A 121,896-nucleotide genomic window follows, 5' to 3' on the forward strand; every position below is an offset into this window, starting at 1 on the left:
AAAGGTCACATTTTAACACATTTTGCAGACTTTTTGCATTTCCAAGATATATGAAAGTCTACATAAAGTGTTATATTTTGGCCTGAAGTAGTTACTCTTAAAAGTCTCATAAACCACAAGCCTGACTAATCTCATAATAAACTGGCATGAAACCCACAACTTTGAGTATTTTCCATTTTAAAGTATCAGAAGCTCCTCAATATCCAATATCAGTGTGACAACATTTAAATACCCATCTATTAAAACTGTGCTACATGTTGCATAGGCAGCACGAATTATTTGGATATTCATTTCCCTCCTTGCCCTCATGAAGTCATTACAAAACACTTCACCCTGTTATAGAGTGCAATATCTTTTACCAATATACTCTTTTGCCATTATGAGTTCAGGATGGTGCAGTACACTGTAATAGGACACTAACGTGCAACTTAAAAACACAGCAACATAGTTTGTATCTCCATAACTGCTACACGGCTGCATTAGTCCTGACAGTTTAATATTTACAGACTAGTTCAAATTCTGTGAGCTTTTTTTACTTTTTATTTGCTTGTTTTCTTGAACTTTGAATTTCATTTTTACTCTTTTATAACTGTGGTAAATCTTTTTCTCTAAAGCACAGTATGTAACATGTGTGGAGACTATAACTGCATTTTTCTGCTCTTTTTGCGCTCTTTACATGATAACAAAGCTGCCCCCAACCTTGATGTTGAATAAAAAAGTGGAAATACTGAAGTGATTTACACTCTGCACTCATAAAGTGTGTCTGTGTGTGTGTTGAGAGAGAGCGAGGACAGGGATCTGTAAGCACATTTCAATAACATCCATGCATTGGAATAAAACCTGTACTGTTGTGATAACAGGTCATTTCTTGTGTGTTTTTTTGACTTAGATTGGACATAAAATTCAATTATGATGATTCAAACGTTACCTGTTACTGATGCTCATCTATTTTAAAACACTTGACATTAAATATGGTGGTGACTTTGAATTATTCCAGCATTTATGCAAATTTGTAACTGTACCATGTGGGCATATAGGAGAGTTTCATTTTTCAGCATGATAAGAGAATGGCTTGTTGCTCTCTCTTTCAGCCTGTCAGGTGCCAGGTTTACGTAGCCTGTTGCCCAGCAACCTCTGCCAAACAGACATGTGGCTAAGAGAAGCTGCAAAGCAGCAGAACTAGATGGTGTCATGGGCTTGTTTGTACAAGTGTGTGTCTGCGTGTGTGCAAGTATGAATAGGTACTACTGCTGCCCTCCATGGGGCTTAACAAGCTGCTGCACCTTTTGAATTTTTAACCTCGCATTATCTAATAAGGCATTGAACATCATAGCCTCTTGTTAGGCAAAGTTTAATTAAACTATTTTTGGAATAAATTGAATCAGGGTTACTCATACCAACATAAGGTCAGATTCTTGGCATTTTTTGTCTTGGGGATTTCTCTATGAGACAGTGGACTAATCAAAGTACATTTAAGTGTACTTGATGTGATTTAGAATTGCCCTGCCTTTAATCAGGAAGAAACAAACAGAATGTATACTTATGTTGCATGACATTTCAAGTGCACTGTCAAAGAAAGTACACGCCAAAGCCTGTAAAGGACTAACACTCTCTATTCTTTATTAATGGCAGAATTACATAACAGACAGTGCTGTGCAAGTTACTTAAAATACTCTTTACGTGTTGCTAAATGAAGTAGTTTTCATAGACAATAACTGCTATTTATTTTCAGGCTGGCTCAGGGGGAAAAAAGCCTTTAAACAGCCCTAAAGTTTCCATACCTATCCATTACATCTTCTCTTGTTAGGGCTTGTGAAAATGAGACAAGTCTGTGGTTTAAAAGTTCTTTACTAATTTACTGTCTGACTGAGATTTGGCAGATTTTAAAAATGATAATGCACTGCAACAGTTGTCTTTTTTGTTACACACCAAAACCTGTTGGTCATTACCCATGATGCAAGGTGGCGTGCAACAGTCAGCAGAGACTCTGACGTTTTATGATAGTAGCAGCACATGAAGCATTCTGTTTTCTGTTTTTTGTCGTTTTGTTTTTTCAATCAGATAATACAGTTATCAGATTTCACAAACCTGCATTTAGAAATAGAAGAGGTCCTCCACAATGTCTGTAAAATTTCCCATCATCAGCCACAATTATGAACCAGTCTTATCCCAAAGGAGGCGCGTAATGACGTAACCACCTCTATTGTTTACAAAAAACACGGTGATGCAATATATAGCCAGGGTTTTTCCAGCATATAAGAGATGCCGGGAAAATCACTAAGACTATGATAGAAACATTTTTTATCTAATGTACAAAAAGTAACTGGAAAAAGTGTACAGAAAAAAGTGTTTGTAAGGTAAAGTAATACACACACTATGCTTATGGGAATAGTCACTCCAAAAAGGTTCATTTTGAACCAGGATTAACTGTGCCTGGTTACAAGTTTACTGCAAAATTAATTGATGATAACTGTACAAATCATGATATATAGTTCCTGAGGCTACTGACAATGACTATTCCAAACACATACATTCACTTAAGAGACATTAGCACTGATGAATGAATGAATCCCTCAAATGTTTTCATGAAAGCACGCAAGAAGCTTTGGCGCTAAATTTAACTTCAACTTAGGAAGTGTGAAGATCCCATAAAACACAGAGTTGCCATTCTGCTGCTGTGTCCACAAGTACATAAAAGGAAAGAGGTGCTGCCCTCTCCAAGAGCAGATGGATGCTCTGAATGTTTGCTGAGAAACAAAAATGCTAAAAAACAGAAAATGGGACTTATTTGGTAAGATGTGCCAGTCCTACTGTTTATAGGTGTTTCTGGTTTATCCTGCTTATATGTTGCACCAGCACCTAATTACCAATCACCTCTGTGTATGTGTGTGTGTGACCACTTCCTTCTCTTGTGTTCCTTAGCTTCACATGTTTTCTATTTTGGATTCATGTTTTGTTAGACTTTATAGAGTAGCTTGGAAAAAAAGAAGAAGAAGCTGTGTTTTGTGTCCTCTCTCAGCTACTCCACACGTTTTGGTGATACATCACCATTAGCACATCCCCTTTATTTAACACACAACTGTTATATTTTCCATTTCAAATCTTCTCTTGCGGTTTCCTTGTGCATTTTTCTTGTTCTGGTAATTAACTGGCCAAACATTTATGCAAATACCCAGCAGCGGACGTTTGTAGAAAAGGTCTGAAACATCAGAGGAAAAAGGAAGCTGTTAGTGTCAGTTCCCTGAAAAACAACAACAGCTTCTTTGTGCACTCAATAACACTGGGGGGAGATCTCCATTATAGAAGAAGCAGAACCATAGCTTCTCGGGACACTGTGATGCAATAAAGCAGCACAATATGTTGAATTTCCCATGCTTTTGCTTTAATGGAAAAGCTCTGCTACATATATTGCTTTGTCACCTACAAGCAAGACCTATTGCAAGTTCACAAGTTCACAAATGGCGTTCTGGTGCGACACTATGAAAAATGAAAAATCACTAACTGACAATGGATGCAAGCAGGTTGAGAATAAGGTAGGCATTCTGAGAAACACTTAATCCGTCACATCTTGGCAAATCTATATCAGTGTAAGCATATCCAGGGTTGTATTTTACCTTTTGAATCATGCTGTAGATCGGCACCATCTCAGTACAGGTATGTCGATAATGTAGACGCACATTATCATAAGAGAGAATCACTAAGCTCTTTTGATGAAAAATAACTGGAGAGATTCAACCTGACCTTAAAAAACATGTGACATTTCCCAGTCGAGGAGCTGAAACCCATCCGCTATGATAAGGAGAGCATCTTACTTAAATGTCACAGGGCTGGACAGACTGGCTCTGATATTGTCGAGAAACTGCCATCATGGTGAGATACTGGTGTGTATGAAACTACAGTGCAATTTGCTCTAGTATCTCATTAAACCTTGTAATGTCTTGCTAATAATTAAACGCCTGCACTTAGCAGAAAATGATTCAGCAGGGTATATCACAAGCATGGGATTCCAACAAACACAGTATGCTTAGACTATAATTGACTTTTCACTCTGCCCTGGAGTTATAGAAGAATAATGGGGCTGGAAATAGCTAGTTAACCTCCTGTCAGGTAATACATAAAAGGAAAACAAAAAAGTCTCCATAGCACTGAAATACACCTAAACTGTCTCCTCTGAGAGAAACAGAGAGATGTCAAGGTGGGAGTTGTTATACTAAGTGATTTTATTAAGTGGAACACCCGCTGTGAGCTCAGTCAGCCACGCAGGGATTGTTTGACACAAATTATACATAATTCCTACTGCATGACAAAACATCTATATCCCACACATATAGTAGGGATCAATTGCATAGCACCGTGGCATTAAAGAACATAAAACACATAAATTGAACTAAATCCATAGTCAGGTATTAGTTTTAGTTTATTAGGGTTTTGGTGTATGTTTATTTTTCAATACTTTGAAAAAGTATCTTACTTACTTTGCTAAGAGGAGTATGCAGTGTAGTAATATTACTCCTCACTGGTTATTCTCACGCTGTGGTGACTCAAGATTTAGAGCAGCTGAACCCCAAGTACGAACATCAAAAATGTGTCTATGGATGCCACTTGTAGATTTAAAAGTGCGCGGAGTGCTAGGTGAGAGCAAAAGAAGCACTATATGAAGTGAAGTCCATTTACCGTGGACAAAACTAGGAGAGGGTAGAACACAGAGAACACAAAAATCACAAATTTCATTGTGTTCTTTGATTAGTTAAATGAGTTAGCCAATATAACAATAGCTGGGCAGCACAGTGGTGCATCGGTCACCTTGCAGCAAGAAGGTTCTAGAGTTCAACTCGTCCAAAGACATGCTTGTCAGGTTAACTGGTATAAAGTGGCTGTTGGAATGATAGTAAATGGTTATCTGTCTTCCTGTGTTACCCTGTTAAAAATGGCAGGGTCTGCCAGCATGAGAGAGTCGAGCCAAGGATAAACAGTGAAATTATAAAATTATTGAATCAAACAGTCATAAAGTGTTGTTAAATGACGATTTTTAAATGTTTACCTAAGTGTATGCGTCAAAAGGTTAAAGGGTAATCCCTTGAACTGCTCAATGGTGTGAGGCAACAACTGCCATTGGACCACCGGAACAACATGTTATACATTTAGTTAAACCATATAATTGAAGATTAACACCCCTGAAATGTATACAGTGGTTGTAATTATCTGTTAAATAGCATTTTTCTAAATTATTGTGAAGTTAGAAAGTTTTTAAATTTTTGAAAATTCCAGAAATTACATTTTCCTCTTGCCTCCACCAGCAGGGGGCCTACAAGAGCACTTGAAATGTAACCTAAGACTGGTAGATAAAAATATATATATTTGTACATATGATATATGAATCATACAAGCGATGATGAAATATTTTCTAGAAACCTAACTTGTTACTTGTTTAATCTTTTTCACTATCATAGATGGAGTAACGTGCACACTGTAAGTGATGATTGCAACAAGTATGTCTCAAAGAAGCATTTATCCCTCTGCGGATGAAAAGAAAAAAACACAAAGGAAGTAAAAAACTGCAAAATAAAGGTATGTGTCCATGAATAATCATTTATCAGTTATTTATCATTAGGATTCACTAATCATGACATTAGTTAAACAGAAGCATCAGACAAGCCTTCAGTTTCGCGAGATTAAATGATGTGTGGAAACAGGGGGGGGAAAGTGGATGGTAACCTACTAGTAGCTGTTACTATTAGTTTTCATTTTTTAATACTGTCTGCTTTTACATTTACATCATTTTGTTAAAAGGTCATATTTAGGCCTAACTTGATTTTAAAATGCATTGGCTGCTGATTTATTTCTTTCCAGCACACTAATAAGCCATGATATTGGTTGTGTTAGATGTGAAATGCACAAATGTTTAAGTAAAAGTAAAGTTATTACTAGCAATGTAAAGGAGGGTGGTTAGCGGGTCCCCAAATCAAATTCTGTTTAAGACCCTGTAAACCCTCGGGCCGTCTCTGTCTACTGTTCTAGTTACAAGTTGCCCAGATGATGAGAGATTTCACAATCCAAATCTGTTTTATTTGATAATGTTAAAGGACAAAAAGGAAAAAACTACAGTCCTTATTAATCGAACCATTAATAGCTTCTCATTCTTATTATTATGATTTTCAAATATCATTTGAAGGATTAGTTAAGTCAGACGACACAAGTTTGAAAACATTTATTTAAACAGCGGTAGCAAGCTTCTGAGTTAATCACTCCCAATGACTCTACAGAAACTGAGGAGTAATGAGTAAATATCCCCCCAACCTACAGGTGGATGCCGGGTGGTGGAGGGGTCGGAACAGCAGGCAGTAAAGCAAGGCAGCACGAGCAGCTGCGCTGGAATGTCAGATAGAGTGGTGGGAAATGGTTTAAATAGGCTGCCAGAGCGTTTGGTATATATGAGGAGAGCGAGTTTGTCAATTGGCAGGAAAATCTTTGGACTAAACAGGGACCCTTCTGGCACTTTTCTCTGTTAAATATCATTGTAAACTGAATATATGTAGGTTTATATATTTTGTGCAGCTAAACAAATCCTACAAACCGAATAAATAACTTTTCTTTATGCATCTGGTTATCAAAATTGTTTATTTAATATAGGTGAATTTCTTTATTTTTGCTATTTTATGAACTAAAACATCCATAAAATGACAAACTATAGAATTATTTATTGGTACTGTCTTATTGTAATGCTTTTAATAACCCCTATGTAGGTGCAATGAACAGTTGTCTGTCTCACAGTGTTATATTTGCTGCACATCACTGGTGCAGTGATCATGTTATTCCTCTCAGTATAGTAGCAAAGGAAACATGTTGTCAACCCCCTTGCTTGCACTGTCTGCCTCTGTCTATCCCACTTCTTCATTGCCCATGGCCTGGGGGAACAGTTGGCTTTCTGAATACTCTTCCCCCTTTGTGAGCACACATTGATTGGCCCTCTGCTCCCCCAAAGCAGAGCAGCATGGGGTGCCAGCAGCCAGCTTTCTGCTGGTGCTGCTCAAAAAAAGTCTAAGGGAAAAAATGAGGGGAGGAAATTGTCAGGAGGCTTCACCACAACCTGTCTAGGTATGTCTCTTCTCTTCCTGTCTACCTCTCCTGTTGTAATGAGAATCAATGGGGTTTAACACATTTCCCTCATGCCTTTTTGTCAAATCGAGTGCAATTGTCTCCTCTGTTTGCAGAGCCATGTCCTCTCGCTCCTAATTGCCCTGCTGTTTCCTTCCATCCTTTGCATTCCTATTTGTTGAGCAGATTCTACAGTTTAACAGTCTGCAGTGCTGTCATCAGGTCACACAGAGCCCCAAAGAACCCCAGTAACACACACGAGGATGCCTATGATAAGGGCTCAGAAATATCAAAGTAGCGAATCTGTCATCCACAGCAGTCATTTTTAAGATGATCTAAAGGAAGCGACATGAAATATGCAGGAACAGTTGTCGAACACTAGCGTTTGTATGATTCCAAGGCTATCCTTTCTCTCCATATTTTCGGACATACCGCTGAGCAGCACAAGCTCATGGTCCACAGTGGAGTAAAGTGTGCACTGAGAGCACATTTTGACTGGAAGACAGCCAGTGGTTGGTCTGTTGCGGAGGATGTGGGCTGGTCTCTGGAGCCCGGTGGTTGTTCATTCATAAACCAGGTGGGAACTGTAAATGAGAACACAGACATCTCCCTGCCCACGCTTTCAAAGATCATATTGTACTGTTTTTATGTAAGAAGCAGCAGGACGTGCAGGAGTCCAACATCAGCAACATGTTTTGTACTTTATTTGAAAGGTTCAGCAGCATATATGTCTTACCTAGAAGGTTCATAAAAGAAGATGTCAGTGGGGAAATTAAAAAATATTTAAGCCATTTAAATCGGGTCTTTAAAATTTATCTAGCTTTTCAAAGTTAAATTAAAATATGGCAGGATTTTCCTCCACCTATCAGTCATTTAGCTATCTTTATGGCAGCCATATGACAGAAGACCTCGAGTCTTTCTCTGACAAATAATGGCTCAAATAAAATTTTACATGGAAAAAAAAGAAAAGAAATTCAAACAAACAAAATCTAATTTCTCTTGCCTCCAAAACTATTTGTTTGTATGCAAAACCCTGTGTGTGATCGGCGCTCGACTGCGGTGACAACACTGGAAAAAAACACAGTGTGTTCATATTACAAATGTGAGACAAGACCGTCTGTTGTCACCACTGTTGACATTATTTACCAAGGCGACAATATTTCCCCCAATATTAACAAGTTATTTCACTACAATTGTGACAGTTTGCAGACAGGTTCAGCATGAACATTATGCAGCTCTATGAATTCATGCATTTGAAATATTTTGAATATTTTTTATATATTTCATTGACAACAACTCATTTATTTAAAAACCTGTTGAAAATTCATCATGTGAGAATATGATTTGCATGAGACATTTCCTTACACAGTCTGACCAACAGAAATGTACAGATATATGTAATTAAGCTAAGATATGTTTAGTATTTAGTATTAGATGAAGAATCAGTAGATAGATAGATAGATAGATAGATAGATAGATAGATAGATAGATAGATAGATAGATAGATAGATAGATAGATAGATAGATAGATAGATAGATAGATAGATAGATAGATAGATAGAACTGATGTATTTTTATGGTTGGTATAAAAATGTTGATTCACGTATATTTAACTCAGCAGAATTTTACATGATCTCCACTTCTGCTGTCCTTAGTGCCTCCTTGCGAGTTCAAGCTTTATACACCGCTGACAAGAGAATGAAACCAGAGTCAACACAATGGGATACAGAAGCTTCATTCAGAAAAATCCAGCAATCAAACCTGTGTGTGTCTCGCTGTGGTGTGACACTGTTAACTGCTGGACCAGCACGCCCCTGCCAGTAAAGCATATCGAGTAAATCTGATGTCACACAGAGTCTGCACTCAAGCCAGATGATGCTGCACCACTGAGCATCACTTTGCATATGATTTTATAAGCATTCGCAGACAGACTGTGCTTGACTAGGTCTCCTTGAACCAGTTGTGATGAGGAAAATTCCCCTCTAATTGGATCAATGCTTCTGTCTTGCACTGGCGTTCATCGGAACATCTCTCGGGAGGTGTTACAACATTGAGATCACAGGTCTGTGTGGTCGATTCCTTTTAAAAAATCCCAATCATTTACCAGAGTAAAGATTTAATATCATGATAGCCAAATATTAATCTACAAAACTACTGAGAATTATAAATAATGAAGTCAGAAATTCAGGGTGAAATGTGAATCACGCTCCACATTCTGATGGAGCATGAATCTGCTGAATTTGGTAGCTCACGTGCGTGAAAAAAAGGTAATCACTGCATACTTGTAGTTCTTTCAGCTGGGTGTGACTCACTTAACAGAATTAGCCTCATTAAAAAGTAGCAATTTAAGAATTTAAGAAGCAGGGAGGCTCCAAAATGCACTGAATATTATCTGAAAATAATGATCTAAAGTATTAGAACATTTTCAAATGACATTTTAGATTTTCAAAAAGTAGCATTTTGATGATTAGAAGTCAACAAGTATAAAAGAATATAACAGCTGAGCACTAAAGTAGCTTAAAAACTATTATCTGGCTGGGCTGGCTTTAATCAAACCAAACTGCTAGTGATTTGCTTTGCTTTTTGTCTGCTTGCCAAACAGTTGTTTGTTACACACAATCATTTAATAAAGTGGTTTCTTGCATACTAAAGATTTTTGCTGTTTATTGTGCACCTTGCAACAATCACGCATTGAACACTAGAGGGCTTTATTGCAATTAACATCTCAGTAAAATTGATGGAGCTTTGGTATCCTGCAATCAAAACTTTGATCCTGTTTCCTGAAGTAACTGCTGCTAATCAGCTGTCTACGATCTCCCTTAAAGGGATGTATTCATCCCTGGCTAATTCACAGTTGGCTTACAAGCTTGGGACAGACTGAAATCAATGCTTCCTGTCACCTTTTAGCAGGACACATGGCGCCTATTGTTACGCCCATCCCTCCCTCTAACTTAGACAGCTGGGGTAGACAGACTGTCCAGATAGATGAAATGTTGCCTTTCTGTTGTGTGATGACTTGTAATTATAATACAAGTGCGATCTTAAGAAAACTCGTGTCTGACCATGATCGCAGGTGAAGAGTCACTCACAGCAAGCAGGGCGCTGTATTTCTAACTTTTGACATGGCTGCTTCCAAACAGGCCACAGTGAGGAGCAGCAGGTCAATGTGTGTTTGTTTGCGTGTGTGGTGGCCGGGAGTCTGGATGCTGCTTGGCACAGTCATGGCTCCTTGACGTCAGCTCTCAGCCCAGCCTGCTGCTGCTGCTGCTGCTGATGCCGCTGCTGCTCTCAAACATGTCTTTGTTATTCAGAGCTTTCCATCAGAGAGCGGCGACCTGCAAAACATGGAGGGTGGCGTCAGCGCCGGAAAGGATCGCTGCGTGACAGCGCGCGTGTGCGCTAATGCGCTCGTCGTAGACCGTGCACGTTCTTACTGCTATTTATTAGATCATTAAATAGGCACTAAACCCATTATTAATTATGTTTAGATGTTTAGCTTATAATAATGCAGCTGATAAACTGACAGATTATGCTACAGAGGGAAATATTATTGTCCTTGCATGGTTATTTTATTTATTTCACTGCCACTGTTATTATTATTATTATTATTATTATTATTATTATTATTATTATTATTATTAGCATCAGTGGCCAAGTACTTGCGGAAGTAGTTGCTGTCATGTTTAAAAACATATATTTTCGTCTATTCTGATCAGTCTAAACCTAATTTATTAGAGGCCATTAGAGTTAATACTTCCTTAGAAACTGTCATAAATAGCATTTATTAAATCAGTATCGAAATGCAAACTAAAATACCCAGCAATGACGCTTTAACAGCCTCATTAGTGAATCTAAATGTACCTTCCTGTTTAAACATCCCCAAATCATAACTACACAATGCGGTAGACCCGGTCAGAGCCACAATCAGAGCGGGTCGCTCCAGCACATCCAGATACCATATGGCCGCTGTGCTGAGCGACAGTCCGACTCCGCTCCCGGCTCTCTCCTGATGGCTTCTCCGCGTGTATACTCCGCGACACATTTTGTCAGCAGCCACCGAGCATGGGTCCCTTTGGTAATAGAATAGCCAATGTAATTTGACACTTCAACTTACTGTGCTCTCTCCGAGTCTATTCAGTTACTCACCCACTGACGCCGAGCCCATTCTCAGTGGCCGCGAGGGGGGAAGATATTTAAAAAAAGCAAGAGTCGAAAATTACCGAGGACTTTCTGCGCTTAATAACCCGGTGAGTAGCTGCAAACTTAACGTTGCTTGTTCCCGGTGTCGCGCTGCGAGGCTCTTGTCTCGGAAAAGGTTTTGTTTCCACTTTAGCTCAGATTGTTTCTCAACAATAGAGTGACCACTTGAACTGGCACCGAGCGGCACGTCGGAGCCTGTAATAATAAACCGCAGCTTTTTATTTACTATCACGCCGCTTCGTGGCGTCGGGACTGAACCGGCGGGCTGTTAATAAGCAGGTTGTGCATTTCGTTAGTAACAGATGCCGCGTTGATCTCCAACGCGCTGGGGCTTGGAGGCTACACTGTAGCAGGCTGTATGGCTCTCGCTCGCAGAATGAACCGTGTCTGGGTGCGCGTGTGTGCGTCATTTCATGATGTGGGGTTTGCTTTACCTTCAGCTTCTTGATGCGCACAAAGCACATGGTCTGTCTAAAATGGGTTTTTGGGTGATACGTGCAAGCTGTAGAATAACTGGACGTGGTAATAACGGTCACAGCACTGTTCGGGATTTTTCAATGAATGTCACATAAAATCATAATTTCCGAACTTTGATATCAACAGCACATGTATACTATTAAATGATAATGGGAAAAAAGCAAGCATGTCTGTGACAGCCTGCAGTTATCTTGTTGCTGTAGGTCATTAGCGCTTCATAGAGGTTTAACAAGTTGACTCCCAAAATTCCAGCTGTCTGAATATATGGAACCGGTTGGGGTTTGGGGGGGGGCTCTCTCATTTAGAACTAGGTTGCCTTTCACTTGCAGTACATCTGTCCAGGAAGCAAAAAAGCATGGCCAAGTGGAAAAAAAGTAAGCTTGACTCTGCTCCTGTTCTACTTCCTAACCATTGTGACTGAGAGAGAGAGAGGAGAGCGAGTGAGAGTTTCTGTCATCTGTAATTTTCTTTTCTGTTACAAAATGCAAGTTTTGGAGCATCAAGCAAGCAAACATATCTGTGCAGATGTTTCTCGTCCCCCTATTAAGATGCACAGGAGAGCTCTTCCTGCTTTTGTGTTATGCTGTTGAAAAGTTCATTCGGCTCATATCTACTTTTAGCTGCTGCAGCATCCAAGTTTGTCCTGCGAGCAGAGTGTTTTGCACCGAGCCACATATGGGGGTCATAAAAAACCTCCGTGGGGACTGCAGTTATTAAGCACCCTCGCTTGCTTATTTACATGTTTGCCATGTAATTTCAAGGGTCTTGTTGAGTTTCTTCACTTTGCTGTTTTCGGAATTTGAGATAACAGCTGAATGAAAGATTTGAGTTGATGTCAAAGAAGGAGGCTATCATTGGCTGATTCACAAGCACTTGATGGCACATAAACGCTGAATGAGTGCCTGTATTTGGGAAAATTAAAACTTTCAATTATTGGAACAATTTTGGTCAGACAGAGGAGGTCCTGTCCCCTCCTTCCCCATCACCCCACCTCTGTGGGGCCCCAGGTTGGGCTCCTGAATAACCACAGACCCCACCAGGCTGACCTTCTTCTATTCAAGTTGAGGATGTTGAAACACCAGCCGTCAAACAAAAGACACATTGAAACAGAGATCTGCAACCCAGCACGTGTGTCTGAGTGCTGAAGTAGACCATTTATTAACTCTCAGTTTCTTGCTGACCAATGGAAACTGTCGACACAACAAACTAAAGTCGTGAAAAGGACAAGTTTCTGCAGATACACGTATTAGTGAACAAAATCTAAAAATAAAGAGAAGCTAAATATATATATTTTTAAATTAAATCATACATAAAGCATCTTCTACACACTTGAGCAAATCTTTTCTTTTTGTCCAGACTCCAGGCTGGCTTAGGTTTGCATGTGGCACCGTAAGGCTGACAATGGCAACACGTTGTCAGCGCAGGGTGGAGGGTTCTGCTCTTGCTGTCCCACCCGCCCGACGGGCTGAGAGTAAAGGCGGAAGCTGGAAATGACTGTGCCACATGGGAAATTATTCAACTCTCAGATCAGAGAGGACACACAAGAGGCCTCATTACCTCCAGCAGCACTGCTGGTCAGCCTGTGAGAAGACCGAGAGCTGGTGTGTCTTAACTAGCTGATCTCACTTACTACAATCCTGTGTATCATATGCTTCTTTCATCTGAAAGAAATCCAATGCATGACACATGACGCGTGACACAGAAATACACCCAAAAACTTTAGGAATAAATGCTGTTTTCAGAAAGGAAATATGACCACTTTGATCTGTAATACAACAGTAAAAGAAAACCAGTCCCAAAGGTTTGCAGTCTAAGCCTCTTTTTACCAACAGTATGTACTTAAATAGCTGGTAAATAGGCCTGTTAGCTTGTGTATAATATCATAATGTTATTGATTCAGCTTGGGAATTCCACTTGCAGTGAGCGGCTCCTGTGTATGGCGAGCTCTCTGAAGCAGTCTAACAGAAAAAAGGTGAACGAGTAAGCAACCGAAAGCTCTTCCTCCGCGGTCAGAGCCTGTGGGAGGTTTGTGTAGGTTTCGCTCAAGGTCCTTTTTGTGTTGTCTTTACTCAAGAGAATAAACTCTTGGGATGAATCACCCTGCTGGTATGGCTATTTTCAAATGGTAAGGAGAGTCGAGGGGTAGAAAGTATGTCACTTGGTAGATATAGCAGTTTAATCATGAGGTTTACCTTTGTGTCAAACAGCACTTAATAGTCCTGTTATGTTAGTTGTGAGTAATTACAACTTTGTGCAGTGTTGCTGTGACTTTGAGATTGTAACTTGTGCTGGAAAGTAACTAAATGCATTACTCAAGCTACTTCGAATCCTCTGCAGATATAAATTTTACATACAAAACTGATGAAAAGCAACACATTGTTACAAATGAAGCCCTTATTGGTCCTCGTGGCTTATTGTGACTAAGTGGAAGCGCCAAAAATGCAACAGGTAACATTTCACACATGGTGACCTCTAACATTTAAATTCATTTTACGATTACTTAGTATGATCAGCGAATGTGGTGAGGAAGAAATCCATTTTCTCACTTAAAATAAACAGAATTAACTGTATGGGAAGTTGTTAAGAACTTCAGGGATCTGCTGTAGCAATCACATGGTGAGAGTGGGGAAAAAGAATGTCCTTTTCAACAAGACTATACACACAGCAAAAACAGACTTGGGGGAGGGAGCAACAGGTTGGTTGTTGATAAATAATCAATCAAAATAAACAAAATAGTCTATGTAAGACATGTTGCTTCAGATTGGAGTCACATTAAAGGATCTTGACCCTCAGGTTGAGACACGTTAATCACAGGGCAGCATAAAGGCTTGAAACTGACTTCCACCGTAGCCAGCTACAACACAGAAAACATATTTTACCTATAGTATCTTTTTTACACATCTTGTACTGTTTCGGTAAAGGGAACTGAATGCAGCTGATCTGAATAACAAAATAACCATTTGCGCTACATCATACCAGCGTATTCTTCTTCCATATGTTATTCTGCATTCCTCGTGTGTGTGTGATGATTCGCGACGCTCCACCTCTGTGACACGGAGCTGCAGTAACATGTGTACCGCGCAGATATTCACTGAGGGGTTTTATGGTGGATAGAATGCTCTGACTGTACCTGTCAGCTTGACTGTTGACTGTTAATATGAAGCTTCTATTTTCAAAACACAGCTCAGGGAAAGGGAATCTGTATGTGTGTGTGTGTGTGTGTGTGTGTGTGCGTACTTGCTTTGTGCAGGAGGGAGATACAGAGCATAGCGAGGGATGGGAGAGGTGCTGGGAGTGACGCCAGACCGCACATCATTTAATCATGTTAGCGTGTGCAACCACTTTGTGCATATTTTCGGTTGCATTGGTGATAGGAGTTGTTATTGTACAAACTGTACTCACACCGAGAGAGAGCGAGAGATGGCTTGACAGGAGGGAAGACAGAGATGACAGTTTGATGCAGGAGAGGCAAAATAAATAGCTCTTTGGATTTTTTAGATTTGTGAAATTTCAGTTTTATGGCAGAAAGCGATAACACAGCCCGAGTCTGATTTTCAGTTGCTGCTGTAACTATTAACATCGCTTGAGAAATCCAAAGTCACCACGTTTGAGAGCATTTAAATGTGAGCCGGTGAAAGGATGACCATTGTGCATATTAGCATTGGATTTCAGCATGCTCTTTGGGCTTAATCCCACTGTTGACTTGCCTGCTAAGTACTGAGTGTGTTATTTTTGCTCTTTTTAAAGAGCCCCTCTACATAATCTCACCTAATCTAATCTATCCCCTTTTATAATAGACTCGGAACGATGTGACTTTATAGAAAAAGCTTTAGTGTAGATCCATACCAAACAGACCAGTGTGCTGCTTGCTTCCCCAACCCCTCTGGCAAAGCTCTTGTGAAAATGCATGTGACCTCTGTGCCCCTTGTTAGTCTGAACAATAGGCTTGCCTCCTCTTACAGCTGCAGCCATGCTGGAGGGGAAGTTTGCCAGAACAGAAGACACACACCGTCTGATTAATAGGTTTAAAGACAGCAGGGTTAGCTTCATAGAAGGCACAACATCATTAAAAATATAGATTACATTCAAGTTTTGTTTAGTTGTTTGTGCTCGTTGGTAGGCATGGGAAGCAAATGTGAAATTAAAATACATTTTTTAAATCTAAAACAGATGAAAGGGTTAATCGATTAACTGATTTTCTACTTATTTATTTTTGTTAAAAGTTATACAAATACTTTCTGCAGAGTAAGTTAAATATTCAGACAACCAAATGGACAAAACAATCTCCTTAAAGATGTCAGTCAAATCTTTTTCTAAGAATTCCCAGCATTATAACTGTTAATTGATTATGAAAACAATTCCTTCCTTTATTGCTCATAATTAAAGTGCAATTAAAATCTACTAATTCTTTGTTTGCATGTTTGTTGTTGTCAGCAGGGTTTTAGAATTTCAGTGGACAAATTAGAGCGCAAACTGAAAAATAGCTGTGCAAAAAGCAAAAGAAAAAAAAAGAATACAATCTGTGAGTCTTAACCCACACTGGATGTAATTGGAGCTTTGTGGGGTCCCCACCAGTCGCAGGCTCATGCATGTTAAATGTGACATGCTGTGAAAAACAGACGCGGATGATGACAGTGCATTGTCGCAGTGTTAAGTGTAAATGAAAGGCTCTGGATCTTGGAAAACATCCGGTTCTATAAAGTCTCAGCCTTTATAAATTTAAACAAGGTCCAACCGAGGATCCCGTCAAATCTTCCAAGTGTTGCATAGCAGGCATATTCCCCTCTTAAATGTGAGCAAAGACCGAGAAACTAGCTCTCAAAATTTGAAAATGTCTCAAGAGGTGTAATCTCACTATCAAGAAATGGGCACCGGGAAGGCTCCCGAGAGGGCTCTGCTGAAGCATCAGTGTCTAGTGTGCGCTCCAGAGGATTTTTTTTTCTTTTTTCGGGGAGACAGAGAGATCTACATCTCTGATGAGTAATGAAGGTGATTCTGAGCAAGTGGTGGAATTACATTCAACAGAGCCCACGGGGGTCCATATCTTATTGTTCTGTGACAGGGAAAATTAACTGGGATTTACTAATACACAGGGAATGTCCTTCCCCCATTCTCTCCTGCGCTCAAAGAAAAGGTCTGAGGGTAATCTCTTTCCCAAGCACCACCACGCCCCCTCCCTTCCCAAACACAAATGTCAGATCTTTTCAAGTTTGCTATCGAGATGTAAAACATAAGTAGATAAAATCCCTGACATGTTGCCCCATCTCTCATTCATCTGTTGCCGTATGTTGACACAAAAGACGCGTTCTGCTTAAGTGTTGTTTTGCATTTCACCTGTTCTCCTTTGCATAGTCACTGCGGCAAAGCGTGCAGGTGACCCAAAGTAGATAGGGCTCCATGGCTTTTATTCTCATGGGATCTTTGAGTATTTGTGAGTTTCACGCTTATAAATTGTCATCGTCGGTACTGCTTGTGTGCAGTTTGATTAAATCTGATTGATGCTGGCATAAGACAACAACCCAACAACAGACTAAATATAAAATTTGCATTAATATATTTTGATTGGTGGGTTATAATGCATGCTTTTCCACTTCATTTAAAGCACCCAGACAAGAATAGACACATAAATCTTTGCAAGCCTTTTGCCTGCTGTGCATGTTAAGAGCACTTGTGTACTCACTGTGAGGTTACCTTTGTAAAATTAGCATGTATGAAAATCCTGCCCTTGCTTCAAAATATACAAGATACTGGATATATTATTACAGATGAACAGGTAGAACTTGACTTCCATAGTATTATCACAAATCAGCCAGACAAGACCCTAAATTTATAAGCATGACAAGGTAACAAAAATACATGTACACACACAGAGAAGCAGTGCAAAACCATCAGCAGCCTTCATAAAATCTGAACATGGCAGATTACAGCAGTTATAGCCAGATGTGTACTCTGAGTAAGCAACCAGGCTTGCTTTTTAGGGATTTTTCATATTTGTGCAGTTTTTGGCAAGAAAATAAATTAATAAAAAAAAATGTTGATCTTCTCTTTGCTCCTATTTAAGTCCTTTTTTTGCCCTGTTTGCAAATCCATCTCACCAAAGACTCAAAAGCTGATTTATTTATTCATTTATCATTTTTTTCTTCTTGATAATTTAACGTTTGAATCTTTAAAATTGGCACAAATAGAAAAAAACAGCTTGCACAAACTGCCGAGGTCCAAGGTGACATCTTCAGATTGCTTGCTTTGTGCAACCAACAGTCCAAAACCAAAACACATTCAGTTTTCAATTATAGAAAACAGAAAAAGTCATCACACTACAGAAGCTCTTTACAGCTGCTGATCAACTGTTTAATTGAATAATCCTTTAAGCATCTGTTTACCGGAGCTACAATTCTCTTGCTGCGTTTTTAATCCATAATGATTTTTGTTTCTTTTGTGACCCAATCATACTTTATTTTCTCCTCCCTGCTCAAACAAAGTCTTTACTGATGATGAAGTGTGGACAGCCGTGACACCACACCCACAGCCTGTGTGTCAGCTTACACTGTACCCTCATGCTAACGCCGTGTCTGTGTGCGGTCGGTTACCCAGGTGCAAGGCATGCATCACAGACCGGAGCTGATACACTGACGTGACAGCTGTCGGCAGAGAAAGAAGATCACGAGAGAGGTCTCGGTGCTGGATAGGGTGGAATATGTTAACCCTTAACATGCGACTGATGCATTATAGGTCGCAAAAAGCACGCCTTCTGTTCTGAGTTTGCCTTATTTGTACACAATTTTCAGTTGATTGGGATTTAAGCTCTGTAACTTCCCATCTCATAATCCTCAAATCTCAGACCTCTCTTCAGTGTTTATATGAGGCAGACAAATGTTGTCAGTAGTGTAAACAGGCACTGCAGAAAGCTAAAGTCTGACATTTCCGTGGTGCAGATTTGCTCCAAAGTAAGCAAATATTTACCAAAACACCAGGGTCAGGTGTAGCCCTCAGCTAATTTGGCATAGCTGTGAGAGTACACCTGGTTTGCATCACTCAAAGCATGATGTAGCACAAATCCAAAATTTCTATACATTTACATTACTATTACTTTTATCTGCAGCACACAGACATTTCATCATATCTGACCATCTAGCATTTTATGTAAATTACAGGCAAAGATCCTAGAGAGCTTTAAATAACTCTAGTGTAAACATGTCCTCCATGTTTCTTTACGTTCCTTCATCCTTTGGCTTCTGCAAATGAACCGCGACCGCAGACAATAGATTTCTTTCACACTAATAGTAATCAGTGATATCCTAACAGCCACCACTGCTGATGATGAATGCTAATTAATTGGGCAGTGTTCCTGAATGTAAACATGCAGTGCGACACATATGCAGAAACACTTCACACTCCTATTTATAGGTGCCGATTGCATAAGCTCTTTTGCAACAACAGGGTGTTCTCACTTTGTCAGTATCAAACCGAGAAAAACTGTAACTGACCAGATTATTTTTACACGCGCGCACACGTATATTGCACTTCTTCCTGGCATACCGTGTGTGGCCCAATGGGTCCCACGGCTTACAAAAATGTTGACAGTGGACGCTATTTTTGACCATCTGCTCCGAAACGAGGGCATGTTTGAGTCACAGACGCTGTGGTGCGAGGCTGTGCCCGTGATGTGCCTGGCATGTGGAGAGAGTCAGGGAGGGAGGGAGGGAGGGATAGAGAGAGATGGCTCACCCGAGGGCCCAGCATCCTCCGTGTCAGTGTGGAAGTGCACAGTGTGCGGCTGGTTTCACTAATGTGTATTACATTAGCATGGAGGGTGATGGAAGGGGGGAGGCTGTCGAGGGGTGCCAGGGAGTGGTTGATCCTTCACATCTTGGAGGAAGAACAAGAGAGGAGATATCCTTGCGCTTGACTCATGGCGTAAACATCGTCAGTGAGATGAAATAGTGCGAGGTCAGAAAAAGTGTCTGCGTCTCATCTCTTTTTCTTGTGTGCGTCTGCGTTATCTGTGAGGCAGGAATGCGAAACCAAATCTGGGGTGTTCTCGGGATGGGTGGGTGGGAGTCACAGCGGGATTCTTTCAGAGAATTACCCCTGTGTGTCGCCACCTCTCACAAAGTTTACGACTTCTTTCTTTGGAGAGTAGTCGGGCCGTTAAACTACTTTGTAAAGTGCTATTTGTTTTTGCATCCCTTTAAAGCTGCCTATATTTCTTTAGCTCTTCGACAGCATTTGTGCATATCGACAAATGTTTATCCTCTCTGATGTGGAGATTTCTACCTTTCTAGACGTCTTTAAGACTAAGTAATCACGCGCTGTCTTGCTGTCTCTCAGCATCAGCCATTCTCTTGATTAAGTGATTTAATTATTTAGTCCATAAAATGCCAGAGAAGTATCTATCCCAGTTGTCAGAGAGCTTCTGATGGCATCTGTAAGTTCTAAACTGAATGATGTTTTAACTCAGAAATAAAGTTTAACCTGCTTAGAGGGGAAGTATTTCAAGCTGGCTTTTAACAGTTAAGCAATTATCCAAGAAATGGCTTAATGACAATAATTTTATTAATTTGGGATGCACAGATATATTGGCCAGTATCAGTGTTTTTCTGAGGTGTCACATTAGATTTGTGCTGGCTAAATGTTCAAAGACTTTTAAGCAGTTCAGCGAGAGCTAAAGAAGTGAGCCAGAGTATTATTTTAACCATCAGCATGAGTGTAACACCACGCCTCCTGAACTCTGTTTAAACGCACTGATCCCTAAACAGGAAGTTAAGAGTTACCGCTTTTACGTTAACTCTGAGGTTTTGCTTGAGGTCAAACACCACAACGTGGCTTTGCTGTAACAAGGACCACCTGAGTTCACTGTTAAATCCTCAGCACTTTGTGGCTTTGCTGCTCTTGATTTTATTTTTCTGGCACCAGCTGATGTCAAGGAGCAAATTGAAAAAGCAAATTACTGCGGGCTGCGTATCCTTCGTCGTCTTTGTGTGCACTTCCTTCGGAGGAGGGAGGTGGAGAAGATCATGTGAGCTGTAATTATATTTATGTTGGGCCCCATTCAATCTGTCACAGTAAATTTTGCCCGACTTGTCATATTGTAAATCATTACAGCGGATTAAATGCTGGTTATGAACTCAAAAGGCCGGGAAAGGATTCTTTTTATTTATTTTTTTGTCCTTGTGATCGCTGTATTTGTTTGTTTGTGACAAGCTAGTTGTGCCTGATATTGGCGGTACAGTGTTTTCTACATGTGTTCAATAAATTTTAATTGGGTGCAGAATGGGTAATGTCAGCGATGTTTGCTTTGAAGAAAATCCCTTTCAAAAGGGCAGGCAGCCTTCCAAAAGTGAAAGAATACCTCTGAAAGGCTTCGTGTTTCACAAGCCGTCCTGCGCATTTTGTTTTCTCATTTGTCTGGAATCAAAGACGGCGATGAGCACCGATGGAAAGTTTGACTCTTTTTCTGGGAAGGGGCTTCTTTCAGGAAAGTGCGAGAGAAAAGTGTGTGTGTGTCAATCAGCTGCTGAGTGCCAAAGCAGGAGAGACTGATGAAAGAGTAATTGGTTTTGCATGTTTCACATACACTCGGCGTCCAAACTACGATAGTGATGGACTGTACTCTTGCCTATGGCAGGACTTAGCTGCCACAGTGAGATTCATAAATATCCTCATGATTAGCTGGGCTCCTCACTCATTAGTAAGTGGTACGAATCGTTACTCCCAAGTCACTAAAAAGATTAGTTCAGAATGAATAAACTTTTCATGCTGCTTGCACTTCGGCTGCTCTCAGACAACAATAGTATTGTTAGGTTTCATTTTACTCGTCCCTCATGAATTTTCAGCAGTTAAATCAACTTACAGCAGCGAGTTGTCATACATGCGTTCTGCCACTCTTGAGCACAAAGACTGGATGCAAGCCTCACATGTCGGAGCAGTTGCTTCATTTGTCTAGAAAATCACTTGTTTGGAGAAGCCCTGAATGTTGCATCCCTTGATTTGTATGCGAATAACATCTACCCAAATAAAGCTTTGGAAATTTCCCTAATGTTCACTGCAGCAAAATCACATTTCAGCCTTATTTATGCTGCTGTCTATACCTGAAGACATAATTTCATACCTAATTTTTATACACTCTCTTAACCTGCTATATATTATGGATTTGAGCTTGCCAGTACTTCTAAGAAGGAAACTATGAATTATTTGTGTCATTACTTTTGCTGCTGATAGTTTGAAATGTTTTGCATAATAAACAGCCGAGACAACAAGTGAAAAATTAATGAGCAATATTGTTCAAAGATACAGTTTATGATGCGTGTGATGTGATGCTTGCTGATGACCAAAAAAGAAAAGAAAGAAAAGAAACTCTATTGTTTTTGGAATGACTGTCAACCATCAATTTTCATAACGTCATTGTTCGGCTACGGAGTATTTATTTTCATTAATCTCCACAGTTTGTATTGTCATGTTAATTTACTCGACAAGTCTCACTACAGTGTGAGATTTTAAGAACAATGAGGATGAAAGCCAAGAAGGCAAGGCTCATATCAGCCGAGGAGGATATTGGAAAGGAGTAGTCTACACTTTGCCGAACTCCCAAAGCTTCTTTTTTAATATTTAGCTCCTGTCAGTTAAAATCAAAAAGTTTCTCACTTTCTCTAAAGCTCGCACAGAAAGAGAGAGCGCGAGAGGGGGAAGCTGCTTCACGGGTGAAAGCCCTCACACATGAATATTTAATGGTTGCATTTTAACCAGAGTCATAAAATCCAAGAGGATGTGGCTGAAAAGAGAGCAGTGAGGAGTGTGCAAAGTAGGCTACATTGTTTCTTTATAGTCTGAGCTGGATGCCTGAAAGTCATGTAACTCTTCTCAGGCTGCAATAGTGAATCAAATATGTGGATTGTGTCGGGCTAATTTAAGGCCTGGGCCACGTTTAGCAACGTGTTGCGGCCTGTTTTTGCAGCGTAAGCAGCTTGTTGTACAGGAGGATGAAGAAATCTTGGACCTTAAGGGGCTAAATTGAAAATGTTTCATTTTGACACTTCCTCAATGCACTCAGGAAAATGAATTTCATATACTTAATCCATTTGGCCAGTTGACCAAATTGTGAGGAAACATCTATTCAATACGCATCAGTTTTAGCTTAATGGAGCTGGAGCCAAAAAAAAGAAGAAGAGGAGATGAAGGTATCTGTGTGTATTTAATATGCAACCTCTCCTTCTTCCTCTACTTCTAGTCTTGTCATGCATTTTTAAAATTCTGTTCAGCCCTCCGCTGAGCCAGACTTGCAGCCGACAGACACTGAGCTGATTGTTAAGTTTGATAAAGCTCTGCGTTTGTGTGTAGCTGGGGTTATTTTTGTGTACGTAAGCTTTACTTCACAGAGGTAATCATTTGTCATCCAATATTGAATCAAGTTAAATGGACTCATAAATTGCAATCACTTAACTCAGCCCAACTATTATGTTTAATATTGCTTTGTGGGAAAAGGTCAGCCGGCAGTGGATCAGGTTCCAGCAACACAGATAATTCAGCTGCCTTTTATGAGTCTTTTAAAGCTCCGGAAGGAGAAAAAAAATCAGCACCCAGGAAAAAACTGACTGTACACTACTTAACAGCGGGAGCGCAGGATACGCAGCAGCTCCTGTTTATGTTTTCTATCCTTGAATATCCTTAATGCTGTGTTTAAAGTGTGTGTGGCTGGCAGGTTGCAGATAAAACACAGTGGATGCCCTTAAGGGAAACATAATAAAAGGCTTTCCCCTCTGAAAGGTCCAAAGTGCAGTTGTCCACTCTGCACAGCAACAATGGAGCGCTTGTGCAAACGGAGCCATCAGTGGCACTGGCAAGCTTGGCAAACCAGCTTATCAGGAGGCAGGGTGCACTGAGTAGTGGGGGGGGGGATAGAGTATGTGTTTTTGTGTGTGTGCGTGTTACTTTGTTTTGTCCAGAAGCACTGACCTCTTAATTAATTCATGGCTCCTCTTGTTTTTCTTGCATGTGTTTGTGTGAATACACGTTTATGTATTCGATCATGTGGAGCATGCTAACGGCTAACCAATACCGTTAAGGGAATACTACACCAAAAATCGTACCGAATAACACAGTGAGTGCCAAAAAACTACCTGGTTTTAGCAATCGTGCCACCATCATGTGATATCATAAATCAGTGTGGCAAGTGGCATTTGCATGTCCTAGACCAGAAGGTGATGAATTCAGTGAAAATTTTGTTTCCTTGAACCCGTGTCCACAGCACAAGTAGCACTGCTTCACTGAAAATGTGCCATATTTGCAGGGTATCTGCTGATCAGCAGGTTGTTGTTCCGAGCCGTGCCTCCTTCAGTCTATATGTTGAAGTATTTTCAGCCAAGACACTGAACCCCGAGTTGCCCCCAAGGAATTTACTGGAGTGTTTATGTATTTTTAAAAAAGGCACTTGTAGTAAGTAAGCTCTTTGAGTGCTCAAATTGAGTATAAAAGTATATAAGTACCAGCCCATTTACCATTTATTACAAATTATTGTATAACTGGATTTGGCTGGAAAGGCTTAAATCTTCTTTGAGGAAGCCGAAGAATTCAAGTAAGAAATCTGCAGAGAGCTAATCTCGCATAAATGTTAACATGATGTTAAATCTTAGATCAACAATATTAGAGTTTACCACACGAGCAAGAAGCTGGGCTGGTGCATCAGCAGAGTAATTGGGAAAGAATCTGAGGTTAAATGAAATGCTTTACTAATCAGACAGAGTTTTGATCATTGATATTTGAAGTCTTAAATATTGTTGTCCTAACAAATAGTTTAAAAAAATTCAACTTAAGGCGTAATGAGAAGTGTTGCTTAATTGATTGGGTCTTATTAGCCAGCTGGTAGTCACACAAGTGTGAATGAACCAATGATTGTGATGCACGAATCAAGCGCCTGATGACAATCAGGGAATCCCAGCACTGATTTACTGTCCAATAGCAGGCTTAAAAGGTAGCTCTGAAAAGTCTGGAGTTACAGTTTCCATGCTTTAAAGTCCCCGAGCATGGAGAGAGAGATGCGGAAAATTTTAGTCAACCACCTATTTAACCCTGGAATATTACTGAGCAGATGTTAAATGGCTGTCATCGGTCAGGTCAGCCGGATAAGCACTGGTGAGCACTATCAACGTGTCAATATTTACATTACTTTACCAATTGCAGTAATATTTTTGCACCACTGTGTCCGTTTTTCGGCATCAAAACTGCATGCATGTAACCACATGAATTCTCCTCCTCTCTCACACAGGTACAATTTCAAGAAGTGCAGTTTGTTGGTGGCAGATTTTTTTCTTTTGCTTTCTCAGAGCTGTTTGAGTTGTTGGAGGAATGCATCGTGTGCTTAGTTTACTCACTTGCCAGATAGTCTGTAGTGCTTTCACTGCATTTCCTTTGGGACACAACACTTGGGGGGGAAAAAAAGGAAGTCTCAAGGTGCCTGTGTTCGGCTTTAGATGTGACTCTGGGTTGGTAAATATTTAGAGAGCAAACATTTTGATACCAGCAGGGATTATAGTTGGGGGAAACATGCTTTTCTAAGAATGGAAATGTCAGCATATTGCAAGGTATCATGCTACAATTTTTATTTTAATGCCTGTCTCCAAAAAGTAGCAATTTAGCAACTCAAATCCCACTGAGGAAACCAGATTGCTTTTCTAAGTCCGGCTTATTTTGATGTAGCTCGCCCACTGAAGCTCATTCTCTTTGTTCGAAAGCATCCAATTCATCAGCAGGGATTGTTGCCGCCTACCAACAACCAACATATTTGTTCTGCTGCTTCACCTTGTTGGCTTTGCAGAGAGAAGGTGCCAAAGGTGGATGTTAAACATGTCAAGTGCTATCTGCTTCATTTACTTGGTCACTGAATATTCATGTGCCTTTATACTGGTGTCAGCCTTCAGCCAGCCGTGCAGACAACCAGCAGCCGTCTCTACAGTCATCAGACAAGCACCATCCCCGTGTCGTCCGAGAGATCCTCTTTAACGTTATCTTTTTTTTGTTTTTTGGACTTTTTTTATCGTTGGAAAATAAGGTGGTGATTGTGCCCGGAGCTGACAACCATTTCCTGTTCCAATTTGTGTGGCATGCGAGCAGAGCTGTGCTGCTTTTCGCTTTGAGGTGCTTGGGGACGAGTCAGAGTGGGCACCCCACGAAGACGACGAGGGAGAAGGAGGGAGGGAGGGAGGAGAGCGAGTATAACCCTGTGTACTGCAGTCATGCCCATTTACTCTCCCTGACACCTCCAGGGACACGCTCTGACCTCTGCGGGGATCTCGCCCCCTCTTTACTCTCACTCATGCGTTTCCCCTCCGCTCTGGGGAAATCGCACCAAATTCCTTGTGCATTACAAGAGCTTTCGGGAGGCCCCAGTTGACGCTTGGCCTCGTCTAGACTGCCGTGACTGTTGTTCGGCAGCGCTGCCGAGCCGCGGTGCAGGGTCAGACTCTTTGCATGGCAGCAGAGATTGCAGAGGTTGTCTCATTAAATATATGCTTCCTGGTAAGATGAAAAGCTCATGCTCTTTGTTGGTTCTTAAGATGAAAGGCCCCCCTCTACAGGCTGTACTCAGACAGAGCTCGATAATGTAAACACCTCTGTGCTGTAGATTACTCATTTGCATGGTGTTGCAGTGAGCTTTGATCAGTGATGGATTGCAGCTAAGTCTGTTTGTTAGTTAAATGGTTACATTGCACTAAGTTATAGAGGTTTATAACTTAAAAGTCTTGTTTGGAGCTTATTCTGAAGTATCAGCATTTGAGATGCAGCTGATTTTGATAGGGAAAGTTTAGTTTGCATCATGCGTGTTCAGCTGTTTAGTGATCATAGAAAAATAAGAAAAATAACAATTTTGTGGGTATGATTTGAGTTTAAAGAATACTTCCTGCAGGAATACTCGAGGAAAGGAAAGAATAAGTACGCTATATTTGAGTAGGAAGACTCAGTTATTTGAGAGAGAAGAGCCTGTGCGCTTTACGTTGGCTGCAGCAGAGGGAATTTCATCTCCTGTCATCTCCCTGTTGATTAGTATTGATTGGTGAGGCTGAATTGGCCTCTTGAGTGGAAGTTGCATCAAATAATCCCTCATTCGACTTTCCCAAATCCATTGTGAGGGCTGGCGAATGATTTCATCAGAGGTTTTCTGAGCGTGAGGCACTGAGCTGAAACATTTCCTGCGGGCGACAGAAAAAGGCAGTTGTTTTAGCCTCCACTGTTTTACCTCTTAATGAAAGTATGGGAAAGCTGACCTACTGAATAAACTGCGACAAACAAAGCCGAGGGGGACCTGAACGTTACCCCTGCCCCATTACGCTATTTTTTTTTTTAAATCACTTGCACCTGTGGTTTGTATAGACATGAATCTTTTTCCCCCAGACAAAAACGAGGAATTCTCTGCAGCTTGGAAGGATCCCCCTGCTGTGCACGGATGACACGGTCTGCTGTGTTGCTGCCACTGCCGCTGCTGCCGGTTGGCTTTCGATGGGGGCAGCTTGAGTGCAATAATGAAATGGAAAAGTTCCAGAGCAGTGAACGCTTGTACGCAGAAGGTAATTGGAGATTGCCACTGAAGAACTCCGCACGATATGCTTTCGATTCAACTTCACAGAAGGGCAGACCACAAAGTTTGATTATGTTTGCTGTTAACCAAACGCCTGCTGCAGTACAGAGAAATGGGATCTTGTTCAGACAGAGAGCGAGGTAGGAAAGGGAGAAGGAAGCAGCTTTGGCTGAATACACATATTTGTTTTTCCACCCATTTTTTTTCGACATGATTTTGTTTTGATTGCATCTCAAGTTTTCAGTGTTGACAAAAACCAGAAGATTGTGCAGATACGAGTCAAACCGATAGGCAGACGGGCTCTTAATATAACAAATGACTCAGGGCCCATTTGTGTGGCACTGCAAGCAAGTGTTGGAGGTTCACGGCCTTGTTTAATTAAAGTAAAACCTGAGATTGGTGGTCCTTCAGCCACTTTAAGTCTGATTTGACACTAGAGAATCAGAGCGTGTTCAATGGAAAGCAGATGAATGATTGATAAGAGAAGCAAAGCTGCTTCAAATGCTGCTCTGAGGACATTAATAATGAAGGGCACTTTGAGTGCCTTCAGTGGCATATGGGAGACAAGAGATTTCATTACCTTCCCCATTTAGCACAACTGTTTTTGTATAGCTTTTGTTTGCTTTATAATTGTGTTATTATTTTATCAACTTTATGCTTAGAAATGCTGATAATTTAGACACAACCTCATAAAATCATGTTTGTCTTAACTGGTGCCCACAAACCATGGTTTGATTGAACTTATTTATCATTTTATTCCCTGTTAAAACATATTTTTTAAATAAAAATGCTGGCTCCAAATTAATATGTAAATCTACTATAACCTTATGTCCTTTTCCATGTGCCCTGTTTTTATATCTTTTCAAGTTGTCAAAATAGTTCCCTGAGGTGGAGAAGTTTTTCTATTAATATAGAAAACAACAACAGATTGCAGTGGAAACAGGCTTAGATAATTAATAAAATATTTAAAAATGTGGAAGATGTGTACATTTTAAACATTGATGTGAGGTTTCTCCACACTGGACAGATGGAAAATTGCAACAGATGTTAGTGGACCACCAAAAAGTCTGTGCTGTTCCTGAAATGAATACAGTAAAAAAAAAAAAAAATTACATATTTCCACTGGTTTCCACATGGTTTCAAGGTGTGACAGATGCTCTCATACCTTTGTCATAAAGTTGAGCCCTTCTCTTCTGCAGACGTTTCATGGCATCCGATTGGAAAGGCTTTGGGTGGTTTAATTCTAAAGCACCCAAAGACTTATATTTGCATCAAAGTCTTGGTTGGAAATGTCTATTTTTTCACATTTTCTTGTGAAAATTTCCTGTTAAGTTGGATAAAAATATGCACTGCGTTTGGATAGAAACTGTTGACACCTTCCCGTGAAGATTTTTGGTTTTTTTTTAGCTCACGCCCAATTTTTAAGCAGTGACTGGCTCATTTCAATAGACAAGGCTGTGCTCACAGTGCTGCTTAAAGTTTGACTGCTCACTTTTGACTTATGAGTGCCAGAGGTGCCAGAACACATAAAAGATGTTGGAAGCGGAAAAAGGAAGATGAGATGTTTTTTGGCAGTGTTTTTACTCTGTGAAACTGCTTCTCCTGTCTGCACTGTAGATCCTGCTGCTCTGTGTGTCTTTGTCAGGCTTCATGTCATCCTGCCATTGTTCAGGCCAGAAATCAGCACATACTTCCATTGTTCTACACTCAAATCTGGAGCTATACACCCTATTCTGCCCCACATTTCTGAACCTCATATTTGTTAAATATACTGCCTCGTCTTAGTCGCGGTAACCGTTCTCTACAGCTTCTGCCACCTCTCTTTGTGGTCTGCAGCTTATATAGCATCCTTAAATGTGAGAAATTGTAGACTCTTATTTAATTTAGGCTCAAAGCACCGCAGCGACAAAAGCATTAGCCTGAGTATTGCCCATGAGTGGAGGCACAAGTGTGTCCTCTCTCCCAATCCAAACCTAAAACCAGGTCTCGACAGTAAAGGAAGACATGCTTCAAAGTGCATCAAAGTAGTCCCCCATCCCTACCGTCTAAACAAAGCAACTTGTTGACATGGTCCCAGACACAAGCTTGGTCGTTTGTCAAGAAGTGGAGGATAGCCGTAGCTCGTGGGAAAGGACTCTGCCTGAAAAGACTGCCTGACATTTGTTTTCGAAACAGCCAATGTCTGGCTTCACGTTAAAGGGCACCCAGGACTTTGGTGTGTTCAATGGTTTTTCTGTTCTGCGGGGGTGTTGATGCGGGCCAACTTCTTATGTTATTCTATGCGCTGCTTTCATGTGGTTTTTACTTTGTAAGGCACCTAGCTTAACACTTTTACTTTGCCGCTCCATCCACCGGCTGTGTGGCAGCACAGCACGGCTCCTTGAAGGGCTGCAGAAAGTAACCTTTATTTGAGAGGGGAAAAAAAATAATTTTTCTCTGTACGGCTTTATGCCACTAACGTTTCTTGGCCCCAGCAACGTTTTCTTTTTACGCCGTAGTCTAGGAGTATTCTCACGTAGGGAGAAATAAATGATTGTGTTTGCCTTAAATACTGCAGAGCTGTAGTCGATTCTCCACCGGAAGAAAAGTGCAATGTAATACAAGCTGTATTTGTTCAGTAGTGATGAATGAGAAGTTATTTAAGCTGCAGGCTTGAGAAGTGAAAGTGACTGGTTATCAATTTTCTGCAAAGAAATATTATGAAACTTTTCCAGCTGAATGATCAGACAGCAGTCTGCGATGAGCATTAATAAATGTCTGTGTTATTGCTGGAAGAGCACACCAAAATGTTCCAACAAACAAACCCAAAACAATTAGCTAAAAGACAGTAAAACTATTAAAGAACTGAGATAAACTGCTGGACTTTTGCTGGACAAGCATGTGGCATATCCAAAGAACATTCACTGGCTTTCCTCGTATAATTGTTTGAGGTCTTTAAATCATCAGTTAATTGAATACTTACTTTGTCCTTGATGGATGCTGAGTATGGGAAAAAACATATGGCTCTGGTATATATAATAGACCGCCTGCTTCTGATGTTTTGCTACAATAATCTGGCAGACAGTTCGCTCTGCTGTGTGACATGAAGAGACCACAGATGAGAATCACCTGTCTGTGGTAAGCCCCGAGAAGCAGAACCCATCTCCTCTCAAGGCGGTTTGTCACAGCAGCTATTAAGACTAATAGCTGGAGCCTGTGATAAGCACAGTTAGCTGAATTCATGACCCGAGTGGCCTGAGCAGCGCTATCATTTCCACTTGTGTGTTTTTCTGCTGATGCGTTTAATTTTTATCCTGTCCGGTGCTATGACACGAGGGGAAACGAGAGTAAGAGAGCGAAATAGAAATGGAGGGACGGGGCCTTGGGTGAAATATTGATCGATACAATCCGGGGTGAAGGCGTTGCAACAAGGAGGAGAGATTATTTGGGTCGTATTACTCGAACAGTACTCTGTGTGGTGTTGATTGTGTAAGATTCGAATCAGAGCAAACTGACATAAAAAGTACAGATTATATCTAAGATATTTATGAATCATCCAAAGAGTTAAACGGGTAACTTTTTTTAAAGGGTCATTCTGTCAGAAAATACAATGGAGGCAAAACTAGTTTAGGCTGTGATAGTCAGAGCATCAAAATAGATAATTCGGCCTGTTTTCAACTGGTTTTTGTTTTATGAAAGTGCAAAAACAGATAGGTGCACATAGCATCTCAGGTCCCACACCCCAGTATCCCACTCTCACAGACTTTTTACCTCTGTAATAGCATCACAACCTGCAGCCACAAGAGCTTTGGGGATTGACCAGGGATTAAAAATGTAGCTATGGGTTGTAATGAGCAGCTTGCACAGATAGCCTATCGGGTTATTTTCTGCGTGGGTTGTGGTTTTATTGAACTAATCTTTTAGGGTAATATGGCTCACTCTGTGCTCTGTTCTTACCTTTTTGATGCTTTTCTTTAAACATAGCGCCCAGTAAACACCAGCCAAATATTCAACAAGCATCAGATGCCGCACCCCACAACCCCGACCCCCGCCCTGCCGCCACATGGCATGCCTGGTATTAGCCGATTTCCTGGAGATCACTGAAGGATGCTGCTGGAGCACTTGTGCTCCTCTTTCTCGCTCTCATTCGCTCTGTGTAGAGTGGCCCGCTTAATGCATTGTAATGGTTGACCATTATTTACGCTGGGGATAAACAAAGAGAAGCAAGGAATTGATGGAGTAATCCACTCTCGCAGTCATTAGGCATTGAGATGGAGGAGCTGGTGGAAGCAGCCTCCTCCTTATGCCTCTCGAGTCGAGCAGCTAATGGAAATGGGACTCATTAAGACACCTTATACTCCGACGCACCCAAGATCATGAGGAATTGCTAATTGATTGTCGTTAGCGTTCTCGCAATGAGACGCTCTGCCTGTTTTCTCATTTGTTATGAACGGCTTTGTTTTCTTCCTCCCGTCTCCTTCACTTCATTATTGATGTTGCTGTTTTTCCTTCTCTTTCTCTTAGCCCGTTTCGCCTCGAGAGGCCTTTGCAACCGAGTCATCGTAACACTGTTAGACCTGGTTAACTGCAACAATCAGAAGCCCACATGTGCAATTCTGTATCAAATCTGTAATATTTTCAATAATTGGAAGATAGCAGTGCCTTACAAAAAAATCAATATTCAAGGACTTCTAATGGTTGGCTGTGTATTAAACATACATGCTAGTGCAAAAAGTCAGATGTAGAAAATGTGCTTTGGCCAGCACGGTCATGGTTGAACATGAAGGCAGGTCTACTTGTGATGCTTTGCTTATTGGTTCTGGAAATTCCTTCCCTTTTCCTCTGGAACCAGCAGATTGTGTTCATCTTACCCTTTAATCATTTTCCCCTCCCAATAGTAATGTGCTCTCTTTTTCCTCCCTGGATTCCTCTGTGTATATGCCCCCCCGCCCCCTCACACATTGCTTTTTCCTTATTATGAGACGGAGGAAGCAAAGATGAGGGAACGAGATGAAGAATGAGGGCTAAAAATGCAAATACAGGTTCTTTCTTGTCACACATAAGGGCTTGTCACATCCACCTCTAATTTGCTGCTGGCTAAAGGATCTCCTTCTTTTTCTCTGCCTTGCTTGTCTTTATCACATTATGAAGTCTTTCACCTCTGGTAAACCCTTCACAGGCTGGTGAAACAGTAAGAACAGCCAGGTGACCAAGGAAGAATCTATGGCTGCAGGTTTGCTTTGCAGATGAAGCAGGACAAGGTAAAGGAGGCAGGAGGGGCATTGTTTTTATGTCGCTGGTCAGGCGGTGCAGCATTTCTTTGCTTTAGCGCTCTGCCAGCAGTCTACAACTCCAGCTCTATCTCCCTTGTGGGAGTTGCTACCACCTTCTCACTCTGATACAGAAAGACTGGAAACAAAGGAAGAAAAACACAAGCACCCTCTTGGGCTGCTCTCGCCTTTGAAACAAGATATAGTATAGAGAGAGGAGTAGGAGGAAAAACAGTATTGAAGCCATCAATTCATGCAGGACTCATGAGCATCGTCTCACTCTTTGGAAATAGAAAAACAGTCTGTTAAAGTGACAATCGGCTTTCATAAACGGGTCTTTTCTTGATTTGGGCACCACTTCTGATGCACTGAGTGAAATAACCATTTACAGCTTCAGTAAACACACAGTAAAGACCACATTTGATCAAACACGTGCCATTGTCTACTTTGCAACCGTTTAACTTTTCCCTGTGACCCACTTGTTCATAGTTTCTCTGTGTGAGGAGCGCTCATTGCTGAACACTTTGGAAGTGCTTTGTTTTAGTGACTGAGATTGAGACTGTTGCCTTTCCCTGATCTCAGCAGACATTTAATTGACTGAATCAAGGTTCTTAAGCGATAGACATTACAATCCCTTATAATAAACCTCTAAATTAACCTTTAAATTATTCTCATTTGGAAGATCAGCTTTTTTTGGAGGGGGGGCGACTTCAATTGTTTCACTTGTTTAGGTGATCTAGCAATACAGACAATTGATGCTAGAGGGCAAACACATTGGGAAGTTATGCACAGCAGGAAGTAAATTACCTGAATTTGCATAAATAAGACACATAATTGGTAGTTGCTGTGATCCTGATCTGGTAGCACGCAGTATATATACAACTGCACCTTTTTGCACAAGGGTGTGTGTTGTGGATACGCGTGTGTGTGTGTGTGAGAGAGAGAGAGAGAGAGAGAGAGAGAGAAAGAGAGAGGTTCCATGTAATTGTAGCAATGGTGGTTAAGTAGGCACCAGCATTTGTGTTAATCAGCAGAGAGTGAAGATCGGGGAGCTCACTGAGCAGGCGTCTCATGCCCTGTAAATGTATCATGGTAAAAACCATTATCTCTAAACCTGTAATCATCTCTACGGCATTCATTCAGTGCATCAACATGCTTCATGTTGATGGCTTTTCACCTCTAAAAAATGGTGTGACTCTTTGTGCCTTCACTCTGTATGGATGTCCTCTGAGGGAAGCATTATGTGTGTTGGGATAGTGTCCAATTAATCCTCCATTAGGCACTAAGCTACAGTGTGTACTGTATCTACAATATAACCTGTAGGATAAATTGACAGATTAAATTCATTCTTGAGAAGAGCTTTATGTTGTTTATACAGTATTTTCTAACTTACACTGAGTACAATGATTCAAAATGTATTAACTCAAAACATTTATAATTTACTAATTTACACAGAGTTCTCTGTGTAACACCTAGAACAGCCTCAGTTATATTAGCGATGAGAGATACACCAGACTGTTCCTGGTTGAAACCTGGAAGCTAATTTCTTAACATATTTGGGTGGACTGCTTTATCCATGCAAGACATTGTTTTGCTAGTTTAGGAAGGTAGCTGTTAGTTAACGATAGATGGGTAATAGCCAACTTAGAGTCAGATTTGCTCTCCAAAACGAAGCATATTTTCAACCGCATTCCCATCCCTGCAAGTATTTTGACACTTAATAATTGTCTCTGTTCTTCAGTGTGTAGTCAGGGTTCCAAAATGAAAGCTAAACCAGCATCATGAGCTTTACCTCCACGTACATTTAAGGTACTTACAGAAGATTGTCTGAACATCCTATTCAAGGACATCAAGGAACACTTTATGGACTAGAATAAAAGGAAATAAGCACAAAAGAAATCTCAATCAGGGGGAAGAAAAACAACTTTTAATGGTCAAACTCTTGATCCTAAGGTTTCAAGCTCACTTCTTTTCTTACAAAAGCAAACTGAGTTCACGCTCAAGAAGTTGCATCCTTGGGTTCATAATACTGTCACTGAGGGCAAAAATTTGATGTTAACTATGAAATAAACTGGACTGAATTTAATATAACAAAAACAAAACAGGCTATGCTAATAACAGTCTGTGTACCGTATGTGTCTGTCATTGAAAAAAAAATCACAGATGCATTTAATTCTTTTATTGTAATCAGGAAACATGTCAACAATTCTGGAGAGATGACATAGGGTGTCAGCCATTTTTGCGGGTGCTTGGTTGGCCAGCTCGACTGGATAAAACTGGATAAACCATTAAATCTTCTGATTACTGTAACGCAGATGTTAGCTAATGCTAGTGAAAAAATCAGTAGCCACCACACATAGATGTTAATAAGCAACTTGGTTTGTTGCTAAGGTTGTAATTTGTGAAGCAGCATCAGTTTTCGTGGAGTTTGGTTTCTGTTTTCTCCGTAGTAAAAATTTGCTCACACCGAGGCTGCTGGCTTGTGTCTGGCTTTGAGCTCTGGCTAGCTTTAGCTTTAATGACTTAGCTTCTGTAAAATGGGCATTTTCCTCTGGGTGAGGGCAATTTAAGTACCAGATTAGGTTTTGCTGTTATGTTTTCATGGTGCTTCCCTTGCAAACATGGGTAAACTTTGTGTCTTCATGCACACTGAAGAGCTTCCTTGGTAATGCTATATTAGCATGTGGCTGTGAGTATGCATATGACTATTTGCCAGCAACACTGTGAGCATGTTGTTATTTATGAAGTGGACCACAAATAACTGGACATATGTGAGGCGAATAAAGCTGGAAATTGTTTCTGGTCTCTACAACTACGTGTCATTAATTAGTGACCATGTGTTTTTGTTTGTTTTGGTTTTTTGTTCTAAAATCCATAAAACTGCCTTTTAAATATTACTTGAATTGTAGTATTTGCACTAAAATTTGCTATCAGATCTATTTACAGAAATAGTCATTTAAACCAATCAATTTATAATTTAATTAGTCTTCATTTGTTACCCTACTGTGGTTTATATGAAAGAATTATATTGACTTTTAACCTTAATTCCACAAAAAAATAACATAATTATGCTATCACATGACAGCTGGCAGAAACCTCAATTAATTTGTCTCTAATTACAATATTGGTGTATACGTAAACAAACTCACTGTGCTGCAAAGTGAGGCGATTGCCTCTGTGTTTCCCATGCTTCATTTTTTATAGTTTTTATTAGCTTCGATTATGAAAATCGTTGCAAACAAGTAGTCTGTTACTGTCTGTTTCTCCTTTGACTTGAAGTGCCTTTTTTAGAAAGCTTGTGAAAAGAGGAGATGCATATCTTGATTGATCTTGCATGTCTTGACTATATCAACAACAGGAAGTGGTCTAAAGCAGGAATGGTGATTCATGTGCCAAGGTAACACTAAGTAGAAGTAAGGGAGGTGAATGGGAGTTCAAACGTTTCAAAGCCACGGGCGATCGTGGCTCAAGAGTTGGGCGTTCGCCTTGTAATCGGAAGGTTGCCGGTTCGAGCCCCGGCTTGGACAGTCTTGGTCGTTGTGTCCTTGGGCAAGACACTTCACCCGTTGCCTACTGGTGGTGGTCAGAGGGCCCGGTGGCGCCAGTGTCCGGCAGCCTCGCCTCTGTCAGTGCGCCCCAGGGTGGCTGTGGCTACAATGTAGCTTGCCATCACCAGTGTGTGAATGTGTGTGTGAATGGGTGGATGACTGGATATGTAAAGTGCTTTGGGGTCCTTAGGGACTAGTAAAGCGCTATATAAATACAGGCCATTTACCATTAAGAATATAGTTGATTAAAACTGTTTTTATCTCCTTTTTAAGAATTTTAGTTTCCAGTCACTGTACATATTTGTCAGAAGGGAAGTGATTAAAAAAAGGGAAATGGGTGCTAAATATACTGTGGATTTTAAAGAAGGCTCACCCATGGCATAATTAATTACACTCAGCATATTCATCACTTTTAATGCTAAAGCAACTCTCTGTGTTTATGTTTTTGAGCTGCTTATCATTTTCACTAATTGTTTTATTAAGACCTAAAAATCTCTTTAATCCTTTTCCTCCTCCATTTGTTCGCATGCTTTCATATCCATATGCATTTAAATCCGGCTGTAGTTACGAGTTAAAATGCAAATGCAGCTCACTGGGAATAATGGCCCCGGAGAACTGGCTGGATAGACGGACACCCTATGGCTCTCGAGAGCTTTCCCCACAGCGCTGAGAGCAGAGCCAGGTGAGTGCTTCTCTCCAGGTGTCCCTCTCATGCCATTGTCGAGGCTTAGCGGGTGGCACCGAGAGCCCACTGCCCTTCTGGCTCGCCAGCGGGTTTCATGGCCATTTTGCACTGAATGACTGTTCATTGACGCAGCCAGTAAAACCCGCTGCTGACTTGGGAGGAATAAGTTTGTCCAGCTCCAGTGGCTTCAGCAACAGTGGGGATTTTGACTCCATGAGGACCCAATTAAACCTGGGAGGCCCTCTCTGAAGGAATAATAACAATGATAAATGCACCTCTGTGGCCAGCTTAAAAAGCAGCAGGGAGAAATGTTTTATTGTGCTGGCCTGTCTTGACACAATTTACTCCAGGCTTCTGGCTTTTGCAGCATCAGGACGAAAACCTCACCTTGTGATTTTTTCCCCCTTTCCCTTGGAGAAGCCTAATGTCATGCTGAAACATTGTGATGACTCGGCTTTGTGTACCATCAAACCATCCTCGTGTGCCCTTTGAAGTGACTTTACTTACTCAGTGCTGAAAGTACAAATTATTTGTTTTTAAGTTGCAAGTCGGTTCAAGGACACGTTTGGGGGTATTTGTTAGAATAAAAGCAAACATTTTTAAGTTACTGATATTAATTTGACCTCGAAAATATTCATCAACTCTGACGAAAAAATCTCTGAATTCCTCTGGATACGCCATCTCATTTGAGAATATCTTCTGTTTTTCACATTTTGAGTAATCTTATTATGCTCTTTATTCGTGTTTACCCATCTTAGAAAAGACATTTAGTCATCACATATTTTCCTCTGTCAGGTTGTAATTTTGAGAAAAACTCCTTTAATTAGATAACAGGCTTCTGTATTTGCACTTTGCCAGCAGTTTATCAATTACTGCTTGTGGTTTCATACTGCCAGTCAGTCTTTGTCTGGGTGCTCGAGCCTCCTCCTCACCACGCTGCAGAGCCGTGTTATTGTACTTAAACAAATCAATTCTCTTGCAGTTGAGCTTTTTTTCCCTCCATCCCCTGTCATTATGAACTGTTTGCAGTGCAGAGCACATTGATTTTTCACAGCCCTGGAAAAGCTGTTGATGAATAGCACAGAGGTATCTGGGGAGAATCTGGCTTTAAAAAGGAGGCACCCAGCGTCAAACCCTCCTCCTCCTCCTCTCTCCCGACCCATTGAGCCCCCAGCGCTCCTCCACTTTCTCTTTTCAGAGAGCGGCACTTCCAACAGGGGAGAAATGCCGCCTGAAAAATCTTCCAATCATAAAAATAGGATTAAAAAAGTGCGAGACACAAGGGACCACCCTCTCTCGCTGAATGCTAAAACACACTTTGTGGTTAGACAGTTTTTAGATTTTGGGTATTAGCCTTGTCCTGTCAACCAAAGCATGAGCTCACTAAAAACCTGCCTGGGAACAGAAATGGCTAGTATGCTACGTGTCACCTGATGAAAACGCCATTAAATTTGTTCTTTTCTTCTATAACTCATTCAGCTCCTTGGAATTTTATACTTCAACATTTTAAGAGTGACAAAAACTTATTTTTTCTTTGGACCTGACTGAGCCTCATCTCTCTGAACAAACTGAGAAACTACTACCTTAAGAGATGACTATTTACAAGTACTACCTTGATGTGGCCCTTCATTTAAAGCAGGGAACTTAAGTTGCACTCTGCACCCTCTCATGGCCCTCTCTCAAGATCTGAATGACAGGCTTAAACATCTACAATTTGTCTTCGCATTTGAGAGTTTGTGGGACAACAAACTGCTGAGGTCATCCGTTTGTCTGAGCACTGACATCAGTGTTTGCTGAATCCCAGTAGTTGGACACCTTATCATGATGAATTCAAAAAGGGAACTAAAGCTTCTAAACTTAATTGTGCGAACAAACAAAAGACGTGATTCTGAACTGTGTGGACCCTACATGATAAGCAGTATGTTTATATATATTTTGGTTTAAAATTAGCTGCTGGTTACTTTCTTCCCTAACTGATTTATAGATTTTGTACTTCACCAGTCACCCTTAAAGAAAATATGGTCATTTTTTTAAGGGTCTGCATATCACTGGGTATATGCAGGAGTTCTGCCTGCCAGACTGGGTGCCAAGCTATAGTAAAGGACCGTCCTAATAGGCTTATCTGTCAATTGGGAGTGAATTGTGAATGCGCCACGGCAGTGAACTTACCGTGTGGTGGATGTTTATGATGCCATGCTGGTCGTGTGAAGTGTCGGCTGCTCTTTTGATTTGTCCTTTGTGGGCACGGGAGCGTGAAGGAGCTTATCCGTGCTGGGAAGAAGTGTATCACGTTAAGCGAGGCGCAGATGGAAGCCACTCAAAGCCCATAGGAATCTGTGAGAAGTGAAATCACTGAATGAGATTGAGTTTCAGGAGAATAATGCAAATGTAATAATTCAGTGTTCGGAGATTGGTAAATAATACTGCGACGCCTGATGTATTTTCTTTCTCTGATTTTTCTCAGGGGCAGAAGAATTGAGACACTGGAGTGTTTCTCCTCCTGGTGTGTGAATGGGTGGGGGGGGTCCTTAGTGGTGAAGAGTCAAGGATTGAAAATAACACAGGTGAGTAATTTATTTTTCTGAAACATATATGGCGGAGGTTTACATAGCCAAGCTCAGATTTAAATCTGCGCCACAGCAGGAAGTGTGAGCGCTCTGCAAAGAGCTCGCTGCTGCATGTTATCATTACACAAATGCGCTCATTAAAGTTGTTCCCAGCCTTCTTTTTAGGCTGCATTTGTTTGCCACTTGAAGTTTTAAATTAACCTTCTACATCCTGATGGTGTGCTTACAGTTACCATTTAAATTGGCTAAACTGTGTGAAAGTCAAAAGAGATCGCCTGTGTTGAGCGAATCAGAGAATCCTTAATGGGGGAAGCTAACGTGGGTTAATTGCTCAGTTGCACTGTCCACATTTGTATCTATGCATTTCTGTTGATTTGTAAGCAAATAGTATATAGTCAAATATTTTGGAAAACACTGACTTTTAAACTTTGTTAGGGGCTTTATGGTTATGTAAGAGATCCCTGGAGGAGGCGCAAATCAAGCCTCAGGGGCTCACAAGTGTACTCCTAGTGCTGGTCTTAAACAGGGAGGGTTGCGTCAGGGAGGGCATCTGGTGTAAAATCCACTTCACATCCTGGGATATAAGGGAGCAGGTGAAAGCTCCCATTTTGGAAAAATGTGTTGCAAAAATGAAGCTTGCTTACACAGAGTTAACAGGCTAGCAAGGTCAGAGAATGTCAATATCTCTTTTTTGATGTGGTGTTCAGGAAACAGGAGTAAACACTGCAACAGATAGAACATAAAATAGAACATCTGGGAGAGGTGTTCTGACTGACTCGCATTATTATTGTATGATTTCATTTACTTTGTTTCCTATAAACATAGGTGATAAAAATGTACACCTCGTGAAGTTTGAAAGCCGAGCGCACAACTATATGTGTCCACATTATTTTTAAAATCCTAAAATTCAACGGTCTTTGCTGGGAACTCCCTATTTAGCTCAGATGCTGCTTTGTGTGAAAATATGTATCAAAGCAGGAATCAAACAAATCTCGTTACTGGAAACCGATATCTGCCTCCCTTGTCACTACAGTGATATAAAGACCACGGCTTTGTTTGCACTGGCATGCGCTGTCCTCCGCTGTACTCGAGGGTCTTTAGTAAACATGTGATGGCAGCAGTTTGTGTGTGGCCAACATCAGCTCTCCTCTCACAGAACATGTTGATTTCATCAGGAGCTCCTGGGAGGCTCTGTGTAACAAAGTGCTTATGTTCCATATGCAGTCCGAGCACAGGCACGCACACACACATGCAGAAGGTCACAACTATCCTCTTCATCGGCGAGCCACCAGCTCATCCTTATGCAATATGGAGCTCAGTGTACGTCCCGCTGAAGGGGGAGAATTATGTTGTGGAAAGCGAATGTAATTGGTTTGTCCACTGTATTATACAATGCAGCTATGGATTAGGAATTGGGGCATCCAGGACACACACGCACACACTGAATAGATAAGAGTAGTTAATCTTGATTAGAGCAGTGTGAATGCTGAGAAATACGGTGCTGTGACAAGCATCTGCCTGCCACACAGCTGAGTGGGATAAACCAAAGTGATTATTGTGGAAATGTCAGACGAGGTAGACGGTGATAGCAAGTGAAACGAAGGGGGATGTGACGTGAACGGGGACATGACACGAGTGCCTCAAAGTCAGTTCTCTCTCATTTTCAGTGACAGACTTTTCCCCTCTCACAGTGCCTTTGTGGAGCGATGGAGTGGAGGGGGGTTGATGATATGGCTACAGCCATGAGAAATAGCAACAGTCTCAAACAGAGGAGTGTAAATAGTGGCTGATAGCCACATAAATCAGCTGGGAGTAAATCTTGTTGGGTTGCAGCTAGTAGTTTTTACAGCATAACTCCTTATTTACTAAATCAAAGTTGTTTTACAGCCATTTCTTTAGTCTGTAGACCATCACAAAAAAGTAAAAGCTTAAGGGGATATATTCAGATTTCTTGTCTGAAAACAGTATCAAACCAAACCTTATTCAGCGAGGAGGAGCTGGTGCTTCTGTCTGGCAATTTTTGCTGCATAAACCAGTGTAAAAATTCTTGGCTGGGTGCATTCTGTTTTACTAATTGATTAATCGACTAGGTCTTTCTCTACAAAGCAGACTAGGCACCCGCTTTCATTTCACCGGGTTGATATCTAAAGGTTGCCAGGTTGGTCTTTTTCTCTGTACTGCCAGTGTAAGCTCTAATGAGTAATTGCTTTCCTCTGCGAAATCCGAAGGTGCAGACATTCTGTTAACTTCGCTAAAGGAAAAAGGGGGAGGGGGAAAAAAATCTCCTTCCTGTCAGTGGTCTGACTTTCTCTCTGTTCTTGTTAGATCTGGAACTGATAAGTGAGAGGCCTCTGGTAACTGAACAGGAAGGATAGAGGGCCTGGCCTCAGAGCCCCTGCCTCTGCACACATGTCCACCTCCCCCTGCTCAGGCAAACAAAGGGAGCAGAGCCTGCCACTTAACTTCAGGTTTGAAAATATTCAAGCCTATTAGAAGGATAATCATCACTTATTCGAGTGAACTCTTATCCTGAAGAGATTTTTGTTGACTATAACAACAGAGAGGCATTTTGATAAAACAGGCCGTGGCCAAATTAATGCTTTGCAACCATTTCACATCCAGGCCCAATCACAACTCCCTTGTTCCCCTGGCTGGTGTTAAGTCAAGTGGAAGTACTGTATTAACCAGTCACGTGGCAGAGCGGTCAGGATTTATTGTTCATCCCAAATACCCACAGGTCTGAATGAGTAGCTGTTAAACTGATTAGTGTGATGAGGCTGTTGTAGCCTATATACCCTACATGCTAAAAGCTAGCTAGTATAAAGTAGAATCTACATTTCTACTAGTGTTTGCTATGTTAAAACAAAAACAACAAAAAATACAGAGATTGTCTTTGAATGCAGGGTTATACACAACAGACTTCCCAAAGTCAGCGCGAGTTAAAATGGCCCAGAAATGAAGATCATGTGTAATCTTTTTTTGATGATAATCTTTTAGGGAAAAGCACCAAGCTTAATTAGAAAGAAAACATAGGAGTATAGTGGAAAACGTGAATAAGCGCTTGTTATAGTACAATTTAAACTGTCCGTCACTGTCTGCTTGGTTACAACAATCTAAGCTCGATGTAAACGGTGCACTACCTTGCTTTATGGGGCCATTTTGCTGTCTGTAATTGCATTTTATTCCTCTAGATAACAGAAGCAAACTTACATGATGTGACATGACAAGATATTTCCAGTGCAGTAACCATGGAGAGTGAATATTTGCCGTACTTATCTAAACCATCAGTACCAAGAGTTTAGTGCAAAACTATTTTGCTCTCTGCAGAATTCAAGAGACAGGTCCCCTTAATGAAATTCTGTTTCAACGCAAGCTTCTCTGAATAAAATCCCAGTTCTCTAAAAATCTTACTCTGCTTATTACCAGCAGTGGGATTGGAATGTCCAAAAGCAGTCGGGGGAATGCTGGATCGTATTTGACTGGTTTATAATGACACGACTTGTGTGAAAGCGGCTACAACAAACATTACTTGATCTCGCTGAGAAACCTTGTGGAATTATTTGAACAACATTTGTTGTCGGTGAACAGTTATCCAAGGATTTTGCACTTAAAGCTTTGTGTCAAGATGACTGTTGACTCAAAGGTGCATTGTTCAGATGAGTGCATAGATTATTTTCCTGTACGGTACCAGCTGAGTAACTTGGCACGACAAGATAGCACTCGAGGTTTCATTCTTGCAGTGTGCTTAAGATCTCTCTATCATCTTATCTTTTGGACTTTGAATTTGAATGCTCATTTGAATTTTTTTGTTGTATTCTTTTTTAGTTAAAATGAAGGTTGGAAATGTTGGACAAATCCCTTTTTCAGGCTGAGACTGCGGTGGGGTGGTATTCCCAGGAGAAATTGTAAGATAGCATGCCAGTGTGACAGCTGACTTATTAGCCCATTAGTCATTGGAGAGAAAAAGAGGTGGATGAGCACAGCATCCGTCAAGAAAGCATCTCTTCTTTCCAGATAGCCTCCCCCAACGGCCGCCCAGGAATCTTGTAAGTGTCTCCCACTGATGTAGGAGCTGGAGTGCTGGGGTCAGATAGTACGGCCAGATCTCTCCATCCCGGCGCTCTCTGTTGCTGCAGATGACCTAGCTGCCTGTCCTAGGAACAGACCAGCGTAACAGAGGCAGAGCTCAGTGTACTGTACTAAAAATAGATGTAGCTTCATATCCCCTTTCTCAGAGACACATGCAAATGTAGATGTGTCAGCTTATACGTGCATGTATCCTCAGAGGTGGTCACAACCACTGGTAGCATGTCAGTGACTGCCTGACCGTGTGTGATTGACAGGTCGACTGTGGCGGTACAAAGTATCTGTGTACTCGGGACAGATGTTCTCCACAGCTTGCTTGAGTCAACGTACATCAGGAGGAAGCTGTTAACCAACACTTGGCTTTGAGACGCACCTCCCCACTGCTCTGTGACCCTGCCGAATCGTCCTCTACATCTCATCTGTCTTTGTATAAGCTATCAACCCGACTCTGCTCAAACAAAGAAAAGCAGATAATATTAAACAAATGAAGTAGTGCTTGCTTCCACTGCTGCAAAATTGAAGCTGATATCCCTTTGACATGCCATCCACGGAGAACTTGTCAATTTCCTGCTCATGATGAATAGCCTGAATAAGCCACGCTTCACGAGCCAACAAATTAATTAATGACATGCTGTAATATGTTTAAGAACACTTGGCATTGACATGTTGCTGGCTTGTGAATGGTCTGCCTCGAAATAGGACCACATTAACCTTTCTATAGCCTCACGCTACTGTATTATTGAATTCCTCTTTGTTAGAAAGCTTTACTAGGGCCTCATCAAATTAGTACATTTTTGTTGTAAAATATGACCAAGACCCAACAAGCTAAAGCTCCACACAGCTTAACTGTTCCATTTATAAAGTGTCTGTGTAAAGCTAATGAAATGATTATACTGGCACCACTGCAGGGCCTTGAATTAGCACATCAGCTGATCTGACTGCCATTCAGATTACCCGTTTTAAAAATCTATTCACAGCAAGATGACAAATATGAGCCCTGAACCTATGTGCTGTAGTTAAAATTCATCAAGTTACATCAAGTGGCCGTAATTCATGCAATATTTGAAACGGTCATCGGAAAACAAAGTAATAGCGTGATAGAGGTTGTAGTGCGATCGTAGTGATGCCCCTCAGTAATTTGATAATAAGGTACGGATATATTTGTCGACTTTACAGAGCAGTTCAGAGTTTCATTGCACTGTATAGGCCCCAGTCACACAGGTCTAGAGATCAGTCTGTGCATCTGGAAATCACTGGTATCTGTGCTAAATCGACCGCTAAAGCCCTAATTGCGTGGGCCTAGAGATTGCTCAGTGCCCCGCTGATAGCAAGGGAAAAGTGTGTATTCTGTTACTAGTTGATTAGTCATTGCTGGAGGTTGCAGGCGGTCACTGGCGTAAAATTTGTTGCAGAGAGGTATACGACGCTGCAATAAATACCACTTTGCAGTTGTTTTTGGTTGCTAGCTGGTTGCCGCGGTCACCAGTAGTTTGCATGGGAAGATTGCGATCTGTTTGCATAACACTGGAAAACTGCTCGCCAAGCTGTAGTAGATCTGTGAAGAGTGCAATGTAAACTGGTAAAGGCGAGGATTGTACTTCAGAATTAAAGTTGCACCTTAAGCAATGTGTCAGTTGCAGTTGTAAGAAAAATCTTGTATTTTAAAGACAAAATTCTCCATTTCGAGTTCTGGTTTCTTTATAGCTCGGAGACTAAATGGTGATTGCTTGCAGACAAGTCAGTCTTTTAGGTGAACTATGGGTAACTGCAGCAATCTGCTAGCAACCGCTCACAATCACAAGCAGGTTTTGGGTGCATCATAGTCAAATAATTTCACCTGTTGACTGCGAGCTACCCCCAGTAACCACCAACCAGATAGGAAATACACATTTTTCCCAGTCCCTAATGACTATGTGACCGACACCTTAGTTGTCTGATTCACGCTCTCATTTTCACTCATTCTCACAGTTGACCTTTTGCTGTTGCAAGGAGCTGTTCACCTAAAAACAGACTGTCTTCAAATGTCTTCAAATGTCTGGATAGTCAAATAAACCGACAGAAGATGGTGAAGACCAAAAACAGAGCTAACATGGATTTTGATCTTGCACTTATCAGGTGGCCACAAACAGCTCTGAATGAATAATGATGTTGCTCCTTAACACCTGCGTTTGTACAAAAGGAAAAGTTTTTAACCTTTAAACGTAAACATAATCCATAAAAGTGCAAAAAGTGGCCAGAAAAATGAGCTACAGATTTAAAGGAATAGTGTCCTCTTGTCTGGAGAAAGACTCAATCCAGGAGACTCTCATGGATGTGTTATAGAAAGATCTAGAGGCAACTGTCTAAGCTTAGCATAACAACTGAAAAGAATGCAAAACGCCTAGCGTGCCTCTTTAGAAGTTGAAAATACATCTACTAATACCTCTAAAAAGTTAATTGTTATTTATGTGATCCAATGAAATGCTTCAGAGGTGTGGTTAGACACACATTTCTTGTTTACTACTTAGCAACTGGTTCTCTGCTGGCACTAGTCTTATGTTGGATGGGCCATAAATAGTAATGATCTAGAGCTGATATCTTAATATTTATAGATTTACGACAAACACAACTTTGTCACATTAAAGTATGAAATGCCTTAAAGTAGCTTCATACTTGATACGTTTCATACTTCAAATGTATAATGTAGCATCTGGCATGACTGAGTGTTATACAGCGAAGTCCGATCTTTTTGACAACTTGTGAATTTACGTCTGACAGGCTGATTGTCATCAATTTCAGACTTGTTTGGTAATTTTGGGATCAAAGGCTATGATAAGGATGATGATACTGATGCTAATCCCACTAAAGGGGATGATTGAGTCATCAAGGCAAAACAGCTGTCTTATGTGCCGCCTCTCCCCCTGGCTGCTGATGACGATAGCAGAGTGTAAGTGAGTGCAATTGACAGTGGAGTTTGAGCTTCCTCAGGGAGGAGGGAGGAAAGACTGAATCTGAGCAGAGGGAAGCAGGCAGCAAGGGTGGCCATGAAACATTCATGCACCTGGGGACTCTTTGCATAAGGAGAGCAAGCTGAGCCACTAATGAAGTAAAGAGCAGAGGACTTTCAATGGCTCTGTTTGTCCTTTTATGAGATTAGCGTTAGTGTGGCTTCTTATATAAACTGCATTAAAAGCTGATATACTGACACGTTGGTACTGCCTTGTAAAAACATTATTCTTAGCTGCAAGATTAGTAACACCACAGGTGTGTGGCTGGTTATAGCTGAACGCCGGACAGACAACGGTGCCCCAAATGTGGACATCCACAGTTGCGCCAGTTGAACATTTGTCCCTCCTAAACTCATCCTGGTCAAAGTCTGCGAGCTCACACAGGGACAGAAAAGGCAAGAGAGGAGCAAGATGAAGAGGGGAAAAAAGAAGTAATATTTAGACAGCTGTAATGCCGTGTATCACTGTCAGTGGAAGGGGGGCAGAAGAAGTGGAGAGATATTTTGGTGTCCTCAGCAAGGCCTCAGACAAACTCCCGCTACAGTATTGATGTCACTGCGCCCTCTTGACAGCAGACTGTAAATCAAAAGTCACAGTTATCTATAGATTTACAAACACCTGCTATATCTTCACAGTATGTATCCAAACTGCATAAACTGAGAAAACCTGTTCAAACATGTTTAGATGGTAGTACACTGGCGGGACCTATCTAAGAGCTCACTGTTAGTGTTTCAGTACAGTAACAGCGGTTGTGTGAGACATCTGGTCACATGTCTGCAGTCCTGTGCTAGACTGCCTTGTGCCTTGAGGTGGTGGATGGCAGCTGACTGCTCTGATTCACTGGGAACTAGACTTGTGCGCTGTACGCCTCACAATGGCTTGACTCATAGGGAGTCGACGCTCAGTTGCGCGGAGTCCGTCTCATGGTCATTTTACTGGAAGTTTCTGTTTGACTCCTTTGTTGCTGTTGTGTTCGGATGGAGACAGCAGTCTTCTCTGTGACTGTATTTGTTTTTTTTCTGCACGGTTTTATCTTTCCTACAAGTGGGAATGGATAGTTTCCCTGCAATTCCGATCCTCAGTCGATACCTAGTCACACCCTTGTCCTTCGTGGGTTGCGAAGCGGTCATCGGCTCATTAGCAGCTTCTTTTCACCTGACATGTTCCCACATTAGCATCCCACCAGCATCACCCTTTGAACGTCTTCAACCCGTCTGGTTTCCCAACAAACCCTGCCACTGACTCTAAGGTTATGGTTAATTTTGCTTGTGCAGCTGTGATTTTAACACAACCCTAAAGTGTTTTATTCAAATTCGAGGCTTACTTGACTCACTGTAGTCTTCCCCTAAAAGATAGGTGTTGCTATTCAGAACGAAAGAAATATCCCCCTTTGATTTGCTGGAATTTGAATACAAGAAAGGAAACCAAACATTTGTAGAGATTTTTCCACATTTTTCTGTAGAACACCTTTTCCAGCTGATGTAGAAGTCTCCCTCTGTGCCATAGTAAAATCCCTCCGCTCCTGCATTCATGTATCACCTAACTGCCTTTAGAGGCCTCTTCACACACCTGGACAGAAATAGTGAATGGTGCATGATAAGCCAAAATAACACCAAAACGCACCAACCAGCGGTAGTCAAGACGTCATTTCTGTGAGAGAGGACACCCTCATTTCCAGGGTGTAAAATGCTGATGGGCATGCTAGGTATTCTACCAAGAACTGCCATGCTCACATTTTAAGCTGTCACTATTTGTTGCACTGCTTATTTCCAGAGCTTTCCAGAGTTTTTGTAACCCTGCTTCCTTTTAGAAACAGTGTTTTTATGTGCTAGCCACTTGATTTGTGCTTCATTTTGCCTGGTGACAGCGTGCAGAAACATAACATTAAATCTCTACCCGCGGTCACTCTCCTTCCCCTATCACATAATAACATGTGCAACACCCGCACAGCAGCCACTAATTGCTGCTGGATATTAAGAGCAAGGTCTCTTAAGACACTGACCTTGCTTTAGCCAATCATAACAGAGTGTGTTACCAGGTTGAGCTCTGATCAGAGTCCCCGCAGCTCGAACAGGAGGAATTAATTATTCAGACTGGCTGCTTGCACCTTTTGCTGGACACAGCATTTAATGACATTATAATGGCATCCATGTGAGATGTTACTGCTGATGTGAGAGTATCAAAGCAGGAAGTGCACAAAAGACCAGTCAGAAAGCTCCCTGAGTGCCAACAACCAACTTTGACAGGCCGAAGGATGTAATGAATCTTCCACATCCTCTTTCAATGTTAATCTAATTTATTTGCTTCTAATGATGACATGCAGTTAATTAAGAGATAAGGTAAGAGGCTAGATACTTTGTTCAAAATACTCAAAACCCCTGAGTTTCATAACGATCCACGGCTGGGTTTCCAGTGACCTCTAACAAGACAGGGCAGGACTTAAATGACTTAAAAAATGTTTTGATGTCAGCTAGAAAAAAGAGGAAACTGTCTTTTAGCTCCAGTAACATCTTAATCATGCGCAACTCAATTTTAACTGCAAAAAAAGTCACATGGCTATTTGTTACGTTAAAGGGTGCTACGTTTCCCGCTCGTCTTACCTCTCTTTATATAAACAGATGCACTAATGTATTAATGTATCAGAGGCATGTAGCCAAAGAGAAACTGTCAAGCAGTGCAGCTCTCACAGCGCTTGTGTGTATACGCTGTAAATAGTGCTGAGCAACAGCAAGGTTACCGACTCTAAATGCATTTGCATTATGCTAATGTAATGAGAACAGGGAGCCAATGGAGGCTGACTGCACTGGATCGCTTCGGGGACACGAACGCAAGAGTCATCACGCAAATTATCAGGGTGGCTGATCGCTCAAAAACAAAAGTTTAACGGGAGATAAGCAGCCAAACCGGACCGCTTCTTTTGGTGCGAGGCCAGATTCAGATGCCGAGTTCTGCTTTGATATTTCTCTCTAACCCAATGTTCTTATCACGGCCCTCAAGCAAACATGCAAACAATCTGGCCTGTGTGTTTCCAGTCACATGGGCCCGAAGTGCTGGAGAGTCAGCATGTCTGTCCTGGTATTTCCTGAGGCTTCGTAAACATACATACACACAAGTGTTCTCTCTCTCTCTTTTTCTCTGTCACACACAGAGACACGCTATTTAAACAGTCAACAATAATACAGTATAATGATCGTGCGTATTTGTATAGAAGGCAAAGGGCAGAAGCAAAGTAAAGTCAGTTCCCACAAAGAACGGCGATGAGAAAACAAGGAGGAACAAATTAGGAGTTAATTTGCATATTAACAAATCAATAAATCAAGTCTCTGTGCGACTCTGTAAGTCTCATACATATTGGAGATGTGGTTGTCGTAGGTGGAATAACTGCGAATCTGTTTCCAACTTGTGGTTACTCTAACCTTAAAATAGTCGAGAAAAACAGAAGGAAGTTCAACTTTACTTTGCACTTCTCCTTTTTAATGCTCTGACATTAATCAACAAAGAAATAAAAGCCTTAAAATTGTGCGCCTGAAAGTTTCAGCGTGGCCACTTTAATCTATATTTTTTACGCATTTAAATAACTGAAAAGTTTTGGGGGTTTTTGTTAGTGATTGCGCTATCATCGCCGAAGCCGTTAATGGATGTTGTTTGTGTGCGTGTATGATTATTGGACTGGTCGTTGCTAGAGGATGCCCATGCATTAAATCATTATTGGATTTAAACAGCTGAAATGTGCGTGTGTGTGTGTGTGTGTGTGCGTGCACACTCGTTCATCTAATTGATTTAGAGTGTTAAAGTGCAGGGTTCGGTGAATACTCTAATCAAAACTGCAGAGGCTGCTGCTAAATTGTGAAGAATGATTTAATACAGCCTGCACTTTTTTAGTCGTGGATTCTTCTGTTTGTTTGTTTTTAGCGTCACAGTCAAATGTAACTGCATGTGTTGATTTTCTTATCTAAAGCTGTCGAGTTAGAAGAGAATAGAATCAATTGAAATCATGAGCCCTCAGCCTTCATTTCAACCTTTAGATTCATGTGAGTGCTGTCAGTATCTCAAGCTACTAATCTCCCTTTTTTGCCCATTTAGTTGCCATCTAACACAATTTCATGGTGTTGATACAGAATCTAAAAATTCAATAGCTGAACATGTATGCTCGGATTATAATTTGGAGTCTCTTTGGGGGATGTAGGTCAACTGAAAGACTCTATTTCCTCAAATATTGTAATCCCCATTTGTTCTGCTTTTTCACCAGAAACACAGCTTTGAGGTCTTTGTCTGACTACAATGCACTGGGCAGGACAGTGGGTCGTAATGCTCTTGTCTTGAATTTTCCACTCGTATGCCAGTTTGCTGTTTATTGTTAATATGAAATCACTTTTTAAAGCTTTACCTGTTTTATTTTCTTTGTGCCTGACATGCTGGGAAAAAAACATCCTCGGTCTTTTACTTTCAGCTTGAACTTTTCCTCCAGGAGGCGACCAGTCGGCTCGGCTGCAGAGCAAGAACCCGAAGAAGGTCAAGTTTATGGTTTAAGTGGGGAAGAGGGTCAGCAGGATATACCCATTTAACCTTTCTGGAGACCAGCAAAGCACAGAGAAAGGAAGTCATTCATTTAGTCTCCAGTGATAAAGCCTGGATGAATAGTTAACTCTGTTTGCCTTCTCATTGATAAAAGGAAAAAAAAAATGTATTTCACCATCCCTTTTCCCAAATGGTTCCCCCCCATTCGCCGTATTAACGGCCACGCTCAGCCAAACTAATTTTGTGCCTGTTCCTCCGGGCTTGAGGAATAGTTTTGTGAAACCATGCATGAACAGGAAAAATTGATTTGTTTTTATATCATTTCAGCATAATAGCTTTCTGCAGTGATTCAGTGACAAAACCTGATCTACCTTTCAGAAGAAAAAGAGGAAAGGATTATTTCACTCGCTGGCATGTTCATATTCCATCCCTGTGTTGTCTAAACCTGATAACGAGTATGGCACAAGACAAGGCTGTCCATTGTGGAAAGAGCTTTTTCCACAAAAGTCATTATGCGGGATCAATGCTCCCAGGAGAAACGGCAGACTCGAACGCCACACACAGCCGTGGAGGATTGCGTCAAAATATCTTAACAGCCCCGAGGCCTCTTCTTGGTGGGCCAAAGTACAAATCACATACGTGCAGTTTTACTCAGCTCGCCTAATTCATCTAATGTGTGTCACGCCTTCATGAAAAATGACTGAAAAAACATCTTCCGCGATGGGTGACAAATTAAAGGAAAGCCCCATATAGCATGTCTTAGTGAGAAGCTGCTTGCCAGAAGAGTTTCATGCACCTTGGCATTTAGTTTCCACATCTCCGGAACTGTACTAGAGGGAAGAAATGCCATTCTTCCTAAAGGTATTCCCTAAATGGGCGTTTTGAATATGGTGTGGAGAGCACTAAAATCTCCCATGACTACCCAGGCCTAAGAATATGATTCACATAATTTCCATAATCACCAAACCATTCAGCGACCCCCCTCAATGCCGCCATTGTTACGCTGAAGAAATCGCTCAGGATAGAAATGTTTCATCGCAGGATAAAGGTGATCGCTCAGAACAACTTTGTATTGATTTGCAGTGACCCTTTTCTCTAAAGGAACAAGTGGACCCAAACCATCGCCAGCAAAAAGCCCCCGGAGCATAACGGAGCCACCTGATCCCCTCACACAGGGGGTCAAGGGTTCAGGTTTTTCTTGCCTGTATTTTTGCACTTGCTACTAGTAGCTATGCAGATGCTCTTGATTTTACTTGCCCAGTTTTTGAGTTCATCACGGGGAGTTGGATTTAAAATGCATGCACAAGGCATTAAAAGATTTATGTGGATAATCTACAGGCCTGTCCCTATAAGTAGATATAGGAATAATATGATAAGAGTACAATAAAAAAAATTAATGGCAGCAACGTGTGCCTAGAGAATACAGCCAAACAGTCTAAAAGTTATACAAGTCCAGCTAGTCTCTTTTAAAATCTTTATAAAGTCTAGCTTTCTTTATGGTGTCTTTTTTTCTCTATATATTCTTCAGCTATTGCCTGCAATATAAAACTGTTTTCTTGATGCAACATGATATTTTTGCTCCAGTCCACCGCAATGAACTTGAAGACTTAGTAGAAGTAAAATAGCCAAGGGAAAACAGCTTACATCGATATGCATAAGCAAAATTCTCCAGGATGCATATATTAAAGCCTAAAAAATTCAAACAAAACCATCTCAGTGTGACTGTAACTCTGGAAATAAACCTCATGGTTTGTCTAAATCAGAATGCTGAAATCAGACTGGGTTCTCTCCACAGGCAGTATGGACAGGAGGAACAGTGAAGGCAAGTTATTTTAATGTATGGGTGGAGTTTAGAGATGGTTAATGTGCACCTATTCTCTAAATGAAGAAATCTATTTTTGTCATTTGCGAGAACTAACCCATCGAAAAAGGGAAGCTTTATAACACAAACCCAAGGCACGTGTAACCTAGCGTCCTCTAGTTGTTAAATCATGGCGACCTGTCTGTCTTTGTCATCCGCCTGCAGTCTGTCTGGGGCTGCGGTACATGACAGCTGCATGTGTATGTATGGACAGCTCATTTACCCTCTCAGTCTCCTCTGTCTCATGTTGACTGTTTGTACCCGCAGGTCAAACGAGGTCTCATTTAAAAGATACACTCAGAAGTATTTCCTGGTTTTGGAAGACTAGAGCTCGATCCTCTGAAAAGTCTTCGCCATGTGTATGCATGAATGCATGGTACATGGAGCTGTGTGGTGGTGGTGAATCTGCTCGAGGGGGTTGTAGAGGCGAGTCGAGGGGATCAGGAGAGGCAGTGGGAGGGGGGTTCTGTAAATAGCCCACCCTGCATTAAGAACTGGCATGCAGGGGCTGCGCTCTGTGTAGCCTGACCTCACCAAGCAAGCCGCCACTCACATTTCCTCACAGCGCGGGAGGCTGTGGAAGCCAGCGTCGACTGTTTCTTCAGTTTATCCAGGTCAGCTCTGAACTACTCTCACTAGTAAAGCACTGGCGCTCGTGACCCCACAGGCCCCCCTCGCTGCCAGCCAGTGTCAAAATAACACAAGCAGCTCGGCGGAGGGCCTCGGCTGCTCTGCCTGCTTGTTATGAAATCACGCTGCCCTTATTTGGGTGTCTAAAAGTCTACTTGCGGTTAAAATTTCAGATCAAAACAAAGTGTCGGCTCGATTTGATTTCTGTCTTTCTCCACATTAAGCTGTTAAAAAAAGAGTTTGCCTGACAGCATATGTTCAGTGGATATGCGTGTGTGTGTGTGTGTGTGTGTGTGTGTGCTTGGAAGTAGGTCATTGATTTGGAACTTGGACACTGATTATGTGCTGTCCTAGAAATGGGCTATAATCGGTGTCTCTCATACCAAAACAGCTTTTCATAAGTGGCAGTTATTTCAAGGTCAGGAAATAGTATGCATCACATTGTTGCACATGCACACAGATTTTATTTATCTCTTTCTCGGTTTCACCAGATTGTTGTTTCTAGAGTCTGTTCAGTGTTGTGAGACTGCTCATTTTTAAAGCAAAAGAGAAGAAAGATTGCGTTTATCTTTCTTTTTAGGGATGAGAATGTGCCAAATTTTCCGGCATGCCCCGTTCTGTCCTTGATGACGACGATGATGTAGTCACTTCGAATGCCGTTTGAGCCAATAATGTAAATATTCTTGGTCTTTGAACAAGCCAGAACACGATCTGATCTGTCTTTGACGCTAAGTCTCCGGCACACTTACACAGGGGAGTTTTTTAACATGACCGTGTTGGAGTACATCAAAGCTGGGAATTAACTGTCAGCTAGCATCATCACAACTCCCTCTATATATCTCCCCTCATAGCTTAAAGCAAGTGCTGTATTAGTTTCTGCCATGGATTTTCCTCAAGCACCCCCAGGATTAAGCCTTGATATTGTTTTGCAAATTTAACTTCAACTGAAGTTAACTGAGCTTAACAGTGGTTGTAGGAAGTGAGTAGCGCATTGGTGCTTATGGATCGAGAATAAAAAAAACGTTGCTTGTATGAATGGAAAGGCCGCATGACAAAATGTTTTACTGTGTTGTTGCATAGTTAAGCGAGCATCTTTTCATGATAATACCAGGAAGAACTCGAAAGAACAAATCTATATTTGCATGTTATCCCGGGTTTGCATGAGAGCAGCATTGCGATTGCTCCTCCTCCTCCTCCCCTCCACGTGTCCCACATGAAAGATCCTCACGTTCGCAGAATGTGCCTTTTTAAATGAGCCCTCACCGTGTTTGCATTTGTTTAGGCAGAGAGGCAGCAACCAACAAGCAGGCACAGACAAAATCCTATCAAAAAATGACATCAGCTGCAACAGCTGCAGGCTGTAGCACTTGGAGGAGAGGAGGGAGAGAGAAAGAGGAGAAAGAGGAGAACAATTGACCAGAAGCGACACGGGAAAGAGAGGTGACCTGATTGCTCAGCTGGCCAAGAGCACGGGAAGGAAGCAGCAGGAAAGGCTGGTCCCCTCAGTCTGGCCTTACTCTGTGCTGCTTCTGGTGGGTCCCTCTATGGCCTTCCTCTCCTCCCTTTTCCCCTCTGCACCCCCACCCCCTAACCTCCTTCCCGCACTGCTGCCTGTCACGGCTCACTACATCGGAACAAAATGATCAGCTCTCACCTCCTCATGAACACGGGTCATCATGGTAGCCACGCAAAGGCTGGGGCCTTTGTATTAGATAGGGATCACTGATATGTGGGAGGAGGAGCTGCTTCAGAAGACTGGAGAAGTCAATATTGTATTATTATTTTTTTGTTTGTTTTTCTTTTTTACAGCACACATATGCAAGGGTGTTTAATTTTTATTATTTTATTTATTAGCAATGGCCTTGAGGTTGCCAATTTTGTTGCGCTATTAATTTCATCTTGCCGCTCTCGAGGAATTATTAGATGTGTGCGCGTTTATGATTCCTCTCTCTACAAGGAGGCACATCAAGTACCTCTTTCACAATTCCTGTAGCTCGTAATGTAATTAATTCTAATCGCAATGATCATAATAGCTTTTCAGATCAAATACCCAGGAGCAGTCCTAACAAAATCATCCATCCCTCTGAAAAACAAACACCCAAACTCTCTCTCTGTCTCGCTCTCTCTCTCACACGCTGTCTTTCTCCCTCCCTCTGTGTTTGGCTTTGGCTCCGAGAGAAGAGCAGTCAGTTGGTTTTTGGGGGGGGTGGTGGTGGGACACACACACACACACAGCAGAAAACAGAAGGACCTGCACATTTGCATACCTTTTTAGCATGTGGCTGAGGGAGCCTTTATTAAATTCAACCCCCCTGTAGGGTGGGTCCTAAACTGTGAAGGGGGGAGGGGTACAAGAGCTCACAGGGAGGGAAAAAGGAGGGGGGGGGGTCTCATCCTAGAGACGGGAGGCAACATCTGAGCCAGCAGACAAATAATGTTTCCAGTCACGAGAACAAGGTGGCAGCAGCGGCCAAGCATTTTCTTCCTGAATAGTGTCCTCCCCCCACTCAGTGTGGGTAAGGGTGCGATGCTCACTCATTGTCTTAAGCCCCAAATTAGCAATGCTGAAATGACTACTTAATTAATCAATTAACTAAAGAATTAATCTAAGACGAGCGTGATCATCAGTTAATTGTTACGGTCTAAGAATAAAGCTCCTTAAACTTACAAATTTGCCAAATGTTATGAAGATGTTAAACTGCTTCAGTCATTTTCAACAACTTTTTATAAGCAATTCTTTTTAAAAAAAAAAAATCAAGACTTTTATCATTGCTTTTAACAGTCACTGTTATAATTGCTCATGAATAATCTAACCATGAACATGTTGCTATTAGCTACACTCATGTAGTCCTATAAGCGCGTAACAGATGTGAATAAGTGTCTTAACATGGCTTAATAACATTTACTGGGGCTTGCATATTAGCATGTGCACATTGTATAATGAGTTGAAAATCATATGCATTTTAAATCTACTATTAAACTTAAACATAATATATGTTTGTTTTTAAAAAGTAAGACAAACTGCCCCATTATAGTCTCCTACAGCAACTATTTGTGTTTATTAAAAATCCCAGGCATTGCATGGCTCCTTGTTACATCCACCTAAAGAAAAGCCCTATTAACAAGCGATAGGGCACAGAGGTTTTGTGTATACCTGTGTGCGAGTATGTAATGTATCTAAGACAAAGTGGGGCAAGCCCACAACACGCTGCAAGTATCTGTTCAAGCAAGCTGAGGCATTTTGCGGTTCTGCTTTTCCCAGAGAGGAGGCTGAGATAATGAGCCAACATAGTGGAGTAAAGTGAGGTTTTCCCCCACCGTGGACAGAGGGATGAGCTGTTAGCACTCTGCGCTAGTTAGCCTGTTAGACTCCATTTATAAACAACTCAGCAATGGCATGGTGACAAAACATTGGCAGTTATCACAGATATTCGTGCACCTCTTACTTACTAGCAATAGTTGTGTTCTAGGGCAATTTTCATAATTAGCTTGTACTTAAGAGAGCAGGAGTGGGAATGACTGTACATCTGTGGTGACGCTTTAAAATATCATTACATCATACTTTTTTCATAGAGTTTACTGAAAGTAATATAAGAATAATAATAACAGTAGAACTGGTTTACAATTCAATTCAGTTTTATTTATACACCGCCAAATTACAACAACAGTCGCCTCAAGGTGTTTTATATTGTAAGGTAAAGACACTACAATTATAAATACATTTACAGAGGTCAAAGCACAGAGGTGAAGAAGAAAAAATAATGGAAACTTGTGGAAAAGAGAAATTAACAGTACAGGGAATTATTTTTATTCATATTTGTATTTTTATTCTGTACTTCTACATAAATTCTTTTAAATCTGAGTTTTATATGTTTATGTTCTGTTTCAGGCTTGCAGGTCTAAACAATGAAGCGTAACAGACATGAAACCAATAAAGAAATATACAGCGTGTTTGGTTAATCATCTGATTCATCTTTAGAAAGTGTTTTTTTTATTATTTCTTACAGATGAGTTAGTGCACCAACATCTACAATATTATTCAAGGTCACCCAAATTCACAGTTTCTGAAATATCCAGATGTCTTACCTCCTTGCAAGTAGCTTAATACCACAGAATCAGCTAAACTACAAGGCAATCACCTAGAAATATCAAGTATATTTGCATGTTTAGTGTTTTCTGTTGGAAATCGAGCAGAGGCTTTTCAGAGCTCGCTGTTGGTGAAAAGGTAAATGCATATAATCAATAAGCTCGCCTAACCTTCTGCTGAATTTGCAAAATAGTGTAGCAATGAGCTGTAACATCATTCTCATTCGCAAAGCAGCAAGAAACCACGATGGAGATGCATAAGTTGCATGTAACTAGGGATTGCAAATAACAACATTTATATAGTTTCTTTGACTTTAATAGTAGGAATATAAAAACGTTTGATTTATTGATTTATTTTTTCAAACTCTTAAGAATTTATGATTACATGTGGCCATCAGCGCTATTCACAACACTCACCAAAAATACTACACTCACACTTTGCTGCTTTTGTAAGCCCCACCTTAACATTTGGCACACGCAAAGAGGGGGGGATGGGAGAAGGAGTATGAAGTGAAGAAATATCACAGATGTTAGTCTGCATGAACTCCTTCCCCTTTGCAGCCTTCCTGCTCAATCTGGCCTCTTTAGCCTCTCTTTTTTTCCTCGTGCTCCCTCCACCAAAGACAAATGACTTCTCCTAACCTAATTTCAGTTGCAGCATGCAAAGGTCTGCCTCGACGCCTGCAGGTCAACAGAGCTCAAGTAGACACTGTGCAGATTCGAGCAAAGAATCGGGTGCTAACTGGGCGAATTCTCATTGATAAGTTGTTGTTTTTTTTAAAAAAAAAATTTCATGTAAACGACTTCGATTTTCTCACTTTAGCTTGTATTTTTGTCTTTGTGTGCACTTGTTTATTCATGCACGAGAAAGCGCTTTTCACCACATGCTGCAGGGGCCAGTTGTCTGTTTGAAGAGTGCAATGGAAACAGCAGGGTTAGTGTTTCAACCAGTGCTACAGCCACACTGTGTGTGTGGGTTGTGACTGCGACTGGGGTCACAGTTGTGTGACATGCCAAACCCAGGCTGGTGCTGGTGGTGGCTCTAGCAACGATACTGCTGTCATTCACCCGACCACTCAGTGGGTCAACTTTCACTGCCATTCAAAGTTTAATCTTGCTTATGATAAATTTAGTTAAAGCGAGGCCCTAATCACAGCCCATTTAGATTCTTTGGGCTGATAAAGAACAGGAAGTGGTGGATTGTCTTTGATTATCTTGCCTCTCTCTATTTCCCTGGAGACATGTTGCGGCTTCAAGCCTGACAGAGTCTTTGCCATAACTAGGACAGACCTTTGATTGGTTTCTGATGTGTGGACAGCAGTTGTGTCTCGAGGGTCCAAAGCAATTTATCCAGAGGATATTAAATGACCTAATGGCCATATTATTTGCAAAGAACTAGCCCAGAGGAATATCCAGGTGTTTTTAAGGTGCTGAGAGGTCTGCCCTTTGACTAGCATGCAATTGACTGCACCGCGAAAGCTCAGATTCATGCATGCAGCTGTATATTTTCATTTTCTGTCTCAATTTCAACAAAACATACCAAAATGGTTTCTGAAGCCAACATAAAAGAGTAGATGAGCTTTGATTCTCTCTGATTTTGTCCGAGGGATGTAAGAGAAGCCTGAGAAGCATCGGCGTAAAAGCTGTGTTGCATTGATACTGGCCTTGTTCGGCTTTCTTTCTTTCTTTCTTTTCCCCGACAGGAACTGGCTAATTTCCTGAACTTGATATACCATTTGGTCAGCACAGAGAGAAACATCTGAGAGAATGGATATCAGAGAATTCTCCACGTTAAAAAGCTTAATGAGTGTTCAAATCTTTGGGTCAAGGCTTTTTAACGTTTTACAGGTGGTGAAGGAACTTGGGAGGCACCTTAAAAGGAAAAGCAAGGAGTCAGGAAATGAAAGTGGAGGAACTGTTTTTGGGGGGGGTTTTTTCAGTTCATCAGATTCCCCATATGCTCAGCCAGACTTATTTGGGTCGTTTATGTTAGTGGAAGGCATTGGATCACCTGCAGACCCTTCAGTTTGTAGTTTTCAGTGGCTACTTCAAAGAAGCATATGCCTATCTTGACTCAATCTCCATTCATGGAGAGTGACAGTATCTGTTTCTCCAGCTTTTCTAGAACTCAGTGTCAAAGGTCACACCTTTAGCTGGAGGTCATCTCTCTGGTCAGCTGCTGATTTGCAACATGACCCTCTCTCCTGATGCCTTAAACCCCTCCCCCATCTCCTCCTCCTCCCTTTCTCTTCCAGATGACCGTACAAAGTGGCTAACACATGTAACTTCCCCAATTGATTTAGATGAACCCTTGACCACACGGTGATCTGCGTGCACCAACTGCTTCACCAGTCTCAGACTTCTGGTCATCGGCGTCCAGGGTATGGTTTCTTTAAACAGATCTAGTTACTTTTGTTTCGCTTTCAAACAGCAATGCCACTGCAATTTAAAAAAAGGAATAATTTCCAGACAAAGCAGTTGTCTGCCTCTGTACAGCTCAAGCATTAAACTTGTGCAGAGTATTACTTGAGCCTATTGATTGGAGTCCTCTGCCTTAGAGAGGGCAGTGTGCAAAATCAATGCTTTATTTTCTCTTAGGCTAGCCTTCCTCGTGCTCCTTTTTTTGCCAGTGAAAATGAGAGGAAACCAAGGGAGAAACCATTTACCTCCACTGCATTCACTCTTTTCTGTTGACTTTTGTGACTCATCTGGACAAATTCAGCTTTGTTTCCCGTCATCTCTTCAGCCCACATTGTTTTGTACCCCTTATCTCAATCACATACACCAGCATGAATCGACCTTTTTACAGTGGTGGGTGGGAGATATCATTCTTGTTTGTGCTATGGTAGTTCTGTGAGATTGTGTGTGTGTCTCGTAATCCATCCTGGGGAATGTACAGTATAGTGTTTGCTTGTCCTAAGTTGTCTAAGGTTGTCTATTACTCTGAAGATAAGGTTTTTATTTCTGTTATTTATACAAAGAAGGTCTGTAACACAGCGATTTTCTGTAGGGATGATAAACCTGAGTGCTTGAAACTGCAGGCATCATGAGATTCCTTGATATGTCAAATGGCAAATCAAATGACACTTTCTTGTTAGAGTCTGTCTAGACTTTTTTGCCCACAAAGCAACTTCTGTGCTGAAAATTTAGTTGGAGACTAAGATGTGTTTTTCCAGTAGCCTTGAGTCTCTTGCTTCAAGGATCAGGAGTGGGCCACAGAGGTCTGTTTTTAAACTCCATACCTTGTTATTCTTCAGTGCCTCTGCTCCAGTGAGCTGGTGACATTGTTTTCCTGTGTTGTCTCTATATCCATCCACCCAATATTAACCTCATATGTCCTAAATGCATCGAGAAAATTACTTCAGATTTGTTACTAACCTGTACTTGGACCCAAGGATGAGCTGCTCATATTTTTTTCTGGCCAGAGGTCAAGGTCACTGGGACCCACCCGGAGAAAATCCGATTGCAGCACAAACATTCACTTAGAATTTAACAACAGGCCACAAAAATGAAATGCCTGATTGGTTCAAATTGTCAGCTGATGACATTTGATATCCAAAAGGTTAAAGGTCAGCCTCACTGTGAAGTCGTAGTGCTGTACAAAAACAATTTTCTGGCCATCATCTATCACGGTAACTCGTGATATGTATCCACATCTGCACTGACATGGACTGCATGTCTGAACTGCAACTTAAGTGGCTTGGACTGGACTATAGTACCATTCAAAAGTGCTAACCCATTCAAATATGCACATGTGCACAGCAGATTATTTAATTTCGTTTTCACTCTTGTAATCTTAACCTCAATTCAAGTCGAAATATCAAATCCAAGTAAGGCTGCTGTCTGCTAGTATGCATCACTCTCAAGTCCTCAAAAAGACTAAATGCTTACTTTTAATTCTAGTTGCTATACTGTAAAACTGCTCCATTGTGCTCATCTGAGGTGCAGCTGCTGTCGGACATGAAGTCCGACAGAGGACAGAGAAACACAAAAGGTGGTCAGCGAACAGGAACATGGCTGGTGACAGGCTGCCTGCATGTGGGGTGGTTTCGCTAACGAGAAGCCATTGTGCCCTCAGTGAAGGTTAACTCTCTGATTCAGGGAGGCAGGAAGTGTTAGCTGCCTCCCCTGCACTTTTCCCATCCGCAGCCTCTGCCAAGCCTCAGCAGAACAATCCAGCCCCTGTGACTGAGAGGCAGGGAGGGAAACAGAGGGAGAGTCAAAGACAGAAAAAGGGAGGACTAAGGGGAGGGGGGGGCACTAGAGGTCCAAATCTGCAGGGTAACATCAGGCTCCTACGTTATGCAAGTGTTCCCTTTTTGTCTGCCTCACCCAGGGTTTTGATACGGATTGCACGAAGAATGATGTTAATGCCGAGCATTCACTCTGTCCCCTCTTCACCAAAACAGCCTCCATTTATGGTTACTCAGACATATTTTCCCTCACAATTGGAGCTGAAAAGTGGCCAGCTGTAGCCAGGTTCCAGTAGGTTTGCGCTCTGCCCACACACACACACACACACACACACACACACACACACACACACACACACACACACACACAAACAGGCAGGCACACACATACACACGCCCATAAGCACACACACCGTGAAATGGATATAACTAAATGCACTCAGAGACAAACATTCACATAGAAAATAGATATCTCAAAACGTCCACACACAAACACACTCACTGAGAAAATAGATATCTCAAAATATGCACACAAACACACACAGACTCATAAGTCACACAACCTCATACGGAATCAACAATCGCATCTTTGTTAAATTATCCAGGAAATTGTTTGCAGTGCTTTGATAACACAGGTGTTTATATGGTAATAGCTTCTGGAGGCTGGATAAGAATGAAACAATAAAGTCATTAGGGTGTTACAAGAAGAAATGAAACCAGGTTTCTTCACACACTGCAATGCATCACCTAAACACACACGCACATAGTCTCAACAAGAAGAGGCTGAACACTTACACCCAGATTCATTAAAGAAAAAAAGCTTTTGTCAGCCACCTTAATGACCCTTGATGTGTGTGAACCTCTGCCAAGTTGTCCATGGAAGGGCCATTTATCTCTGCTGGTGTGGTTATACAAAAGACAAAAGAATATCGAATACACACAGGATAAAATGGATCATTCATAGTAATGACACCTGTTTATCTCACCTGATCTGTTAAAGGCTTTCATCTCAAGTGTGGTGGTCCACAATGTACGTAAGTAATCACTGATATGAGGTGATCCCCCCTCCCCGTTCAGATTTGTTATTGACATCAGGCTTTTTCCCATCTGTCAACATTTCATATCCTCAGTGATCTGCTGGAATTCGCTCCATCCTCACAGGTAGCGACCTTTGCTGACTTCTCTCTGTGTTCTGACGTTGTGTGGGATGTCATATACACATCTGTAGGCGCTTATCAGCTCTGCTGCATGTTTATGTTGTGTTGCACCCTGACATAGCGCAGCTTTCCCCTTCACCGTCAACTTTGAAGACGATGTTTCTGTTCTTTAAAGCTGCCTGAATGGAAAGCTTTACATTAACGATGAGGAAAATCACTGTTGTGCTTATTTTGCTCATAGTGACAACTCACAATTATAATTAGAATCCATTGTTTCACACAAATACATTTTATCTATGTGTTTTACCCCTCCAATAGAACAACAGATTCCAAAATTGATTTTCTAGCGTGCGATCCCCTGCCTTTTATTTTATTTAGTTAGAGTTAAGTTGCTCCCCTTCTCCGTCTCATGTTTTCTTCCTCCAGCCACATTGCAGCTGTGGTGCTCTTTGATATCATTTAGCTGTATGAGTCTCTGGTCACATGAACCAAGAGACTCCAGCACCACCATCTTGGACTGCAGCTGGCATTCCAAGATGTTCTATCCTGAACATCCATTGCAAGCTGGAGGGCCATTCAAATTAAAGGTGGAGAACAGGTCCATACGCCGCTGTCACCAGATGCCTTCAAACACCTTTACCAAGTCTTACTGTGGGAAGAGGATATAGAGGTGGTACTATCATTCTGTTATTTATTCTTTAAGCAGTTGGTTATTAAGGTCTTTGCAAAGGCTCCTTATAAAAATATTATTTCACAGTTAATTTAGGAAATCTGTATGTGCCTACTTTAGCATCCATGTGTGTGCATATATGCACAAGCACATACCCCCCACCTCTCACAATTTCAAACTAAATCTAAACAAGAAATACATGAAATAAAAGCCTTTAAGTCCTCAACAGATGAGAAGAAAATGGCAAGTAAATGAAACATATGTTACCAGACAACATATTCCCCCTCCACTGGGGATGTGCTAGCTGCCTCCCACCCAAGCTAATACGACAAGATGCGTATTTATCGCCCCACAGAACTCCCAGAAAGTAACCATATGGAGAGGCACTTAAATGTTTAGTTGTGCGATCGTGCCTTTGTGGAAATTAGTAATTGTACTAGTCTGCATAGATTTCTTCAGCTGCCACTGTTCTGGACCTTTGGAACTGTCTTTATAGCTGTGAACAATCATAGATGCGTTTTGTCTGCTGCGAAGAGCATTGCAGGGTGACAGGCAGGCAGTGTGTGAACAAAGATGTGTATCCACAAAGGTGCCCTCTCCCCATCTGATCCCGACACATTTCCCCTACAAAAAGCAAGGGGTTGTGCACAGCGTGCAGATGCTGCTAGCCTGCCTATGTTGGTAAATAATGAATAGGTCACACCTGGTGGTCTCTTAGAGGTTCAGTGCAGCCTCTGTCCCTCTCTGGTGGTGGTTTGGGAATATGTGTGCACCTCTGAGTGTATGGCGGAGGTCTAGCATTAATCAAAATTCTCCTGCAGTCTTCATATTTGTTGTGCTTTCTTTAACCTTTAGCAACACTGTGTCCTCTCGTGTCATCTCTCTAAAGTGCTTGAACAGTGCTTGTGGTTTTATCATGTGGCGGTGTGTGTATGTGTGCGAAGCAATGGCATTGAGAGCCAGTAAGAAGCATTAGCCGAGCCTCTGCGTTGGGCAGGGCCTCGTAAGGATGTGTTCAGCACTACCACAAGGTGACAAATGACTAACTTAGATCTCCACAGGGAGCTAAGAGACTGCACTTAAAAGTGTCCAGCAATCCGGTGTCCATCACAAGCATAAATGATTTCTGAAGAGTCTTTTTTTTCCTCTTCTTTTTGCCTTGGGACCACAAATGACTAAAAGCTAATTCATTATTTGCGATCACTTCAAAACATAAAGCCTCCCACATAAAAGATTTCTCAAATACCCAGTTGAGATGTAATGCATCATCAGTCATGCTAGCAATCTCGCTCTATCAAAAAGGCTTGTCTCATTAAAAATACATGCGGTGTATTGAGCTGAAGTGTACCAATCATGCAAGCTTTCCATGAAAACTCCTTGTGCTGGTTTACAATCAGCAGGTAATGAGCAGCTAGGGGCTGAAGTGGATTTTCTACATTTTTCAGCATCCGTGGTGAAAATTTGGCTGCAAGAAGGGATTGCTGTTATTATCAAGCAGTCTATTTGGGTTAATAGTTTAATGCTAGGGCCGTAAGATTTTTAAAGATAGTGCACAAGTTCCAAAACAAGAAAACGTTTTAGAAGTTATGATGATTATTAATGGATTTGTTAATTGATTTTAGCATTTTTTCCAAATGCGCTTGTCTTTGTTCAGTGTTTGAATTGCTGTCGTTGTCTGCGCTGACTATCAGCAAAGCACCTCAATACTGTTAATAGAGATTTTGTATAAGTGGCTCATTTATTCAACAAGAAACTCTTCCGGAAGTGTTCGATACGAGCGGTTCTGCCTCGCCTATCAGCAGCGCGGGTTGTGTGTGGCAGAGATAACGTACGGCCATTGCGTCACAGGGACGGCGCGATTGGAGGCGGATTCGGGAGTCAAACAGCGTCTTATCTCCTGTATATCAATCACAGTGCACTGTGGCTCCCGCACACACAGGAGTGCCAGAGCTTACTGCTTTGTTTGTTGTAGCAACAAAACTGCTCTGAAGTGGTATTGTGGTGCCCTTGTTTTGGTTTTTTTTAAATATTTTTTCATAAAGGTTACTTGCTGTGTTGTCAGGGAAGCAGGAGAACAGAGTCCCCAGACTGTAGGTTCACAAAGCTCCGCAACAGCAAGAATAGAAATCATAGGATTTCTATTGACAGCAGCACTTCCAGTCAATAGTCTTTACAGGGTTTTGTGTTAACACAAACACCACGCGAAGCACCACAGCACACTCTATGAAACGCGCTCCACTCTGCAAGATAAACTGTTGTCATCAAGGAATTAGAGTAACTATCTGCTTTGTGTGTTTTCCCTGCGAGCAAACAACACAGCAAATCAAAAGAATGTTTACAGGGGCTGCAGAGGAGAAGAAGTGGAAGTGAAGAACAACGCCATGTTTCCTGTCTAGTGATTTGTAAAACTCTTGAATTAATTTTGGCCCGGAAAGCTGGCTCAGCTTACAGGGAGTTTTCCCTATAAACAGTGGAACGGAGATTCCTGCCCCTCAAGTTCTTTCCATTCTTTCCACGCTCTCTTTGTGTGTGTGTGTGCTTGTGTGTTTGCACATGTTCACAAAACTAACACTAATTTACAAGCATGCCCGTTATTCCCGATTTGGATTTTGCGTTGTCTGAAAATTAGTTATGCTTGTTGAGTTTTTGCTACTGTTTTCAGCAGTAACATTAATGCAGGAAGTGCTTAGTTAAAGGACTATTCCTAATTATTACAACTTGGGTGTATTTCCACAGCTTTGGCCACTGTGTCTGTTGTGATGACTATGGTAACAGTATCTTCAAAAACTGTGAGAGGTTTTAAACCAGCAACGTTTCTGCAGCAAGGTCTGAAAAACCTGCTGCATCATGAAACAAGTTTAAAAAAAAATCCTAATTACTTTATTTAGAGATACGAGAAAACAGGTGTTGCATATGATGTTGTATCTTAATTAAAAATATCTGAAGAAAACTGACTTTTTTAAAGTAGTTCAGCTACGAGAGAACAATCAAGAACTGGGGATAAATTTGCTGTGTTGTGTGTTAAGAGCAACATCCCCTGCACCCACCACCTCCTTCTAATTCTAAATATCCCATTAGGGTAAAAGACCTAAATGTAGAAATCAGATGAAATAGACGCCTGGTAGCCTCTAAAAGGTCAGACCTTAATATTAAGTTTTAGGACGTCTGTATATATTAGAATGGAATATAAAATAACGAGTATAATAAGCAACACAATACCTAACATGTCTGAATAATTTAGGCCTGAAACCCAGATTTAATTCTTTCTTTTGCTCCAATTAGTTCTCCACACTCTGGCCCAGTTCAGCTATGGTTCCCCTGCTGCTCTGCCAGCAACCCGCCCAGTTCCCCACGCGTCCTGTCATACACTCTTCCCCACTCTGCCATGGCTCAACAGCCCATCCCTGACCTGCCCAACCCTGCACTGATTATATATATTTATCTATCAATCACATCTAGCTAGATCGGTCTCATTTTATAGCAGCCATCACACAAAATGTGTGTAAACAATACGTGTTGCTAGGCAAGCAGGCACATCAAACGTTGATGGATGTCTAAATGATTCTCTCTGTGGTTCTAGGTATAAGTGGTTATAATGTTTTGGGGGGGGTTTTCTTTTTATTCCACACACCCCAATATTCACTGTGTGCGAATTATGAATAAAACCTTTTGGGAAAAGTCATAAAAAATGAAATGAGAGGCTTTTATTTTAACAGTGTTACATGAGCACTAAAATGCCAAGGGCTCAAAATGACCCTGTTCTAGTGTTAACTAGCAATGTGCTGGTCTGCTGCCTAGCTTGAGCACTGGCGCTATTTTTTTAGCTTGTGATCTTTACCCAAACAGATAAGGAAACTTCCACACTGCTTTCTTTTTCTTCTTCTATCTTTTTATGGTGCTGAATATCAATCATACATCGCCAGATCTCTGATCGGTACAGTTGCTAGTCATGCATAGTCAGAATCTAGCGTGGTGCCTGTTTACAACTCTCAGTGCCACCTCAACTAAACAAACTGGAATGAGGCACCACCTTGTGGCACTATTTAGCAGTTGTGAATTCTCAAAATAAAGTGACAAAGTTGAGAAATCATTTAAGAAAGCTACTGTAGATGTCAGCAGGTATTGGTTTCTGGGAAATTTATGATATGATTGTTAACAGAGCTGTTGGTTAAAACATGAAAATAAGTTCCAGATTTTGTGAAACTTGAAGAATCATGTAAAAAGTTTCAAAACAGCCTAAACTGCTTAAAGTCAGCTAAAATCAACAGGGTATCAAATACCTGCGAGAGGCAATTCTTCTACTTTTCATTTGCCTGCCTCTCTAGTACTTTTTTTTTCACTTCGTGTGATCAAGATACAAATTTATTTGCCTGTGGCGCTCCTCTGTTCTTTGATGTTTCTTCTTACTACGCTCGTGTCCACCGAGGCCAGAAAGAAAAACAACTTTTCCAAGTTTAGCTGTCGAACATCAAATCGTGAACATCGGTATTGACTCGCGTCCCACCAGGCCAATTTAATCTGTGATTCAGCTCGCACAGTTTAGCCAGCAGAAGGAATCGCGTTATTAAGCCCCCTTAATGAAACAGTCAGGATGGACTCTCCATATCTTTGTGCACTAAAAAAAGCTCTTCTAAATGGAAAACACATTGTCTTCATTATTTGCAAGTGTACAATGAAGGCAGTTGCCATGACTACAGCCATCGGAGGCTGAAGCCTGGTTTGAGGCCAGAGGGGCTACAGGAACAAAGTGGCTCCTAATGGAGAGATTGTACAAATGACTCTCTGAAAGGGTTATATATCGCTGGCATTTTCATGTTGGCCAACACAGTCGCGGCGCAACAAATGATCGGTTTCAGATCATATCCTCGTGTCAGTGCTGGTTCTGTTTAATGAAACAAGATAAATCTCGCCAAGTTATTTGCTATTCCCACTGAACAGTCTGCTAAATATTCTTAGAAATGCATCTCTAAATGGCTGTCCTATGTTGTTTTCCAACGTAGCGGCTTTTTAAAGAGCCTTGCGGAAACTTCCAGTGTACACCAATCAAAATGCAGATTGTCTACACAGTGGGGTGTCCACCCAGGAGAATTAGAGCTGAATACTAAGCAGGAGAAAGCTCTCAGTTTTGACTGCTGTTTATGCTTTGGAGACAGGAAGAGGGAGGTAAAACGAGAGCGAGAGAAACGGCATCGCTTAATTTCTTTTCTCGTCTTGAATGTAGGTTAAATTACCTTTAAATCTCACACAGAATTGCACATTGTAGGTAAATGAGTCACTTGGCAGCTGATAAGTAGCTGCAAAGACATGCTGGGAATCAGAGACAAGGCGCCTTTTTGCTGGAAGAAAGAGACATTTTGCTAATAATAGAGGAAACGGTCGTATGGGACCTCTCTGCTCTCCGATTCATGTCAGATAATAATTGGTTTACCTGATACAATGCCCTGTGTTTGGTCGGTGATGGGGCGGCAGCGAAACAAATTACTAGGAGGTTGACCTTTTGTAGCGCCGTGCTGACCCCAGGCAGGGAGGCTGCATGACAGGAACAGTAACACACCACAGTGCCACATAAACCAGTCTGGATATTACATACAGGGGTGTCGGTTTAGTTATTATACTGTCTGCGACATTTATATACCATTGTATCACCCTAGCAAATTACACTGCAAATTGCACACATATGTGTTTTATGAAATGTTAATTGCTTTAATGCATTGGCCTTTTTATTTCGGCTACATACTCTGCCTTATACGTGAGCATACATATACATCATTTCTGAATAAAATGTAGATAAAATAGTCTAAATAACATTTTTCAGCCTTAAATGGTGAGAACACATTTTACACACAGGCTATGCAAAGCTCTAACACAATCTACCAATCACAGGGCAGCGTGCATATAGCCCAAGGCTAGTTCAGTGTCCCACAGATGTGACAGATAGTGTTTATGTTGATTACCATCTTTTATTTACAGAGATAAAACAAATTTTGAGTTGTTTGGAAGTCGTTTATCCACTAGAGTACCTTACCCTATTAGCTCTGTCGCAGCACATGTAGCACAGTAGCATCTCTAAGGAAGCTGTTTCAACCAGTTTAAAAAAAAGAGAGAAAAGAAAAGCAATTGCCATCCATAAGTCAAAATTTCAGGCCAGTAATTTGAAATTCTGAGTTGCATATATCTAAATTTTTACTTAAAAGCTAACTAAGTTTTCAATTTCGCAGGAAATGCAGATATCCTCTGCAATTTTAAGGCTTTTTTAATGGCAATATATAACTTTTAACACTAAATTAAGAACAAATAATTTGGCGCGGTATAAATAGATTTAGTTATATCCTATTTATTGATATATTTAATAAATGTAATTTGCTAAATAAATTATAAAATTAAAAAAAAAATAGTATTAACTTATAAATTAACATTAAATGTAATGTAATAACATATCAAAGCAGTTTATCATGTGTAGCTGTCTTGAGTGTTTCGCTGAGTTTTCTCGTGTTTTTAGTTTTGTTCCATTTTTTTCCAGTGGCAGAAACACACTTCCATACATCACAGTTAGGCAGATGGTGGTGAGGATTGTGTGTGTGTTTATTTAGATGCTAGGTTAGCTCTAACACACAGTATGTACAGTATATGTATGCATACATGTAAGTGAAACCTGCAGGCATATGGATAACAGCATTTCTATATTGACTTTGGCCCCAGAAAGTCAGTGTCAGTTGGGATCTAATAAAATTTGCCAAAAGAGCACTTTCTGCTGCCTGTAAAGCTTATTGTGTGAGCCAATTGTTAAAAAAAAAAAAAGAAAAGGGAAAAAAAGATGAGTGAATTAGCATTTTTGTCAACTCAGCCACTCGTCAATGGGATTATAACTGCAGGATAGTAAGTGATTTTACTGAGTAAATTGGACTGGAACTATAAAAGTTAAGGGCTGACAAAGAAAAAGGATCTGTCTGAATCTAAATTACGGCTGTGGTTATCGACTGCTAGGTGCCATTCAAAGGAACTTTGACTAGATGCAACATCAGATTTGTGATTGTCGACATTAAAAAAAAAGCAATTGAGTTGCACTTTCAAGTTCCTTTTTCTTTAAGTCTCTCTTGTAAATGCACGAGGGTTCTGCACAGTGGCGGCAGCTCGCTGTGTCGTGTTTGTGCAAGGTTTATTTTACCCTTGCGAACAGGTTGTTCGCACGTTTGAAAGGAGCTCTGTTTGTGCTGTGGCTGGCCTTAAAGCTTGTTTCATGTCTTTGTTTATCTGAGAAGAGAAGAGTTCTCAACTCTCAAGACTTGTTTGTCCTTCCTGGGCTCAGACACTCAGCAGTCGTAGATCTAGTAGGACTGTTTTCTTTCGGTGTTCTCTACGGAGCTTTCATTAATGTGATGAAAGAGATCCGGGGCTTTCGAGGGCCCGGCGTGACGTCCGGAATATCCATTTTTCTGTAGATCAAGACTAGATATACTCCCAATTTAAATTCAAATCCTGGGGAATTGTCTGTGGTCTGCAAGGCACGTCACTGTCTCAAAAAAGGCGCCGCTCGATATTATAACGCAATTTGTATGTTAAAAAGGAGGCCCCTGTTGTTTAGATGTGTTTGGAAGTGCGAGTGTGTTTGTGTATGTGTGTATGCGTGCGTGAATATCGACGTGTCACTGACAGGGATGGCTTCTCCGGCCATTGTGTTAGGGAAGGGAGGCTGCTTGCTTTCAATCCATTATTGACTAATCTCATTAGCCGAGGATCCTAACGCTGAATGAGCGGCAGAAACGGACTCATTGAGATGCGACAATCACGTGCACACACACAAACACATTCGGCTGCAAGCTCACACGCACACATATTGAAGCACGCTGCCACAGAGAAAAGGAGTGACTTGTAATTATAGACAGCAGTTTGGAAAGAAGTTTTTATTGCCCGTAATTAGTCATTTTAATTAAGTGACTGCCTATCTGGGATTTCTACTGGAGCAGCTAATTATATGTTCAGCACTTTTTACTTGTGCCCGGACATATGTGCGTGTGCCCTCTGTCGCCTTTGTCCCGTGGCTGCCTGTAATGTTTGGTCCGCCACTCGTGGATCGCACTCACCTGTGCGCCTGAAAAAAACACATCTGCTTTGCATGTGAGCTCGCACCGCCAACATCGTAAACTTTGCTGTCATGGAAAAAGGAGATGCAAAGTGTGGGCGCGATTTGCACAGTCTTAATAGGAGCTGCAGCGCCACGTAGCTTCGTGTCTCCGTGTTTGTTGCTGGCCAGGTGACTGGGCCACACACCTCTGCACTATCAGCCAGCAGAGAGAGAGCAGACCACTGCAGAGGGAGATTCATGACCCAGCCAGCCTGTAATTGCTGATGGTTCAGCAGTTTTCAGGGGCTGAAACAGGAGGATACAGAATTTCTCAGCTTTTTCCATTTCTTGCAGCACTCATTTCCTCAGCCTTTCTGATCCAGTGCTTCTCTCTTTCTCCCTCCTCAATGTGCTGCTGCCTCTCAGACCTTCCCACTCTGTCTTTTTGTGCATGTTTGTCTTTAGCTATGTGCGTGTCTCTGTGTGTTTCCCGCACACTTCTGGAAATGCTACTGCAGGCAGCTTTGTTTATGTTCACCTGTCAAGCTACCTCAACTTCTCTGATGGATGATGTGGAGCTTGTTGTTTGCCAACAGCTAGAGACAAGTTGTTGCTAAATTATACCCCCAAACAACATACCTGTCTACAAAACTAAGGTGAACTGCTGCTGGGAAATTGATTAATTGACTGGACTTTCAGTCAAAACTGTATTCATTGTTGCCATAATTCCCAAATGTGATGTTTTGCTCTCAGTTCATAACAAATTCATTTTAAATGATCAGCAGTTGCACCTGTATGTTTAAATGTGATATGGATATATTATGATATTGCCCAATCTTTATAAAGTGATATCCACATTTGAATATGCAGACGAATGTTGGCAAACTCTTCGGTTACCAGAAGCCTTTCATTTGTAGTCCTTTTGTGATACAAGTTAAGTTGATCAGTTTGTTTGAACAGTCTTTGGTTGCATGGAGGTAAACGGTCTGTGTAGAGAGCAAAACGAGGGATTCCACTTGCCAAAATGTACTCTCTGGATCACTGCTTCTCATTTAGCTTTTTATTAGCTTTTTTCAAATGTATCTGGATTCATAAACAATGACTGGAACAGGAACTCTTAGCCTGGATATCCGCCGGCTACACTGGAAGCGCCGAGAAATTGGCTGTTGTCCCCAGAGGCTAAGTCAGCAGAGAAGCTTATGGGTTTCCAGACCGACCACTGACCCTATTTATAAAGAGTTTATATGCAGGCATAAGCTTTAAGCACTTCGGTAGGTCCTCACATTTTAAAGTTTGTTAATTGGTTGCTTTTTTTTTCTTTTGTTAGGGGTGTATATGCAGATGATGTTTATGCATATAAAGTGTATATGTCCGTATGGAAGAGATTTTAAAAGCTAATTTTATGTTTTATATCCATTTAATGTCTCATAAGACTGTGATTTATTTACGAAACGGGCTCCTTTTGCATTTTTCCCTCATAAAAACGTAATTTTAAGAATTATGTATGAATAAGTAAACATTGTGTTGTATGAACAAGGGGACACTTTCACAAGTATAAGAGCTATATATGAAATATAAACATTTTACTTCAGAGGCAGTGGGAAATTCCTAATAACTTGTTTCTTTTTCACATGGGTGTGTTAAAGGATAGACTGTTATCGCTCCATATGACAGCATATTTCCATAAGCTGGAACTCTGCCACCCTCTCCTACAGTAACATTCAATATTAATTTGATACTATTTTTAGCTAGCAGTAGGATTATATAAAATGAGACCATACTGTTGTGCAAGCATCTGATCTGCATCGCTGAGACTCCTTGCATGCGATACGGTTTGCCTTTGGTGTTTTTATGCTGTAGTGACTCCCTAAAGAGGGCCGCACACAATAGGGAAATAATATACACTGAGTGAAATGATCCAAGGATGCCTGGATAAAGAAAGAAAGATGAATAAATGAATAAATGTCTTCAGTGCTTGATCGAAGACTCCACTAAGTCTTTTTCTCCCTGGAGAATCTCCTTTTTCTTCCCTGACACATTGGAATTCTTCACAGCTGCACGTGAAATGAGAGGCTTCCCGATTCATTTACACAAAGGCAATCAAAACATAACAGCCCACGATATCTGGCAAATTAGTGCAGCGCAAGCAGTGTGGTGTGGGCTCCAGAAGAGGCCGAGGAGGGGAGGCAGAGGTCTGCGTGTTGCATGGGATTCATCACATGCTCGCGTGTGTCCTCCCACGGTTCCATAAGGAAGATTTGTGACACGGATTTACTGCAGCCTGTGCTGTCTAACCTCTAAATCAGCCTCCTCCTACACGTCAGACCCATACTCCCTTTTTACATGCAGAGACACTCGGACTCACACGCATTCTGCGTGGTCACGGAGGGGGCGGGTAGGACGTCGAAGGTGCAGGGGGCGAAAGGGAAAGGAAGAGAGGTCGAACTGCCCTAGTCAAAAAGCCTCCTCTCTGCAGATCAAGCATCCGCCTGTCTGGTAATGTGTTGTCATTGACCAATTAGGAAATCCAGATCAAACGGGTGCAGGGAATGGCCTCTCACTGGCCCTCTCTAAGCACTCTGCTCTTTTTAATTGAGCACATTTGTGGAATGAGAGGCTTCTCCCCGGAGGGACCGATGGCTGTAGATACTAGCAAGCTGTTAACACGGGATCAGTCCGCCCAGCAAGGTTATCAAACAATCTGCAAATATTAAAAAAGAATATATTTCTATGAGCCATGCCAGCTAGATCACTCCAATTCACGTCTGTGGACTGGAGGAGAAAATGTTTGGGGGGGGTTTTCTGGAAAAATGGAACAAAAAAGATGAAGTAACATCTCAGATGGCTTTTAGTGTTCAAAAAACAAAACAGAAAATGGTTGTGAAGGGAATCGTTGCTTTATTGATTTGTAAGATGAAGGTTGTGGCATTCCTTCTTTCAGATGTTGACTGTATTTTTTATTTAACTATGAAACTTTCTCTAAAAATGTAACATCTAAAATAACTGGTCACAGGGTCACAGTTGCTGTTTTCCTATGTATATTTTTTAATTCAGGTTTTGGACTTTTGATTAAATAAATCAGGATTTTTAAGACATATTCTCAAGCCGATATTCCTGCTGATGAAATTTCCAAATGGAGATGTTAGCGAGGTCATTATAAGGTCTGGCAGTTTGATGGTATGTCTTCACAGACTCCTTTGGTGAAACAGAGAAAGCTCATGTTGCCGCTGTCCATCAGTGTCTAGGCAGGTTGAGCTCATGCACTATTTAAAATCCCTCACTCTCTGTTTCTTTCTGTTTCTCTCCTCCCATTCACTCAAAGTCACAAAAGGCCAAAGGTCACTGGCACAATGGAGACAAGGAGGTCCTCCATCCCCCTGCCCACACCAACAACTCCTTCAAACACACACACGCCAGCTAACAAACACCCACAACTGCCTCTAACTTATCACAGCTACTCTCACGCAGTGTATGCTTGTAAAGCAGCGAACACACAAACACGCACACCCCTCCTGTTCTGCTCTCAGCCTTCTTTGAATTCCTTCCCATGTATCTTGCAGCTCGCCTGTCACTCCTCCCCCCAGCGCTATCAGTCTCTCTCTCCCAGACCTCATAATGGCTCCTCTTGGGTAGCGGCTGCGTCTGCAGCTCCCGCTATTTCAAAGTTTTAGCTGGCCGGATTAAGCATGGTATGTGGAAAATGAACAGCCACTCACAGGAGGGACACATGAGCTGAATGCATAATAAACCAGGAGACTGGCAGGAAAAAAAACTGAGAAAGGAAGGTGGGGGGGCTCAGAAGTTGTCTGAGGCAGTGTCGGCACCTTCGTGGCAACAATATCACTCACAGAAATGGAAATAAAATGCCTCTTTGACTTTTCCTCTATGCTCGCAATCAAAGGCAATTTTTAAGACAAAGTGTTCCAAGGGGTGGTAGTGATGGCTCTCTTTTGTGAGACTCTGAATTTACCTCATATCTCAACAATGGCTGCAGGTTTACACTTTGGCTCACTGGTTTCATCATTACCATCATCATCATCGTCACATGCCTCCGAAATTCCAGGAGGATTGTGAAGGAGAAAGGAGCTTGGCAGCGAGCAGTGAGGCTGATGGAGCACCACAGGCACAGGGAGACAGAGCGGGGCTAGCTGCCTAGCCGTTTCACCTCGCGCTGCTCTGCATTTGGTGGGGGCTCGCACAGTCATGTGGCTCATCTGTGCTGCCTCTAGCGCCACGGGGGAATTGACCCTCCCCCTTGTCTGCTATTAGCGTAAGGGTGGAAGGAAATTAAAAGAGTAGCTCTTTGGAAGAGGCAGTGCAGAGCAAACAAGAGAAGGAGAAGGAGAAACAATGATGCTACTCATGTTTGCAGGTTCTCCTCTAGTTTTTACCAGCTCCATGAGGGAGGCAGGCTAGCGGATGGATGGTGGCTTGGCAGTGAAGAGAGACTGGCTCCCGTTTGCCTTTGTCCTTTCTCTCTCTCTCTCTCCTTTTTTTTAATCGTAGTCAGAGATCAGCCTCTGAGACTTGGTGAAATGTTACACTTGGTTAGAGAGGAGATATTGCTAAGGCCCCTCTATGATCCCAACCCTCTGTTTTCTTCTTCTGCTTCTGCTGGTGGCCATGAAGGGTGGGTGGGGGGTGTCTCTGCCACCCCGGCCTCCTGCCTCCAATACCATGCTCCCTTTGCTTTTCTAATCATGCTGCAGATGTGCCTGATGGCTGAACAATCTCTGTGTACTGAACGTGGGGCTCCCGCAGGAATCCAGGAGGCTTGCTTATGTGAGCTGTCATGAAAAAAAAAAAAGTGAGAGGGCAAAAAGGGAGGGAGAGAGTGAATGTGGATCTGCGTGAAAGACAGAGCGGGGGAGTGGAGTGAGTTAGAGGGAGAATGGGAGATGGAGAAAGACAGAGGGAAAGAGGGAGAGATCAGTGAACAGCGACCAACACAGCAGGGCTCCTTTGGATTGAGTGTGTGCGCGCGTGTACGCACGAGAGCGAGTGGCACAAGTGCGAGCCCGCCCTCGCTCACGGTTGCCTCTGGAGCTACAGACCAAACCACATTAAATAAAAGAAATCCATTCCCAAGCCTGTTAAGGAGCCATGTGGGGAGGTGTGAGCGTGTGTGTGCACTCGAGTGGCTGCGTGTCCATATGTGTGTGTGCAGCAGAGACATGGGGGAAGGGAGGAGGAGGTGCTGGAGAAGGGCTGAGGGGAGGGGAGGTAGAGCAGGGAGGTGGGACAGGCAGGAGGCAGCTCATATTATCCTCCGTGCCAGCTCTGGATGGAGCCTGCCGGGGATTATGGCACATTCTGTGAGGCAACAATGGAAGAAGCACTGTTACGTACACATTTCCATCCTCTCTGCTTTTTCCTCCGTCGAACAAACACAGCTTTGTCCTCGCTGCCTGCCTGGCCACTTACCAGGCAGACACCTGGAGTCCTAGAGGTGCCCTCTCTAAACTGAACGCCCATCCCTCAGTGCGAAAAAAACAAAAACAGTCTTCTCTACAATGTTGAGATAATTAAAGGAGAGCTTTCACGCCGGCCTCAGCCGACAGTCGGAAGAAAACAAGACATATCTCGGAATCAAAGCTCATTAAAATCATGAGGGTAAAGAGATGCTTCCTCCCCCTCCTCCTCCTCCTCTTCTTCCTTCTCTCCTCCTACTCCCTCATCTTTATCACCCTTAAGCAAGTGCTGCAAACAGCAGACCCCTAGTCAATGATGGTGCAGATTAGTCCTTTATTGCCTAATTCACCTACAACAGATGACTCATGGAGACTTGGATCACCTTGAGTCTTGACATGTCCCCATAAGGTATGAGAATGATGCTGATTTCTTCACTGAGGCCACCGTGTTCAGATTTAATAGTGTCAGCAGTGCTTAGCTTAGTAGCTTTCGATTAGCGAGGTGTGTGTGCGTGCATGTGTTTTGGTGTGTGTCGAGGAGAGGGGGGTGTTTCACACTGCTCTGCGGAGGTGTAACACCCTGCCTGTAGTGTTGTTGTAAAGCACATTACGAGTGACTGAGGGTGTTGTTATGGTATCATGATGCCGGCCCAGCACTCAAGGGAAGGTGAGAAGATCTGTGTGCTTGTGTGTGTGCGCGCGTGTGGTCGGGATGGTAGCCAGCGTGGTTTGCTGTCTTTCTACACCTGTAGCCGCACTCACTCTCTCACCTTTTCATGTCGACGAATACTTTGAGCGCCTCGGGAGATGCGCTTTAGAAAAATGTCTCCATTCAAATGTGGTACATGAGTCAGGAGGGCACGAAGGAAACGCTCTCAGGCGATTGTATAGATTTTAAGCAAACTTCCACATGAGCTAAAATTATTACCCCGCCTGTGTGTTATCAGCATCCATCATAGTTTAGTGACTGATGTGCCAGTTCAGCTTTGATTCACTGCTCTTGCATTATATGTGCTGTTTTCTTTGTGAAGTAAAACGCTCTAATCCATATCATAGGTATGCACACTTTATTACCTTCAAATATCTTTTCTGAATTGATGGCCTGTCGACTTGTCTGACATCTTATTTCTTGCCCTATCACACTTTGTAGTTGCATTGTCACTGTGCTTCCAGATCTCAGCAATTACTTTGGAGAGCACAATATTATCACGAGCAATGGCCAAAACTACGGAAATAAGAAATGTAATAAACTGGAAATATCCTTTAACAAGACTGCTCGCTCCCAGAGTGGCCTGACTGTTTTGGTTCACAAGCCATTTATATGAATAAATTAAATCTGTTTACCACTTCCCTGCGCCTCAACAGCTCAGTTGAGCGACTGTAAAGCGGCGCGGGTTCGTGATCCATTTGTTCTGCTGTGATGGCGGGATAAAGCTAATCATTGTCTACTTTTCTCCCTCTCCGACTGTTTTTATCCTGCAGAGCGGAGACGCGCAGCTCATCTACGTTACATTAACAAGCTAGAAACTCTCTTTGAAGGTTTTTGGGTGTCTGAAATAATGTTTAGATTCCAAAATGTGCGATTGTGACAGTTCAAAAAGCAATTCCCTCTTACTTACTGCAGATAATGTTGCACTTTAGTGTCTTCATTCAACATTGTTTAGCGTCACCCTCTTCCAGCCCTTCCTGTGGCACAGTTTTGTCATCAAATTAAATCCGCAGCCCTTTTCAAGGTACGCTTACGTAACATGATCACGTAATGAGACAAACATGGACCCCGTCTGACAGGAGACGGTCCTCTCTCCGCGGGGTGCCGTGCGAAAACAAAGCTTTAAAGTAGTGTTACAGGGGGAAGAAAAACATTGTTTTACCCTAGAGGTGGGCTGATAGCACTGTGAAAAGCCCATCTGAAGAGGTAGGCCTCATCTGTCACTGGGCAATGGAGGAGGCAGCCATGCAGAAGCCCCCTGATTATAAAGAGATAATTTCATCCAATCCTCCGGTGGTGCTCCATCGCCTTGCCGCCATACTCCACTGCCTTTCATATTTGTTCCCAGCCTGCATCTCCTCACCCGTTTCGTTTTATTACAGCTCCCACTCAATACATATATTTTAGCTCCCCCTTGAATAGGAGAGGGAAGCGGGTCTCCCTGCTCTCGTCCCACTCTCCGACTCCCCCCACACCCACGAGTCTTTTGTTGTGCAGGAATCCACAGCTCAACTTGTTGTGTAACGCCTGCTGTGCAATTTGCAGTAAATTAAGCTCAAGTAAGGCACATATCTGCAGCGATTTCCCCTCACACGCTCAGAAGCGTCAGGCAGGATTGCCGGAGTTACTATCTGAATCAAGGCAAATAACATCACGTAAAGGTAGCAGCACACAGAAAATAATAAGCGATAGCATCTGTAAGATAGATGAGAGCTTGTAAATAGAGGCGGGCTCATAATTGCCACTGTTGTCATATCTCCATAGCATCATGGGTTTAATCTGTAAATTGGCTCTTGTTAGTCATCAAAGATATAACAAAGGACTAGTGTTTAATTAGAACAAGTGAATATCTGGAAATTAAATTACACCTCAACACTGCCATGCCATTTAAAAAAAAAAGTCATTATCTTAGGAAGAAAATGCATGTAAATGTGTGCACACGTAGGCTTTACAGCGATTCCTGCACCGTGTGTTTAACCGGTTAAAAAACGGAGGAGGTGAATGGCAGCCCAACCTTTCTTTCCCCTCATTTTAACTCACTGTTGGAGGTAAGAGAGATGACAGGGGGAGAGCTCGAGTGAGAGAGCGAGAGCAAGGGGAAGGGCAGGAGGGAAGAGAAAGAGAGAGAGTCGGAGGGAGCAGGTCGACTCGCTCATCAATAACCACAAGGTCAGACAGGCAGTGCCGGGCTGAGTGGGCCCTGTTAGGAAGCAGCAGCTGAGGATTTGTAGAGCTTGTAAAGGCTTAAAGCAACACTGCTCCGCCTTCTTTGTGCCACAAGCCAGGCCTTTGAAGGGCCAGGGAGACACCTGCTGGTGGCTGAGGAGCACAGTGGTCTGGGGACACCCTTGCCAAGGATCAGCTCACTATCAGCTGGCAGAAGGAGGTGACTGGGGGGAGTATTATAGCAGCAAACACCTGATGGATGTATAAAACATGTGTCACTAAGGAAGCTGTTGTTTGACAGGAGTATCCATGACCACATGTTATAAAATGTGAACGTTATTTGATTAAGCTGTAGATATCTGAAAGTCACTTAAACCCATGCCCAATCGTTTTTTTATGCTAAATTCCTCAAATCATTATCAGAACTCAGCCACGCCCACTTCAAATGTTTCATCTGAGGATTCAGTAAGTCTGTGAGACATCAGACATGTCAACAAACAAAACACTTTCCATCTGCAAAGAGGAGTGGAAAAAATACTCGGACATCTCCCCCCCCCCCCCCCCCCCCCCCCCCCCCCTTATGAGCTTTCTAATTTATGGAGAGGAATGCACTAGTGTGCCCTTCTCTCCTCTCAAGTACAGGCATGAGCAGCTCCAATAGGTAGCATAAAAGCTCTTTAGCTGTCTAGTGGAGTAGATTACTGGCCCTGCCGTTAAATCCAGCTAGAGACCCCTAAGTGAGCATTATCAGTATGGTGCAGCATGCTGCCTCCTCTCTCTCCCGCTCTCCTTTTTTTTTTCCTCCCCTCGCTCCCTCATCTCTCAGGTACTTTGTACGGCGAAATTTCTCACTGTGTGATGGTAATGGAGAAGGATGGCGTGGAGAGGGAGGGGTCTGAAAGAGCGTTTGAGTGAGAGATGATGCACCGCAGGACGAGATGCCCCTGCAGTAGCGAGAAGGAAAGATTGAGACAGGATGAGATAAAGGGGGAGTGAGGCGGAGGAGAAGATGGAGGTTACACTTTTCACCACCCATAAACGCGCTTATTAATTCACTAAACCTTCCACTTCAAGCTGCAGGTCACTACGAGTTCTGGCCGACAGCCTTGTGTAATATTTATTTGACACTGAATGCAACATTAAATCAAACCCCCTAGAGGCGAAATTGATAACCTTTAATGTAGCCGGTGATACTTTTTAACTTGTGATAATAGTATGTAGCATGTCAGCTCACAGCCTCATTGTTTGCCTTCCATAAAATATTATTCTCTCTGCTAAAAGAAGAAGGTTTTCTATAAGCTGCTACTCCAAAATCAATAGTGCGCTGTAAGGGGTTTTGTTAGAGGAACTCTTATGTAGCTGGAGCGAGAAGGGAGGAGAAAGGGGAGTAAAATGTAGAGCAAGTCTGGGCCCAGGGTACAGATAATTGTTAACCAAAGATTACATAATGGCTAAGTAATGTAAACAGAGAACCACATGCCAAGTTAATGTTCTCACAGGCCAGGATGGAAGGGTTTCGTGCAGCTTTCTGAGGTAATGCTGACAGACTGAGGTGCTACGACTCAGTGTGTGTGTGTGTGTGTCCCTCTACCTCTGTTCATTTTCACCCCAAGGTGCTTTAAACACAGTCAGACATCCTGTCTACGTCCAGTGTGTCATTTCCAAAGGTGTATGGCACCGTTCGGGGCAACCGCCAGGGCTTGTTAAGGGTGTCACAGGAGCTGAGAGGAATGTCATCCTTTGGGCTCTCTGAGGTGCTTGTCACCTGCCAAATCAATATCTCCCTGCTCAGCTCACAGCACCCAGCACACACACACACAAACACACTATAACAGCAATATCCTGGTGGTGATGGAATTGGCAGCTTCACTTGGAAGAGGTGAGCCTTAACATTTGTCTGTGTTTGTGTTACAGAAGTCTCCAGTTTAATGGCTGGCAGGTAGAGGCCAAAGAGGGACAATCAACATGAACTCGATTCCGTCGATGGACAGACACATACAGCAGACCAATGACCGTCTGCAGTGTATCAAACAGGTGAGGAGGTGTTGAAGGTGTTGGCTCTCAGACATTAATATTATATTTCAATTAAAAAACGAAATAAATAAACTGTGATGATGACAACGACAGCGATTAGCATCATCACAAGTTGATATTTAATAACTTTTTCCAATAATTAAGCATCATTATTAATGTATTTGTTATTTTCTTAAATATAAAATGACAGATTTTAAATTATATACTGTAGGCTGTAACTTCATTAGCACATATGTGTGCTTGTGCTATATTTATTAATGGTTAGTAAATCATCCAGTCGTTTTGTAAATGACTCAGTTCTCATTACCAGGGCCTCGATTACAACCATTTAGTCCAGCGGTTGTAAAACTCTTAATTGTCGCACTAATGAAAATCTCACCCTGCACTCACACACACACAATTTTTACTGACTGCTAACAGTAAAAAAAGGATCCAAGTTGAATGTGAGCAAAATAAAGATCAACACAATAGCATCAGCAAACTCTTGTTTGTTTACTTCTCTAAAAAAAAATCACAGCGGTGCCATGCCCCTGCAGTTTGAGAGCTTCTTATTCAGTCTGGTGTGTCAGAGACATACACATCTGTGCAATACTGTGGCCTATTCCTTGATTTTGTGACAGGGCCCCTTTTTTTCTGTCTTTTTAAATCTGGGTTAATAAAGGGAAGGGGTGCATTGGAATCCAACATTTTTACTCCGTAGACCCAAAAAACTGCTAGTGAATATGAAAGTCTATGGTGGGTGAAACAGCACACAAGCAGCAGCCTCCAGGTTCACATTCATGTGATTTACAGCACATCTGTTTATATGCTTTTAAAAACAAGTGTTATACACATCTGTGAAAACTTTATAAACACACTGCATGGTATATTATAAACATTAGCTGCGGTTTTACAGATGAATTACATAAATGGTTTACAAAAGAATTATTAGCCAATAAGTAAACCTCCTGATTATCATGTTGTGGTCTGTTAACAGTAAAGTAGCTCTTTTAATTTGCCATTTATTAACACTGATTATGAAGTTTTATAGTTCATTTAAACCCTTCAGGCTAAAGCATGTTCAGTAAGTTAGTAAGGTACTGGACTTTTTGCTGCTACCGGTGGAAAAACACAAGCAGGGAAAAAAAACCCTCACCAGCCCTGTTCACCTTTCCAAGTACACACATGTAGTGAGTCACATCCACGGTGAGACTGCCTCTCTATCTTCCTGTTTGGCCACAGTTAAGTGACTAATCTGTTCAGCTCCTATTATCAGGACTCTGGTGTGACTCAGGTTACCGACTGGGGTCAAAGAGCAGAGGCTCCCCTCCCTCCCCCCGTCATCGCCCTGCTTTCTGCCTCCACCGCTGCTGACTCCCAGCGTGTCCTTTTGTTCTCCTCTCAGCACCATTTACTGCAGGACAAATCTTCGGCAGAATTAGGCAGGCATACTTGTGTAACCCCAGGCTACAGGGATCTTCCTTTGATCTCTTCTCTTAACTGCTGGTCCATTTTGTTTCTGGGCTCTGTGCTGCCAAAGTCCACCTCCTTGAAAAGTGCATCAGAAAGCCTTCGGGGGACAATGTATGGGGGCTTGCACTTAAATGCAAATGTGGACGTGGTAAACTGCTTTATCCCAGCTATCCAAAAATAAGGCAAGGTGAGGCGGATAGAGAGACAAGGCAAGCATTTGGGGAGTAAAAAGAGCGAAGCTTCTCTATGTGTAGAAACAGGCCTTTTGTTCTTAAGTAATAAGGTACAGAGAAAAGGAGAGGTAAACACTCTCTGTCTTCAGTCTGGTTACCTTCTTCACAGCAGGCTATTAAATAATTCAATTTCCCCTCCTTTACTTGTAAGAGGAGAGAAAATTGATTCTATTAAAGCGCTGTATTACTAATAGCAGGTGAATTGGTCTGTAAAGGAAGTTGACAGAACTTGAAAGGGAACCTGTGTTTGTCTGAGAGTAGTTTACACAATCCCAAATGCTGTGGGGTTAAATGTATTGACCCCTCAAGTCAAAAATTTAAACAAATACATCCCAATGTTAGCACCCAGGAAAGCAGCACATGGGTAAACATGCCAATTAGAGAGATCCATGGCGTACAAGGAGGCCTTCAGTCCAACTAATAAATGGTTAAGCGCTGGGTCATTTCAAACCAACCAGTAAGAGCCAGCACCCTGCTAATAGAGGCAGCTTTGTGCCGCAGACAATCAGGGTTTGGAAGGCCCGCATAATAAATACCATTTATGTCCTGCCAATTAGACTAGCAGCGAGCCCATTCAGCCAACCGTCTATTCTCCTCCCCGCACACAAAGATGATCATCAGGGGAGATCAGAACAATTAACTCACTATCTTCTCCCCCTGCTCCCCATTGTCCAATATCCAAGCTATTAAAATAATTAAGGAAATATTGTAAACCAATCCAGCTGTTTGCTTTAATTGAAAGTGTGCACATGCTGAAATTTGGCATCTCGTAGGCAGTACCGACTTGGAGCAGGAATATAAATGAAGCCTCCTCCATTGTGTTGTTGTTTTCTGGGAGATGTGACATGTCTCTCTGAGTACTCCCAGCCAGTGCAGCGGACAGGGGAACAAATTGATTTTGTTGCTCAAATGATAAATTACTGCTGAGCGCGATGATAAAGTGGAGGAAATTGGAATCCGTCAACCTGATTGAATCACGGGTTGAAAGTTAAATCAGAAAATCATTACTGTGGTAATTTTTAAATTACTGTCTTGTTGTAAAATTGCAATAATATGATTTTTAAACAAACTCGACCAAACACTTGGGGGATTTTTTTGTTTCTTTCGTTCTTTTTTTTTTGCCACATTGCGCTAAATCTGACTTTAAAATGAGTGACTTTGTTTTGGTTTCAGGTTATGCAGTTAATGGGAAAGATAAGGGACTAATTAATAGGTTGGCAGACAGAAATTTGCTCAGCAAGACTGAATATTTGTTTTGGTTATTATTTATTAAGGAGAATTTAAGAAAACAGCTTCCAGATGTGAGAATTTGCCTGTTTCGGGTCTTGTGGTTACAAAGACAAAATGCTTGAGATGTTGGTACAGTATAACCCTAGAATATAAATATATATATCTGTATTTATTCGAAAGTGATACAGAAAAACAAATGTTCGCCTGTTTAACCTCCAAACAGACAAGTATGCTTAAAAAGTGATTTATAAAAACAGTTATCTGATTTTTCCCCCAACACGTTTTTTCTCAGAGCCTGTTTGTTTTCCTCCTGCATCTCAGAACTGCACCATTGCGAGCACTTTGGGGAAGATGGCTTGCCTGATAATGTTGGTATCTATTTCAGAGACAGTATTTTCCTCTCACGGTGGGGAAGCCAGTTTTCTGTCAGACTCTCCTTTCGCTGATACATACAGGGGTTCGCCAGAAACTATGAACCATCCTCTCGCCGCAGGAACACTTCCTCACATTCTTAGCGGCGATATTTCAAGACAAACTGGAGGACTGTCCTCTTTGCACCGCTCCTACACTGCTTGTGCAGCTGTTTCTGTCTGCCGCTGTGTTCTTTCCAGTGTTAATTGTCTCCATTAACGTGTTTTCAGTGCTCTGGGGGTGTCGATGAATGTAGAGCAACAACAGCAGCAAACTAAGAACTGTGATTCTGAATGGAAAGAGTCTTTGCCCGATCACTTCTGATACATAAATGAAGTTATATCCAGATCCAGTTGTGTCAGAAGAAAAAAGCTATGTTCTCAGGACTCTGCAAGTGCCGTCTCTCTTTGTTTCCCTTGAACTGAACCGAGCATTAACAAGAGTGTACGTGTTGGAGGATCATTCTTACCCAGGGGACGGGGATAGGAGAGTGTGAGAGGGTCTCTTGGCCACTAGTTTAGGTTTGATTGGTGGGTTTTGGCCAGAGAAAGGGGAACATCTGTGGCGTGGTAGTGCCAAGCTCTCCGTGTGACAGCCACACTGGTGGGACCAATTGTTCTGAGTGCAAAGAACAGTAATCACTTCAAGCCCAAGTGGTGGTGTGTATTTTTTTTTCTTCCCTCTACATATTCTCCCTCCCTCCCCCTTTTCTCCCTTTTTCCATCCTTGGTGCACTGATTGCGTGTGTTGTCTAGCTTCCAGACTCATCTAAATTTAGCATCTGGGGATGTGTGTGCTTCTCCAGGAGACTTTTTATCCACCAGTAGAATTTGAATGCTCTGCTACCCCACCACATCTCCTTTTAGTCTCCCCCAACAAAGACATATTACAAGAGTGGGGAACGGTCTTGGACAGAGTATGAAATAAACAAGACTGGTTTCATCCACTGCTTGTCAAACACCAGCTTTGTAAATTGATATGAAAGCAGCCTTATCAAATCCTAACCTCTGCTGCCCCCTAAAGAGCAAGCAAGAAAAAAGCACTGCACAGCAGTGACTGTACCCCTGTCACTTCCTCTTCTTCTTCTCTCTCTGACAGTGAAATCAAAGCACGCAGACGTATTAGGAAGGCAGCCATTCACTTTAAGCTGACAAACCGCTCTATTTACCTTTGATGCCATGGAGTGGGAGTCCATTTGTTCCTGTTTTGTACAAGTGCACTACAAAAGCTTGTGTGCATAATCTTTCCAAAGGCAACAGATTACAGCAGAGTGGTGGTGGTGGTGCATCTGCTCTGCTATGTATAAAGTGATTTGTATTGTGGTTCGAAAGCTTTTAGAGGAGAAATGACCAACAGTAAGGTTGATACCGAGACCCAGAGAGGTCCTTTTTCAGTTTTCTGTGCTGCTCTACAGCAATACAGACAATGCAGGTTAGTGCTGGCTGCAGGAGGGGAACGAATGCCATAAAAGGGTGTCCGTAGGTCAAGGAGTTTGTTGTCAGATAAAGTCAGAGAACAGCCAAGGGTTGGCTACTGAAATAGGGCTTCCTCGTGGATTCATGCAGCCATACAAGGAAGATTTATTGCAACAGAAACCTGAGATAGTAGCTGAGTGGAACTGGGACATACTATCAGCCTAGAGCGGTCATATTTTAACCCATTTAAAATAATTAATCCAAAGCATCATAAGCAAAATTTCAGAACATTTGGTCATAAAAATGCTGTTCTCATTTGCTCAACTTCGAGAGCTCATAATTAAAAGTTAAATATTAAAAGCTGGTTAGATTTTTTTTTCAGAGCAGGTGGGAAAACATGTAACTGCACACATTTTAGACGAGCAAATGCTTTTATTGAATTCTAATAAGATAATACATTTTATTAATGACTAAATGAACATAGAGGACAGCACAAATTTATTACAATTTTTTATTGTCATGCTTCTATTTCAAGCATAACATCTTATTTGTTTTATTGTTTTGTTTAATGCTTATTACTTACAGCAGTTACCTGTTATCTGTCCCATTTTCTTAAAGTATTTGAATATTACTGGAATCACATTGATTTCCATCTTTCTCCTCTTCTGCATAGCACCTACAAAATCCAGCAAATTTCCAAACAGCAGCCACAGAGCTGCTGGACTGGTGTGGTGACCCCAGAGCCTTCCAGCGCCCCTTCGAGCAAAGCCTGATGGGATGCCTAACGGTAAGTCACCAGTCGTGAGCACCTTCCATAATCTCATGTTCAGAGTTTCAAGAATGAGCCGCTTGAACAACTGCTGCACTCTTTCCATAACCTCCTCGGGGATGCAAGAATACTCATGTTTAGCCTGGTGATCATCCGTGAGGTCACTGAAAATGTAAAATGTGTTTAACCTTGTAGAAACTGCTCCCATTTAGCCACCTTTCTGTTGCTTTAGTTCCAGCCTTTGATATAAAATCCACAAGGTCAAAAACATTCTCAAACCACAAAGCAATCAGCTCTCAATCTTCTCTGTGTCTTTACCAAATGCCTATGGATTTTTGATTGATTGAATAATTACTGTCCTATGACATCTGAAATTAAGGCTTCTGGAGAAAACATTTAGCCCAAAGTAGTCAGGGTTTGTATATTTTCAACTAAATTTAATCAGACACAGCCAATATGTCAAGAGCTAAGTTCTTAACCCTGACTGAATATTGTTTATACTAGTGAGTTTAATGTTCACTTAATAAAATGCTCCACTGGGAATAATAGCTTAATCTTGAATTGGAAGTTAGCAATTAATTTTTTGAACAACTACATAGTCGTTTATTGCTATGACCCTTAGCCAGTTAGCAAGTGTAGCTCTATATGATAATGGTAAACTGACATAGTAGACTAATTTCTCTTGAAAAATTGTCCATTTAGCTATATGTGGTGTTTATTTGTTTTTGTTTTGTTTTGCATTACATATAGAATTTGAAAGATAAACTTAACACACTGCTTACACAGCCTGTTTACTTTGTAATATGCGGCACTTATCTATGCTAGCTTAGATGTGTGAGGAACAACTACCAGAGCTAACGCTATATATACATATATATATGAACCATACGAGGCAAATGCGTAGGCAGATTTGTGCTATGTGAAATTTCACTTGAAAGTTTTTGTTTTTATGACATTTTGCCACCATTAAAACCAGTATAATTATAGCTGTCCATGCCACGTTTTAACCAACATTCACCATTGACTATTACAAAAACCTTTAATGCTCAGAGCTGATGCACTGATTCCAAATTTAGCTAATCAAGTACCAAGAGAAAGAACAGCCAAAAGAACAGTGAATAGACAGTGGGTGTGTCAATCACCTGTCACAGTGGGCCTGACTGTGCTTTAACATGCTGCCTCCAGCATTACATAACAGACACACCTGTTAGGTGTAATTTGTATCCCCATCAAGCGAGCTCGGCTGCAGCAGGTGAAGAAGCCCGAGAGGTTTGTGCTTGTGGACCTCAGCGAAACTACTGTGACACGTCCTTCCATTCAAGCGATTGTGTTCCTGCTTTAATGTGCAGCAGCAGGTGCCTTCTCCTCCATTTCGCCACTTCAATTTGTTTCCCGCCGTGAAAATCTCAAAGCTTTTCCTTTTAGTTTATAGGTTGTGTAAACCTTGGTGTGAACCACACTGGGAGGAAGCACAGAGAATCTGATGTGATTGTGAAATTACCTGGTCACAGACTTTAATGGTAAACACTTTACAGTTTTGCCTGCATGCTTGCACTTAAACACTGGTGATAGCATTTGTAGAAATTTGCTGCTGTAGCAGTGAGGAAAAAACCCCCAGGAAATTACAGGACTTTAAAAAAAAATAAATAAACGACTTAATAAGGTAATACAGTATTCAAAACAGGAGATGGGTACTCAAAACTAGTCTTTTAATTCATCTCAATGTAAGAGTTAATAAGGCTTTTTATGTTTAATTATGACTGGAGCTTCTGTTGGATGTTGAATTGCTTTTTCTTGAAAAAAAACCCCAAATCAATTAAGCTATCATGTTATAACTCTAAAATCGTATTTTTAATGACAATATATAGCATTCATGTATGACGCAGTATTGATTTTTTAAGCTTGTTTCAAGTTGATTAATCTCCAAAATATTTAAGAGGGGAAAAAACAAGCAAATTTAACAAAAAGATTCTTTTTATCGAGCTTGAAACTACAGAAACATGTACAGCTGAGTAGCAATTCCCTGCTTTCAAGCCTTGCAGTGCCTGCTTAGATGATTGCCTTATGGTAGACAGTTCACCACAACTCCTCTGACTGTGTACAATTAAAGTCCTGAAATTAGAACTGTAACTTCTTACACTAAAAATACCATTTAAATGTCCCTCGCAAGTTTAGATTCTAATTAGGCAGCCTGTACTCTATATTTCTTCTTCTTAATGGGGGATTCCCATAAATAAAGGCCAGATATACATAATCTGTTTTGGTGTCACATCCAGACTATACTTACAGAAGATAATGATACGGTCCCAGCAGCAGTGCTACCTCAGGGCTTGTACTGAAGTTTGGCGTGTGACAGCGGGATCGCTGCTATGAAAAGCCAGGCAGCGAGGGGAATCTAGTGGGGCCCGTTGGTCCACACAGACCTTAGTATGTCCTAAAGGTCTAAACGATTTGAGTGGCTCTTTTTGAGCTGATAATGATGACAGCAAATCAAAGCAACATGTGGGATGTAAGGGTGATTTACACGGCCTCCTGTGGCATGTTGATGCTTCCCCTTAATGTTTCCTCTCAGTCGGCATCTCTGGACTGGAGGCAGTATTTTTTTCCTCATCTTGCTGTCCACTTACTCATATGGAACTGATAAACTTGTAATGAGGTTGTCCTTTAACAGTCAGATTGTGGGAAAAGTCGTCATGTGGTGGATTTAACTACCCAGCACAGATCTGTATTGAGTAGATACGGATGCAGTCGTACAGCTTTGCGAGTGTCTGTCATTAGTTTGCAGGATTTTCAAGATTCAATTGTGGAAATTTTAGGAGAAGGAACGGAAGAACTGAGCAGATTATGATGGCGATCTGCAATATTTATCATGAAAACAAAGCTTGTTGCCATCAGCTGCTGCACTGGAGTGAGTAAAAGGAGGCGTGTGCATGAGGCCGTGATGCTCTCTCTGTATGTGGATGTCAAAGCAAATGGCGCTGCAGATGGTAAATCAAAAATGTAAACATTTTCTGTTTGGAAAATAAGCACATTAGAATGTTTGTGTGGGCTTGGAACAAGTGAGGAAATTTCTCATAGTTGCCCCCACTGTTATTCAGCTGGCCTTTTTAGGAACTCCCTGCTAGAGACAAAGGGAAATATTGAGTTTATGCAAATTTCCCAAAATCTGCTCTTAAAATGTTGTTTGTGAGCTGGAAATATAATGAAACAGCCTGCAGAAACACCTTTCTGCAGTAATGTCCCTATTCAGCACTGTATGCTGACCTCTGCTCTCTTCTGTTGACCTATATGTAGGTGTAAGCTATCATAATGCTTAGAAAGTGAAGTTTTCTGAGAAATAAAAGAGGTTTAGACTTGGTGTCGTTCAGCTTTTTCTTCAGAGAAAACATACCTCAGGCCATACTGACTCTGTGCTGCATGCTGTTGTTGTTTTCAGGTGGTTAGCCGCGTAGCAGCGCAGCAGGGCTTTGACTTGGACCTGGGCTATCGGCTCCTGGCTGTGTGCGCTGCCAACAGGGACAAGTTCACTCCAAAATCAGCAGGTAAGACCGGAGTTTTCTCAACCGCCGTCTCAGGCCATCTGGCCATGCTGGCCCGCTCAAGTTTATTTCTGCATTCTTTGCCACTTTTCCTCCACTTATTGCTTCTAGACTAGTTCCCCTCACAGATGTATGGGCACTGATCTTTTTAAATTCATTCCTTTAAGTCTTGACTATTTATGACTTTTAAGATTAAACAAGACCAACAGTTCAATATTCAATATAAAGAGCAATCCAAGAAAATCCCTTCATAGTTTTAGTCCAGGTTCAACTGAACATTACCCTTTAATATCTACTTGACCTGTTTTCTTTGAACTTGTTCACAACATTGGGAACTACAACTCAATTTGTTACCTTTTCTGGGGTTTTAGATAAAGTGCGTACAGCAGAATATTCCATTTGTCACATGCGACAAGAACTACTGTATCAGTGATGACGAGTTCCTGTTTTCATACGCCTCTATCATCCCGGTCCTGTGATGGATTATTGGAGCAGATGCAGACTGCTAAATGTTGTTATCGAGCTGGCAAAAGCATGCTGAAGCACAATGAGAATGAAGACGCATAGGCTGTCAGCAGCTCAGAGGAGATAACAGAAATATTTTTGTGCTGTTTTACAGTTTGTGATTTGTGGTTTCCACCTGTCTTGGGTTACGGGGAAAGCTGGGTCGTGCATTTGCTTCTGTGTGCTCGGCCGCTACACTGAGCCCTCTTAAGTGTGCCAGGACATGAAAGTCAGAGGCACATATTGTTTGAATTTTCACTCATGTTTGCCTTTTTTCTATTATAAGAGGCTTCAAATCATGCAATGTCACTATTATGTCGGCATGGGTGGGGAATCCTTCCCTGCCTGCAGTTAACTCACATTGCCAAATGTTCTAATTCTACTTAATGCTAAATCAAATCTCAGGGCCTACTTTATGGGCTTAGATAAAATTGCCAATTGATTCTCTGTCTGAATAATTTCCTGCAACAGTAGTTATTTGGAAAGCGGCAAGTTCTCGAGTCTAGGCAGCATCCCAAAGTACATTTCATGGACAATTATGTACCTGTAAATGCATGAATATTTCCAGAGGAGAGGCCTGCAGAGAGGTAGAGAGAGCAGTGGAAACCAATGCAGAGGCATTCTCCTGCAAAGCTCCCAGGTCCTTTAGAGAGGAGGCCTGAGTCAAGGAGGGTGTTAAAGTGGAGAGAATACCCTCTCTGGCAGCCAGGGGAGATAGCTCTTAAAAGACACTCCCACGGGGCCCCAGGGAGGACCTGCTCCCCGACATCCTGCAGCGGTGTTGCTGAGCGACAAACGAAGGGAGTAAGTCACATGACGGGGGCCAGAGTGGCAACAGCGGGGTCAGCCATACAAGACCAAAGACAGACAAGTTAGTGTAGGCAGAGGAGACTTTGGGAAGCCTTGAACAGCTGAGAACAAATCTGAAAAGATTTTGTGTTGAGAGGATATGAGGAAGAGCTGAAATGAATATAGTCTCCTGTGTTTTTGCAGAATTGTGTCCCTGGAGGTGAATGTTCATTTTGTACTGAGGGTGTTTTATAAATTCTCTGCACTGTTTTTTTTAATATATATACAAAACAACCTGTCTACACCAAGCCCCGAGAGCTTTCAAGGAATATCCTGTAACTGCTGGCCTGCTCAGTCTCATCATGCATTTTGTAATCTGCTCTGAAATGTCTCCGTTAAAAGTGGGCGAAAAACACGATTTTTGGCGGTTACGAGCTGGGCTGTTTGCCTCAGAAAACATCAGGTCAGCGGATGAGTGCTAATAAGTAAATCAGATTTGGCATCCCATTTTAACCAGACCTAACTTGTCTTGGCTCTGACGCACGGCGCGGTCAAGCTATTACATTTCTGTTATGTCATCTAAAATTCCTCTCCTGAACATGTTCGAAAATTGAGCGGAAGGGGAGGCTGAGCTGATTTCAGCAGTAGGAAATCAATGTTCACAGTCAGCTTACAGCTGAAATAGGTTGTAGCTTTGACAAGTTGATTAATCATGAAATGCCTCCAACAATTTAAGGCATTAGTTTGTTCTTTTTTTTCCATCTTAGGAAAAAAAAAAAGCTTAGGAAGGCAAAGCGCTAAAGAAATAGACCTTTATCTTCATGACACCTGAGCAAAACTTAGCTATAATATCCTATTGATTTCAAAATGTAGCTGTATAAGAAGTTTAGACAATGTTTGTTAGATATTGTAAAACTATCCAGCAGACTGGAATTGGAAAACCCATCATGCAGTGTGATTTTTGTGAGTTGATCTCTGTAATGGATGGACTCAGGGGGGTTGTCCGGTTGTAGTTCTTTTCCCTTTGTGGCCCACAGTGTTGGAACAGATCTGGGGGAGGGGCGTCTGTCTGCTAGTAGTGACCTCTTTGTCAATGGGATTAGCCTGCTCTATTAATCTGTGATTACTCGGACTGTCTTACTGCAGGGCAAAGCGATGCACGTGGAGCTCTGAGGACTTCAAAGCAAAGACATCACTTGCTCAGTCTGCAAAAACTCATCAGGGCCTCACCTCTCCCTTCTCCATCCACAGGGTACATTACAAGCCCCGTTAGGCCTGTTTCATCAGCGTCACCGGCGGTTCATTCCGGTTCGAGAGCCTCTGCAAAATGCTTAATGGCGATTTTTCCTGCAAGAGAGACAGAGTGGCACATTCCCAATCGTTTGCGCTTCAGCAAACTTTGGGAATTCCTCAGCTCTAAAGAGTGAAAGGAGGTTCCAGCTGAAGTTTTTCAGCCCCTGAAGCTTTTCATTCTCTCATGTAACAAACGCCTGGTGAACTAGCTATTCAGCAGATAATTAGTTGGGCTTGTTACACTCATTTTTACACCTTTTTGCCAGGCTGTTTTTCAAGTACGATCAGTAGACATTGCTGGTTTTAGTTATTAGTGTCAGCTTGATATAGAAAAAAATATCCAAGCAATTTTTGCTTTTGTTTCATCGTGTTTAAAATCAAAAGGTGGTTTCCCAGTTTTTTAATCGGTTCAAGCATAAACAAGCAGGAGACAGTGTAGGAGGGGTGTTGGGTTTGTTTGCTAAAGACAAGGAAATGTGGCCACGTGTAGAAAAGTCAAAGCTCTGTTTACATTTTCTATCACAATTTGTAAGTCAAGTCAGTTTTATAGGAAATAATGTAAACTTGGCTTGAAAAAGCAAAAACCTTCAAGTCAAATGAGTTCAAAAGTTTGCAAGTCTTGCCCCCCAAAGCTGTGTTGCAAGAGTTAAATGAAAAGCGGAGGATAATACTGATGCAAGGAATGTAACTTATTTCAAGTGAACTTTGTTTTTTAAATGGAAATTCCCCTGAATGGGATATTCTTTTCAAAGAACAAAGATGAAGATAGACAAAGCTAAGGTTAAAATGAACATGTCTAAGACTTTTATTCTAAGTACTGACTTGGTTGAATTCCTTTGTATTCTTGGGTGCATGTGTAAATTTCCTTTAAAACTGTCGTTTCAAGTGCTGATCATTCAGCGGCTTATGCCTTCCAGTTAAGTGGTGCTTAAGATGAGGTCAGATATGTTGTTGGTGAGCTGTGGAAAGGTCTCAGTTTCTACACATAATAGAGAAGTTGAATATACACACATGGCTTTCTGCAGGGCTATAATTTCTACTCTTGGAGCTTTCCACACCAAAATATTTTTTTCTGTCTCCTTTCACTCAACGGGTTTCAACATATAGTTTAGCTGTGGCTTTTCCTAAATGGAGATTAACACAGAAGGCTAAAAACATTGTTGGTGACCTTGTATGACTCAGAGGTTAATGGGTTAAATGAATCCAACCAAGCAACCAACAATCTATCCAATTAAGATCACTGGTTGGCAGCACGGTGGCACGGTGGTTAGCACTATTGCCGCACAGCAAGAAGGTCCTGAGTTCAATTCCACCACAACAGGCCGTGGTCTTTCTGTGTGGAGTTTGCATCTTCTCCCTGTGTTTGCATGGGTTCCCTCCGGGTACTCTGGCTTCCTCCCACCGTCCAAAGACATGCAGTTTGTGGGGATAGGTTAATTGATTAATCCAAATTGCACACGAATGGTTGTCTGTCCCTGTGACAGACTGGCGACCTGTCCAGGGTGTACCCCGCCTCTTGCTCTATGACAGCTGGGATAGGCTCCAGAAAAAATAGACCCTGAAAAAGGATAAGCGAATGGATGGATGGTTAATCAAACTGAGATGTCAATTCAAGAAACAATTGGTGGCTTTATTTCAGGGTCTTGGTGGAGCTAAAAAGCTGCTTAAATGAGCTTCTGCAAAAAATAAAAAATGTTTTTCATTATTACAAATATGAATAATATCTTGATAATAAATATGATTTCAAATAATTCAATTCAATTCAACTTTATTTATCTTGCGCCAAATCACAACAAAAGTCGCCTCAGGGCGCTTCATAGGTACAGAAAAAAACTCAACAATCATATGACCCCCTATGAGCAAGCACTTTGGCGACAGTGGGAAGGAAAAACTCCCTTTTAACAGGAAGAAACCTCCGGGAGAACCAGGCTCAGGGAGGGGCGGGGCCATCTGCTGCGACCGGTTGGGGTGAGAGAAGCAAAACAGGATAAAGACATGCTGTGGAAGAGAGACCAAGGTTAATAACAGATATGATTCAATGCAGAGAGGTCTATTAACACACAGTGAGTAAAAAAGGTGACTGGAAAGGAAAAACTCAATGTATCATGGGAATCCCCGGCAGCCTACGTCTATTGCAGCATAACTAAGGGAGGATTCAGGGTCACCTGGTCCAGCCCTAACTATATGCTTTAGCAAAAAGGAAGGTTTTAAATAACACTTGTATACTTTAATTTTTCTTAAAAGAAATCTGATTCTGCCGTTGAAATGACAGGAGCCTGCTAATACTTGCTGAATATTTGCTTGACGATACATGCGCTGTCAGTGGCACGAGTTTTCAAACAATAACAATTGTTAGAAGCATGTTTCATGAATGAAGTTGTGCTGCGTTCTTTTTCATTTGGAAGTCAGATCTTGGCACTGGTGGTGATTTCGTACCCAGGGTAACAGTGTGCCAGTAATAGAAGTTGGAAAATGGGCTTTGTTTTTCTCTCTATCAAGGTAGAGCCATCACTACCATTACCTGAGGGACCCGTGTGCTACAAAGCTGGACTAATGGGTTAGCAAGCTATGGCGACCTTAAAGTCAGAGTTTTCTGTGCCAGAAAAGTGGCTCTTTCTCTCTCTTTTTTTTTTTTATCTGGCTAACTTATGCTGAGCGCAGCCTGTCTAGGCTGGAAGAACCACATTTTTACTAATTGTATTATTTTCAGCATGTTATAAGTGCAATGGAGTCACTAGAACTATAGATTTTCTGCAGAGGGAATACATTTTAAATGCGCAACTTGATTAACCCGTACCTTAGTGAAAGTAAAGAATGATGCTCAGCACTAGAGTTTGTATGTGTTCACTTGGTGACATAGAAAATGTATAGATGTTGTTTACACTTGGTTCTAATCTGCTGCTAAGTCTACTTCACACTGCTGAAATTACAGGCACTAGAACACATATTAAATAACTAAATTTAATCAATACGTTAAATTTCACTTTGATCTGATGACACATCTCCTTAAGTAGCCTATGAGACAGTAACCGTTTCTAATGTTTAAATACGTGAAGAAATCTATCCAGTCGAAAGTTTCAGAGCTCTAATGTGCAGCCTTCACAGTAGAAATGAACAGCAGCACAGAGAGTGCACTCAGCGTTAAAATAACTATATTAACTGAAATTAAAATGTTTATTTTACTGCTCTGTGCACTAAATTCCATGATTAACGACTTTCTGCTGCGTTTATCTCATATTATTTGCATCAGCATTGCGTTTTACTGTTACATTTTTTAATGATTTGGAGGACACAGCACTCATAGGCATTATTCTGTGCAGAAGAAGAGTCACATGATGCATGACATACCCCTTTTTTATGTAAGCGTGCACAGATCCTGAAGCAGGTAGCACTGATAAACACTATTGTGATACCTAGTCTTAAACCCATTATTGTTATCATTCTCAAGCAAGCTAACATAAACATAAAGAAAGCCAAATACAGATTCGGGGAACCACATTAGGGGAACTTTTGGGTAAAATAAGGGAGATGGATATGAAAACAGACTTTGGCTCCAGTTATTGTGGTATTTTAAAGATGAGTTTTAAAGGCCTGGTTACAGAATCACTAAATCCACACTGTATCCACTTTGGACAATCTGTGTGGGGGGTTTTTGTACTTTGTAATCACTTAGACGTGAAAGTCTTCCAGCCAACCGTGATTGATGTGTTAACTTGCAGCAGGGGTGCTGGGCTGTAAGTCACCCGCCGTGCACTTAGCTGATAGTAAATACCAGGAGAGCAAATACAGACAGGAGAGACTAGAGATAAGAGCTGTTGAGCTTGTCTGTCCTTCCTCCTTTGTAGTTGTTGCAGTTATTATGTCTGTGGCAGCAGGAGGTGTAGCATCTTCAGCTATGCCCCATATGGCTCTGTAATTTACTGTACAAGAAAACTGGTTGTTTGCATACTAAAATTGATTTACATTGTACCTTATGTCTCTAATTAAATGCTTATTGCAATTTTTTTTTTAGCAAGAGATCAGTTTCATTAATTTGACACCCGATTTGACTCGCTTGTGGTGAGTGCAAGTACTTTTATTAGCGGATGACAATGGAAGCCCCTGCGCTGCCTCAGGTGGCTTGTGTACTCACAGTTTACATGTTTTATAAGTGTGTAATTATTTATCCAAAAGCTTACCCGGGCTCATGTGTGCTGAAAGACAAATGTGGTCTAATTGGCCCCTCCCTCGCTGATACCAACCCTCTGCGCATCAGGAAGCCACAACGCCCAGCCTCCTCCCCCCCTCCTCTTCCATGCCCCTTAATTACAATGACTAGTTTGATGGATTAAGTCGACTGTATTGCAAAGAGAAGGTTCGAGGGCTGAAACCGCAGATTCGTGTACCTGCCTGAACCGTTTCTGACGGGGCCCGCAGTGTTTCTCCACTGCAACAAATGTTGCTTTAAATGAATTGATTGAGGCTTCTTTTACTCGTTGCTCTGGACTCAGGCCAAGATACAGGCTGTCTAGCACATTAGGCACCACCCCCCTTTGCAAGTTTGAAATGTGAGCTGCCTGCATTTTTTTCCCCTCTCCTCTCCTCTCCTCCCCTCCCTCTCTCTCTCTCTCTCTCCCTCCCTCTCTCTCTCCCTCTCCCTTCTGGCGAAGTGGCTGTGGCTGCTTCTGTGTGATGTGTGTATTGGGAGAGCAAGCAATGGATCACTAGACAGAAAAAGAAGATACATCAATAACAGCTGCATACATCCGAGGTGAGGAGATAAGCATTTGGTTCTCTCTCTCCCTCTCTGCCTGTCCTCCCACCCTCTCTCTCAAGCTCTCTGTCCCCCCCCCACCCACCCACCACCACCACCATCACCCCTTCCCCACCCCCTTCTCAGTCTTTTAACCCTTTCCTGCAGCAGAAGCCGGTTCCTAATTTTGGTGATTTTTTTTTTTTTTTTGTCACGATGCGTACCTGCATTCTCCTCTGACCACAAACGCGTGTCCTGCTCTCCTTCTTGTTGCTGTTAGTGCTGTGTGAAGTTGCTGTTTTTCTTTTTTCTTTTTTTAACAGCTTATCCCTGTTTTTCCTCTCATTGTCTCTGGGGTATTTGTTGCTTGAGTGCAAAGAAGCCGGTGGCAAGTACAGCAGGAGCCCATTAGCAGTGACTCCATCTGTGATTGGTTTTGCCTGCGAAACACAGAGAGCAGCCATGAATAATTGATGTGTATTGTGCAGTCAGTCACTGGACACGCAGGGAGAGAAGAGAGGAAAACAGAAGCTGCTGCCCTCAGACACCGAGGGAAACAAGGGGGGAAAGAAGGAGGGAAGGGGAGGAGAGGGGTTCGGAGAGAGGAAGAATGTTATAGAGAAGAGAGAAAGGTGGGAGGGATGGAGAGAAACACAGAGCAAGAGCTTTAAAATAGCCCCTCAGTAGTGCAAAGATTAGGCTGTCTTTGTTCTGCTGTTGCAGATTTGTGCTCAGAAGTGTTTCTAGACACATGAGTTCCCTTTTTTTCTGTTCAATGAAGAGTGAGAAATAAGCAGGGACATTGCTGGAGTTAGTCTGGTAGAAATGTGGGTGGCATTTTAGACATGGAGAGGAGACTGAGGAAGAGTCTTTGCCACAGCGAAGAGGACCGGGCTGCAAAGCTGTGAGCTGTCAAAAGGAGGAGACAACAGATAAAGACTGCTGTGTTTGTAGAGGGTGTACTCAGTGACAAGAGGGAAGGTGGATCTGCTGCCACTGCTGTTGCTGCTGCTGCTACTCACAGGAACTTCACATTATTTCACCCCTAGAGGGCAGATAGAAGGCTGACTCCTGCATTGGTGGGTGCAAGCAGGCACCCTGCCATGTCTTAAACTAACGGAATGGGCTTTGACAGTATGACGAGTGCCTCGCAGCGCCCCGCGTGATAGAGTTGCAACAGCTGACTGCTGCATTTGACCCACTTACAGCTCACACAGAGGGGGTCAAAATGGCCTTGATTATCTCTCTCTGAGTTGCTCTGACCTACTTGAGGCAGCGTTTTTCCACGAGACTCTTGGCAGTTTATCACACCCACTCCCCTCAGTGCCACACAGTGCAACCAGCCAGGCTCACTGCTGAGGCACATGAAGGAATTCACTGGGTTCAGTTCACTGTTCTGTCACGGTCCAAGAGTTTAAACGGGAGCAACAGGTTTCAGTTTAAAAATCTGACTGCAGCGACTCAAGTGAGATACCAGTAAAAGCACTATTGTGGGTATCGCAGATTTCCCATTATCCAGTATCAGGCACTGAAGGGTTCTTGGTGTAGGATCATAACTTACAATATAAAGCATGAGACAGCTGTTGTGATTTAAATTAATAAAATAATACAATCTAATATAAAATTACATATCTATTAATGTGGTGATTAAGTGGTGTCCTGTACTATATTTATTTTCTGCGTCACCTGTCAAACCCAACACCGTGTATTTAGCACAAACTGCAAAATGAAGTTTTTGTTACGATTAAGAGTCAGGTGTAATTATTTTCTCCCACTGACGCCAATCGAACACTTCGGTCTCCAGAATTTCGGTTGTTTATTGTTGGCTTTCTCTCCACTGAGAGGGTTTTTGTTTAGCAGTGCAGCAAAGTCAGTCAGTCAGTACAGCATTTGGGCAATTATTCAAGTAATTCTTTGCTAAAAATGTGTCTTTGGGACAATTACCAACATGGTAAGACAAAAACTAGGCATCCACACTTCCAACTGTTCATAACTGTTGCTTTGTCACCTTCAATGAATCTCTTGTTCTTTGTATTGAACATGTTTGGGGGGGGGGGGGGGGGGGGGGGGGGGGTTCACACCAAGTTGTGAAATTGCACTTTTGGACTTTTTTCTTTGAAGTTTTTCGAGTTCCAAATCAAAATAACAGCACGCTGGAGCATGCCGATTGCTGATGCCATTTGTATACTCGTGGAAAGTGCAGGGCCCTTTGTTGCTTTACTTTAATCAAAGAAAATGCACTGTAGGTAATTATAGGCTGTAGTGTGTTTACACTTCTCGTTATATTGTGAAACCTCAAATGGGACTTTGATCGCATTTGATATTGAATCTTCCAAATAACAGATGTTAAACTGTGACTGAAGACAGAATGAGGAAAAGAGTCTCAAGTTTTGTAGTGGTTTATACAGTTTGTGATATTATAAGTGCTGCTGAAGGAAAACACTGGGCCTCTTATGAAAATAATTAGACTTTTTTTGTACTGTTTTATAAAACCAAAGCTTATTTCATGGTGTGATCCGCACCTGAAAATATAGATAATCTTAGTTTTAAATTTGCATGTAGTTGCCAGGTGTTACTGTGGGTGGATTCTCCTCCTCATGTCAAAGCGGGACACGAGGGCCTCCGCCTACTTGCTGTTCTTTATCTGACAGAACAAACAAGACCAACTGAGAGCAGACTGCAGCAGCTAATTTTATCTTAATTTTTGATTAGTTCCCCCGAGTAATCATACATTTGGTCCTTTTTTAGGGAGTTGTGCGAAGGTGGAAAGCACTTCATCTTCATGTACTGAAGAAATTAGGGAAATGTCTTATTCAGGTGGGAATGACATGACGTAACAGTAAGAAATGTCCATAATTTTGCTTATAGTAGTATTTTCAGTCATAGCTGATTCTCAGGTAGTCAGTGGCGTACAAGATATATTTTACCATCTGGTCACTGACGTGTGTTTTTGTTTGTAAAGGGGAGCAATTCACAATCAAATGTGTGTCATATAATGAATATTTTGTGAAGTAAATTGTAAAATTTGAACCCTACAGAAACCAGCTGCTGCAGGAGATGTCAGTCTGACTCAGGTACTTGCCATATATTAAAGTGGTGCACAGAAACCCATTGGCTCAGTCCAAGCAAACATACTCATGTTGTAGCTGCTGTTGTGTTGTCTGTCTGAGTTTTACAGTATGAAGCATGTCGCACATGTATTGCCATCTTGCTTGTGTCACAGTTCATGTTTATGTTCTCGGCTTTTTGTCCAAACCATAATCAGCTGTTCCTGAAGTCATTATACCTCTCCATACCCACTTTTGTAAACAAGTTAGTAAGACTTGGGTAAGCTGCACGTACCTCAGACTTATGCAATGAAACTTTATCGATCGGAAACAAGCATACTGACGTTTTATATATAGATAATAGTAAAATGGATATGAGTAGAGGATGTGAAAATAGTAATACAAAATACACTTTGTGAAATAAATGGACTGTATAGAATAGGATAGATGAAAAAAGATGATAAAATTGTTGCAGGAATCTAGTTTAAAATTCCACACTATCAGTCAATTGTACAATACTGCTCTCGAACTACCCGTCATTTCTTTATATTTTGTTTCCAAGGAGTCAGACTTTCTTGTAAGTGATTTTAAAAGGTTTTTTAAAGTAGTTTTACAGGCTTTCTGAAGGTCTTTTGATTTTTCATTTGGACTTTTTATTGTTCTGTCATTCCTTTTCAGTCCAGTCCCTGTACCTGACTATTTTCAAAGGAATGTTTTTTCTTTGGTAAAACACACCACTGGCCTAACTGTTCAAACATGAAAAAAAACACCTAACTCAACGCTTGTGTCTAAAAATAACAGTCAACTAAAAAAAAAAACGTTTTGAACTGTATTTTAAGCACTTTCTTACTATCAGCCTGTCACAGAACACGTAATTTGTTGCCATTTCTTTAGTTGAATGTAAAGAAAACTGTTTGATAGACATAAAGAAGTATTTTGGCATCAACAAGCTGATTCCTAAAGACCTATTACCCAAAAACTTGACATGGTGTGCAGTGCGTCCTTAAAAAGTTTGAGGAAACTGGATAAATGAAGGGCAAAGGAAGAAGTGGCACGGCTACAAATCTGCAGCAGGTGAACAGTATCTGAAAGTCATGTCCTTAAGAAATAGGGAAAAATCCAGCAAAGACCAGACACAGAACCTGAGAGATGCATCTGGCACTTCAGTTGATCCATCTACAGTTCACCAAAATCTCATCAGAAATAGTCTTTGTGGAAGGGTAGCTACCAAGAGGTCATTCTTAAGGAAAGGAGGCCAAATTACATAAGAACTGGACTGAAAATCAGTGGCAACAGGTTTTATGTAATAATGAATCCAGATTTGAAATTTTTGGTTCAAATTTTCCTCGATATGTACTGAGGAGGTCTAAGGAGAGGTAAAAAGTGAGTGCCTAGAGCCATATGTAAAGCATGGTAGATGCTCTGTCATGTTTGGGGCTGCATTTCAGTCAGTGGTTTTGGAGCTCTTGTCAAAACTGATGCAGAAAAGTAGCATCAAATTTTTTTATATACTATAAAATATCATATAGAAAGTGTCCAATTGGCTTCATTTTTCAGCATCACAATGATCCCACACACACTATTAATGTATTAAACCTGCGATCATCTTCTCAGAGAATGCAACAAAAGATAGTCCACATCCATAGAAGCGCTACAGGATTATCCTTCAGAAAGCCTGGAAAACTAGAACTTGACCTTGAACTTTTTTTATTGTCATTGTACAGTTGCCTGCACAGCGAAATTAGATAACAAGACCACAAAGGTGCAAAAAAAACCTCCACTATGTAGAAGTTACAGGAAACATTGTGGGGGTGTATACAAGGGCATCATAATATAATATAATAAATAAGGGTGGAAGGGCCATGGTCATTAAAGATAGGGATGGCAATTGCACATCTGCCAAGATATTGGACGGGACACAGTCAGTAGCAATAGCAGCAACATAGCCAATCAATAGCAGCGACAGAATGACTGTATGGGAGAAGCCTGCTCACACTCTTAATTAACATTAAGAGTTCTGACAGGCCACTGTCAGAACGTTCTGACAGCCCACTGTCAGAACGCCAAAAATTGTCAGAAGACTTCCCAGAGAAATTATAAGGAAGCTTGCATAAGAGGCTGTGTTAAAGAATAAAGGTGGCCATACCAAGTATTGACTTACAAGCTTGTTAGAATTGCCCTGTGTACTCTATTTCCATGTATATGTAAATGTGTCGGTAAATCACAGGACCCATTTTGCATTTTGCTAGCAAAATATAAAGAAATAAGGGGTGGCTCAGGACAGCACTGTATAATATTTTAAAAAATCATCAAAGACCAAGAAGCACTCAGTGTCAGAATAATGTCGGCTTGGATCAGGTTTGAGTTTCATTGTTTCCGTTTGGCTTGAATGTTTATCACGAGGGGGCTTTTTATTCAAATCCTGATCTGTTGCACATATGGAAGTCTCTAATGAGCCTAGAGGGGTGCCAAGACCAGACCCAGGTTCCACTAGTGTCAGCTTCTACTGTATTTATAAAGAAGCTTTGACCCCAGGCCTACTGTGTAAAGGTCACAGGTGAATCAGCCACCAGCGAATGCAGTCGCGACACTGCCGGCCATGCCCAGCACCCTGAGGTGGGCACAACTCCAGGCACATCTGCTCCATTGCTAATTAGTATCATTGTAGACAAGGGCTTAAGGCTGGGCCTTTGTTAATAGCAGCCTGTTGCTTGGGGAAACAGTCTGGCCCCTGTAAGCTGCTTCTCTGCAGGTCTGCTCAACTGATAATCTGGTTGGAGAACTCTACAGTTAGATCAACACTCTGTTGGTATATTGGCCATTTTTAGTCAGTGAAATGCGTTTCATCGAATAAAGAGGATTTCCATCATTTGCTGGGTCTTACTTGTTTTCAAATTGTAATTACTTTAACTAGAAGTAATATAAACATATTTGCTGTTTTACTTTTCTTTCTTCTGCATATTTCCTTTGATTTCCACCAATTTCGGTATAGTTAGCATGTCTTGAGACTTCAGTTTAGTTAACTTATTCACACAGCACAATACAATAGAATAAAATTACAGCATTATAACTGTGTGATAATCCAGTCCTGATTATTCGTTTCTGGCTAAGGAGCCATGCAATGCAAGTGTGACTTTAACAAAATGTTGATTTTTATAGCACAAGATTAATTTAAAAAAAATGTCCACGTTTTTAGTTGTGACAGATCTTAAGAACAGTTTTTCAAAAAAGCTATGAAACTTGACCTCAGGCACTTTTGTTGCCAGACCTTAACTCCCACATTAAGACATAAAGATGTAGGTTTGGAAGGAGTTTTGCTGCCAATCATCTTAATGTATATTTTAACAGACTAAACACTGACGCTGGGGAGATGTTTGGCTTTAATGCATAGAGTACTAATCCTCAGCAGGGGGTGCAATGCTAGATTTCCACCTTCATGCTTAAAAGAGACACTGAATGGCGTGCCCTGTTTTAAATGGAAGAGATTTGTTGCATGTGCCAAAGGAGATTATCTTTTAAAACACTGCCCTGCTTAGGCAAGGGTTGGTTTCTGTGTTACCATGACCAAGAAATGACAGTCCCACTGATGAGATCTGCATTAATCATCTGGAGATTGTGGCATATATTGTATCTTGTTCCAGTTGGCATCCAGTTAGTCCTAAATCATAATCCTATCTGAAAATCCTTATCTGAAATCTGAGAGCACTGCTATTATTTTGAAGATACATGTTTTAAATTTCCTGCATTTTCTATATAGATAGATACATTTGCATGTCAAAGAGGTTAGCTGGATATTTTATTATAAACTTTATTTTTTTAAATGTACTACAGCACCATTGGTGCGACATTAAGGAACACAGGATGTTAAAACAGCAACCTCCTTGTCTTCCTGCCTCCACATGGCCACATATGCTTGTGGCCTCAGTAAAACCTTTTTGGCGGGAGTCCAAGCGTCCCCCCCTCTTCACTTCGCCGGATGGACATGGCACGACATTGTGGCCATGTGGCCAGCAGGAGGCTGTATTTAAGCCAGGGCAGCTCTGAAATGGGCCATAAAACCTAGCCAGCAAGTCTGGCTCTCCGTGAGGCAACGGGCCTAAGTACTCATTGACAAGACTCCAATATTACCGAGAGGGAGAGTGGCAGAGGGAATAATGTAAAAAACAAAAGATGAGGTACAGACAGGAGGCAGTTGTCTGGCCTACACAGACATGCTGTTTTATAGCTGTTAGCACTAATACTTTCAATCCACATCAAAGCTGATCTTGCATTGCTAACACTAACTTTCATCTTTCAATGAAAGATGCATAGCAGTCATGTGAAATCGCCCCTTAACTTTGATGCCGTGTAGCAGCCATGATACCAACATGTGCCTACTTTATACATCATCCCCACCTCATCGGGTTTATGAAAACCCTCAAATATGTTGCATAGCCACCCAAATTTAAAATCTCAAACTAATTTGACAGCCCCCATTTCGAGTTTGCCTCTAATGTCAACAGTTTAAGGGAGTGAAATGTGCACCATGTGTTTAAGGTGTTTCACCTGTGAGCTTCTACCTAATTATCCAGACATGGATGAACAAGTAGCAATCTTCTGGCCTGTCGTGGGGTGACAGGTCCGTAACCTGTTATACACTCGCCTTGCTGGTGAAAAAGCCTGCATGACGAACATGTCGCTTCCATTTCATTATCAAATTGGCATCAATGAATAATTCGTGGCATCTGTGTGAAGACAAAGAGAGACCTGATGCCTGCCAGGTTGGCATCCGTGGCTCTTTGGTTACTGTGTGCATGTCAGGCAGAGCGGGAGATGATTTACGATGCAGCTTGCAGTTTACGCAGGAGAGCTCAGCGGTGACTGGGCCTTCATAAGCGACGCCATAGCAACTACTTATTCATGTAGTTTTCCATACATATGTTGAAGAAAATCCCAGAGTTTTATAGTTCTGGGAAACCTACATGAGGCACATAAGTGAGGGATTCTTTGGCTAAAACTAAACGTGGTTGTTTTGCATGGCTTCTTAGGTGCTTTCAGTAACCAGGGATACCGGGGCTCCCTAGACTCTGTCTTCTTTTAATTGACTTTGGCCTGCAGGAGGCTTGTGTCCATTCAATCCTTTCTGGGCAGAGGAGGGAGGGTGGGCGGAATCGAATGTGAATAGAGCGCTCTCAGAAACCAAAGAGTGCAGCCCACTAGAGCTGCTCTTGTTAGTTTGCTCATGGTCTTTGTTCTCCTTTCAGCCCTTCTGGCTAAACGTCTTCAAACAAGCCATTTAGGGGTCGTGATTCTCTACGACAGGTTTACTGCGAAAATTGGACTTCACTCCTATGTCTAATAAGGGAATAAGCGAGGAAGTACTGTCGATAATGTGACTCTGACGTGATGACAGGATATGTGCTGTGCGTTTGTGGGGAAGTTAGTGACCAAACCATGTGGGACAATGCCAGGTGGGACTCCAGGGTTGACAAGGGAGCAGGTGTCTATTACATACAGAGCAGAGGGAGGGGGAGGCAGAGAACGGGTGCGGATGAGGATCATAGAAACTCTTGGCATCTGCGTTACCTGCTGCCTCCCTTGCAGTGCCCTGCCAATAATGGAAGGAAAAGGAGGGAGGTAGAAAATGAAAAGGAGTAGAGGAAACTATTCTTGAGGCAGCAGCAAGTGTAGGGGTGACCTTTGTAATAGCAGCTATTCATGTGTTTAAGGTTATATTCTCCCTTGTAGCACATGGTCCTTAATCATTATGGTGCTCAATTTTTTTATTTTTTAACAATTTCTTAAAAGCACTAATATACACTGTGTAATGACATACAGTGTTAATGTCTGTAGCATACATGAAGTCTGCATGGAAGTTTTTGCCATCCAGTAGCAACTGCAAAAAAAGATGTATTTTGTTCTTATTAATTTAATATTATTATTCATCACGGTATTTGTTTTTGCATACTTTGACTTACTTTGTAATATGAGTGACAGTTGGTAAGTTGGTACTGTCTGGCGGGCAGAAGCTTTGCGTTGGGGATGATTTTACTGGATGAATGATATTGACACAGGAACATCTGCCGAGTTTATTTCCAGATTTTGTAAATTGATTGGTCTGTGTTGTATTTATAGATGAGTCCATGGTATGTTGGGCATGGGCATCACCACTGTGGTGGCTACAGTGGGGCAGCTGTGCAAGTGGAAAGATGACGTTTCAATGTCTGAATCCTCCAGTCTGCATGTCAGTGTGTCCTTGAGTAAGCTGCTGGACTCCAAATTGCTTCTGATGCATAGAATAATGTGCTGTATACACGTGTGTGAATGGGAAAATGCCTTGTGGTGTAAAAGGACTGCACGTGCACATGTACTGTGTAAAATCAATACGGTTTACTAAACTGAGATTAGAAGGTAATGCTGGCTAGCTTGGTTAGCAGCAAGCTAACTCACTAAATAACCGACCTTTATTGGTTTAACTGTGTTAGAATATTTTGTTTAATTACCTTGTTAGTGCAGAAAGAAAGTAGACCTTAAAAATAAGCTAATGTCCCAAAAAGCAAATAACTTTACACACAACCTTGCAATTGAAATTTTAATTGAGATCTCTCTAGCACTGATAGTCACATGTTAAGGTACTACAGTGCAGCCACTTGGCCTACATAACAGTATATGGTAGTCACTGTCATTTTTTTAACACATGCCTATATAGCTGCCTTGTTGCCTACAGCAAACTGATACATGAAACTCTTAGAAATGAGCAAAATTTTAAGAATCTTTTAACAGCACAAAATAAATTCTATCAACCTCCATACAGATATCTCGAAAGATGAACATCTAACTTTGCAGTCAAATGACAAAAATATTAATGTTGCAATCTGGGTTAACTGACCTTTTATTAAAAGCTCTTTGTTTTCGGGAGAGCACGGCAGAGCCCAAATCAGAGTGTTTAATCAGCACAGTTTATCTCTCTGCCTCGTGTCTGCATGGGCCATGGATGGAAGGTTGGGGGAGCATTAGGCTATCATTGGATAGAGCATTGAATAACTGTCAGGGATGCAGTCCATGTCATTTGTCATGTCTCCCTGGGGCTTTATGACAGCAAGTGAAGCTGGAAGCTGCAGACCCAATCACTGAACCACCCATCTAGTCCCAGCAGATGCGTTTACCACCCTTCGCCATGGTTGACCATCAGGCTGGGCAGCTGAGCACCAGAATATCAATACGGCTCAGACTCAGCTGGGCCCCTGGGACCATCTACGAGGCAAACAGGATAGCCTTGTCTCCTTATGGAAGGCAGAGACTCATTGCCGCCAGGGAGACCAATGTAAACATGGCAGAAGGATGCTCTCTAGCACAAAATGCCAGTTTGATTCACTCCAGAATGGTCTTTGAGATTTGGAAGTGCAACACCTGAGACAATTATCTCCAGATTTGGCTCTTCTCAGAGAGACAGATGAGTCTATTGAAGGGCCGTCTGTGGGAGGAGTGGAGAGGAGAAACAGTAATCCTTTTGTGTTCCTCATCTGCACTGTCCTGAGCCGTGTTTGGGTGTAGGACGAGTAGGAGGGAGCGACTGAAGAGAAACGAGTTGGCTGTTCCTCCTCCCGTCATCTGAAACCTGAAGTTTATCCTCTGAGTCAATGACAGGGCTTCTCCTTTAAACCGGTTGGTGCTTAGTGGAGGTGGTAATTTTGTGCAGAGATAAGCCCTTTATCTAATGATGGGGTAGAATAATTCTTTAAGTGGCAACACTTGTGATTCCTTTTCTCTCTCTCTCTTTTTTTTTTCCTGTTTCTCTCAGATAGCCGATGTATTGTCATCTTTCTGCTATGTTCCACACGGTTGTTGTTTATGTCCTGCGGCTGTTGATGTCGGCCTCGGCGTGAAACAGGGACGCTGTCTGCTTACCCAGACGGCCCCACAGTGGCACAGCTATGGGATAAATTGTGGAGACATGTTTATCAACATAGAAGAAGTGCAAGTTACCCCTTGTTGGAAGAGAATAATGGGACCTAATTGAGCTGTAACATGCTGGCTGGTCGCCAGGCCCTTGAATTGAAAACTCTCTCCATCAGAAGGGGGTCTGAGGAGAGGGAGGGTGCTGTTAAAAACACTGCAGGACGTACTAACATAGATGTGAAACCCGTAAACCTATTAGCCACACTTGGATCCGGTTTTTATCAAATTAAAAGTAACTCAGGAATCTGCACCTTTACCTTTGAGCGTGATGCTTTTAGCAGAAAGTGCACCTGAGCGGCCTTTTCCGTCAACTAAAGCACAGCCGTGGTAAAGTCAGATCAATTCTCTGGAGGAACAGCACAGCCTGTCTCCTGGCACCTGCCTTGCCAAGAAGAGGAGGGGGAGGAGGAGGAGAGAAAAAGAGAGGGAGCGTGAGCGGGTGGGAAAGAGGAAAAACCCAGCTGCCTCTGTGCCTGAGCCCCGTGCTGCTTTTAAAGGAGTGGGAGGGAGAGGAGAGGGAGAAGCAAGGAGACTGCTGGCACCATCTGTACATGTCTTTTGTATTCCAGCCCTCATCTTTACACAGAGTGAGGCTGGTGTGCTCAGTGTTCAAATGAAAGGATAGGAGGTGCCTTTTGGGGTGCAGTGCTCTGAGAGGAGAAGGTGTGTGTTTGTGTGTCGAAGCAGAAACTCAGTTTTGTCCTCGGAAAATTCGCCACACTCAGAGGACATCTTGTGTCCTATTTATTTTACGCCTGTGTGTGTGTGTGTTATTATAAGCTCGTGCTGTTTCTTTCCTTGTCTGAGTGTGCTGGTAAGCTTGTATGGTTTGCAAGCAGCCATGTGTGGTCAGATGTCTGGGTTGCCATGTTTGTGATGGGAGTCAGAAGCTTTTGTTTGTTCCTCCTTCCTATCAGCCCCATTAGACTGATGTCTCCTCTCTCGCTGATTCATTCAGCCTTCTGTATTTTCTTTATTTTTAATCTCGGTTGTTTCTCCCTTGTGCGTCTGCATCTGTATGTGTGTGTGTGTGTGCGTGTAATATGTGGCAGCCCACCCTTGCATGTGGCAGCAGGGTGCATCTGCCTGCGAGGACAGCGCGCACACTCTGCTGTCATATTGACGTGGCTTTTTTGCGCGAACCGCAGCTGAAATCACCAAGCACTCTGATTCACCCACCCCTCCCGCTCCTTACTCAGCCTAGAAGTGCTGTGAATCATAAGAGGAGGTGGCTGCCCTGCTCTTTGATTGAATCCACATTCCCTTTCTCCTCAGACAGCCACAGAGAGAGGCTAGAAGGAGGCAGAGGAAGTGAGAGGGAGAGAAAAGGGAAAAGTGAGTCTTTTGTAGTTGGCACAGTACAAACACATGCACTGCAGATGAAAAGCATATGATTCGATCAAACGCACTCTGTGGTAGCTACCTAACCAAGTGGTAGGTAGGTGGGGAGAAGGGAAGGACTGGAATTCATTTGCAGGCCCAGAGTGAACCCTAGTGGCCATGAGCTACAGTGGCATGCAGGATTTAGGCTGATCCTTTATATTGCAGCTTAAAGGTACAGGCTTTGGGCTCTTAAAATGTTCCAACATTTCTTAGAACAAACACAATCATGATTTAGAAATTTCTGTCCACGGGTAGACTTTTCAAACTAAATTAAACTGAACAAAAAGTAACAGGATAAAAATATTTTAAATAGCAGAGCCTGTGCATGTGGGTCGCACATGGCTATTTATGCAATGACATTTAGGTGTGGTTATGTGAGTATTAGCGTAAATATAAGCACAGTTGATATAAATCAATGGCCCCAGTGTGCACTTGTGTGAGGTATGAATATAAGCTGTTTAGTGCATTTCCCCCAAACACTCCTGTTTTCCCTCACATGAAATATGCTTATTCACTAACTACAAGTGCCAGAAAATAAACCGCCCTAATTTTGAAATAAATAATTTATTTACTAAATAAATAAATCATAACAACCTGTAAACATATCACTCTTGAGCAAACATTGTTTTTCACATCTCATGAATGATAGGATGTCTTTGTGTTTAATGTTGTTGCACTGTTACATACTGTTTGCTTGTTCCATTTTGCAGGTACCTTGCACAGAATATAGCTCCACAGTTGTGCCATAGGGTACAATGCATATTTATTTTTGTGCACTTTTTTCCAGTCAGGCCATTGCTTTTTGGATTTTTAACATGAACTTTTGCTCAGAAGTGTTTTGCTTTTTTTGTTCTTAAGTGCTTGCAATAGTAGGGTGGTACCTCTGTAGTTATTTCTAACAGGTCTCCAATAGTACTTATGTACTCTGCTCTCTTTCCAGCCCTCCTCTCCTCGTGGTGTGAGGAGCTTGGACGCCTCCTCCTCCTCCGTCACCAGAAGAACAGGCAGAACGAGCCTCCAGGAAAAGTGCCCATGCAGCCCCCCATGAGTTCCATGAAGCCCAGCCTCTCACATGGGTCAGTGTTCACTGCTGTGCTTTTTGGCTTGTGTGTGAGATGTGTTTGTGTGTGTTGGGTATGCGAACAGACAGACTGGGCCCTTGGGGAAAGCCCTTCCTCTCTGTGTGAGGCCCGTTGTTCCTTATGGATCAGTGGCTAGACAAACTGCCAGACAAACTGCATTTAGCACAGTCAATAGTGGCAAACAGTAACTCAACCATTTGCCTTTCAAGAAGAAGAAGAAAAAGACGCATTCATATTTTTTTAAGCTTAACCACATAACTTGCCTTTTCCTGTCTTTCAGCAGTTGCAAACATACTTACTAGAACTATACTGTAAATACTTGTGCTGCTTGGCAAACCATTTTGTTTTGCTTAAGTGAAATGTGTTTTCTATTCCCTGCAGAGATGGGTCTTTTCCCTATGACTCAGTTCCCTGGCAGCAAAACACCAACCAGCCTCCTGGTTCAGTGTCTGTGGTGACCACTGTGTGGGGTGTGACCAACACTTCCCAGAGCCAGGTGAGATCCCCTTTTTGCTTGAGAGTAAAAATGTGCCTGTTCCAAGTCTTTATATTTAATAGCTGTAATAATACCACCTGCAGATTTGTGTATTTGGCAGTGGTATTCTGAATTGAACCTCATCTGAAATCAGTGAAACATTTACATGTGTTTTTCCCTCTATTCCTAATGTGTAACAGGTGTTGGGGAATCCCATGGCCAACAGTAACAATCCCATGAACCCTGGTGGTAACCCTATGGCCTCGGGTATGTCTGGTAACACTCCAGGTATGAACTCTCCTCAGTTCCCCGGTCCGCAGCAGCAGTTCCCCAACAAAGGCAACTCAAACCCGGCCTATATGCAGCAGGGGATGTACGGTCGACCCAACTACCCTGGAGGAGGAGGCTTTGGTGGCAAGTAAGTAACCAGTAGATGGATTGCTGATGGTCACTGGAGTGATTAAAAATGCTTAAAGAACTAATTCAGACAATTACTTTAATTAATTCTCTTCTCTAGAACTTCTTTAATATCTTTTTGCTTATTCTTATAGTTACCCTGGAGGGCCGAATCCTGGACCCGGTGGAATGGGCATCCCTCCGCACTCCCGTCCTCCCTCTGACTTCACCCAGCCTGCCGCTGCTGCCGCCGCAGCTGCAGTTGCTGCTGCTGCTGCCACCGCAACTGCCACTGCAACAGCAACTGTAGCTGCCCTGCAGGAAACCCAGAATAAGGACATGAACCAATATGGACCGGTAGGATGACGCACAAACTGATAGCATAAACTGTTGCCTTTTGTGCACGTGTGAGACTACGGTACTTAGAATTCATCAACTTTGACTTTTGGCTCTATCCCTTTAATGCTAACAATAGCAAGCTGGAGTACCACATTTATTTGCAACAGAAGCAAACAAACTGTTTCTCAGATGTTGATACCATTTTGTTTCTTTCTGGTGGAGTTTTTTTGTTTTGTTTGTTTGTTATCTATAAAATCTTTTGATTCAACAGAAACTGCGTAATATTGACAGTCAAGTCTGAGGTGGTTGATCAAATTCTTTTTGTCTTTCAGATGAGTTCCTCTTTCCAGATGGGGCCAAATCAGGCATACAACAGTCAGTTCATGAACCAGCCAGGACCCCGCGGCCCTCCATCCCTTCCTGGAAACATGGGCACAGGCATGAATGCATCCAACATGAGCGGGCCTCCAATGGGAATGAACCAACCCAGGGGCCAAGGCATGGGGCCTTTTGGGGCACACGGTCAAAGAATGCCTCAGCAAGGCTATGCAGGTCCTCGGGCTCAGGGCATGGGTATGCAAGGCATAAAAAGACCGTACCCAGGGGAGGTGAGTGGATTCAACAGTGTCACCTTAAATATGTAGCTCCGTTGCTATATGCTGAATGTATGTCCCGGTCACTGATTCCACAGCCAAACTATGGTGGGCAGCAGTATGGACCAAACAACCAGTTCCCTAACCAGCAGGGCCAATATCCCACACCAAATGCCTCCAGGCCGCTGCCATCCCCCAACTACCCTGGCCCGAGGATGCCAGGACAGCAGCTGCAAGGCCAATACCCACCACCCAGTGGTGCCATAGGCCAGTACTATAAGGTGCAGTGTTAAAGCTATTCAATAAAAATGTGATGGTGTATTTCATATTGTATATGCAGTTTTATCAAAGTCTCACTGACATTTTTTTTAGCTAATAATGGTGTAAATTTGACAAATTATTTGTTTAATTAAAATCACAGCAAGAGCCACCTTTCAATGGCCAAACAAATAACTTCTCTGGGAGTGGATATCAGTACAACCAGGGAAATATGAATGGGGTAAGTCTACTTTGGTACCAGTTTATTAAAATTTAAAATTACATTATACTTGAATGTACTCTTTAGTGATTTAAGTAGTTGATTTACAACTCAATTTGTGTTTTATATAGCCTCCAAGGCCAGTGGGGAACTACCCTCACTCGCCTGTGCCAGGGAACCCTACTCCTCCAATGACACCAGGAAGTAACATCCCGCCGTACCTGTCGCCAAACCAGGATGTGAAGCCACCCTTCCCTCCTGACATTAAACCAAATATCACCGCACTCCCTCCCCCACCAGGTCAGTAATTAATCAATGAACAGTAAGTTCAAGCGTTTTAAACTTTTTTTTAAGTCTGTGATTTAAGGTTGGTTCTTATCTCCAAAAACAGCAAGCCACAACGAGGAACTGCGTCTGACGTTCCCAGTGCGGGATGGAGTAGTCCTAGAGCCCTTCAGGCTAGAACATAACCTGGCTGTCAGCAACCACGTCTTCCATTTACGGCCCTCTGTACACCAGACACTCATGTGGAGGTAACGCATATTTATGTGCTACTGCTTTTTTCCCCCATCCACTTTAACAGTTATATGGGTCTTTTAGGCTGTAAATATTCTCTTATTGATTTTCATTAGTAGCCAAGAACATTAGATTTAAAAAAAAAACAACCCTTTTCCCAGGAACGTGACAAGTAAGGATCATTAAGGCATTAATTTTCAGAATTTTCTGGAGTATTGCAATTTCCTTCATCACTATCTTAAGTAAAAGTCAATTCAAGTCAAGAGTCCTGATATGAGGATTTCTCCTGCTGCCAAGCTGAGATTATATCCTAAGTTTAGCATCCAATTAATGTTATATATTACCTCAAAAAATTTCCCTGTTAATGTGTGAGAATGAATTCCCGTTATTCTAACTCATGTATTGCATACAGTAACCCTCCATAACCGTAACCGCTTTATATTTTATCTGTGCAGGTCGGACCTGGAGCTGCAGTTTAAGTGCTACCACCACGAAGACCGTCAGATGAACACGAACTGGCCGGCATCTGTCCAAGTCAGCGTCAACGCCACGCCGCTCACAATCGAGCGGGGAGACAACAAGACCTCCCACAAACCCCTGCACTTGAAACATGTATGCCAGCCTGGAAGGAACACGATCCAGATCACAGTCACTGCCTGCTGCTGTGTGAGTACACACATTTCCAGAGCTAATGAAAAAAATCAACAGGTTCATACAAATCCACTCAAGTCAAATGCAAAATGTTTCCCATCAGATGATATTTAATGCTAAAAGAAAGAAAATAACAAAAGGGATCTGTCATGTCTCCTTTTTTTTTTTCACAACTGATCAAACAGTAAAGAATGGATAAAACAGATACACCTTAGGAGAATGTCTTTGATAGTCACTTAGATGTTTTTTCCCCCCAGTCGCACTTGTTTGTGCTACAACTGGTCCATCGGCCCTCAGTTCGCTCTGTCCTCCAAGGCTTACTGAAGAAGAGGCTTCTGCCTGCAGAGCACTGCATCACCAAAGGTATTCACATTCATTTTGCACCCTTATGTCCTCATTGCTCTGTACTTGTTTACTCACTGTGTTTCTTCTCCTGCCTCACAGTAAAGAGGAACTTCAGTAGCGTGGCAGCGTCGTCGGGCAATACCACATTAAACGGGGAGGATGGCGTGGAGCAGACAGCCATCAAGGTTTCGCTCAAATGTCCAATCACCTTCCGGCGAATACAGCTTCCAGCAAGAGGGCATGACTGCAAACATGTTCAGGTAAGACTTCAAGGATACACCATCACAGTAAAAGTGACAAACAAATAGAAATATACATTCAAAAAATCTATTTTCTTGTTCTTGCAGTGTTTTGATTTGGAATCATATTTACAACTGAACTGTGAGCGGGGAACATGGCGATGTCCTGTATGCAAGTATGTCTAAGGAGTTAAAATGCTAAGGAGTACATGCACTTGCCTTATTTAGATGACTTTTTCTTAAATACTATTTCTCTTTTTTCCTCAGTAAAACTGCGTTGTTAGAAGGACTCGAGGTGGACCAGTACATGTGGGGAATCCTGAATGCTATTCAAAAGTAAGCAGAAATAGGAACATCAGTGCAATCTTATATGCATATGTATTTTTCTTTTAACTTAACTATTTGATTTCATCTACATTTTATCAGCTCTGAGTTTGAGGAAGTGACAATTGACCCGACGTGTAGTTGGCGGCCGGTGGCTATAAAATCAGAAATTCACATAAAAGAAGATCCAGATGGACCACTGGCAAAGAGGTTTAAGACGATGAGTCCCAGCCAGATGATCATGCCTAATGTGATGGAGATGATAGCTCAGCTTGGCCCCGGACCCTCACCATACCCATCGCTTCCTTCTGGGCAAGGAGGCAATAACAGCGAATACGGAAGCCAAGGTAGCTCAAACGTACAAAAAGTACAGTAGCACCCAGAATTATGCAAACAAAGCAGAGCAACAACAAAAAATTTTAAACATATTCTGTCTGTGTCTAGGCAACAGTTACCAGAGCCATGGGAACTTTGATTTCCCTCACGGGACCCCTGGTGGTACGTCAATGAATGACTTCATGCATGGTCCCCAGCTGTCTCACCCACCTGACATGCCCAACAACCTGATGGCACAAGACAAGCCACTGTCCCACAATATGCCTGACACAGTGAGTTTACCAACAATTCCTAATATACTGACTCTGTCATATTTTGTTACATAATGTATACTTTTTGCTTTACTTTGTATATAGACTAACTATAAAAGTGGGAAAATACTGGCAGCAACCAGTTAGCATAGCTTAGCATAAAAAACAGTTACTGGCTACAGCTAAATTAAATATGCAACTTGAGTCAGAATAACTAAACTTACCAATAATTGGCTCCACTTCCATATAACTTACATATTCATAAATTTAGCCAAGCTAGCTGAGCTAGCCAAATTATGGCTTTAGCTTTATATTTAAAGTGTTTGTTGGAGGTTGTTAGCAGTCACAAAATGAAACAGGTTGAAAGACGTATATGGCTATTCTGAATTATTCCCCCTCTCTTTCTCTACAGATACCTCATTCTGTTGGCAATGACCAACCGCATGGTCCACTGCAGCAGAGTTTACACGCGTCTCCACACCCTGGGAGCCAATCAGGGCAGCAGCTACACCACAGCGGGCCTCCTCAGCCCTCACGACAAGCTCCACCTCCTCAACAACAGCAGCAACAACAGCAACAACAACAGCAGCCCGGCCCCAACAACCACCCTCACAGCGACCTGGCCTTCAACCCCTCCAGCAGTTTGGACAGCCAAGCAGGGTCAGACATGCCTGAGCCGTCCTTAGACGTAAGTCCTCTGAAACAATCAGAATCTTCACATCTGTAATCTGACATATTTAACAGTTGATGCAAGGAGATTCCTTGAATACTTACATAGCAAATTTTTGTTGTCCTTCCTTCTACCATACAGCTTCTTCCAGAGCTCGCTAACCCAGATGAACTGTTGTCCTACCTGGATCCCCCAGACCTCCCCAGCAATAGCAACGATGACCTTCTATCGCTCTTTGAAAACAACTGAGGCGATTCAGAAACATATAATCACTGACTGCTGCAGTTTCCCTGAGATCCCAAGGCGGTCACTCAGTACTTGATAAACACAAAGATGCACTCCCTTTCTCTTCTTCCTCTTGTACAACTTTCATTCGCCAGCACAGATTGACTGAAAGAGGTTACAACTCAAAGACACGGCAAGGGTTTTCCCTGCCCTCTCACCCAGAGGTGATAACTTTGAACTGTGCAGCTATACTCAGTTGATTTTCTTTTTTTTTAAATGTCACACACATGTGTATGTGTGCTTATTAGGAACGCGTTGTAGCATTTTTTTTATTCGTGTTTTGTTTCCTTTTCTGAAGAAAAAGGAATTCACTGTAAAAAAAAACAGAAAAATAACTGAAAAAACCTGCGCTATCTGGCCAGTGCGTCTTATCTTATTCCAATCTGAGAGGCCACAGCTTCCTGGTGTCGCAGCTCCATTCCCTGACTGGTCTGGTTAGTCGCACTTTTTTGTCCACCACACATCATTTAAAAGCACAAGAGATTCTGACAACGCAAAAACACAAAAATCAGCCTTTCCAAAAAGAAACAAAAAATAAGATCAACGTGTCCATCTTTGACAAAATGTTTTTTCTAAAACAAATTTAAGCTCCTCTGCCAAGATTTTAAAAAATATTTTTGGGACTGATCGGCATCCACTTTGTCTACGATTGTGCTATTTTTTAAACACATAGATGTCCCTCCTTTTTGGTTTCGACAGCAGAAAATGAAAAAAATTGCCCCAATTACACCAAACAACATTCATAACAGAGTAGCATATCTGTCCATCTACATATTGTAAAGTTATTGTCCCCTGTACAAAGAAGGGATTTCATTGGAAACATAAGGTACAACGTGCAAGGTTTGGGTTCCTGTGACGCTCCTGCTTTGTCGCTTCCTGCTACAACTCCTTCCATCAGCTCTGCATGAGCCATCGTGTTTCTCTTGTCAGGAGTTTTACTGAATTACATCTCTCTTCCCGGTTAAATGATGTTGTTTAAGTAATCTACAAAGTGCATGTGTGCCAAGCCCTTGTCTAGTGCTGTTCCAAGTGGTGATAACAAAAGATAGTGTGGTTTTTATCAGTTGCTGTTTCCACAGACCTTGTTTGTTTGCTTGTTTTATGATTTTCTGTCAGGTTTAGTATGATTTTATTTAACACTAACATTGAAGGGATGATGTTGATGTCAGCAGTACATTTATCATGTATTTGCTGCATATACTGTGTTATGTTTATTATGTTTTTTTTATTGTTGCTGCACAATTAAACTATACATAAACCTTTTGGGAAACTGCTCAACATCACCAAAGTTAGAGGGATGAGAATGGAAATGTTTGTGCTTGCTTGGTCCTGTAAAGACTGAAAGTGTGTGAGTGTGTGTGTGTCAGTGTGATTGGATGTAATATTGGTTTTAAAGATAAAGGAGAGGACAGTTTATCCATCACTGCTGTTCAAGAAGTGGTTTTCAAAGCAGTATTGGTGCAGATTTCTTTCTTTTTGCCACATTTGTTTTCATTTTAATGTTAAAAAAAGAGTGCTGTTCTGTATGCAAATGTATTATTTTTTAAGAAATGCTATCGTACTGTAAATATCATTGTGAATATTTTTGTATCATCTTGATAATGTTTGTCCTTCGATCATTAGTCGTCCAACTTAACCACATATGCTCCCAAACCAGCATACGGCTGTCTCGTCTCCACGCCGGGGCGTAGCCAGCCCAAGCATTTCATAAGCTATCGCAGGTCATCGTCGTTTCCCCCGAGTCGCTTTCCCACCTGTTCATGTCCTAATATTCGTTGTCCCCTTCCTTGCATCAGCTCAAAGTGCTTGTGTATCATCGTTTCAGTTTTCAGACGTTGCACTCAGTTCGAAGCAATATTTTCCCTCATGCTACGATGTATTGATTCAAAATGATCAATGTTGTCTGCTCATGAATTTATGTTGACCTTTGTCAGTGATGCTGAACAGTAATGGGTTTCGAATTATGTGGTGTCAGCTGGCTTTCAGTGTAATTAGTGAGCTATGTGAATATCATAATTGTTGCTAATTGTCAGTGGTATTTTAAAGATATATCACAACCATATTTTAAAGAAATTCATGATATTGTTTATATTTTTGTTATAGAAAAAATTTGGCTTTTTTAAAAAAGCATGAGACCATATACATTTTTATCCCCTTTGTTCTTGGTAAATTATTTTGTACTGGTTTTCTTATTAATCTGTAAGGCTAGAAATCCAATTTCTTTCAATTGTAGCATTGTGCTGAATCGACCATCCTGATTTCATGTACGCATTATTTTTAAATGTTATAAAAGGAATTTGTTTTTTCCTATTCAGAGCCCTAACTTGTTTCATATTTTAGTCACAAGGAAACATCAAATCAAAAGTCTGTGCTTTCAACAGTTCACTGGTGTGTTTTCATTCTTCGCGATCTGAATTGAAACTTTTAAACAATCCCACGGAAGTCTTTATCATTTCAGTCTTTTTCTTCTTCTTTTCAAATTGGTGAAAAAGGCAGCACCCCTAATTTGTAGTTGCACAATCACAATAAAGGGACATTTCTCTGGGGGGAGATGTTGTTTTAAAAGAAAAAACAGTTGAAAAAAGAAAACGAGTTAATAAAAAATTTAAAAATTTAAAAACAAAAAAACAAAAAGGAAGGGCACGTTCGCTAGTTTGACCTGGAAAGGATTTTAAGACCAGGTCAAACATCCCAAGGATGCCTGTATATATGTAAATTAATATAGAGACATGTGAACAGAAATGTATTCATTTTCCCTGGGAATGTGCATTGTTTCTTCAGAATAATAAAAAGCTTGCAACCCCTCTACTGGAAGTGGCTGAATATGGAAAATGAAACTTGTTAGTTAGTGTCTGTGGGTATCGCTCAGCATTTTGTTCCCACTCTGTATTATACTTTCACCTCTTTTGTTACGGGAACTGGGACAGCAATGTTTTACATGTAATATTTAGCCTAAATGTTCTAGTCTGTCACCTGCATACTCTGAGGTGCTAAAGCTAAAAACTTAAAAAACAAATACATTTAAAAAATTAAAAAATACATAAAGCAAAACAAACAATAAAAAAAAAACGGTTACAAAGAAAACTGCTCGGAGATGAGGGAGAAGCACGGTGGGAGGGACGGGTCCAGAAGATTGTAACCAATCCATAGTTTGTACAATTTTTGATATCATGAACAGTTGGAAAAATTATACAACCTAAGGTGATTCATGCAATGTGGCCATTGTCTCTCTGTTTGTACATTGTATGTACAATCATTTCATATTCTAAACTGGTGAGAAAATAAAGGAACTAATTGTGATTTTTAGTCTTGCAGAACTGTATGTAGTTAGATGATGTGACAACCTAATATTTATCTAATAAATATGTATTCAGATGATACCTGTATGTCACTGTGATTTTGTCTTTTGTGCACTTGTGATGCAGTCTGCGAGACCTGTCTGACTCGTGTGCTGTTTACAAAAGCACGAGGTGTAAATTATGGATTTTTACTCAGATTTTCATTGAGTTGGCTCAAGGTCGCCTTGCCATTGAGTGAAAAGTTGACAAACTAATAATTACTGACACATCAAAGTAAGGCTCTCATGAATTGCAATCGCCAACTGAACATTTTTTGAGAATCAGTCAACAAAGTAATGGAATTATTTTAGAAAATATCATTATTGAACACTCTGTTACAGTCCTTTTTTTAAAAGTACTGTACATTTTATTATACTTACAAGATTGAAAAAGGAAAGTGAGAAGTTCAATTTCCAGTTCTACTGTATGTTGATACCAATTAGATGCCTTGTCATAGTTCTCCAGTGTGCAACTTCAGACCATACAGGTTTCAGTTTTTCAGACACAACTATTGGTTCAGTAGCTAATGCTGATTTGAATGTTATGCAACCATGCATAGGTCGATAGAAGTCACTCCCTAAACAATTATGATTCATAAGCTGCCAAAACTGGTTTTATCTAAACATACAACCAGTGACTGAATGTTCAAGAAATATACCAGGTGGGAAAAAGACCGTTGGCGTTAATGTGTAATTCCAGTCTCTTTTTACTGTGAATGTAACTAAATAATAACATTAACACACTACAAGCTAACATTTAGCATTTAAAAACTTCATTTAAAATGAAAAAGTCTTGAGGAGTTTATGTTTTATGTTTATGTTGCGTGCATAAACGGTTGTTCTGTCCTGTATGTAAACATGATAGCTCGAAAAGTTTAGAATTAATTA

General features: G+C 41.7%; 1 protein-coding gene across 4 annotated transcripts; it reads left to right on the forward strand.

Annotated features, from left to right (window-relative positions):
- Positions 1–11,032: 11,032 nt before the first annotated feature.
- Positions 11,033–121,057, forward strand: LOC309713521 (zinc finger MIZ domain-containing protein 1-like). 4 transcript variants are annotated; one of them, XM_082545210.1, is made up of 24 exons: positions 11,033–11,342; positions 39,284–39,383; positions 59,810–59,935; positions 81,837–81,956; positions 87,371–87,484; positions 90,903–91,008; positions 111,632–111,767; positions 112,155–112,269; positions 112,449–112,666; positions 112,800–113,001; positions 113,316–113,591; positions 113,675–113,857; positions 113,998–114,075; positions 114,186–114,354; positions 114,446–114,587; positions 115,026–115,236; positions 115,479–115,584; positions 115,666–115,826; positions 115,914–115,981; positions 116,073–116,141; positions 116,232–116,476; positions 116,574–116,737; positions 117,129–117,404; positions 117,528–121,057. In XM_082545210.1, the coding sequence occupies exons 4-24, from the start codon at positions 81,888–81,890 to the stop codon at positions 117,633–117,635; spliced, it is 3,216 nt and encodes a 1,071-aa protein (XP_082401336.1). In that variant the 5' UTR covers positions 11,033–11,342; positions 39,284–39,383; positions 59,810–59,935; positions 81,837–81,887; the 3' UTR covers positions 117,636–121,057. The 4 variants fall into 4 exon arrangements, with proteins under 4 accessions (XP_082401336.1, XP_082401335.1, XP_082401337.1 ...); XM_082545209.1 differs by lacking the exon at positions 59,810–59,935; XM_082545211.1 differs by lacking the exons at positions 11,033–11,342; positions 39,284–39,383; positions 59,810–59,935; positions 81,837–81,956; positions 87,371–87,484 and adding an exon at positions 88,711–88,821.
- Positions 121,058–121,896: the final 839 nt, after the last annotated feature.

The sequence above is a fragment of the Aulonocara stuartgranti genome (genome assembly GCF_965226115.1).
Source record: "Aulonocara stuartgranti genome assembly, chromosome: 8".
Classification (NCBI taxonomy): domain Eukaryota; kingdom Metazoa; phylum Chordata; class Actinopteri; order Cichliformes; family Cichlidae; genus Aulonocara; species Aulonocara stuartgranti.

What these genes read in the sequence shown, in the direction of transcription:
- LOC309713521 (XM_082545210.1), top strand. Translation starts at nt 81,888, where the DNA reads ATGAACTCGATTCCGTCGATGGACAGACACATACAGCAGACCAATGAC. An exon ending in ACCAGGGAAATATGAATGGG is followed by an intron (nt 114,076 to 114,185) that starts GTAAGTCTACTT and finishes TGTTTTATATAG; the next exon opens with CCTCCAAGGCCAGTGGGGAA. An exon ending in CACCAGACACTCATGTGGAG is followed by an intron (nt 114,588 to 115,025) that starts GTAACGCATATT and finishes TTATCTGTGCAG; the next exon opens with GTCGGACCTGGAGCTGCAGT.